Raw genomic sequence first — 108,163 nt, 5'->3', positions numbered from 1 at the left:
TAGTAAATGTGCTGAACTGGCACTTACTTTACTCTTTTCAGAGATTATTTCATTTCAGTGAGCCAAATTTTAAAAAGCAATATATAAGGCACATTGAGTCCTTGGTTCTTTGTATTCTCCTGTGCCTTCATTGGGTCTGAATGCCAACGGAAGACTGACTTTGGTTTGATTTTGCATAAACAAACACAGCTTTCCACTCGTGCATTGCCAAGCCAGATGTTTCTCTGAATATATCAGGCAGGAATCACCCCAATTAGCAGTTCAGTATAAATAGTATACAAAAGCTGACAGCCAGCATTTTTGAAGTCCTTGTTCTGTGACTGACCAAAAGGTTCATGATGACTCCCAAGTAGATGTCAAAAAACTTTTAAGCTCAACAGAACACCTCTGATATTCAGAAGAATTTGTGCACTCATCCGGGTGTGTGTGTGTTATTGGGTTGTTTTTATTCTGATTATATATGTTGTGATCTTTTCTGTGAACTGCCCTGAGACCTCCGGGTATAGGGCAGTATGTAAACTCAATAAATAATAATAATACTCCCAGAATAAACTTCAAGCGCTGAGGGCTATTAAGGAGCTGATGCCAATTGTATGAATAGAATTGAAGATGATGCTATTGACTTCCTTAGTGTGGATGCGGACTTGAAAAGGGCGTTGCTCTTGGGTTGCCCCCAAACGCAGCTCACATAATAAATATTGAGGTTTAATGAGATCACAAAGTACTGCTTGACAGCTCTGCAACAGGCAGCAGATATTAGCGATCAGGTTTCCTCTTTGCAAGTGGCTTGGTTCAGTTAGCTGTAGTTTGCTCCTTAATAGCCTGTTAGTACCTGCATGCTGATCACTTTGATTCAGCAGCTCAAAGTATGCCAAATAACTAGCATGTAACTAACTACTTGTACTTAGTTATGTGTAAAGGTGATGTAGCAATAGTTAGCTACCAAACAGGCTACAACAGCAAAGGCCCCTCTTCCTAACTCCTTAGCCAGTTCTGGTGGTACCTTTGGGCTTGGTGTTACCTGAACAGCAGTTCCATGCTGCCTTCTGAAAATGTGGAGAGTTTTAAAGACAGTTTGTAATATAGTATGAAGCCATTGAAAGCCAGTCAAAATTCCACTAGGTGCAAGGAGGTCTATGTGTGCAATTAAAGTAGTTCATTCACTCTAACCAAATGCGTAGAAATAGTTCTTTATAGGGAGGTTTTGGAAAAGTATTTCCCCCAAAGTAGCCTGTTTCGTATCAGTATTTAATGCTGTGGAAGTGGTTTGGACAGAATTTGTGCGCTTGCTAATAATATTGATCACTGCGCCTTGCGCTGAAGGGCAGAATTAACATCCACTGCGGCTATCTCAGTTCTGTTTTGATTTTAAAAGTGATGCTTCCTTCAGCTGAAAGACTGGTAGTAAAGCAAAGCAAAGGCTGATCAAGGAACCAACTGATATTATTTCCCTACCCCTAGGGGTTGCATAAGGAGGATAATGCAGCCCCTTTCTGTTGAAAAACAAGAATGTTTAACAAAAGGGTTTGCTTGGTTTTTGTAAATACCAATGGGGCTACATATGAAGCAGAGTTAAATTTCAAAGAGATAAACGCAACACAACATTAATTATTTGGAATCCATTTGTTAACATAGTTGCATGCTTGCCAAGGCACAATTAAGAAAAAGACAGAAAAAGTGTTTCTGCCTCTTGAGATTGCACTGGTTCTTCAAAAAAACAAATCAGTGCTGTGAATACTTGTATGTATATCCTTCAAGCAGAACCAAGCTTGTAGATCCTTGGAGTGTTACTTGGATGGGCCAGCCGTTAAAGACCTTGTTACTAAAAGATCATCAGTGTTAGTCTGCTTGTCATCCCTATGCAAAGCTGCTGCCAGCTCTGGAAACTGGGAGAAATAGTTTCTTGCAAGGATATGCTTGTGCCTTATCTTATGGATAAACATCATCTCATAAGCCTGAAAAGAAGAAAAATATCCAAGGTTATTAAATAAGCTAAAATAAAATAAGAAGGTTAATTAAATCTATTTTAATTAACCTTATAATTTTGATCACATGTCTGTAATGCAGGCCCAAAAGCCCAGAATTTAATAAGTCATAAACTTTTTTAAAAAATAGAAAGCACAATAATAATCTTGTTTTGTTTGTTTCTGAACAGAATAGCCCTACAATGGAACGACTGCAAATCAACTTGTGCAGAGTGTTTACAAAATACTGAGAAATGATTAATTTAAGCTGCAATTTCAAAACACCACACGAGAAAGTACATCCGACTCAACACAACGGAACTTGTTTTTGAGTAAGCGTATCAGTGAATACTTGTTAAAAAAATAAATTTTCCTGCAGCAACATGGGAAGCCCATGCTTATTGATAGCTGCATGTGAGTGCTGGACACTGCCATGGGACTCTGAACTAGGGGAACCGGCTTTTAAGTACAGTGGAACCTTGGTTCTCGAACAGCTTAGTTGATGAACAAATTGGCTCCCGAACACCGAAAACCTGGAAGTGTTCTGGTTTTTAAACACTTTTTGGAAGCCGAATATCCAACGAGGCTTCCACTTGAGAGCAGGAAGCTCCTGCAGCCAATCGGAAGCCGCGCCTTGGTTTTTGAACGGTTTCGGGAATCAAACAGATTCCCGGAATGGATTAAGTTCGAGAACCAGGGTTCCACTGTAAGTAAAGTAAAAACCACAAAACCTTTCAAAAACCGACTTCCCTGAACGAGAATATAGTCAAGAACACCTGGTGAAGAATGTATCAGAAATGACTAGGGCAAGAAGTGGCAAGAGTTAAACAGAGATGAGTAAGGCATGGTCAGATGTGAAAATCTTACAAATTAGATTTAGAGGTGAACATTCTCTTTTAAAACTCCCTAATGCGAAATGAAATGACTCAGTGTTTGCAATTAAAAGCAGCCCCAAAGACTTTAGAACTGAGGGGACCTTTTTCAGCTTGGGTGGAAGCAATGAATACAGATTTTACCACAGGGTGTGAGGCTTGGGGCATCTCAAGAGCCAAACAGTGAGGCCTGGATTTGACCCCCAGGCCTGAGGTTCTCAATCTCTACATCAGAAGAATGGGAAAGCTAGCCAAAAACTAAGGAATACTGAACCCTCATGAAGTATATGAAAGAGAGCTTTCCATTTCACTAGTCTGCAGAGGTGCAACGCGTACAGAATTTAGTCACTATAACACAGAGCACATTTTGAATTTTAACATTAACTATACCTTTTCGAGATCCTTCAGTCTGAGGTGAGCCTCTGCCTCACTCTTTTTGATAAGGAGAGTGTTCCAGGGAGACCATTCTTGGTATTTATTCCACCTGACCATGACAAGATCATGCAGATCACCCCAGGCACTGATAGCTGACTGAGAACCCCAGAAATTTTCAACCATATAGCGCAGGTCTTGCAGCTGCAAAGGAAAAGCAAGTAAGGAGGGGGGAAAGAAGAAATAAAGCTTACTACAAAACTGCCACATTCAAATAGCATTTAGACTCTTATTTGAATCAATAAAGGCATAGTTTCTATTATTCTAAGACATGCATGTCTAAAATGCAAGTTTCTAAAAGCTTATTTTTGGATCCCTCTGCAGATGGAAATTCTGTATCCTCTCTTGACAGCTTGCTTAACTATTAACTTGCTATCAGAACTTTTTCTTACAGCTTGCCCCACACCAAGTCCATGCTTTTTAAAAAGAATAAACAACCCACATTGTCAAGCCTTCAACTATATACACATAATTAAATTCAAAGCTATAGCAATATGTTGGTGAATGAAATAAATCAAGGTACTCTGTGCTTCAAACATGTGAAAGCCTGGATGTTCAAGTTGGATTTGCCAAAGGCTGCTGACTTAATAAGTGAAACTGCATATTTGTGCAACAAAATAATAAAGGTCGTTTATATACTGGATGATTCTGGAAAGGAAGACGCTCTGCCATAAATGTTTGGAAATCTACCACGATCAATCAGGAAATGTCCGCCAAAATCATTTGCACACTTGTTTAAAACTACAGAGGGCAATTCATCTAAACATCAGGGGAAACTTTCTGACAGTAAGAGGTGTTCAACAGTGGAATAGTCTGCCTAGCAAGGTTGTGGACTCTCCTTCCTTGGAGGTTTTTAAGCAGAGATTCGATGGCCATCTGTCATGGATGCTTTAGCTGAGATTCCTGCATTGCAGGGGGTTGGAATGGATAACGCTGGGGGGTCCCTTCCAACTCTACAATTCTGTGAATCTATGATGAAGCTGAGGCTCCAATACTTTGGCCACCTCAGGAGAAGAGAAGGCTCCCTGGAAAAGACCCTGATGTTGGGAAAGATTGAGGCCACAAGGAGAAGGGGACGACAGAGGATGAGATGGTTGGACAGTGTTCTTGAAGCTACCAGCATGAGTTTGACCAAACTGTGGGAGGCAGTGGAAGACAGAAGTGCCTGGCGTGCTCTGGTCCATGGGGTCATGAAGAGTTGGACACGACTAAACAACAACAACAACAACAATGATTCTATTATCTAATAAGTTCTGTGGCCTGGGTAATGGGGTTTCCCCCGTCTCCTCAGCCCATGCCCTTCTGAAATGGGCTCAGGGAACGGGGTCAGGAGAACCCTCAGAACACCAACTCAGGGTGAGGAGGGGGGCTCAAAACGCTTGCCCAGATGGAACGATCATGATTAGTGTGACGCTGAATTATTTCCTTATAGCATAAGCTAAAACGATGAGAGCAAAAACCTGACGTAAATGGTTAGAGAGTGATGTGAGAAAGATTGCAAAAAGTCCACTGCAGTAAGTTGCTTATAGAACAAATGCGTCCAAACGACTCAAGAAAGTGGGCTAGGCAGAGAACAAAAACCTCCAGGTTCACTGGGCAATCTGGGGTTTTTTTGGGTGGTGGGGTGTGTGTGTGTTGTATTTTTCCCATGAGAACCTAAATATGAACATGAATAGTTCTGTATCTGTATGACAAGCATCACAGCAGTTCTAGCAGTGAATTTAATAGCTGTCGTGGAAAATGGAAGGAAACATCCATGACTAAATAAAAGAATATCACTAGAAAATCTAATCATAATAATAAATATTTTTTTCCACCAGCATTGTAAGGCAGTATATAACAGTCCATAGAATAAAATCCCATCTGTTATACACACAGCACAGATCAGAGACTGAAGAATTCTTTATAAACTTAGGATAGAGGTCTATTTTTAAATCCGTGCCAATTAAAAGAAATCACGCCCGAGTTCTAAACAACGTAAGAGCAAGATGAAATCTAATCCAAGGGACATATCCTTCTCACTGAAACAAAATCTAGAATGTGAGCTGTTGCTAATATTTTCATCTCTATTATATTCTCCTTGAGTTGCCTGACCTCTGTGCATCATGGCTTAAGAATAACCTCACTGGGACTTTGCTGAACGAAAATGATAGCCTGTTTATTGGCTGTCAGCAACAGGTGGGGTGGTCGGAGTAGTGGAGAAGAGCCAATGAATGAAGCCCAGCCTACCCATGTGGCAGAAAAAGGTGGCAGAAACCTGGGCTGGCAGAGTGGACTGAACCAATTCAATGCTCCAGATGGAAGATCATGTTTTTGAATGTTTCCCTATGTGAAACTTCCTGCAAGGAGAAAACTAGCACAAAGAGAGCAACCTAGGCTGCTGACATACCAGATTTCTTACTGGAAGGTGTCCCCCCCCTCCCCCATACAGTAAGGTAAAGGTAAAGGGACCCCTGACCATTAGGTCCAGTCGTGACCGACTCTGGTGTTGCGATGCTCATCTCGCTTTATTGGCCGAGGAAGCCGGCGTTTGTCTGCAGACAGCTTCCGGGTCATGTGGCCAGCATGACTAAGCTGCTTCTGGCGAACCAGAGCAGTGCACAGAAATGCCATTTACCTTCCCGCCGGAGTGGTACCTATTTATCTACTTGCACATTGACGTGCTTTCGAACTGCTAGGTTGGCAGGAGCTGGGACCGAGCAACGGGAGCTCACCCCGTCGTGGGGATTCGAACCGCCGACCTTCTGATCAGCAAGTCCTAGGCTCTGTGGTTTAACCCACAGCACCACCCGCGTCCCTTACGGTACCCCCGTACAGTAGAAGCATTTTTTAAAAAAGAGAGCCATTGACGCTCAGTCTTATAATGTTCCGTAGATTCTGCTGCATTGTGTAAAGCAGGCCTCAGTGGTTTTGGGATCCAGAATTGCCAAGTAAAACTGAGATAATAGGAGAACAAGAAAGGGGGATGCAGAAAGGAAGGGAAAACTTCATATTGGCCTGGTAATATGGTACTAATGCAAAGAGAGCCTAGAGATGTGAAGGCAAGGGGGGGGGGGTATCAGAATCCCTCCCTTTCCCCCTCATTTTTCTCCTGAGGCCTGAAGTGGAGAAACTGAAAACTTGGGAGTAAATTAAAAATTCATCTTTAGAAACATGCTCTCTTGCAGATTATGCTGAAATGCTTTTTAATTTTTTATTTCATTTATGAATCTGCTTCCTGTAAAACGTACCCAAGCAATTTAACCATAAAAACATATATCAAAACAAAAATCAAGTCCAATACAGATGAGGACTGGGATAAAACTCTTCACTGAAAAGGCTTGTTGTAAAAGGAAACCTAAAAGACGAGCCTGAAATGTACTGCGAGGCTGCTCCAAAATGTAGGTGCCACCACAATAAAGGTTTGGGATGATAGGAAACTTAACTAGTTCTGTCAGTGCCTGTGCAAACAAGTTTCACTCTCAGACAGCAGCTGAGTGTGGCATGGCAAAGGAACTGAGCAGCTTGTCAGAGATGAGAGGCAGGTTTTGGCAGCAGCAGAGTAAGTAGCAGCACAGGCAAAGTGAAGCATGTCTCACCCACTTCTATAAACCCCCTTCCCTTCCTTACTGTTCACTTTTCTTCTGAGTGGGTGATGCAGACAGAATACAGTGGTACCTCGGAAGTCGAGCGGAATCCATTCTGGAAGTCCGTTCGACTTCCCAAACGTTCAGAAACCAAGGCGCAGCTTCTGATTGGCTGCAGGAAGCTCCTGCAGCCAACCGGAAGCTGTGGAAGCCGCATGAGACGTTCAGGTTCCAAAGAACTTCCAGGTATGCAGCGTTCGGGAGCCAAAACGTTTGACTTGCAAGGCGTTCAGGAGCCAAGGTACGACTGTATCATACTGGATTAGGTAGAACATCATACTTAAGTAAGGTAGGATGCAGCTCAAATTCCAACAGTGGCACTAGATTGCATCCGATTGTGTCCCTCTGCTCATGGAAGGCTCTTTGGTCCAGCTGATTCTTCTGTGAAGTGGGGGAGGAATTATCCATCCCCCTGCTGCCCCCACTTATCCAAAATCTGCTCCAGAGGGTCGAGGGACCCTTTGGATCAGAATGGGACATGGCATGGGGAGCTGCAAGAGAAAGGAGGAATTTGTAAAAAATAAAAATTGACCTCTCCCTTCCATGCATGGAAGCCTCCACTGGAAAAAAAGAGCATTCTGTAAGGTAATAATAATAAATAATAATAAATTTTATTTATATCCCGCCCTCCCCAGCCGAAGCCGGGCTCAGGGCGGCTAACAACAATAAAACAGTACAAAAGTACAGCACAAACAACACTCTAAAATCATTCATTATAAAATTAATTAAAATTAATTGTAAGGGATACAACTGAACACAACCCTATATTTGTAGCTAATGTTTTAATAAAACAACAGCAGTTATGCTGTTTTATTTCAGAACTGTTGTTGCTGGCATCCGTCTGTCTCGAGAGGTGAAGTCAAACTGCTGTGCCAGCACCACCAAAGTGACCTCCCTGGGACACAAGCCCGGGAAGCATATATGGAGGTTCTGGGCTGCCCAGACGACAAGACCCCCCCACCCCCACCCCTGCCAAAGGAAAGCAGAGCAATATGCTTGACACAAGCTTGGCTGTAGGAGTCGCCGGAAGGAGGCGTACAAGGTGTCATCTAATCATCTACGGGACTCTTCTCCAGATTTCTCCCAAAGATATCCCACAAGGCAGCGGAGGTTTAGGGTCAACGTTTTCCTTCTCCTAGATAGGCTACCTTCCCAAGTTGACAAGTCCCATCTGCCCCCCACTTCCCTCTAAAGCACGCGCAGAAACCGCCTTCTTGACTGTTGGACCCACTCTTGGTCTTGTCCACTCAATCCACCGGAATCTGTCTTTGCATGTAGAGGAAGTCCCTAACTCACAGTTTGAGACCCATTGGCTACCCTCACCTGGTACAGCTGGCCAGTCAAAGCTGTTTCCTGGGGTGTGGCTGATGTTTCTAGGAGCCGCAGGTGAGAGCTGAGTGCAGGGTGAGGACCAAAGGTGGGCAAACTGCCCCAGAAGGAGCATGACATGCCCTCACCCAAAAAATCCCTGTTCTAGGACTACATAGAACAATACAATTTTATGTGCTGCTAAGTTGTCTTTCACGTTCTTAAAGTAGCAAAGTAAGGTCATATTTGATGAGTATTTTTCTCCAAAATGCCTCTGGAAACAAAACACACACACACCATACAAAATCTCCATGACTCAAGATTTCCACAAATGTTCATCTCTGCCTACTCTGATTGGGTTTAGACTTGGATTTCGTAGCACGCCCACGTGTGGAAGCAAAGGCAAGCCTTTATGTGAAGCAGAAATAGCACGACTGGTGTCACAAAAGGGTTGGGAACTGCAAACGGGCCACTGGCAGGAATTGATTTATCATCAAGGCAAGAAACAAAACGAAAAGGAAAGTTTCGTGTAATGTAAAAGCCTCTGTGCTCTGCCACTACTTACAGCCAGCACAATATAAAACTCTGTTCCATTTTGTGCTGTCTGAAAATATTATCTTTAACATCACTATTCTCGGTCCTCTGCATACCTGTAGTATGAAGGCAATCTTAGCACCATCCTTATAATTCAATTCTGATTCTCGGAGATTTCGGAGCATACGTTTGTATTTCAGGAAGGCTTCCCTCTTGCGAGCCTCGTTATCCAGCTTGCAGCACAGACGACAACGGCCAACAGTGTGTGAACTAGCAGATATGGCAAAATCCGTAGAGGGCAGGTACCTTTTACAACCAAGGCAAAAGTGGATGTTTTGGTAAAGCCTCATTGGATCAGGTGGAACCTGCAATGAAAACAGATTAGCTATAATATATACAATATATACAATAACAGTATTTTCCACATTCAGTCATTAGCCTGGCCCACAGATCTTGTCCCAAAGTACAGTAGCCGCTGACAACTGTATGCATAGAAACCTTTGAAATTGAAGAAATATATATCTACAAAACAATTCTGCTGCAGCACAGCATGCGGCCTGTCAAATGCAATCTGTTTCCCCATTATATACAGTAAACCGAGTGATTATGAACATATTTTTGAAGTTTGATATTTGAGGATGGGTTTAAAGGGCTAAATATTCTGCTAATTTATATAAAAACACTTTGAGAAGAATGAAATTGTCCATATGGACTACTATGGTTGTGTTTTTGAGACGATGCAGAGCAAGAGATGAAGGCGGAAACACTAAAGGCTTCAGAAACCATTGTTTAGTCATTTATTTTATTTTTATCTCTTTATTCCTTTATTGCCAATGCAACCTACTACAAAAATTATATAGAATGATCTCCTTTTAATTGCCATAACGATTTTGAAGAAGCAGTAAGTGCACATTTTAGTTATGGTCCTTCTCTATATTTGCCAATAACAACAAGTGTTTGTTTTGAGGAAATATTTTTCATTTTTCAGTTTTATATGTGTGCCCTTTCACTTTCAGTGCCTTCAACCTTTTACAAAACAGAGAATATCAGCTGCAAAGCTGATAAAACCCACCCTCCAGCTAGCATTCAGTTGCTTTGACAGAAACACTTTAAAATACTTTATTTAAAACAGTTTTAAACACACACAAATTATCAGATGGTTAGAATGCTATTCTCATGTGTGTTTTGTGCAATAAAGTTAAATAAGAAGAGAAGCACCCATTTCTTTTCAATGTGGTTTCATGCACTCAAACCTGTCTGGCATTTTCAGTGCCAAATGAGCAGCTCTTCCAGCATACTAAGTAAGTAATTAGTTTGGTTTGTCTGGTTGCCACTAATGTTCTTAAAACTGCTTTAAATGTTATTTCTGAGACTGGCATTCCTGCCAAGGTGTATTAAATCCAAACATAGCTATCCTATAGCCTTGGTCTCCAGATGCAATGACTCAGAAGCCCAAATTTTTGGGGAGAAATAAAGCTGTAGCCAATAACCCTGTTCAACATTTCTCCATTCTAGTTTCATGATGCTGGCTGAAAAAAAATTGCCTCTGGCCTAAAACCAATCTGCTTGTATCAGCAGAAAGTTACTTGTTCTTCTGACAGATGTCATAATCACCAGAGAATGGTGACATCTCCATGAAAATGACATATAAATATGAGTGCCATCTGAATGATTTCAGCAAGGCACCTTGAATTTTGTAATCATGTTCATCTTACCTTTTCATGGAACGCAATAAGTTCAAGCTCAGTAACAATGGCAACACTAACATTTATAGCTCAACATGCTTGAACCATACAGCCTTGGCAGATTATCCTCATATGATAAATGGAAGACAGAGACTGCAAAAATAATAACTTGACTAAGGCAATTTAATGTGTCTAAAGTGCAACTTGAGCTTGACTTCCCAGCTCATACTCTTAGCCACTGTTATCAGTTTGTTTTACTGCTTTCCATGTTGATCTCTTCCTATTAACTAGGGGCAAGTTTGCACCCTTTGTCCTGCTGTTTAGTAGCGATACCTGGGTTTCATTCATACACACAGCACAGCCTTCTCAAAACGTCTTCAGTTGAATAATTGAATAAGGAAAAAGAAACCATTCCTCTCTCCATTATGCAGAAATTCAACTGCCTCTGGGTAGACTATGGACTCTTTAGCGAGTAGTTTTACTTAGCTGCATGCCAAGGAACAACTGTAACAGAGAAGAAAAGGAACAAAATACCTTGAGATGTCGAGCAACCTCTGGATTAAAAAGTGGTGTTTTGATATACTGAAGAAATAATGTACATATTCTTTGCCTGAGCCCGTCTAAGTTACATTCCTTCACTCCCCTCATCATGAGGTCTGCTTCTCTGTCAATCAATTCCACTATCTCATGTGTGAGTTTAGAGTCATGTTCCTGCAAAGGCAAGCAAGATGTTTAGCAAATCACATGCACCTCATTTCTTAATTCCTTACACCGATTGCCTGTCAATTATGAGAGAGCAAATGCTCCAAGGCTTCTTAAAGCTTAGCTTTTTGGGAAATGGGAATCGTGTATCCACACACCTATCTCACTGTCTTTAAATAACTGTCTGTCCAGATCAATTTTATGCTATGTTTATATATAGAAAGTGTTCACTGACTGGAGCGAATAAGAGCTCTTTCCCACCAATGCAGTATCAAGCACAGTCCTGCCCAGACCAGACTGGTACTACAGTGCATGTGTGTGCTTGCTAGCTCTGGGATGGCTCAGTTGGTAGAGCACGAGACTCTTAATTTCAGGGTTGTGGGTTCGAGCCCCATGTTGGGCGAAAGATTCCTGCATTGCAGAGGGTTGGACTAGATGGCGCTTGTGGTCCCTGCCAACTCTACAATTGCCGTATTTTTTTTGCTCTATAAGACTCACTTTTCCCCTCCTAAAAAGTAAGGGGAAATGTGTGTGCGTCTTATGGAGCGAATGCAGGCTGTGCAGCTGTCCCAGAAGCCAGAACAGCAAGAGGGATTGCTGCTTTCACTGCACAGCGATCCCTCTTGCTGTTCTGGCTTCTGAGATTCAGAATATTTTTTTTCTTGTTTTCCTCCTCCAAAAACTAGGTGCGTCTTGTGGTCTGGTGCGTCTTATAGAGCGAAAAATACAGGTATATAACTTATTTAACACACCTGTGTTCTATGACTCTATGAGAGTGTGCATGAATAAGGAGGTTAAAGGTCCTTACACCACACCAGGCTCTTAATGCAAATTGGACAGACATGCGATATTTACTTGTAAATAGCTGAACAGTGTGTGGTACAGTTTGGCTCCGATGCTTCCTGAAATCAAAGGGATTTTCCTTCCTGGCTGTGTGGGTTCGGGATTGAGCTCAGGCATATTTTGAACCGTAAACTGCCTTGGCAAAAAGGGGATATATTAATGCAGCAAATAAATCCACCTATACAGGTTTATTCAGATGTCCCGCTATGTTCAAGTGTGCTTAGGACTTCGGTATTACACTTCTTAGCTAATGTAAAAGTATCGGTATATAGTGGGCACCCTGGTGTCGAAAGATGAAAGCAGGGGCCCCTTAAGCCCTTGCAAACCGTCCGTAATTGACAGTGTACTGTGTGTGATCTCAGTAGGGCTTCTTTAAAAGCTTGAGAGAGAGAGATACCTTCACCGTGTGCTTCAGCGTTAGCAGCACATCCAGCCGTTCATCCTGCGGAAGGTCTTTCATACTAATGCTGCGGTAGATTTCGAGCAGCTCCCTGGCCCGCAGCGTGAACTGCGTATCCATCTCGGTAACTTTGCCATCAAATGCTTTCCACTTTTTGGGGGCTGCACACTTGAGAAACATTTTGAATCGCCGAGTTAGAATGGAGAAAGGAATCATGGACAATGCTTTACAATGCGACCAAAGGAAGCTTATAGAGTCTACAAATCTGACGCCCTGATGATAAGAACTGCCGCTGTCCCAAGAAATGTGCAACTATCTGAAACAAGACATTTTCCTGTCCGTTTTAGTAGATTTGTTGCCAAATGGCAGTTTCCTAGCGAACACAAAACCAAATAAACAATAATTAGAAGCGGGGGGGGGGGGGGGGGGAGAGAGACTGTTCATTCCATACACTATAGCTTCCTTGGTAATTTACTGGTTGCTGTCAGAGTATAGTGGTACCTCGAGTTAAGTACTTAATTCGTTCCAGAGGTCTGTTCTTAACCTGAAACTGTTCTTAACCTGAAGTACCACTTTAGCTAATGGGGCCTCCTGCTGCTGCTGCGCCGCTGGAGCACGATTTCTGTTCTCATCCTGAAGCAACGTTCTTAAATTGAGGTACTATTTCTGGGTTAGTGGAGTCCGTAACCTCAAGCATATGTAACCTGCAGCGTATGTAACCCGAGGTACCACTGTACAACTAAAAACCAGTATTATGCCATAATAAACTCTGCTAATGCATGGAGATGAACGAACATCAGGACTGCCACCAACATTCTCAAAATATGGAAAAAAATTCGTTCATCTTTGAACAATGTAACAACAATAACAACAGCAGTTTTATTATTTATTACAACAACTTTATTATTTATACCCCGCCCATCTGGCTAGGTTTCTCCAGCCACACTGGGAGTTTGGGATTCTATGAGTGTGACGATAACTTTATACGGTACCTGCTGAATTTCTGCCTGCCTTACTGCTGTTGAAGCCACAGCCCTTCTTTTAGCAGAAGGGGTTGTGATGCTAGATGAAAGATCCTTCATAAGATAACGGAAGTCAATGGAGAGCAAATAACCATAAGAACACCAGAGCATTCCTGCAGGTTCCGGCCAAAGGCACATCTAAGTCCAGCATCCTGTTCTCACAGTGACCAACCAGATGCCTGAAAGCAGAACCTGAGGACAAGAATGCTCCTGAGTGTGATTCCCAGAGACTGGTATACAGAGGGATGCTGCCTTCAACTAATAGCCTTATTGGCCATAATTCCCTTTTAAAGCCATTCAAGTTGGTGGCCATCGCCACCTCTTGTGGGAGCCAACTCCGCAGTTTAGCCATGTGCTGTGTGAAGAAAGAATTTTCTATCTGTCCCAAATATACAGCTTCATTGGATGCCCCCAAGTTTATTGGATGTCCCCAAGTTCTAGTACTATGAGCGAGAGAGATAAACTTTCCCCCCATCACAGGGGAGTGAATTGCTCCACCCCCCTGAATATATTGCCATTTTTCTAAACCTTTCTAAACCTTTTTCAGCTCTGCAATACCCTTTTTGAGGATAGATTTCTTTTCAGCCAGAAGTTGGGTCCTTTTTCTGTCGCTGTGCAAGCTTGATGAGGTCATGCACGGGAAAGGTGTGTTCTCAAGCCCTGCTGGCTTTGGATAAAAAGCCCTTTTCTCGCCCCTTGGACGAGTCAGCTCCCTCCAGATTTCAGAATCTGGCTGTCTAAGAGTTTGACAAAAATGCCACAAATATTAGCCTCAGACCTACGGCCCAATTTTCACACTCCTTTTCCAGTCAATGAGATGCATAGGAGTCCATCCACACTTACCTCTTGCCATGAGCTTTTTAGCTACAGGTCCACGCTTTCAAGCTCTATGCCAGAGTGCGTCCCCCCTGGCTCTGCTTTCCTCAAGAAAACCTGCTCTTTAACACTGAATCGGAACAAACAGCAATTCTGTGGATTGCCGTTTGCTCCAATTCAGTGGCAAAGAGCAGGTTTTCGTGAGGAAAGCACTGCAGCAAAAGAAAAAGAAGTGCTTGGACACAGAGCTTAAAAAGAGATATATTAAAACATATATTCACAAGTCACAATACAGCTTTGTCCACTGCCCTGATATCACAGAACGATCACTCCAATCCTGAATCCCACATCACTGTCATGTTGGCTCATCTAATATCCTCAATAGGAACCCAATTACTGATCTGGTTGGCTAGACATTTTCAATCAATATATCCCCTCCACAGACACCTCTGTGATGATGATGGCATTGAAATATCCTGTTCTTCTTCAATAAAAGAGCTTTAAAGCATGGACCTATGCCTAGAAATGAGCCCCTTGTCTGTGTGACTAAATCCTCAGCCCAGGGCTAGCCTTTACCTCCCAGCAAAGACCAAGGCTGGCATAAATAACTGAACAAGGATGGGTAAGTAGGGGAGATTTCCAATCCTAGCTTGTGGCAATATTCTCTCTCTCTCTTTCCACTCAAAAAGCTTCAACTGATCCAGATTAGCTCAAGAGCTTGTTCCTTGTTCTCACACTTATAGCAACACAAAGAGCTGTTAGACGGTTGGGTCTTTCTAGCTGAGTATTATCCACACTGACTTGCAGTGGGTCTTCAGGGTTTGGGGGAAAGGATCTTACCTGGCTCTACCTGTACATGCCAGGGACTGGACCAAAGACTTTCTGCATGAAAATCAGGTGCTCTACCAACAAACTACATGTACTCCCAAACAATCTCTCACCTGCCTTTAGCAGTCCACCCCTTCTTCCCTGACCATTCAGGTCCTTAAAAAAGGACCTTTAAAAAACACACTCCAAAGCTGATTATGCTATGTGCTATTCCGAACCCAAGAAGTAATATTCTCAGTTAAGCTCTTCTCTGTACAAAACTCAAATGCTCAGCCAGTTTCCTCTTGGAAGCACAAATCTGTAGAGTGTTAGCATTCATCCATTTTTTCAAGTTATGTAAGCACAAAAAGAGGGAAATAAAAGAAAATAAGAGTTCATAAATGAGAATTTGACAGATTCTTAGCAGGCTTAGTTCTATAATTAAATGAGGGGCTGATAATTGGAACTGACGGGTTGCAGCCAAAACTGATTAAAAAATCCGACAGGAAACAGGCTTGTCTAAATTATGAAGTTCTAAATCTTTCAATTAGAGCTAGCAAACTCCAGCAAAATCGGAAACAGAGGATTGTTGCTCTAGCATAACTAAAGGTTTATTAATTTGTTTTCCCAGGCATGCATGATAAAATAAATCCTTCATATAGGACCATAAAGCTTAAGTTCTAAGCCTGTATTTTAGTAAGTCGGGTTTTGGTTTTTTGAAAGCCAGTGCTAACAGATGAGTTTTTTGTTTGAATACACAACTAGTTTTAGCTTATTCAGCTAAGCAAGTGTCCTCTTGCTCTCCTAGCTTAAGATTTATTTATTTTTAAACAAACTATAGGTTTGTATCCAACTACATTCTACTCAAAGTAAAAGGTAAAAAGGTAAAGGACCCCTAGACGGTTAAGTCCAGTCAAAGGCGACTATGGGGTTGCGGAGCTCATCTCGCTTCAGGCCAAGGGAGCTGGCATTTGTCCATAGACAGCTTTCCGGGTCATGTGGCCAGCATGACTAAACCGCCTCTGGTGCAACGGAACACTGTCATGGAAGCTAGAGCACACGGAAACGCCATATACCTTCCTGCCACTGTGGTACCTATTTATCTACTTGCACTGGCATGCTTTCAAACTGCTAGGTTGGCAGAAGCTGGGACAGACCAACAGGAGCTCACCCCATTTCAGGGATTCGAACCGCCACCCGTCCGATCAGCAAACCCAAGAGGCTCGGTGGTTTAGACCACAGTACCACCTGCATCGGGGACGCGGGTGGCGCTGTAGGTAAAAGCCTCAGCGCCTAGGGCTTGCCGATTGAAAGGTCGGCGGTTCGAATCCCCACGGTGGGGTGCGCTCCCGTTGCTCGGTCCCAGCGCCTGTCAACCTAGCAGTTCGAAAGCACCCCGGGGTGCAAGTAGATAAATAGGGACCGCTTACTAGCGGGAAGGTAAACGGCGTTTCCGTGTGCGGCTCTGGCTTGCCAGATGCAGCTTTGTCATGCTGGCCACGTGACCTGGAAGTGTCTCCGGACAGTGCTGGCCCCCGGCCTCTTGAGGGAGATGGGCGCACAACCCTGGAGTCTGTCAAGACTGGCCCGTACGGGCAGGGGTACCTTTACCTTTACCACCTGCATCAGAGTAGATCCACTTAAATTAATGGACTTAAGTTAGTTATGGCTACTAACCTCAATGGGTCTACTCTCAGTAATTCAAGCATTGGATACAACCCACAAATAAGAACATAATGGTTTTGCTCCAAAGAGATCCTAGGGTAAGCAGTAAGTGCTTCTCCTCAACTAAGTAAAGGTAAAGGTAAAGGGACCCCTGACCATTAGGTCCAGTCGTGGCCAACTCTGGGGTTGCGGCGCTCATCGCGCTTTATTGGCCGAGGGAGCCGGCATACAGCTTCCAGGTCATGTGGCCAGCATGACTAAGCCGCTTCTGGTGAACCAGAGCAGCGCACGGAAGCACCACTTACCTTCCCGCCGGAGCGATACCTATTTATCTACTTGCACTTTGACATGCTTTCGAACTGCTAGGTTGGCAGGAGCAGGGACCGAACAACGGGAGCTCACCCCGTCGCGGGGATTCGAACCGCCGACTTTCTGATCGGCATGTCCTAGGCTCTATGGTTTAACCCACAGCGCCACCCGTGTCCCTAAAGCTAAGTAGAGACCTCCAATTTCTACCAGCTCCTATGAGGTGAGGAGCCATATGCACTGAACAGCAGTGTGTGAAAAGGTTTCCTTGACCTTCAGAGACAGATTTTCAACAGAAGAGGATGTAATGGGAATGCATAGATGGAAAACCCCAACATGCAGCTGAACTCTGCCCAGAGTTCTTTGGAGACAAGCTACTATTCATTTTAGCTTCTGTGAAATTTAGATAAAAACCTGGAGGTGTAGCCATTTTAATTTATATAGTAAACGAAATGTATAATGTATAACCAAGGGCCTCACTCCACATTTTCATAAGTTATGATAAGAACATATAATTTTCTAAATAAAATTGTGTTCATTCTTTGCCAAAGAACTCAGTGTCCCCTCAAGGCCTTTTATCCATACCCAAATTCTGTTTTGGGGCTTTTTTAGATATATGCTCAAAACTGGTGCAAGAAATTCTGAATCTCCAGTTTTCTCTTGCCAGCTCTCTTCTGCTTTTTTAGTTGGCTGGCTGCAACATGGAAATTACAATAATCCTGTTATCTAAATTGCTTCAGAGAGCAGGTCTATTGTAAACTGCATTCCAGTTGCCACCACATGAAAGCTGCACAGAGTGTTGCCAGAGGGGTGGGGTGGGGAATACAACTTGCGCTGGGAGAGACAGGAGGAGATGCAATGAAGAATTGCAGAGAATAAAGACAAACAGGGAAGGAAACAGCAAAACATCTATGAACCAATATGTTGAGTAAATATCTGGTGCTATTAGCAAAGTTGGCCATTTGTTCAGGCAAGTGAGGATGCTATTTAGGACAGGATCTCAATTGAATAGCTAGTGTAAGAAGGAAGATCCGTTCTCCTACTACTGCCCCAAAGCATTTCATTCCCAGAGTACATACATTTACTAGAGCAGCTGTCAGGATTCTCTCAACTGTCATGGAGATTGAATAGCTTGTGGAGGTAGGGGATTTCTGTATATTAAATTGGCAGAAAGTGGATAACCTACTACCCCCTTTTTCCTCTAACCAATGACAGCCAAAAGCTCATTTTAAATCTCTTCACATGTAGCTACATTCCTACTATTTGGAGGTAAGGTAAAGGTAAAGGGACCCCTGACCATTAGGTCCAGTCGTGGCCGACTCTGGGGTTGTGGCGCTCATCTCTCTTTGTTGGCCGAGGGAGCCGGCATACAGCTTCCGGGTCATGTGGCCACCATGACCAAGCCACTTCTGGCGAACCAGAGTGGCGCACGGAAACGCTGTTTACCTTCCCGCCGGAGCGGTACGTATTTATCTACTTGCACTTTGATGTGCTTTCGAACTGCTAGGTTGGCAGGAGCAGGGACCAAACAACGGGAGCTTGCCCCGTGGCGGGGATTTGAACCACCGACCTTCTGATCGGCAAGCCCTAGGCTCTGTGGTTTAACCCACAGCGTCACCCGCGTCCCATTTGGAGGTAGGGTGGATATAAAATAAATAAATAAAATTGTAAATTATGATGTTGGCCTTAACGTCTACATCATGCATGCAGCATATCTATTCGACACATTCACATTTGATCCAAATTGGTGACTTCAGTTGGTCTTAACCACAATGGAACAATTTGTCAATGAAGTCTCTTTGGTGCATAAAGCCCAAGTCATGGTCAGAGGGGACATTTGATTCAAGGAGGTGGGGAGGTCAGAATTCTTTTAAGCAAATTTTATTTCTGTATTGAAACTGAAAATGGTTATCTAAAAGCATCATTCCAAATCAAGTGGCTTTTTTCAAGAAGGAGAAGATCCACAAAAATTCGAAACCAGTATCAGGGAAGTAATTCCCGTGCTTAAGCCAAGAATACTATAATACCAAGCAGAAAGCGTAGAGCCACTTACCTCTTCTTTGTCTAGGCCTTGCACAATTAGGGTCATTTTGCTCTTTCCTCCAAACCAAGTAGCTGCCAATCCCTCCCCCTTCTTACTAGTCTTCATTTCCAAAAGCTACTTCCTCTGTCTGCTTCTCTTATCTCTACAAAATATCTCGCTGAATTCACTTCTATATTAAATGTGTACCAACGTCCAGTTGCCAGCCTTGAAGCCTTGTTAAGTAGATGGTTCATTCCTAATCTCCTAGAAGCAGGCTGGGCCATCAGCTAGGAACATGTGGAAATGCCAGAATCATGAATCACCGCTAAAGCGTAGGGACTGTATATATGCCCACCATGATTTGTGTGACTGTACATGCAGCCCTTTCTTGAACAGCAGAAACTGTACAAATTTCAGTACATGAAGGCACTAGTTCGTTCAGAGCCTCCATGATAATCCGTCCAGATTGAAAGTCTGTTTTTCACCATATGCACTTCCAGTGGAGTTTGGAACAACAACACAACAGCTGAATGGTGGCTGAATTGTTATTATTCTTTACTCTCGTGCTCCACTCCTTCACATTGCTCTTCAATATCCATTTTCCTTCAAAAGGCATTTCCTGAGCCATCATACCTTCACCTACACCTGACATTAAAGGCGAGCAATGAAGTGTTATAGTACATACTGAAATTTCAAAACATCCACGTTTATTTCTACTATAGTGGCCGCTAGTGACATCTGGTGGTGGGTAAGTAAACTTAACTTATTTATTCTGGGCAGGGGGTGGGGACGGACGGACTATTCTGACATACGGTAAATTGCCCAACTTTGCTTATCCACGACGCTATTCTCAGGGTTATCTTATTTTATTCAAAAGGAGAGATGAATTAGATATTGCCTACCTTTGAAGTCCTATTCTTATTATGTCTAAAATGTATGGTGAAGTATGGTGAAACCACCCTTCTGGTTTGCAAAACCAGAATTATAAGAACAGAGTAGAACTCAAACTCTCCTGTTTTTAGGCCATATTTTGAGTGATGCAGCTGGATGAGGCTTGCATCAGTAGAGCACTATGGAGGATAACAACTTAAAACTTGAAATCCAGCTATAAAGTCAGTAGTTTGATTGAAAGTGGTTTATGGCCATCTAATTTTTTACAGAAACTGACCAGTCTACTAAGCCACTGCTCTAAGGTTAAGCCACTACAAGGACCACTTGCACAACACCTTGAAAGGGGCAGGGTGGGGGTTGTTCGCTTCTGATGATCAGGGAACCCATAGCGAAGCGGCCCTCCAACTGCTGCTCCATGCACTTATATCACAGCTTATCACATCACTGCTCAAGCCACTTTAGACAGTCTACAGTCATGCGGTGATCTTGGACGCACATGCAAACAATCAGATGGATTCTGGTAAAAGCTTTTGCATACCGAATACAGCAGAACAGATCAAGGGGGAAGACGGGTTGATATTCTTCTCTCTCAGGGTGCAGATAGCAAGATCCACTCAAGGAACTGCAGCATAGCTTTTCTACTCCATGCACTGCTAATATCACTCTGGGCATGCCAATACCACTGCCAAGCTGTTCATGGCAAGCTAAAACCTTCCAGTGCCTCACCCTGAAGTATCCAAAGTATTCTCCCTGAGACTCAGGCTTGCAGGCTTCTCTCCTCACCAAGGCATGCGAGCACGGAGAAAAGAGTGGACTATGGGATGCTTAAAAGGTGAGGCCTAGGAAGGCTATGCCATCAATTGCCTGGCATGTTGCTGTGCCCAGCACAGCCATACACCCTGCACGGGAGCATCATCAGAAGAGGGACTTGGCATGAGGTGCCACTCTACTCTTCCGTCCATATGAGAGAGCAAGACTGTGACCATAATTAATGAGGGAGGACCTGGCATCACTCAACAGATTTCAAGTCTTTCAAAACCCCCAAAACAACCACTCTTAATAGCTACTCTTCACAAAATCTGGAATACCACATATCTCCCTGTGATGGCATCGAACTGCTGGATCCTCTAAGAATGGCCCATCCATGCAAATCTTCTTAGAATGTACATTCAGGGAAGTATGAATGAGACTACCGTAATACATTGAGTTCCTTGTGCCTCTAATGTAGCATTAATTGAGGGTTGCACAGGGCACGGTACTCATCATCTCCAATGAGACGGCACAATTAAGTAAATTAAGATGTAAGTGGTGGTTTTTCTGTGCTTAGGTGAAAAGAAGCACTCATCAAGTTTTATAGGCGTATATAAAAAGGCTTTTAATAACTGTACCTAATGAGCCAATTTTACTGCCAGACATGCATGAAGCCCACAAATCATATCTTCAACTGGTCAAGTTAATTACTGTGCTTTTCTTCAGCCTGCTGCTACTTTGTAAATGTTAATTCGGGTTTTTGAACTCTGGGTGCGTTCAGTGTTCAGACAGAAATTATCTCACTGACCTTTTCCAAGAAGGACAGGATTGCTTGGTGCGCGTTCTCTTCATATGCGTTTATTTTGTGTCTCCCGATGGTAGCAATCAGCTGGGCCTCCTTTTCTAAGAGTCCACAGAGAGCTGCCTTCCGTTCGGCTCCAGTGAGAGTGCTGTTGATATTCTCAAGCTCCTCTTGCCTCCATACTACATCAACAAAAGGACAATATTATTGATTTTTTTTCAACTTTTGTTTTCTTGATTTAGCCTGCACATGCTATGAATAGGAAATGTGCTAGCCAAGTGTTTAAATCAGCGGTGAAAGGGGATTGAGCTTTGTTATTTTGGTACTCTGTTTTTAGGAGCATAGGTAGCATGCCTTAGTGTGCTGTTTTCCTGAAATTCTCCAATACCAGCTGGTGTTTTGTACCTTTGCTCCTGTCTTTAAAATACCGTACAGTGGTACCTTGGAAGCCGAATGCCTTGCCTCCCGAACAAATCAGCTCCCGAACAATTGAAACCCAGAAGTGAGTGTTCCGGTTTTCTAACGATTTTCAGAAGCCGGTTCTCGAACAATTTCCAGTTTTTCGGAAGCTGAACATTCAGCATGGCTTCCGCAGCCGCACTTTGGTTTTTGAATGGTTCCGGGAGTTGAACGGACTCCTGGAACACATTCTGTTCGAAAACCAAGGTACCACTGTACTAGAGATCAGCAAGGATGGAGAAACTATGCGAAAAGGGCATCTGCGCAAAGCTTGCTACAGGGTTTGTGTGTGCTTATGAAGCACACTAATTCCTGCAGTTCTTTCACCTGTGGGTCTCATGCCCCCATATAGGATATGACAGTGGAGATACACCACAAGTGAAGTCCAATGTCTCAGTCACTGCCAGTACAAGTTGTGTGATATACCCATGCTAAGATCTAGAGAGCAGTAGTCCTTTGCCATTTCAGAATTTCTTTTGGGAGAGAGTTCTCCAAATGTCACTTTGGCACTGAAATGCAAGAAGAGAAGGTCTGATGTACGTACGCACATTTATTCAACAAAAACAGACAAGGTTCCTACTCAACATTAGAATTAAGCATATTACATCTTGTATTGTTGCATACTGGCATATTGACTGCCAGTCACTGAATATATTACACAAACAGCTATTTAACATACATCAAGTGAGTAAGCTGAAATTTATAAATACTGTATTGTTAAAATAATACGGGCATTCAGTTACAATGTTGTAACTAAAAACCTGCATCTGTTGAACGCCATCCTATACAGCATTCCAATGCCTGCTATAACTATATAATAGTATTTTCAATGTGCATTAAAATGAGAACACAGCATTCTATTATGGGAGCATTAGCAAAGGAGACAAATACCAGGAGGCAAAACCATAAATTATCCAATTAGGCTTCTGTGCCAAGGTTAATAATCTCTTTAGGAACCGAAGATGTTATTATTCTACATAAGAAACTGCAGCAGTGGGAGACAGAAACACGGGATGTGCATATTTTTAATAGCTCCTAAAGTAGGAACAAGAATGTAATAGTCTCAGTTCTGCAATGCTGTGATCTGTATGATGAACTCTAGCTAAATTCAAGCCACTCAGGTGAAACGGATTTTTTTTTGGATCAGAAGACTAGATTGTATTTTACTCCTGGCAGTACAGTTCTGCTCTAGCAACAAGAACTAATTTTGGTACCTATATAGACAGCTATATGCATAGATATCCAAATTGAAATCAGTGAGCCTCCTGGTGCTACAAGTGCTTGAGAGATTTATTGGAGCCTTTTTCCCTCCCCAATCAGCATAACAAGATAAAAAGAAGAAAATATGGAAATTCACATAGGTGCATAACAAATATATATATATATATATATGTGTGTGTGTGTGTGTGTGTGTGTATACACATACACACACACCTAAAAGAATGTGTAATAAAGTATGGTGATCCCAATGTTTCTTGAGTATTGCTCTTCTTCAGATCAGCTATAGCTATTTATTATAATACAAAATGAAGGAGATGAACTTTCCTCTCTCCCTTCACTTTGTATTTTCACAGGCTAATAGTTAGAGTTGATCCCCGAAGAAGGCATTCTAACAATAAGGCAGGGCAAGTGGGAAGATCATATTTCTTCCATCTTGAAGCAATGAAGAAAGCTCTCCATCAGTCTTATAGGCATGTGGGTTATCCAAAAGTTCAGTATTCATTACCCTCAACTTACTCTTTCAGGATGTGACCAGAAATGTAAAGCTACTGCCATCTGATAGGAATACTAAGCGTGCATCTTTTATTTCTGTCTCTTTGGGGGAAAGTCTTTAAATGGGGTGCTGAAGTGTACTGGGTTTACAGTGTTCCTCTGATTTTCACTTTGAGCAGAAGGCTCTTGATTTACCATGGACCTATTTCAGAACTATTTACAACCAAGTAGCCTTGATGCTAATTATGTCACAACACACATAATCCATATAATGTGGTTATTGGTGTATAAAACTCACAAGCCTTTCTTTTTTAAATTACAGGATCTTTCACTTTGCTCTGTAAATGCTTGAGAAGCCTTATGGATCTAGTTCAGTGACTTCTTTACATCATAGCATCACAGAATTTGAAGGGATCTCAAAGGTCATGCAATCCAGCTTCCTGCTGATTCAGGAAATCTTCTACACTCTGCATAAAAAGCCCTAATGAAGGAGAGTCCACCACCTTCTAAGGCCATCCGTCTGTTCCACTCATATTGTTAGTAACCTCTTCCTTACATTAAGCCCCTGTGCTTTTTCTTGTAATTTGAACCAACAGAGCCCATCCTTATGTAGCAGAAGAAAGCAAATCTGCTCCATTTTCTGTACAACAGCCCTTTTCATATTTGAAGCTGGTTAGATTGCCTAATAGCTGTCTCTTCTCCGGGCTAGACATGCCCAACACATTTAATCTTTCATCATAGGACTTGGTCTTCAGGCCCATCACCATTTCTGGTTTTCTGTTGCCCATCTCTGGACATGTTCTAGTTTGTTGATATCCTCTGCAAACTCTTGTTCCCAGAACTGCACACAGTACTTTGTGTGATATCTGACCAAAGCAGAACAGAGTGGTACAATTATTTTTCTCCATCTGAGCATTATACTTCTGTTCACACAGCCTAGAAATCCAGTGGCCTCTTTAGCTGCTGCACTGAACTACTGACTCTTGTTTAGCTTGTGATCTGCTAAGGCCCTAGGGTCCTTTTCAAATGTACAAATGGATGTCAAGCCAGGTGCTTCTGATCCTTCCCACCTAAATGCAGAACTTTATACTTATCTCTGTTGAAATTTATTTTGTCAGTTTTCACCTAGTGCTGTCAATTTGCAGACAAAGTCATCTGCAAATTGGATAAACATCTCCATCAAGTCATTTATATTTTTATCTAGGGATCCTTACGGCTTACCTATGTGGGTTACTACATCTGCCCAGTTATTCACGACCATTGCCGTGATTAGAATGACTGATGCCTTATTCACTGGCAGGAATGGAAATGATTTAGATGGGGTCATGGAGCACTTATTCTCCCAGGCAAATCCCCTGCCCAGCTGAGGAAAAAAATCAAACAGGCATCTACAAGTGTTTTCTCCTTAGGGGACAGTAACTGCTTCAGGGGGGTGATTTGCATTGGGGGATCATTCCCTTCCCCCGTCTCCATTGGCTAGACAAAAATCACACATCTCACCTGCGCTTGCTTTTTGAAAAAGATTTGAAGAGCTCCAATTATGGAGCTCCCATGCAAGGTCTACTTTGACCTTAAGTCACTGCTATCACCATTAGTTATCTTTCCAATGATATAGGTCATAGGTAGGCAAACTAAGGCCCAGGGGCTGGATCCGGCCTAATCGCCTTCTAAATCCAGCCTGTGGACAGTCCGGGAATCAGAGTGTTTTTACATGAGTAGAATGTGTCCTTTTATTTAACATGCATCTCTGGGTTATTTGTGGGGCCTGCCTGGTGTTTTTACATGACTAGAATGTGTGCTTTTATTTAAAATGCATCTCTGGGTTATTTGTAGGGCATAGGAATTTGTTCTTTTTTCTTTTTTCCCCAAAATATAGTCCAGCCTCCCACAAGGTCTGAGGGTCAGTGGGACGGCCCCCTGCTGAAAAAGTTTGCTGACCCCTGATATAGGTAGATTCTCGCTGTTATATAGTGTATAGTGGCTCTGTTTTAATGGCCACTTGCTCCCAGTGGGCAGCAGAATTGCCATGTTCTTCAGCTTCAATGCACTGAATCCAGCTTTTGACACACTGCAAGGTGGTTCAGGGATACACGAAGGCAGAAGTCAGTGTGTGGTGGCAAAGCCCTATTACAAGAAAACCTATGAAGAAGCCTTTAGTTAGGCAATTTTTTCTTTAGATATTGCTTTACAAGGTACATGGCACGTAACCTGTGCAAAGTTCCCGATAAATCCTTTTCTTATTTGTCTTCACTGAGCCCTGTGAAGTAGGTTATTACTCCCATTTAACAGATAAGGAACCAAGAGGAATAAGCAATTTTTCCAAGACTGCCCAAGCGAATCCATGACAAAGCCAAAATGTGAACAAATGTACCAGTTGAACACAACGTCCTCTGGATCACAGCACCAGATCATCAAGATCGTGCTCGCTACATGTTTCTGAAAAGCTCAGGGAAAATACTAATTCGAAAACTGTTATAGAATATTCCCTCAAACATTTTCATTCTAATGAGTAACAACCATTAGTGTATCTCAATCGAATGAGAGGAAGAAAACATCCAGGATATAAAAAAGCAGCACAGAGGAGAGGACTATCAAGATCATGTTTTTATCACTGAATATTTCAGCTTTACTCTTTTTTATTTGGTTAGCTGCCACCGCTGTTCAAATCAATGCAGCAAAGTCTACACAGCTTTCGAGGACCCACGAGGGGGCAGCCAATGAAAAGAAAAGAAACTGTTCCCTGCTTCCGGAAAATGATTTTTCAAAACAGATTTCTTGGAGCTGCTTTAATTTGCAGCTCTATATGCAAACCAGTTTTCACTTGTTTTGAGAACTGGCGTAGCATAGTGGCTGTGTAAGCCATAAATCATTTGTCTGAATTTTACTTCTGCCATGAAATTAGGTACTTTTAAACCAACATAGGACGCTGCCATTTTCAGAGTCAAGCAATTGGCCCATTCAGCTCAGTATTATTCATGAGAATTTGGTGAGTTTCCTGGTCCTGGAAATGTTGGGGATGGAACTTGCGGCCTCCCTTATACAAATGCGGTCTTCCACTGAGCTAATGCCCTTCTGCAACTTTCTGTCCTCAACCTCTGGTCCGCAACACGGGAATAATAATCAGAGTGACACACATTCTAGGTAGCTCTGGTAGCCACTCAACATTTGTGTCTACCATTGCCTCAGCATTGGTCCAGTATGGCTACAGGACCTCATCTCTCCCTGTGCTCCAGCTCTTAGCTTGGAAAGGTAAAGTGTGAGCCGAGTAAGATTTCCTCCACCCTTCTCTCAAGCATAGAGATGGGAAGGAAATCTTTCAAACACAGCACCAGCTTCAGAAAGGTTGAGGAAGCCGCAGAACATCTTGGGTTGTATCCAACACTAGTCCTACTCAAGAGAAGACCTATTCAAATTAATAAATATTACTAACTTAGGTGCATTAACTTTAACGGGTCTACTCTGAGTAGGACAACCCCTTGTTAACCATTTAGTATTATTTAACGCCTTTCTTGTTTTTAATAGAATGACTCATTTTTGGTATGAAATCAAACCATACATTTCGCAAGCTGCACCGTGTCACCTAAGTAAAAAGCTCCCATCACTGTAATCAGTAGGCATGCCCTTCGCAAACCTCTGAAGGACAGTAAACTCAGTGGATCGCTGTCTCAGCAGTTCAGTGCAACAGTGGAAGAATGTGAAAGCAGTTCTACTAGCAAGTTAAACAACGCTTCCTAGATTCACAAAGCTCCCATATGAAGATGAAAAGCAGCCACTGCAGGGAAGCAACCAGTCAACAGCAAACAGAAATAGAAGCAAACAACAGGGCAGGACTACACTACTGGCAGACAAGGCAGCGATATGAGGCAACACAATCTGAAGCTGTTCCATCTAAAGCCAGAAGCAGCATATGAGTCAATCAAGGCTTACGCTCAACTTCTTCAGGCAAGGTGTTCTCCTAGCACAAAGTGAGCATGCATTCCAAGAGCTTCTGCAACATGACAGCCTAGCTCAGTTCACATGGGAATTAAAGACACACCCCATCTTCAGCAGCAAACAAACTCTGACTCCTGGAAACCAGCCCAAAATTTACATGAAACCTGATGTCTATGCAGCCAATGAGTGTCTTGAGTTCATTTCATTAGTTAACATTGGACTCGGCTACATTGGCAAATAAAAAACGCTTTACAGTCAAACCTCGGTTGTCGAACGTAATCCGTTCCGGAAGCCCATACGGCTTCTGAAATGTTTGAAAACCGAAGCATTTCCTTCTGGGTTTTTGGTATTCGGGAGCCAAAACATTCCAAAACAGAGGCGTTTGGGAGCTGAAGTTTGATTGTACAGTCGTACCTTGGATCCCAAACACAGCAGTGAGTGTTCCGGTTTTCGAACTTTTTTTGGAAGCAGAACATCCGACAGGGCTGCGCTTTGGTTTCCGAACATTTTGGAAGTTGAACGGACTTCTGGAATGGTTTTATTGAAAAACTGCATGAGCTATCCCATTTCAACAGTGATTTCATGACAGCCAGTGTGGTTTGGTGTAAAACCTCCCAGAAAAAATTCCAATGGATATATTCTGTTTTCGACCAAGCAAATTTCAGAATTTCCAAAAATATGCATCTCTTAATTGCAAAAACAAAAAACACACCATCTCTTACATTCTAAAGCATGATAGAGTAATTCAAAATCATCCTTTGTTCTAGGATTCAGCCTTCGATTATACTCCCTTAGCAGTTTTTCTTCCCTCTCTCTCTGCCTCCTTAGTTCTTCTTGTTCTTCCCATTCCAGTCTCAAACGCAATTCTTCTTTTAGTTTATTTACTAAGTTCTTAGCTAGCCATCGCCGGAAATATGTTTGTATCACAATTACCTGTAGACGGGAATAGGAGATAGCAGGAAAGAAAAAAGCAATATTCTGCTGCATCTGTTATATGTTTTGGCAATTACGAGAAAAATACGTTTCAGATTCGCTAGCTTTCTTAGTAAGTAATTTACAAACCAGAATGTCACATCTTTAAATGAAGCAATAGATGAATTGACCCTTATTATAAAGAATTCTTTAAAATGTGTAATGCATACATGGCTGTTTAAATTATGACTATGGGCAGAAATTAAGCTTTGAAATGCAACGGCAGACATACCCTTAGAAACTAATGCTAAACATGTTTAAACACAAGCCCCACTGTGTTCAGCAGAGATCCCTTTCAGAACAGCTGAGCAGTTCTTACAGTTTGTTGCATTATTCTGATTTGTTTGTTCCACAATTTAAGGTGGAAGCAATATAGGAGGCTACTTAGAATGCTTCTAGATTTAAAACAGATGGTTTCTGCAGTCTAATGCAGCTCTAGCAGAGCTGAGGAACCTGTGGCATTCTAGAAGTTGTTGGACTCCAATTCCCATCAGGCCCAGCAAAAGTGGCCCAGTGGTCTGGGATGATGGAAACTGTAGTTCAGCAACATCTGGAGTGTCACAGATTCCTCACCCCTGAGCTATACAGTGAACGCTAACTAAAATAATGAATGTGCGGAGTGAGAGGGAAGGATGGGAGACTTGCTGGGAAGTCCATATATGCACTGTTGATCTGGGTTTGTTCCTTGTTACTGAGGCTAATGACTGCAGTGTAAGAAGAGGCCCTGAGCGATAGCGACTTGACTGACAAATATCTCAGCGACACAGATCATGGACAAATCCCACATATTCAACACAACCATATCAGAGCGCAAAAAATGATAAATATAAAAAGAAAAAAGGTGGGTTTTCATTTCATATGCATCATTATTTGCCCAGGAAAAGTCATAGATTGTTTTATTCTGATTGCTGTGGTCTTCTGGAAGGTCTACTGGTGATTTACAGACCACAATTTAAGAATCACTGAAGTGGGGAGAAATGAGCAAGCTTTCTTCGTTTTTAAACTTTTGACAATTTACAGAATTAACACTTGCCTTAAACAAGCCTTTATCATATATTTGCCTTTATAAGAATTCACTTCTGAGACACACACTATTCTGCTGTTTGACTATCAACTCCAAAGCTAGAATGGATTCATATACTATTTATACTGAATATGCGTTTCAAAAAAAACCACATCAGTTATGTGCCTTCTCCATACCAGGATATTGTGAAGAAAGATTATAAATTTGCATCCAGTGCTGCTTTTCCGTTCACGGAGCAGACTTCCACTTGCATAACCAATTTCCCCTTCCACTCCTGACTGGTGCAAGCTCCTTACGCACCCTGAAAACCTGCTCCACAGGCCAGGGAGACCCTCCAAAGAAGATTTGTGCAAGGAAGGAGATGAAGAGAAAGTCCTGTTGTGTGAGTGGAACTCCACATGAAGCACTGTGTGCGACTCGTAATGTATTAAGATGAATGTGAGTCCCCTTTAAATGTAAATTTCACTTATCACATTTGTCATTTGCAGTTTAATGTTATAGGTGTCTAATCAATAGGACTTCTCTCCAGGTAAGTGGGTATAGGATTGCAGGGTCCTTTAATCTGCTGGGTTAAAGGTGATAATTCAACGGACTAAGTACTTACTGCCTGAAGTCTTCGTGCATGGTATTCATCAGCTGTCACATACCCTTTTGGTTCTATCAATCTGTCAGTGACGTTTGATATATAGACACCAATTTTGGTCATCTGAGTGGAAGTTGAATTTCTCGTATTTTGCAGTTTTTTCCTCTCAACAACTGTCTAGAAATAAAATTATTCATTTTAATGATCACATAATAAAGAGAGGCTGTGCTAGAAACATTGGACAAATTAAAATGACTACAAAGTACATTTACAAATGGATGAAGAAATAACTCATATAATTATAGGATTCTAATTTGTTAGAAGCTACTTAGCTTTCCAATTACTTTATACGATTATTTTCATATTAGTGCTTTATTTTATACTCTGGCAAACATACCTGTGTTGACCTACAGAACTCTTCATAGCCTTTGTCTGGACGTTTTTTGGGGTCTGTCTGTGATCCTGCATTATGATATTCTGTGCCTGTTTCTTTATGTCTATATCCACCCAAAAACGGTTTCTGAAAATTTGGCCTTTTAATTGACACGTTTATTTCCTTAAATGTTTCTGCATCTGTTCAGATTAAACAGTATTATTAAATTATACAGATGATGTTACAGAATAATAACTGACCAGAATGAGCTAGAGTGCATGTTTCAACATTGCTGTCTACCTGTTTGCACTTTAAAAGTTATAACATCAGGCATGTAGTATTCCTCTAGGAGTTTAGATGCTTTAAGGGGAAAGTTTTCTTCATCAAGGGAGAATATATCAACTTGTATGGTCCCATAAGGTTTAGCATCAAGATTCCATAGTGTTTCACTATTGTCAGTTATTCGCCCTAAAAGTAAACAGTGATTATTAATATTTCACATCAAATAAAAAGATCAACATTTTCTTTTTTTAGAAAAGAAAATTAAGGATGGTTTTGGATATGCAACCAAACTTAGGGAAAGCCTGTGGCAATGCTGTCCCAACTGATATCCCAATCAAAGCTCTTTTCTCCACATCCATCTTCTATCTAGTTCGTCTATTATGAAGCAAGAGTTTAACAAAGGAACTACTTATCTTTATGAGAATGACTCAAATTAACATCAAGACAAATTAACATAGACCAAACAAAAATTGAAAACTAAATAAAACAACAGCAAAATACGAAATCTCTCTAGCAAATCACAACTTTTCTGTTGCTGTTGTTCATAAGCAAACCTTGATCAATACTCATTTTAATTCTCACTAGTGATTTATACATACCTAGCAACATAATTTGTAAAATATCCAGCGGTACTTTTAAGCGTCCTGCGAAGTACTTCTTCATTTGCTCCACGGTTTCGTTAATGTTAAAAGACTTAGTGAAAACCTGGATAGCAGGATGTAGCATGAATCGAACTGAAAAAACAAAAACAAAACATCTGTTATTGTATTTCATCAACAGCAAATTCTAAAAACTGTACTGTTTAGTTAGATGAATTAAGGCAAGTTACTGCTGAATTTACCTTTCCTTCTCTTCTGGCCTTGGTAGAATTTTTTTTTTTTTAAATGTAACAGATTATGTAACATGTTATAATCTACTTCTTTTAAATGTAATTATTTCAAGATCTGCTATTATAGAATAATAACTATGACATCATTTAAAATAAAAACATACAGAAAAGAGACAATGATATATAATCCTTTAGCTGTTATAATGATCAGAAGCAGCAACAATTTACTCTATGCACACACCAGCAACATATACGTTGTACCCAAAGTGGTGTCTCTAAATATGAACAAAACTTAATTCCACTTGCACGGGGTGTGGGGGACCCAGCCCACTGAAATCAATTGGGAAGCTTTTGCTCATATGGACAGCTTTTGTACAAATGCTGGAGTACACGTACACAAAAAATAATTATTTCTCCCACATACAAATCTGACAGTGCAATTCTAAGCATGCTTACTGAATATCAAAAGCCACATTTAGGAATGAGCCTAACTGGGTTGAGGTCACCATGTATTTGTTGCCAAACCCATGGAGGCTTGGCAAGCTCCTGAAACTGACCCTTTTCAGTTGAGGGACCCAAATGGTAGCATTCATTCTCCTACTCTATAGCTTCAGCAAACTGCATTGCAGTGATTTTGCAAGACATGACTCTTCTATGCAGCTTTCGGCATTTGATTTTTTTTCTTGTCACTTTTCTGTAAATTGGTGGTTGCTATACAATGTTTAGTTTTTGTTTTTAGATTTATTTGCTGATTTATTTTACTATCCTCCTTGTACACTGCATTGGGCTCAATTTGTGGGAAAGAAGCATATAAACTGAGGTCCAGTGCCAAGGGCCTTCTGGCAGTTCCCTCACTGCGAGAAGTGAGGTTACAGGGAACCAGGCAGTGGCGCCTGCCCTGTGGAATGCTCTCCCACCAGATGTCAAGGAAATAAACGACTATCTGACTTTTAGAAGACATCTGAAAGCATCCCTGTTTAGGTAAGTTTTTAATGTTTGATGTTTTACGGTGTTTTTAATATCCTGTTGGAAGCCGCCCAGAGTGGCTGGGGAGGCCTGGCCAGATGGGCGGGGTATAAGTAATAAATTATTATTAATAAAAATAATTTTATTATTACTAAGGAGCCACTAGCTGGAAGTGATTTTAGTGTACCTAAGAAAGTGACGCATTTCAGTCATCAACATTATTAACATCATCTAATCAGTAACAGTTCTTAGTCGTAAAGGCAGCAGCAATATATGGTATCTGACAACTGCCCACCTGTTACAGTTGCTTCTTCTTCGGTACTTGCTTCAGACTCTTCTCTTTCAGATGCTAACGCTTCTGTTAACAAAGCACTTGCAGCATGCATATGTGCTGCAAAATCAGCCGCCCTTTCAGAAAAACTTTCAGCAGCACCAACTGAAGCAGCATCAGCAGCAACTGTGATATTAGATGCATCTGTGTCAACTATAGGTGGTTCGATTTTGACACCAAGATCTTGGACCTCTAGAATAGCTTCCTGAAACCCTGGGGCGACATCCTGGGATTTTGGATGAGCTTCCTCTTCTTTTTCTATCACGTCCAAACCCTTTGTCAGTCCATCTGGAGTGGCTGGCTCCTGAACCCCTTCTGCAGCAGCGCCAGTTTCCTCAGCTGCAGGAAGATTCTGGTCCTGTTCCCCAGCAATGCTTGGCCCCTCCACTAATTCCTCCGCAGCAGCTAGTTCCTCAGTGGCAGCCGGTACCGTAACAGCGGCTAGTTCCTCAGTAGCAGCCGGTTCCTCAGCAGTGGCTACTTCCACCATGGCAGCCGGTTCCTCTGCAGCGGCTGGTTCCTCAGTAGCTGTCAGCTCCTGTAGTGGTTCCCCAGCATCACCCAATTCACGTGTTGCTAATTCTGGGCCTTGTTCCTGCTCCGTAGGCAGGTTTGTTTCATTCTGTTGTGTTGCACCTGTCTGCTCTTGCGTAGTTCCTACAGCCTCAGCACTTTCTTCTGCTTGTTTTGTTTCAGAAGTGTCCTCCAAAATTTGAGTTTCAGCCTCTGCTTCAGCCAGGCCACCTGCCTTTTCTTCTGGATCAGCCATTTTCCTGAAAGGAGAAGTACACCTTTTTAACATTCACATCAGCTGAAAGCATAATTTACAGGGAAATGTCAACTAAAAAGTACATTTAGTCCTTTGTCTTGAATAACTGGTTGCCCTTTGTACAACACAACTGCTGGGTGGACGGACCTCATCCTACTAAGCACACACAAACTATAAAATTTCACTGTGCTGTGCGGCCAACTACTTTTACATTCCAGAATGCAACTTTAGAGACTAATTAAGAGCACATCCCATGGACACTAAATGAACAGCATGCTTTTCTTCTTTGCCCAGTTTCAATTCCTACTTTTCTATGCTGAAGGACTTAAAAGTAAGAAATCTGTTAAATAGTGGGTAGACATAGCAGACGACGCAGCGATTTCTCCAAAGCAGCTCCTTATTTGTAAGCTGGAACAGAACTGAACTGAACAGCAGGCAGCTCAGCCGGCCTGCTTTTATAGGCAGCCGGCTGTCAACATTGTAGCAACAACAACCTAGGGTTTCCCGCCTAAAGTAACTGACGTGGACCTGAGTGAAAACTACCTTATATACACGATACTCCTGGTGGCCAGGGTGAGAACTTCAGTACATAACAAAATCTACATTTTAAAGCTTGTCATTGAAATTAGGTTTCTTAACTAGTGAATCTACTCATTAAAATTAATCTCCCATCTATCAACATCAGTACACTTTAAGGGGGCACATGCAAACTATTTGGACTACAGAGAAATGATTGCATTTGGGAAGTTAAGCCTGAATAAGGGAGAAAAATGTTGTTTAAGGAGCAGCAGCAAGCAGGAAATCAGCACGCAGCACCTTTATTTTTTAATTATTTTTTATTTTATCATCATTTATTAAATCAAATGGCATCACATGTACCACAGCATCTGTAGTGCTCGACGCGCACATGAACTACAGCTCCCAGAATGCAACACGAGCCATCCATCATTATTTACGTGAGGCGAGGGAGGGGACAGAGAAAACTCAATAAACCCGCTCAAAACCAACAGACTACTTATCCCGAGGTGCTTTGCGCCGCCGCCATGACGCCTTTTAAACGTAGCCCTCGCGCGCAGCATGTCGGGAACTGTAGTAAAGGGCTCAGACAGCCGTTCACGTCATGGCGGCTCCGCCTCAGCTCCTTTCCAGCTTCTCTGCGTTATTCTCACACCGGGTGGTTAATAATGAGAATAATAATGATATTAACGACGGCATTAATAAAGGCGGAGGAGCTTACCGTAGCGCTAGGTCCTCGCGTACGTTCCCCGAAGCGGCCGCTGGATCAGCCCGACCCGCTCCGCCTCCAAGCGGGAACGGAGAGTCGCTGTATCCATAGCAACTGCGGCGCCGCCAACTCTCGCGAGAGGCAGGACAAAGTGGGCCAATCAATGTGTAGCTGAAAGGGACGCATGCGCGACACACTCTTGCGTGCCAGTTTTGTATACAGCGGGGTTGGCGAGATGGAGAATGCAGGCGCTTGACTGCTGTGCGGTGCAAGCGGGGCTATCAGTACCCGTGCCAGGCTGTTATTTTGCGCGCTAGGCAAGGCTTATTCCTGGCACACAACCCCAAAAAGAATCGCTAACTTTGATCTTCAAAAACAGATGACTTGCAGGAAAAAAGCACAGAAACTGTTCCATTTATTCTAACGTGCAAGAATAATACTGATGAATTGGAAAGATAAAAGTGCAGCTCCCTTCAACGATTGAATTGAACAAATTGCATATAATCTTTTGCATATTTGTGTTGCACTGAATTGCATATTTGTGTTGCACTGGTTTTTTGTTTCTTTTTACCATAGTCATCTTCATCCAGTTGTGACCCTTCCTTCTGTATTTAACGTTTACCACTGTTACACTTGATGCCCTCTAGTGGCTTTCCTTCTAAAACACAGTATTTTTTACAAGATAGTAAATAACTGTGTTTACAGGTCCCATCTAACACCAAGCATTCTTCAGTCACAGCGACTTGAAGAATTACAATACTTTAAAATATATTTCCAAGCGAGCAGCAATCAGCTTTAAATGTCAGTAAAGCATAAAACCAGGGGTGGCTCCTCCATATGTTGTTGTGAGTCCAGTTTCTTTCAATCTCAGACAGCATGGCCAATGGTCAGAACTGATGGGACTTAAAGAACATTTAACGGGCACAGGCTCCCTACCTGTGTCATACAGAGTAAAAGTTTTATTGTTGCATGCACAGGCTTTTGCTATTCCAAGTCTCATCTGTAGCAGCCTCTTGCCCTGGTGGCATCACTTTGGCTGGTAAGATAGGTAAAGGTAAAGGTACCCCTGCCTGTACGGGCCAGTCTTGCCAGACTCTAGAGTTGTGCGCTCATCTCACTCTATAGGCCAGGAGCCAGCACTGTCCGCAGACACTTCTGGGTCACGTGGCCAGCGTGACAAGCTGCATCTGGCGAGCCAGCGCAGCACACGGAACGCCGTTTACCTTCCCGCTGGTAAGCGGTCCCTATTTATCTACTTGCACCCGGGGGTGCTTTTGAACTGCTAGGTTGGCAGGCGCTGGGACCGAACGACGGGAGCGCACCCTGCTGCGGGGATTTGAACCGCCGACCATGCGATCGGCAAGTCCTAGGCGCTGAGGTTTTACCCACAGCGCCACCCGCGTGGCTGGTAAGATAGGAAGGAGGAAATCTTTGCTGTTTGGGAAGCTGCCAGTTCCCATGCCACAAAATGAACTCACCAAGTCACTTCTGAAAGCTTCCCTTTCTCATCCTACCCAAGCTAGAAAAGAGAACAAGGTCAACTACAGTGGTACATTGGGTTAAGAACTTAATTCATTCTAGAGGTCCGTTCTTAACCTGAAACTGTTCTTAACCTGAGGTACCACTTTAGCTAATGGGGCCTCCCGCTGCATTGCCACCGCACAATTTCTGTTCTCATCCTGATGCAAAGTTCTTAACCCGAGGTACTATTTCTGGGTTAGCGGAGTCTGTAACCTGAAGCGTCTGTAACCCGATGTACCACTGTATTACTTGGGGGGAAAGGCTAATTAACCAGAGAAAGCAGGCAGCTCTGCTCTGCCAATGGAAACAGCATGGAAACTGAGAACTGTTCCTTCCTCCACAGGTATACAAAACTTAGATAGCCCTGGCACATAGAAAGCTGCCTCATAGAGTCAAGGTATTGGTAATCTAGATCAATGTTGTCTACACCAACAGGCAGCAGATGCTTTACCACTAAGCCCTTTCCCTCTTCCTCTGAGAGTAGAGGTAAACCATGGATGACCTCCTCCTCCAATACAGCCTATGTTATTAGCAGCTTGTTCTAGAACCTAATAGACTCAGTCTTTCTCCTGTGCACATAAGAAGTCCAGTAAGGAATAACAGAGTTCTGGGGTTTTTTGTGCTCCCTCTCATTCCACAAGCATGGAGACTCAAACAGGTACTACACCAAAGCAGTCCAAGGAACAGGAAGCCTGTTCATTTCTTCCAAATGCTCATCTAGCCCATCTGCTTGTTCAAGAATGCACTGGGTTGTAAGCCATGCACTGGGTTGTTGGTGGCAGAGTGGGGGAAGAAGGTTCTTATATGCCCTATACAGATTCCCATACATGCGAGTGTCTATAGAATTTAAGAGTATAACAGTTAAATTGTTGAGAACCATTCGCACCTGGTGGTAAGTTCACAGTGATCTTCCAACTAATGGGCTGTAATCTACGCTACTCATATTCAGAGAAGATGCACTGAACTAACATGCCATTAATTTCAACAGGTCTTCTTTGAGAACAGCTTACTTGAATATATAACCAATAATTATAGCAAACAAATCTTATGAGTAGAATTAAGATATTTTTCATTCATGTCCAGCATACATTTGATTACATATTTTTCACTTCCAAAAGCTACAAATAACATTAACTATATTGGCCATTTCCACTGATCAGACGGAGGTTCTTCAACCAAAGGCTCCCAGGGTCGCCATTGCACCATTTTCCTGGCTAGGCTGAGCTCACTTTCAGCCTGTTAAAATAAAAAAGGAGATTATTATTTTTATATATAAAAAAAAAACTTTCCCAAAGTTGCTGCATCTAAGCTAGACAATGAACATCCATTAGATCCACTAATTACATACTAAAATACAGATTTTTGATGACACTGGTTTTTATTAAACAATTTAATTGGTACAGCACTGAAATACATAAACACCGTATATCTTTTGACCAAGTCAGTGGTCCCAATCCTGAAGACTGTTAATGCATCAGAGAGCAGTGCATCCAGTCTGGTAAAGCCTGCTTAGAGCTCCATAATGGGGTAACATGGAAAACAAAGGAGGGGAAGTCAGCATTGTGCTCTTTCAATAGTCCCATCCTCCCAAATATTTCAGTTTGCCCAATGGAATGATCTCTCCTCCCCCCCCCCACATGCTGTTTTGGGGGTTTTCCAGGCACCCCCTCCCCAAGCCCATTTGGGGGGGTATACAGGGTGGGCAAATCATTCCCTGTTGTGCTAGCGGGAGTCCTTGCACTGACTGCTGATTGCATGCCTGGTTAGTTGTATGCAGCCCTCAACATTTTTGTAATAATGGTTTTCGCTACCAACATTTCAAAGTTTTGAGGGGCTGTATAGACAAGGTTATGTTAGAAAAGGTTCCATCAGTGTAGCAAATGCTGTAACACTCGTCTTTATGTCTGCCTTATTAGGACGTAAGAGGTTAAGTGACTGGCTACATTGCTAGGAAATTCTTTTTTCTAGTCAGCAGCAAAATTTAGTTTGCCATGTATAATAACACCACATTTGGTGAGATTCAGTGAGACATACTATAAAAAAAATCACAATGCAATCCTTTGATTACTTATAAGTGACAGTTAACATTTCATATTTTGTTGCAGTAAAGGCTGGTCTCCATATTGACAACAAACTGACTACATTTTCTCTACAGAGAACCCTTCCCCCCAAAAAAATAATGTCTCACTTTCAGAATTCAGCATTTTAAACAGATAATTGGATTCCTTTCATTTTTCCCCCAGAAGAGCCTATAAGAAACAGTTGCATATTTGGCAAGTACTATATTTGCTAAATAATTAGATATTTGTGAAGAAGATATTACCTGCAAAATCACTTCTTCTATCTGTCCACCATTGATTTTACTTTCCAGTTTTTGCACATCAGGTTCCTGCAAGTTCAAGAACAAGTGAAAGGCTCAGATGTGCTCTGATGTATGTTCAAACAGTATCTTTCTATATCTAACTCAGAGTGAAAAATAACCCAATGAGTCTTTTCCAAAAGTGGTATATAGTCTAGAATAGTAGTTCTTTCTCAGAATGTCAAAAGGAATATGAAGTCATAGGTTGCCAGCTGCGTATGTCCACAACCTTTTAATTCAACAAGCAATAAGTAGTTCAGATTTGTTGTTGTTGTTTAGTCGTTTAGTCGTGTCCGACTCTTCGTGACCCCATGGACCAGAGCACGCCAGGCACTCCTGTCTTCCACTGCCTCCCGCAGTTTGGTCAGGCTCATGTTTGTAGCTTCGAGAACACTATCCAACCATCTCATCCTCTGTCGTCCCCTTCTCCTAGTGCCCTCCATCTTTCCCAACATCAGGGTCTTTTCCAGGGAGTCTTCTCTTCTCATGAGGTGGCCAAAGTATTGGAGCCTCAACTTCACGATCTGTCCTTCCAGTGAGCACTCAGGTCTGATTTCCTTAAGAATGGATGCGTTTGATCTTCTTGCAGTCCATGGGACTCTCAAGAGTTTCCTCCAGCACCATAATTCAAAAGCATCAATTCTTCGGCGATCAGCCTTCTTTATGGTCCAGCTCTCACTTCCATACATCACTACTGGGAAAACCATGGCTTTAACTATACGGACCTTTGTTGGTAAGGTGATGTCTCTACTTTTTAAGATGTTGTCTAGATTTGCCATCGCCTTTCTCCCAAGGAGCAGGCGTCTTTTAATTTCGTGACTGCTGTCACCATCTGCAGTGATCATGGAGCCCAAGAAAATAAAATCTCTCACTGCCTCCATTTCTTCCCCTTCTATTTGCCAGGAGGTGATGGGACCAGTGGCCATGATCTTCGTTTTTTTGATGTTGAGCTTCAGACCATATTTTGCGCTCTCCTCTTTCACCCTCATTAAAAGGTTCTTTAATTCCTCCTCACTTTCTGCCATCAAGGTTGTGTCATCTGCATATCTGAGGTTGTTGATATTTCTTCCGGCAATCTTAATTCCGGCTTGGGATTCATCCAGCCCAGCCTTTCGCATGATGAATTCTGCATATAAGTTAAATAAGCAGGGGGACAATATACAGCCTTGTCGTACTCCTTTCCCAATTTTGAACCAATCAGTTGTTCCATATCCAGTTCTAACTGTAGCTTCTTGTCCCACATAGAGATTTCTCAGGAGACAGATGAGGTGATCAGGCACTCCCATTTCTTTAAGAACTTGCCATAGTTTGCTGTGGTCGACACAGTCAGATAGTTCAGATTACCCTTGTGGAAAAGTTAAGGCTTTTCAAACATCAGATATGATGGGGAAACCCAGCCAGATGGGCGGGGTATAATAAATAAATAAATAAATAAATAAATAAATAAATAAGTATTGTTGTTGGTATTTTAACCATTCAAGAGGGGGCAGAAATTAAGCTATCATGGAGGACTAAAATGTATATCTAGATCTGATATTGACAAACTTACTAAAAGACATTAGGTAAGTAGAATATTCCTATTCTGGTCTCCAGAGAACACACAGACAATAAAAACCCATACAATACAAAACACTGTATAACCTATAATAGTTCTTCTGGGATGAGTGCAAGATGAAACTAAAACCAAGGCTGCAATCCTGTAAGCCCTGCTGAATTCACTGGAAACATTTGAATGAATGATCCTCAAGGCATCTTACAACAGACTGTAAAAACATACACACTAAACCCACACATCCAGCAGCCCTTAGTTCCTGGTCCAGTGTTTGTGGGAGGGGGGAGGGGTTAATGTTTTGTTGCTTCTGTTATAACTATTTATTTGTGCTTTCCTCTTGCATTTTTATTTTGTGAATCACCCTAAGATATTTTGATGAAGGGTGGTATATAAATCTAATAATGATGATGATGATGATGATGCCAAAGTGTGTTTTCCTTCAGCTCTGCAGTCTTGAGAGAAGCAAACTTGCTACTGCTCCTTCTCAGGTCAATGGATGATCACCTTGCCTTAATACCCTACTTGGAAGGGGGGTGTATGTGTGCAGCCTCCCAGCAGCCCTAGATTTTACAGCTGATAGGAGAGGCTAGAGTGGCCTTTCTGTTCAGCTCTCCAGTCCCATGGCAACTAGTGCCAGTTTATGATGCATCTCTATTTGACAGCATTCAAAAAGCAAATCTGGTAAGTGAAGCAAGGGACAATAGGCCACTTGAACAATGTAATTTGAGATGCTTAAAATGTATGACATACTTACTGTTTTTACTATATCAAGCCGCTCATTTACAATGTTCTCCGTATACTTCCTATATGATGCATCTTTGGGCATACTATCCAGAGCAGCAAGGATTTTTGAGTAGAGTACCCGGAGGCGCTGAAAAGATCAGATAGCAAACATTAATTTAAGGTGAACCATAAAAGTCTATACAGTGAACTAAGAATTGTAATAAAATGACTATAAAGTTCACAGCTTTCTTCAGTAGCAAAGGGAACAATTCTGCAAAACTCTATTAGAATCTTAACCACCTCAAATTCAAGATACTGGAGAAATTGCATGTTAAGGTAGTTAGAACATTAAGATTAATTACTTTAATAAATCTAATGCAACATATAAAATGAGCCTACTTAACATTCAGAAGCATAGAAAACTCTAGTTATTGGAAGACTGCTGATTTACTTCTTGGCTCACACAAAAGGGGCTGTGTGCACAGTCAAAACAGTTCTTCATATCTCAACTTATTAAGATGAAATATGCTCCTGGTAAGCCATACTTTCCTCATATTTTCTTTAATTTCAAATAAGCAAATGCTTTATACTTACCTCATGTGGTGCCTCACATACAGCTAGCCCAACTAGTCCAGTGGTCTGCAGAGATTTAAAAATAGAGAAGTTTAATAAGTATCCTTAATTAAGGATCGTTTTAAGATACGAGTTTTACATTTGCGTGTGTATAAAAATACTGTTTCTGAAGCTCAAAAGATGCTTTTGTTGTTTGGATGCTGCACCAAGCAACACATCTACCACATCATAGAATCACAGAACTGTAGAGTTGGAAAGGACCCCAAGGGTCATCTAGCCCAACCCACTACAATGCAGGAATCTCAATCCATGACACCTGCTTAAAACTCTCTAACGAAGAAAAGTCCACAACCTCCCAGAGTCTGTCCCATCGTCAAAGAAGCTCTTACTGTCAGAAAGTTCTCCTCTTTCCCACGCTAAACACACCCACCTCCTTCAACCATTCCTCATGAGGCTGGGATCCCAAACTGGAAGATCACAGAACTGTAGAACTGGAAGGGACCACAAAGGTCATCTAATCCAAAACCCATTGCAACGCACGGGTTTCCAGACCCTTGATCATCTTGATCCTTGACACACCCAGGACATTACCCCAAAGCTACTGGAAACTTGGGGCAAGCAGCTTCACTTGCATGGGCCAGAGTTTAAAAAAGGGTAACTACAGTGCTTTTTTTCTGGGGACACAGGGGTACACATACCCCTAAAAATTTTGTGAATCTAATGGGAGAAGAAATTAATTTTTTAAATAAAAAAAAAGTTTCTTCTCTAGCACGGTGAATCATCAGTTCTGTTGCAGTGGATCGTCAGTTCCATTGCTACCCCCAATGGCAGCCTTTCATCCATTTACTGTATTTATTTTCCCCGATTTGAACTATAATATGGTGGTTTTCTTGAGTCAAAATGAGAGTACCCCTAATTTTTTTTTTTAGAAAAAAAGCACTGGATAACTACATCAACCCAGCCCTTTTGCCAGGGAAGCTGCCACAAGACACCAAGTGATGAGTCTCTGGTGACATTTATGTCCCTCACATTGGGAAACCCAGCCAGATAGGCGGGGTATAAATAATAAATTATTATTAACGCGCTGAAGGCAGCACATATAGGGTTCACCTCATCCTTGGTATCTTCGCAGCCAAGGGGTCAGGCTGCGTCCCCACTGAGGGAGCCACAAGCAGCCTCCCCTCGTCCTATGAAGCGAGCTTTCGCCCTTGGCTAAGCAACCCGTACGAGGGGACCCGCCGGCTGCCGCACGACGCCCGCCCCCGCCACCGACCTCAACCCTCTCACCTTCTTCAGGACTCCGGCCATAGCTACTATATGTCAGCTGCCGCGCGCAAGGGATTCTGGGGCAACAAAAAACAACAACAACAGACCAATCCTGAGAACCTACGGAAGCCGACGAGGCAGCGAAGGCGACGCGCGTGCGCAAGCCGCCGGCTGTAGGGCAAGGCAATACCTCCGAGGGCGGAGGAGCGCGCGCCAGCGCTTCGATCACATGACAAGGGCGGGAGGAGCGTACAGGCAACCTCCGCGTAAGCATGCGCAAAAGGGCTCTGCGTCGGGGACGTCGCGCAAGGTCGCTTCCGTGTCAGAGACTTAAGATGTACATCTCTGAGTGCCCGTAAGACCAGGCCAGTATTCGCATGCGCAAAGCGAGAATTTATTTATTTATTTTTTTAAAACGTGAAGCGCTTAGCCTGTGTCACTCCGAGCGCCTATTGGTTGGTTTCCTCCCGCTGATCTCCATATTTCTCCAAGAGGGCGGGGCGTGTTGCGGGAGAGGTTGTTTTGCACCCGAGTGGCTCGTGCTCGGAAGGAGGGTCAATAGTCGCGCAGTTTAAACGATATATTCAGGGCAATTTTCAAGGCGGAACTCGGCGGAACTCAGTTCCGGCTCCCATCAAGTGGGCGCAATTGGCATTATAAAAGAACGAGGGAGGCGTTCATGTTGAGTTCTGGCACCTCTTTTTCTAGGAAAATAGCACTCTATATATTTATAAATATTTTATATTTATATATATGCATATATATATTTATAAATATTTTATATTTATACATATGCATATACATATTTATAAATATTTCATATTTGTTTGGGATTTCTAGGGTAAATTCTAGGTAGGTTTAAAACAAGAATTCCCACCTAAAATACGGAGCCGCCGCTACCACCCTACCTTTTCATAGCAGTGGTAGACTGCTGAGGTAGTTTTGAGAAGTGCCTTTGAATATGTTGAAGCGCTGCACAAATTCCTAATTTCTGTTGCTCTCCCTCAGGTTGTTCACGCATATTTGGTTCTTCGCTCTCTTTTTTTGCCTCCAGCGTGGTTACCTCAAAGGACCATTGCATTACTTAACTCCTTCCTTTTATAGGCTGCCCTTCTGCCAAGGTGCCCAAGGCGCTTTGCGATTGCAAAATACTGAAGTAATCAAGTAAAATGAAATAAAAGCTGGTTGTGCAAGTGGTCCAGCTGGAGCAGACCTAGAGGTTGCTTTTAACTCCACTCTCTTCTTCCTTCCCACAGGGATCGATAGCTGCTAAGAAAATGTTGCCCTTGACAGAAAGAAGACTGACCACTCCATACACAAACTACCACCACTGCCCCGGTTTAAAGCATACTGCACCTGTTGTATGCTTGCAATAAACTTAATTTTCTGCATGTGAAGGTGCCGTGTGGGTTGGCAATAAGGTGAACACGGTTTATGGTCACCTGATAGCCAGTTGGCCCGCTGCATATTGATCCAACATAATAAAGTGGCTAAGGAAAAGGGTTGAAATTATGAGTTCTATACCTGTTAAAATCCAAGTTTAGTATAAGGAGCTCACACTAAATTACATTTCCTGATTAGCGTTTCCACCTTACCCTATTCATGTTGTTGCCAGCTCAGTAATCAAGTGCTTTTACAGGAATGTAGCCTAAGATTGCATTTGAAGGTATAGTTATTTGGGAATAAGTCCCACTGGACTCAGTAAGATGCTTCCAATAAAAACTTCAGATGATTGTGTTTAATCTCCTGTGTCCTGTGTGCACACATGTACAGGTAACTCACATCTTACACTTACTTACTTAGAATAATAGAATTGTATAGAGTTGGAAGGGACCACGAGAGTCATCTAGTCCAACCCCCTGCAACATGGGGCTCAAACCCACAGCTCTGAGATTGTGTCTCATGTTCTACCAACAGAGTTATCCCAGCTATCCTGTGATCCGAGCTTTACATGAATAACATGCATGCATAAGTAGGAGAGTGAGAAATTCTGCCCTTCTAGGGCTTTCTGAAGTGTTTGAAACTCCCATTGTTCTAGGCGCATATTACGACAGGGAATTTCATTAGCGTGAGCAGTTCCTGAGCTCTGGGTGCAGTAAGTGCACCTGAGATTTCAGATTAGAACTGCAGAATGGAAGGAAAGGAGGACCTTTTTTCTGCCTCCTCACTTCCAGCTATTCTCTGAGGACTGGAGAAGAGACCTTAAGAATATTAGGGGGGGGGGCAGGGGAAGGACTAGACCAAGGGTCTGCAACCCGCGGATCCGGAGCCGCATGTGGCTCTTTTACACCTTTGCCGCGGCTCCAGGGTGGATACTAGCGAGGGGAGGAGGCGCATTGTGCGCCCTGACACTCCCCACTGTGGCGGGCGCTGTACTGGCTGTGACGTCGCATGGGGGCGGTGCGTGCGTTAGTCATGCACCGTCCCGACGTCACCTTCCCGCCCACCCGCTACATTGTACGGGGCATGTACGCTGGTCACTGCATTGAAAGGGGGCATGTACGCTGGTCACTGTTTTGAAGGGGCGTGAAGAACACACACACACACACAAAGGTAACTTGTTAATTTAACGTTTATTTCTATGAGGAGGAGTAATTCTGAGGGGTCAAACAAAGAAATAATAAAAAAGTGACAAAAAAGTTATTTTTATAATGACGAGTTTTGCAGCTCCCAGTATTTTCCTTCGGAAACAGGTCCAAGTGGTTCTTTTTGTCTTAAAGGTTGCAGACCCCTGGACTAGACCATGTGAAAAATGAACACAATATTTCAGCTTGCAGTTCATTTATTTTGAGCTTTGTATTCTTGTTATAAAAAAAAAGCGTGCCTAGACATTACATTGTTGCACCCATAAGGTTCAAGGTGCCATTTAGCTCCTAGCTTTCATATCTCAGTTTCCATCACTGGCTGTCTGAGATCTTGTGGGAGCCCCCTTGCAACCTTCTCAGAGCCTTGGGGATTTAGAAGCTTTCCACATTGCATGGCAAGGACCGTAGGGCACTGGCTTCAAGCAGCTAGAGCTGTTGCAGGGGTTCTTCTGGCTTTGCTGGATTTTGCTTACCGTATTTTTCGCCCCATAGGGCTCACCAGCCCATAGGACGCACCTAGGTTTTTTTGGGGGGGGGATAAAGAAAAAAAATTATTTTCCCCCCCCCCCAGGCGCGGGGCTGGGGCGGGGGAAGCCCGAGTTTCCCCCGACCCCAGCCCCCTGAACAGGCAGCTCTCCGCGAGCCTTGGGAGACCAGCACAACTTCCCGCCGGGTTCCCACGCCTTGCGGGTATCTGCCTGAAGCCCAAACCAGGTCGGGGAACAGCGGGGTGGCGGCGCTGCGCCTCCCCGCTGTCCCCCAGCTTGTGGGGCTGGCGGCAGGGAGAAGCGCACCCCAGGCTTCGAGATGCAGGCTGCTATCCGCAAGCCTAGGGAGCCCGACGAGAACTCCCGCGGGCTCCCAAGGCTTGCAGAGAGCTTCCTGAAGCCTGGAGAGCGAGAGGGGTCGGTGCGCACCGATCCCTCTCGCTCTCCAGGCTTCAGCGAAAGCCTGCATTCGCCCCATAGGACGCACACACATTTCCCCTTCATTTTTGGAGGGGGAAAAGTGCATCCTATAGGGCGAAAAATACGGTAAATGTGATAGCCAGGAGCATAACCTCTGTGTAAGAGGAGAACTACCTGTTTGTAGACACCTGCCTTTCTACCAAATGAATGAATAATTGCCATCCTGTACTGAACTAAACAAGGACATCTTCCAAACTATTTTGTAGCCAGCAACCATAGAAGTATTTTCCTAGCTGTTTTCCGCTCTATTTTTAAAAAATAGCCTAGCAGTTAAAAGGTAAAGTACCCCTGACAGTTAAGTCCAGTTGCAAACGACTCTGGGGTTGCAGCGCTCATCTCGCTTTACTGGCCAAGGGAGCCGACGTTTATCCGCAGACAGTTTTTCCAGGTCATGTGGCCAGCATGACTAAGCCGCTTCTGGTGAAACCAGAGCAGCGCACAGAAACGCCGTTTACCTTCCCGCCGGAGCGGTACCTATTTATCTACTTGCACTTTGACGTGCTTTCGAACTGCCAGGTTGGGAATGAGCAACGGGAGCTCACCCAATTGCAGGGATTCGACCTTCCGATCGGCAAGTCCAAGGCTCAGTGGTTTAGACCACAGCGCCACCCACATCCCTAGCCTAGCAGTTAGTGGATTGTATTTGCATTGCTGCACAATGGGCTTGCCAGCATGTTTGGCATTGCAGTGCACCCTCTGGATACAAATTTAATTCATTCCAGAGGTCTGTGCATACGCCACAAAATCTGTATCCAGAGGATTCTTAGAGTGCTTTTGTGCATGCGGCAGAGTGCTTCAGTGCATAGACGAGTGGCAAAACTCGGAAAAATACTTACGGGTTTGCCACTTTCACAACCCAAAGTTTACTTTACTTGAGAGTACAGTGGTACCTCGGGTTAAGTACTTAATTCATTCCAGAGGTCAGTTTTTAACCTGAAACTGTTCTTAACCTGAAGCATCACTTTAGCTAATGGGGCCTCCAGCCAGTGGCGTAGCGTGGGGGGTGCAGGGGGTGCCGGCCACACCGGGCGCAACATCTGGGGGTTGGGGTTAGGGGGCGCAAATCCACGGGTTACGGGGCGCAAATTACTTGCCTTGCCCCGGGTGCTGACAACCCACGCTACGCCACTGCCTCCTGCTGCCACCACGCTGCCGGAGCATGATTTCTGTTCTCATCCTGAGGCAAAGTTCTTAACCCGAGGTACTATTTCTGGGTTAGTGGAGTCTGTAACGTGAAGCATATGTAACCTGAAGCATATGTAAGCCGAGGGTCTACTGTACTGAAAACAATATCACCCTCCCGCATTTTGAAAATCCCACTAATTAGAACAGGAGGAAGCAATATGAATAGCTATAATATCACAGGAAAAATAGGCATAGAGACCAAAGGAAATTTAGATTCAGGTGCACAGAAAAGATATGTCAACGACTGTAAAGAAGCACTGAGCTATCATTTAAACTTCATTGGCCTTTAATTTTGTAGCATGATGCATCACGTTCTATTAAATGTCACTCCCTAACTTACCAGAATCAACATCACCTTGACCCATGTTTTTGGCAGAAAGTCAAGATAGCTTAGAAACTGCCTTCCTGTTCAGAAGGGAAGCAGTACTTCTAGTAACGAACAGATGCTGAGAGGGGAAAGGAAATAAACAGATAACAGTAGCTGTCACCATTATGAACTGGTGAGCTTCGTTTGGGCATCTTGCCGTGCTGTCAATAGAATTTTCTGTATGCCTCATAGGCATATGTTAAGATGCTTTCAAATCAAAAGTATACCAGCTCATGGTTGAGGCTATCATAGTTCAGTTCTCTCAAATTCACTGGAGCCCTGTCCATAGCAGTGCTTTCAGAATTTGATATCTAGGTGCGATCCTTGACTACACTTAATGGGAATGTTAATGATCAGTTTCATTGGGATTACAATGCTAATGTAAGATGACAGCTCATTTGTTTTCTTAAAGTGGTCTGGCTGAGCCAATCAGGTTGCAGATAATCTTATTATACCAGTCAGCCCTCGGATTACTTTTGATGAGCTTTTGGAGCTATCATGTGTCATACTTTCCTGCAGGCCAGAGACCGCTTGTGTTTCAGCTGGATAAGGTCAGATCTTAATTTAACTACCAACTGTGTACTTAATTTTAGAAACGCCACATGACCTAGCCATTTGCAAGGCCTATACTTGCATGTTTGAAATTCAGGGCCCAATGAAACAATGGCAAGATTTTGAAAAGGTGAGAAGCTCCCTTTGTCTATAGATTGTCAATTACCGGTAACCTTATAGTGGTATCTTAAAACTAGGAATAAATCCAAATATAGATTGTAATTAATTATCTTGCTTTGAATAATCCGAGCCTGCATGCTTATTGTCCTCTTCTTCAGTTTTGGGGAGGAAAGCTAATGGCACTTAGATTGTTTATGTGTTAATCAACTCCAATTTACAGTTTTTATCCACATAATATTAAACACCTGTCCAGTGTGCTTAATATTAATGAAACTATGGTTGCTAGGATGCGTGTGAGCATCAAAAATCATTATGGAAAAACACTACTCTTGGAGAACAAAAATATTTAAATATTGTAGAAACTACTGACTTTGAAGTGCTTAGCTTTTAGCTGAATCATAACCTGAGAATGCACAAGGGAATTATGCTGCTTATTTCTTTATTTAAAAAGCTTGAAACGAAACAGCAGGTTTTATATTAGCTTTCTGTGAGTAGGGCTATCAGTGTGGGTTGCCCTAAGGCACTTTGTACCACTTTGTAAACTGCTTTGCAAACTTTCTGATGAAAAGCAATATATAAATACTTCAAATAAATAAATAAATAAATAAATAAAAATATGGACATGACATAGTGTTGATAGCCAATTATATTCTGGTGACGTGATTCAATGGGAGCCAAAACAGCTAGGGGGTGGTCAGAAGAGATGATTCATCTGAATATCCTCCTTCCCCCATTCTCTGTATGAAAATTCATATCTGTGCATGGGGGAAAAACAGTTTGAGTGTGACAGAGGAGGCACAAAGCAGAGTCTGGGCTCTGCAAGCATCTTAGGGTGCTGGCTGTCTCCCTGAAGATCTGGTGTGTAATCAGTGAGCTTTGTCTGTCTGCTGGAATGTTTCAGCTGCGCTTTCAACCTGTATATTTGTAAATAAATGCAAATATTGTTGTTGCTGTTTAGTCATTTAGTCGTGTCCGACTCTTCGTGACCCCATGGACCAGAGCACACCAGGCACTCCTGTCTTCCACTGCCTCCCACAGTTTGGTCAAACTCATGCTGGTAGCTTTGAGAACACTGTCCAACCATCTCGTCCTCTGTCGTTGTGCCCGCCATCTTTCCCAACATCAGGGTCTTTTCCAGGGAGTCTTCTCTTCTCATGAGGTGGCCAAAGTATTGGAGCCTCAGCTTCAGGATCTGTCCTTCCAGTGAGCACTCAGGGCTGATTTCCTTCAGAATGGTTAGCTTTGATCTTCTTGCAGTCCATGGGACTCTCAAGAGTCTCCTCCAGCACCATAATTCAAAAGCATCAATTATTCGGCGATCAGCCTTCTTTATGGTCCAGCTCTCACTTCCATACATCACTACTGGGAAAACCATAGCTTTAACTATATGGACCTTTGTTGGCAAGGTGATGTCTCTGCTTTTTAAAATGCAAATATTACAAAGCACCAATAAGCTTCCATTGACTTCCTTCCAAAGGAAACTGTCAGTGCTATGCCACTGGAACTTTATTAATTTCTTAGAATGCTTAACTTTAAAAATATGCTTTTATTTATGAATTGTTAACACAATCCATTATGAAACCAGTTCAGATCATTTTACCAGTATATTACCAAAAAGATAAAATTGAATATAGCATTAACATAACACCGTCTTCGACCTTGCTGTGTTTCCTTGAATGTCTAGCACTTTGTCACAGGTGAGCTTAACCTAATGTGTCTAATTCATGGGGTTTTTGAATGTGATCTCTTTTCTCATTGCTCATCTTAACAGGTCGTTCTACAATTGCCTGTGGGTGGAGGGAGGATATCTCAATTGCTTTCTGTCTCTCTTATATATGGAATAAAGCAATACCAGATTTCAGCAAAATCATCAGTCTGTGTGTCTATTCTGTGCTTACATCTGTCTTGCTAGCCTTTTGTAGCCAAAAGTGTGGTGTCAAGTTATTAACAGTTTTCCAGTCTGGGGCCACCACCTAGCAAACAGCCACCAATAAGAAAGCCATCAAGTCCTTTTACAATAAATTGTGATGTTTTTCCACATATGGAGTTAGAAGAGCTAGCTTAGAATCTCATATACATAATCACTTTAGAATAAAGAACCGAGAAAATTATCACTTCATATTTTGTGCAAATCTTGAACATGAATGCTGAACAGGGAAGCTTTGTGGCTTGCTAGAGAGCCACAGTTGATCAGTTTGGTTGCATAAAATCATTCATTTGGGTGGCCATATGAGCATAGCTGTCAAGTGTCCCTTATTTGAAGGGACAGTCCCTTATTCCAGCGCCATGTCCCGCTGCTGTCCCTTATTGATAGATGTCCCTTAAATGTCCCTTAAATGATGTCCCTTAAATTTCAAAGGAAGCAGCTCCTCTCCCTCCCTCCCTGCCGGGCAGGGAGGAGGGAGGCTCCAACTGTGTTGCTTGGCTGTGTTGCTCACCCAATAAGAAGTCTAAGAATGACTGGGGGGTGGAGCTTGCATGCCTTGTGTGTGGCTAGTTAATGCAAGCTGAGGGGGTTTTTGAATGCTGGACGCCATTTTGTTGCACGTGGTGCTGCAAACTTTGCAGTGCAAAGCCAGGCCGGGGAGCCATCTTAAGTTGAGGCTGCATAGGCCTTGTGGTGCATGTGATTCAGATTCTAGTCAGTTGAACCTCTGGTTACAAAGTTGGTTGGACAGTGTTCTCAAAGCTACCAGCATGAGTTTGACCAGACTGCAGGAGGACAGGAAGACTGGAGTGCCTGGAACAGGTGAGGCTGCAGGTCCCTTATTTTGGCTGCTGGTCCCTTATTTTTAAGGCTGCTGGTCCCTTATTTTCAAATCTGTAAGTTGACAGCTATGCATATGAGTGTTAGCTAAATGTGGAAGTACACTCTAGTGATGAGTGGAAAGTGAAGCCTAAGACTAGTCATTCTTTAACTTTGTTTTTCCCCTACTACTGTCTAGAGTTATGACGCTATGTTTTCTTATATACCTCTGCTTAACAATTAACCCCACTGTACTTAAACAATGAGAGTGCTTTTCAGCACAAGCCATCAAGATATGACCTCTTGTTTATTTTGTGGCTTGAGAACAGCTCATAATCCCATGCCAAGAAGATGGAAGGATATGAGGGCACTGATGAAGATCATCTCACTGGCTATGCTGTTCAGTTTAGCATCCAGGAGTCCCTTGAAAGTGCAAGGAGCCAGCAAACTTCTTCCCCTGATCATGAAGCAAGGTATGTCAGCAGTCTTTCAGCCCAGGTTTGAATGTCTGGCGCCTGAATGTCAATATTTCACCTCCATATCTCTCCTAATTGGTTAGAACCTCTGACTGTTGGGTACAATCTCTAGTTATTCTGGAAGAGTAGGCTGTAGGATACTATGGAGTTGTTTATAATTTAAATTTATGGCCTGTTTTCAATGGTTTGACATGGATACTAATAAACCTAAAAGAATATGCAGTCTATTGAAGAGTAATAGCATTCAGTCAGTTCTTACAAAGGCAATCCTTATTTGGCCCAACCAAAACCAACCGCATCTGGCAGGTCTTACAACACTTTTGAAATATGGGAGAACTAGGAAACATGCTGAGCCCAAGTGCTGAGAAATTAGCAACTCCTTTGCATGCTTCTGTCCTTTTGTGTTGCTCAACATAGATGTACCTCTAACCAGAACCACTGGTACAATGATTTAGGCTGGGGAAGTAGCAGATATATGCAATGAGATAGCAGCAAAGACTCCCAAAGCCTGAGATATTATTTCTACCTTGTCTCTCCTATCATTTTTTCCACTAGGTTTCTACCAGTCAGTGATCAAAACAGAAAGCTTGTAGCTGCTATAAGAGAAGGTACAAGTACTAAACGACATCACTGTTAAGATAGTTGTATTACCATCAGTTATTGTTGTGAATGGTGGTGCAGTTGGGTAATTGTAGACTCAGAACTTAGTAGTCTAACGGGAGGGAGCTCCTTCAATGGTTATATGTATTACTTCAAACTGTGGTAAAGCTATTCTGCATCTGGGCACTGTTATGTACTGAAGTTCTCACCCTGGGCCAGCAGGGGGATACTGTAGATAGTTTTTACTCAGGTCCACATATGCAAATAAGGGATTGAAAGTGACGTTCAGTGATTGGATAGTTACAGTTACAGATGGGTAGCCGTGTTGGTCTGCCATAGTCAAAACAAAAGTGTGAAGAAGTGTGCATGCACACGAAAGCCCATACCAAGAACTAACTTAGTTGGTCTTTAAGGTGCTACTGCAAGGAATTTTTTTTGTTTTGGATAGTTACAGAAAGTGGTTACAGTTGCGTTGTAGTGGAGCTCTATATAAGCAGGCTGGCTGAACCCTTCAGTTCAGTTCTGTTCTGGCCTGTGAATAAACAAGAGCTGTTTGAAGAATTGCTGTGTCGTCTGATATGTTCACCCACAACTTAACAGGCATCCTCCTACTCTACTGAGTGGGGCTGTAGACTTCTACCCCAAAAACAGCATCACTGTATTTTTTTGCCAATTAACCCTGACCAAATTATTTTGCTTAAAGATGTTCTGGTTTTGAAAGATGACCGTTGCTCTTCATGGAGTTAGCCTTTGGGTTTATTTCACACTGGATTTTTTTTTTCTATTGAGGTCGAGTATCTGAGCTTCAAGACTATGTGAAATGCAAATATGCTTTGGATGAGGCTGACGAGAGAGGTTGGTTTCCTTTACATGAAGCTGCTGCTCAGCCAATTCAGCAGATACTTGAAGTAATCTTGGATGGTAAGTTGGCACAGGTTAGCAGAGAAGGAAAATATTGTTGTGGAGGTGAAATAGATGTGTGTGTAATTAACAAAAAGAATTGACTGTGTGCCTAGATTCAAAACATGGAGTTTTGCACACTCTCCAACGGGACAGAGCTCCCAGCAGGGTTTAAAACACTCCGAGAGTTAATGGACTATGCAGAATTGGACAAAATGACAGGAAGGATTCGAAACCTGCGGGACCAGAGATTTACAGAAGATTGGAAGAAGTTTATGAATTACTTGAAGAGCAACTATAACCAACAAATTACGCTAGTAGGATTACAATAAGTTTTGTAAGGAGATATATACGAAGTGTTACAAAGTAGAAAAAGATAGAGATATTGGTTATGAGTTTGAAATGTAAAAGGTTAAGATAAGATATGCATACTAAGAGATTAGATTGGAAAATTTTCAAGACAGGATTGATGGAAGTCAAAAAAATTGAATAAGATGTAAAAGTATGTTTAATTACTGTTGAAAATGATATGTTAAAAAATTAATAAAAAATTTATATACAAAAAATAAAATAAAACACTCCGAGAGTTAACCAGCAGCATAGTGTGGAATATAAGTTGTTAAACCCTTTTGCATATCCCATTTCGTCTGCCTTAAAATGTTTGCCTCCTCTTTCTATGCCTCTAGCAATGAACAGACCACACACTTTTAAATAAGTTTAAAATGATTTCCTTACTAAATTCAAAGGTCTGGTTCATGCATTATTCCATGCAGCATCAGGGAGAACACAGGTAGATGCTGTATTTATGATGCTCTATTATGTTCTATCATGTTGTTGTTATTGCATGTAAGCCACTTTGGGATTCATTTGAATGAAAAGCAGCATAGAAATAAGTCAAATCAAATTTTCTATTACTCTGTTTCACAAAGTTGCCTATGGGACACTCACAAGCAGGATGTGAGAGCAAAAGGTGTCTCCCCATGTTTTCCCCCAGCAACTGACATTTGGAAGAATGTGGTCTTTAATTCTAGAGTTAGCATATATAGCCATCATGATTAGCAGCCATTGGTAGCCAATGCGTATTCATTCACAGTTCTGGATTTATACTCCCTAGCTCCCTTCCCTTCATGCAGCATTCTGCTACTCAGGCAAGATCTCATCCAGAAGTTGTACAGAGGAGCCTGCTTGGGTTAAGATGAAAGCATGTATTAAATACATGTATGTTCTCTTAAGACACAAATTAATAAGCAAGCTACACTGGTACCTCGGTTTACATACACTTCAGGTTACATAAGCTTTAGGTTACAGACTCCGCTAACCCAGAAATAGTACATCGGGTTAAGAACTTTGCTTCAGGATGAGAACAGAAATTGTGCGGCGGCAGCGGGAGGCCCCATTAGCTAAAGTGGTGCTTCAGGTTAAGAACAGTTTCAGGTTAAGAACGGACCTCTGGAACGAATTAAGTACTTAACCCGAGATACCACTGTATTGTTTAATTTTAAAAATATATGTGCATTTTTACAAATGTGGCATTGATACGGGTGTTTGCTTGTTTGTTTGTTTTTTTAAAAAATAAATCTAGCGTCTTATAAAGCAATGTGGGAATATAAAACATGCGATGGAGAGACACCGTTGACGTTGGCAGCTAAATCTCGCCATGCAGGGAATGTCAGGACACTGTTGGAAAAGGGGGTCTGGCCCAATACCACTAACCGGAAAGGAGAGACTCCTCTTCTGATTGGTAATTGCTTCATTAATGGCTTGCAGTGTTTGGGCTTGCTGCTAGTTCATGTAGAATCAAAGGCTGATCACCCTGGAAACTGGACATGCAGCTGGAGAATGCCCTCCCCCCCACTCCCAGCTTAATGAACACATTTTATGCCACACAATATGAACACTAAAACCAATTACAATAAACACGACCGATAAAAACCTAAAAAACAAACAAACCATCTATACAGAAAAAAAGACAGGTCTTGCCCCTCTGAAAGAGGCCACAAGTACTTTAAACCCTTCAAATTAACATCAAAAAGCCCAGGTAAGAAGCAACAGAAAGCTGCTGTTTCTAAGGATCTACATTCCTGCCCCGTATCCCATATCGCCAGTGTGGTGTAATGGTTAAGAGCGGTAGACTCGTAATCTGGTGAACCGTGTTTGCGTCTCCACTCCTCCACATGCAGCTGCTGGGTGACCTTGGGCTAGTCACACTTCTCTGAAGTCTCTCAGCCCCACTCACCTCACAGAGTGTTTGTTGTGGGGGAGGAAGGGATAGGAGAATGTTAGCCGCTTTGAGACTCCTTAGTGTATTGATAAAGTGGGGTATCAAATCCAAACTCCTCCTCTTCTTCTTCTATCCTGTCTCAGTAGTGGTATAGAAAGAAAGAGGAAGCCCTACTCTGCCAGTATTAATTTCGAATATATTTTATGAAGGGATTGGGGGAAGGGTTAGAGGATCACGAGGGAACTTTTGCAAATATGGAAGAATGGTGTGCATGCTTTTTGGAACTATTGCATGTGCATATGCATCGTTGGCCAGAAAGTTTATTTTTTTGTTGCTCTTCTGCAGCCACCATTGGAATACTGCTCCCAAGAGGTTGGTTGGGATCAGATTTTGCCCTCTGACCAAAAGTGATTTCCTGCCTCTGCTATACTCACCTACGTTAGAATAAGTCTCATTGAACTTAGTGGGGTTGCAAGGAGTGCAGGATAAGGACAATATCTAAATTGTTTCATCTCTTCTTTTTGTCTGTTTCAATTTGTAAGCGACAAAACAGGGCTCGTATGAAATGGCTTCCATTCTGATTGAATTCAATTGTACCGTCAATCAGCCATGTGTAAAACGTTGGTCGGCAATGCACGAAGCGGCGAAACAGGGTCGCAATGACATCATTGCTCTGCTGCTGAAGAATGGTGGCAACGTGCACCTAAAAGATGGATTTGGAGTAACTCCTTTAGGTGTAGCTGCTGAATACGGCCACTGTGATGTGCTGGAGCATCTCATTCATAAAGGTGGGTTTGTACTTCAACAGGTAGCAGTTTATGCTGCAGCAAGGCTCTTTGTTTCTGAGCGCAACTCAAAGTGTTGGTGCTGACCTTTAAAACTCTAAAGGGCCTTGGCCCTGTATACCTGAAGGAGTGTCTCTACCCCCATTGTTCAGCCCAGACACTGAGATCCAGCTCCGAGGGCCTTCTGGTGGTTCTCTCACTGCGAAGAATTGAAGCTACGGGGAACCAGGCAGAGGGCCTTCTCGGCAGTGGCTCCTGCCCTGTGGAACACCCTCCCATCAGATGTCTTCTAAAGGTTATAAAGTTACTAATCTTGACATCTGAAGGCAGCCCTTTATAGGAAACCCTTTTAATGTGTAATGTTTTATTATGTTTATATATGTTGGAAGCTACCGAGAATGGCTGGGGCAACTGAGTCAGATGGGTGGGGTGCTATTGTTGTCGTCATCATCATCATCATCATCTCCAAGGCCTTTAGGGGCTCCTTTCAGGCCACATCTGTCCAGGGAACAGAAACCTAGGATGGTATCTATGTGATGATTAACTTGCATTCATTGATTTCAATGGGTCTGACTTGGGCTGCCCCTAGTATCACTATACCTCAAATGAACCCTAATAGAAGAAGATTCCTGTTGGATCGGGCCAGCAGTCCATCTAGTTCAGCATCTTGTTCTCACAGTGGCCAACCACATGCCCATGGGAAGTCCACAAACAGAACCTAGCTAGGATCTCTGAGTGCATAGTTCAAGTCCACTTCTGTGCTTACCCATCCGAAACTCCATTTAGGAACATAGGTAGCTGCCTTAGATGAGTCAAACTGTCATTCTAAGTAAAGGTAAAGGGACCCCTGAACATTAAGTCCAGTCATGACCGACTCGGGTTGTGGCGCTCATCTCGCTTTATTGGCCAAAGGAACCGGCGTACAGCTTCTGGGTCATATGGCCAGCATGACTAAGCTGCTTCTGGCGAACCAGAGCAGCGCACGGAAACACCGTTTACCTTCCTGCCGGAGCGGTGCCTATTTATCTACTTGCACTTTGATGTGCTTTCGAACTGCTAGGTTGGCAGGAGCAGGGACCGAGCAATGGGAGCTTACCCCGTCGTGGGGATTCGAACCGCTGACCTTCTGATCGGCAAGTCCTAGGCTCTGTGGTTTAACCCACAGCGCCACCCGTGTCCCTGTCATTCTATTTAGCCAGGAAAAAACTAGTTTGGTGTAATGAGATAGAGTGTTGGACAGACTGGGAGGACCTTGGTTTCATTATTGGCTTAGCCTTGAACATCTTTGTCTTTGGGCATGCCACTGAATTTCCCTCACAGGGTTGTGTCTGAGTTTATAATGGTATCATCTATCTATCTATAATGCATTGACTTTCTTCAAGTAAGAGCAATATACAAAAATAATTGGAAAAACCCAACCGTAGAAATCTCTTCTTTGTACCACGTTAACTGTTCATAAAATGTTGAGGAGAGAGAAAAGTAATAGTGCTTTGACAATTTGTGACACTGAGATTAAGATGTGGCACTGCACAGGTATTTAAATATTGCGCTATATAAGGCAGTACAAGGTCACATGGGCACACAACCTCATTTCTTTGGTTTTGCTCTCTATACCCGAATCCTCATTATACTCAGGAGCAGTGGACTCTTTCAAGTATTTTGTATTGAAGCACTGTCCCCAACCAACTGTTCCTCAATTAATTTCGATTTGTAGCCTTTCTCATCTGAAAAGACTCCTTGGGGTATTTTAAAAGCTAGCAAGATATAAAATATATATCGTCTTCCTCTGCTCTCAACCTTTAGCTCAGCCCCTAAATTACACCTCAAATTAAAGCTGATTACATTGCTTCTGGTAAAGTTTTAGGACTGGTCCCACCAACCCCCAAGCCTATAAAAAGCTCATCGTGCCTGTCATGAACCAGTATGCTGTAGTGGTTAGAATGATGGACTAGGACCTGGGAGACTAGGATTCAAATCTCCTCAGAGCCGTGAAGCTCACTGGGTGACCTTGGCCATATGACTGTCTCAGCTTACTTCCTTCTCAACATTGTTGTAAGGATAAAATGGGGAAGGTGAGAACCTTGCATACCACTATGAACTCTCTGTAGGAAAGGTGGTATGTAAATAAAAATGAAATTTAAAAATGAAATTTTAATGCAGCTCTTAGGCCAAAATGAAAATATAACCCAAACATCGTTGATGAACCATTTCTCCCTTAATTAAATATGACATACTATTCTTTTTGCAACTGTCTGGTTTTAACCTGGGCTGGCTTGCATGTTTTCCTTTTTGATTCCCAGTGTTGCTGAGTTTAAATTCAGTTTCAGTCCTAATAATTGCTGTAATTGTAAATCATCTAGACACATGTAGTGAAATAGTAAACTAGAAGACACAAATGAGCAACTGCCAAGTTTGATGTGACAATTCTATCACAGAGCACCTTGATAATGAACATTTATTTTTGTTTATGGTTGATTTTTGTGCCTGCAACAGAGAATCACAACAATATTTTTATTTCCCTAGCACACCACAAAGGCATTTAAGTTTTTAGCTTATATAAAATTGGAAGAGTTGCAGTCATTCCATTCCACACATACCGATAACAATTACAAAAAAAATCACTCTCTGAGATGTATGGATCAGCATAGAAGTGGTGGTCAAATCCTGCAAAAAATGTGCTCACCCTTAAAACACAAGTGATTGTCACTTATAGAAGAACACATCTCTTTAAGCTCTTCAAATGTTCTGTTCTACTCTGAGGCTGTTTTGGAATTCAGAAAATAATAAACAGGGAAAGAAATTGCTGCCCTTTTTAATGCGAGTATTTACTTAATATTGTTTTGAATTAAATGGTTGGTTTGTCTTCCTCCGCTAGGTGGCGATGTTTATGCTACAGCTGACGATGGCTCATCGATATTGTTTGAAGCAGCTGGAGGTGGCAATCCAGACTGCATAACTTTGCTGTTGGAATATGGGGGAGATGGTAATTTGCCTAATAAGGCAGGGCAGCTCCCTATACACAGAGCAGCGTACGAGGGGCATTATTTGTGAGTATTCTTCCTTTCGCTCTCCTGGCTGACATATATTTGTGTGAAAAAGAATAGAAATGTTTTCGTTTTGGATTTTAGTTGTACAGTACTTCGGTACGTATGTGCCACTACCAATGTACATGACACCATAGCAATATAATATAAGCCAAAGAAGGTGCCAGGGTCCTGCCCAAATTAGCTTAAAGTCTGCGGCTGCATCCCTATGCACATTTACCTGGGAAATAAGCCCCAGTGAACAGGGGGCTTCTATTCTAAGAAAACTGTTCTACGTAAAGGGACGCGGGTGGCGCTGTGGGTTAAACCACAAAGCCTAGGACTTGCTGATCAGAAGGTCAGAGGTTTGAATCCCCGCAATGGGGTTTGCTCCCGTTGTTTGGTCCCTGCTCTTGCCAACCTAGCAGTTCGAAAGCACCTCAAAGTGCAAGTAGATAAATAGGTACCACTCTGGGTGGAAGGTAAACAGCGTTTCCGTGCGCTCCTCTGGTTCGCCAGAAGCGGCTTAGTCATGCTGGCCACATGACCCGGAAGCTGTACGCCGGCTCCCTCAGCCAATAAAGCGAGATGAGCGCCGCAACCCCAGAGTCGTCCATGACTGGACCTAATGGTCAGGGGTCCCTTTACCTTATTCTAAGTAAACATGCATAGAAACAAGACTTTCTTCAGCTGAAGCTCACCGGAGCTCAGTTCTGGCACCTCTCAGGTGGGCACCATTGCCATTTTAAGAGAACAAGGGAGACAGTCATGGTGGTTTCCAGCACCTGCATAGAACTCACTGAAAATCACTTGCTTTTCTTTAATAAGATGTATTTCCTGGACTATCTCAGGTTGGTTACAGTGTACTCCTATTGTACTTTATTCCCACCGCTTTGCAAAATAGGCTTAGACTGAGAGACGCTGTGCTAACTTTCTCAAGGCCACCGGATACAAGTAGATACAGTACATAACAAGATATGAACTTGGTGTGCCTCAACGCTTTTGAGAATTATTGTGCTCTCCTTATAAATTTACCTCCCCACTTAAAAAACCAAATTTGCTAGAGGAGCCATGGTCACAAGCTGCCCAACCTTGCTTACCCTCCAACATTTCTCCAATGAAAATAGGGACATCCTAAGGAAAAGTTGGGATGCAGGTGGTGCTGTGGTTTAAACCACAGAGCCCAGGACTTGCCGATCAGAAGGTCGGCGGTTCCAATCCCCGCGACGGGGTGAGCTCCCGTTGATTGGTCCCTGATCCTGCCAACCTAGCAGTTCGAAAGCACATCAAGTGCAAGTAGATTAATAGGTACCGCTCCGGCGGGAAGGTAAGGTAAACGGCGTTTCCGTGTGCTGCTCTGGTTCGCCAGAAGCAGCTTAGTCATGCTGGCCACATGACCCGGAAGCTGTACGCCAGCTTCCTCGGCCAGTAAAGTGAGATGAGCTCCACAACCCCAGAGTCAGTCACGACTGGACCTAATGGTCAGGGGTCGCTTTACCTTTACCTTTAAGGAAAAGGACATTCTGGGATCAAATCAGAAATCGGGACGGCTTCTGTAAATCGAGGACTGTCCCTGGAAGATAGGGACACTTGGAGGGTCTGACCTTGTACTAATAAAGCATGTAGAAATTCACAGTGCTGTTGGAAAAGTGTGGGCACAACAATCTCCAGTCAAAGATGACTAGCACTACCGCATCAGTCATGCGTTGGTATTGTTATCTACGAAGAGTTTCCAAATGCAGTAAAGGTACCTTTTCAGACCAGAGCACTTTTTCAGTACAACAGTGAACCTCTGCCACAGTGAAGATTATGTAGGCTAGACACCCATTTCATAGATCAGGGGTCAGCAAACTTTTTCAGCAGGGGGCTGGTCCACTGCCCCTCAGACCTTGAGGGGGCAGACTATATTTTTTTTGAGGGGGGGGGGAATGAATGAATTCCTATGCCCCACAAATAACCCAGAGATGCATTTTAAATAACATTCTACTCATGTAAAAACATGCTGATTCCCGGACCGTCCGCGGGCCGGATTTAGAAGGCGATTTGGCTGAATCTGGCCCCTGGGCCTTAGTTTGCCTACCCATGTCATAGATTAAGTGAAAACCAACAATTTGTGTGTGTGTGGTAGACCACTGGGTCCATCCAGTCTTGTTCTGTTTGCTCCAGGTAGCAGCAGAAGTCCAAACCTCAGGTAAATGCGTTTTCCTACCTTGAGACCTTTTCAAGTGGAAATGCTAGAACTGAACTTTATGACCTCAGTGAGCTACAGGTCCTTCCATAAAGAATCAACTGATAAGCTGTACGTATAATTATACCTTTAACACAGATAGTGGACTTTAGTTCTCAGTGGTACCTAGGTTAAGTACCTACAGTGGTACCTAGGTTAAGTACTTAATTCGTTCTGGAGGTCCGTACTTAACCTGAATCTGTTCTTAAGCTGAAGCACCACTTTAGCTAATGGGGCCTCCTCCTGCTGCTGCTGCGCCGCCGGAGCACGATTTCTGTCCTCATCCTGAAGCAAAGTTCTTAACCTGAAGCACTATTTCTGGGTTAGCGGAGTCTGTAACCTGAAGCGTATGTAACCTGAGGTACCACTGTACTATAAAGCCCACAACTGAAAAAGTAGCAAAATAATAGTGTACACAACACCTCGTTCCAGCACTGAAACAACAGTTGCTTTCCTGATGGCAGAAAAAGTGTGGCAGCCTGTTGTGTTTTTCAGATTCCCCGTTAAATTCATTTTCCCCCCTTAGGGCCCTGAAATTCCTAATTCCCGTGACATCCCAAACTGCAATCCGGAAAAGCGGGCAGAGTCCCATGCACTCGGCGGCAGATGGCCAAAATCCACAGTGCCTGGAACTCCTCCTTGAAAATGGTTTTGATGTCAACGCCACCCTGGCAGAGCACATTTCTAAAAGTTACGACGACGAAAGGAAAACGGCCCTTTACTTTGCCGTTTCCAACAACGACATTCTGTCCACCGAAGTATTACTGCAAGCTGGCGCAGACCCAAATAAAGACCCTCTCAACTGCCTCCTCGTGGCCGTGAGAGCTGGCAACCATGAAATCGTCAGGATGCTTCTTTCTTACGGAGCAAACGTCAACTGCTACTTCAACCTTGTGAATGACACCCATTTCCCCAGCGCTATTCAGTACGCCTTGAATGACGAGGTGATGCTAAGGCTGCTGCTGAATCACGGATACCTTGTGGATCTGTGTTTTGACTGCATGCATGGGGACATCTTTGGAAATTCTTTTGTATGGTCAACTCCGGAGGAAGAGGTGTTACCAGGATGGACATCTTGTGTCATTAAAGATAATCCAGTAAGCACCTTCCAGGATTTTCCATTCTGCTCTGTACTACTCTTAATTGAAGGGACACGGGTGGCGCTGTGGGTTAAACCACAGAGCCTAGGACTTGCTGATCAGAAGATAGGCGGTTCGAATCCCTGCGACGGGGTGAGATCCCGTTGCTCGGTCCCTACTCCTGCCAACCTAGCAGTTCGAAAGCACATCAAAGTGCAAGTAGAAAAATAGGTACCGCTCCGGCGGGAAGGTAAACGGTGCTTCCGTCCGCTGCTGTGGTTCGCCAGAAGCAGCTTAGTCATGCTGGCCACATGACCCGGAAGCTATACGCCGGCTCCCTCGGCCAATAAAGTGAGATGAGCGCCGCAACCCCAGAGTCGGTCACGACTGGACCTAATGGTCAGGGGTCCCTTTACCTTTACCTATTGTTATAGTTAAGATCGTAAGCATTTCACTATTACTAGAGTGCCTGCTTCCAACGGAAAATGGAGCATAGGGGATAGATTTTGATGAATAATCACCCCTTCCTCTATTTTTAGCCATGATAACAAAGTCCAAGTATAGAGTGAGGCTGATGCTGCTAGCTAAGGGCTATTGTAAGAAGAAAATGTTGGCACGTGTTTTGTGTTCTTTCCTCAGCTGATAAGGATGCTTAGGGATGCGTACATAACACTGGCCCATTGGTCTAGCTTTCTAAAATCACTTAGGCCACAGTACGTAAATTCAAGTCAGCTGATTTAGTGACGCTGACTTCATAGGAACCTGATATTATCACCCATTGGTAAAAGGAATACTCCATGAACAAATGATATACATTCAATTGGCGAATGGGGCTAGGAAGAACTTTTGCTGGAACATCACCAATATTATGTGAAATGCTATGTGGGCAACAAAGCTATCCCAGACACAAAATAGCTCAAATGTAAAATAATATTAAGGTGGTACCAGTGGAAGCTGGAAGAGACCACTGGTCGTTCCAGTACTTGGTATCCTAGTTGCCTCTTGGGTGCTAGGTGCAAAGAGGTCTGTCCTGTGTTTGGCTGACGTTATATTAGTTCCTAGATTAATAATAATAATAATAATAATAATAATAATAATAATAATATCTTTATTGTCATTAAGGGAAAGATATATGAACAAGTGATAGATCTGTTTACCTCTGCCATCTTTTCTTGTCATAAGAAATCAACATTACTATAACAGTGCTGTGTAGCTAAAGAAAATCTTATTAATCTTGTTAATCAGTATGAAAGGCAATACTAGTTTAACAGCTTTGTGGATTGGGTTGCTCACAGGGCAAACACAAACAGATGTCAAATAATGTATATGTTTTCATTTCAGAATGTAGCATCCCAATATCTCTCAAAGACACACAGAATAGTAGAAGTTAAAGATGGCATTTTTATCTTTTAAGAATTCTCTGTGTATCTGAAGAAGTGTGCCTGCACACGGAAGCTCATACCCAGAACAAACTTAGTTGGCATCTAAGGTGCTACTGGATTATTTTTTTATTTTTTTATTTATTTTGACTGCTTCAGACCAACACGGCTACCTACCTGAATCTAGAATTCTCTTCAGTCTCTTAAAGCAAAGTGCCATTGTTCTTGGATTATTGCATTGTATTTTATCATGATATATTTGTGAATTCTGCACAGTTTTATTGCAAGGACATATACCTTGGGAGATTTAAAAAATAACACTGGGTATATTTCGTTTCAGTTCTGTGACTTTATCACCGTTCCTTGGATGAAACATTTAGTAGGACCCATCGTTCGTATTTTGATAGATTACATGGATTATGTTCCCCTTTGCACAAAACTTAAGTTTGTCCTGGAGACCCAGAAAGAATGGGCAGAGATCCAGCAGATATTAGGTAAATGTGCAGTCCTGGCTTGGAAATATGCATGTTGTTGAATTCTGTAAATAATAGCTGGACCACATTTTTCATAGATCCAAAAGTGTGTATTTTGGATCACTTGAATACGTTCTGTCAGTAGCCCCATTTATTTCTGAGGGATTATATATCCCCTGCTTTTAAGCATTTTTACTTAGAATAAAGAGGATTTACTTCCATATAAATGTGTTAAGAATCAGGAGAATAGCGGAGGGAAGTCTAGTAATACTCTGCCCAGCGAAAAAAGATAAGAACCCAGATGGAGGGATGAATCTTGGGATGTGTGGGATTGTCAGAGTGGATGCAGCAAGGGAGAGAGCTTGCTTTGTAACCCCTGATGCGGGGGGGGGGGGGGAGAAATATTATGGGTTGCATTCAGCATAGTTCTAAGGTATGCATTCCATCAGTGCAGGGTTTCTCCTTCCACAACGGAATGATCTCCACCTGCGATTTCCCTAAAACCTTGAGCAGATTTGGGACAACGCAGGACACATGAGGGGGATAAGTGGGGTGGGAATCCCAGTGCACTAGTGGTAATCCATTTGCGAATGTGGTTTAATTTGAATATTGCCCTTTAGAAACTCTATTGGTAAAGGCAGTGAGCCACAAAAAAAGCTTGCTTTCTTCCTAGTGGTCCAGCGATGAAACTGCTGGCATGTTTGCAAAGCTAAGCAGGGTCCGGTATGGTTTCAGATCGGATGTGAGACTGCTGTGTTGATATATACCTGCATTGCAGAGGGTTGAACTAGGTGACCCACCCCCCCTTTCTGGCTCTATTCTTCACCTGACCTGCATAATCATTAGTTTTTATAGCATCATGCATGAATGGGCAAGGTATTAAGCAGAGTCGCTCAGCCATATGCCTTAAGCCATTATGTCACAGCAGCACATAATGTATTCTAAGAAATGGGTATTAGTGGCAAAAACAGCAGTATTTATTAATTTTATTTATTTAGAGAATTTGTTCAGCCAAAAAGGGCTCCCAGAGTGGCTTACATTACAATCAGTTAAAACAAGACAGTCCCTGCCTGCATTGCTCATAGTCTTAAAGAAAAACAACACAAAGGGGGAAAGGGACAAGGAGGGCAGAGGAAAAATATACTGTACACATTTTTAAATAGACATATTTTTTAGGTTGTGCTGGCATCGTATTTGCTATGTGCTATGCTGGTTGTTTGTAGTGTGAACTGATCACCCTCCCCATGCCTCTTAGATAGTCACTAAGTTAATGGGACATATTTTCCATTGCATTTCCCTCTTTTGTTTCATTTTCGTCTTCCAGAGAATCCTCGCCCGCTAAAGCATTTGTGCCGCCTGAAAATACGTAAATGTATGGGATTGGAGGGGACACAGAAGCCGCGGTCCATGAACAGGCTTCCCGTTCCGCCAGTTCTTAAAGCCTATATCCTCTACAAAGAGTATGATCTTTATGGGAGGGACCTGCATTTGCCGTGATTTGCAGAATCCAGACATTAACACATTTACTTGGAAGTTAAATTTGGAGTAACCATAAGGCTGCCAGAACGGTGAACTATGGCTTTGGATCCAGAAGAGACCTTCTGCTTTCTTGCATGTTGTGTGAGGCAAGTGAAACTAAATTCAAATACGTTCTTCAAAAACATGAGAGCTACTGTCACGTGTTAATCCCTTATAGCACTGTGTGAACTCTTGCACAAACTCCACAAACTTATTTTCACTTGTGGTTCCTTGGCACCAACATTCCTTCCCTCCCCCCCCCACCCCCCCCCCAATATTTCTACGAACCCATATAAATTTGTGCTCTTCCCATGATACAAATAACTGCCTCTCTCAATACATATTGCAGTTAAATTCTGTATATTTTCACATATCCATCCTACAACGCAGTTATATTTTCTTTCCTTTTTAAAAAAATAAAAATAAAAATTGAACCTGATCTTTGGACTCCACTCCAGCTCTAAGCATTAATACATCTAACACTTGGTACCCAAACCAGAAATGAAACACAAAAGAAAGCACCAACATTCAGGCATGATCTGTACCCATGATTCTTGGGTCTAGCAGGATACTGGAAGTCTCCCTTCTTATGATCTTCACGTGGAAGTCCTTTGGACCTAGCTTTGCCAATTCTTTATCCACCTGTGAACACCTCTCTATAAAATGTTCAGTTCTTAAACAAGGCAATTACAGCATCCAAAGGAAAAAGGGAGCAACACGGCATTTAATGTAGAAAACTAAAGAGTGATCCAGCTGTTTGACTAATAACAGTTCACTATTTTTATGCGAATGCACAATGATTCGCTATTGACAGGCGAGATGCAAATAATTTGCTGTTAAATGTCATTTGAGTACTTTATCAACAAAGATCCAAGGCAGCTTATAAGAAAAAAGGGTGTACAAAATGCAAGATACGATGCAAGAAAAACAACAAGTTATCCATATAATACGAAAGCTGATCACCCCATAAAAATTGACAGAACTGGCCCTGGTACAAAAACCAACAACTGGGAATTAATAAAGCAGCCCATTTCAATCTAGATGTTGGATATATCTGGAGTATCCGTGTTGGGGCATACAAAGCATCCCTGATGTGTTTTATTTTAGTCCCCTCCAATTTGTATGTGCTTAAATTATCCCTGTTGACAGCGCCAGTAGCAACCTAGCTGAATGATACGCCTATGAGGCATGTGGCCATAATCTCTCGCTGACTTGTGCCTATTTTGGAGGAAGAGAGACATGGTATGGCTATGGTACAAGACCAAAGTACTAGGCTCCAAGGTTGTTGGAGGCAAACACTGAATTATTTGTGTGCTGCGGGGTGGGGGTAAACTTAAGGGAAACTGAGAGTGTCAATCAAGAAGTTAGAAGAGATGAAGGACAGGCACACATTACCACATAGTTCCCTGGCTGGAATAAGTGAAAGCATACCCTCCAACATTTCTCCAATGAAAATAGGGACATCCTATTCAATAATAATAATAATAATAATAATAATAATAATAATAATAATAATAAAAAATAATAATTAATAATAATGATGATTTTATTATTTCTGCACTGTACATCCGACTAGATTGTCCCAGCCACTCTGGGCGGCTTTCAGCATACATAAAAACATAATAAAGTTATACAGGGCTGCCTTCAGATGTTTTCTAAAGGTTGTATAGTTACTCATATCCTTGGCTCAGGGTGTCGCATAACTCCATACCCTCCCAACATTTCCCCAATGAAAATAAGGACATCCTCAGGAAAATAGGGGTGGGTGGCACTGTGGTCTAAACCATAGAGGCTAGGGCTTGCTGATCAGAAGGTTGGCAGTTTGAATCCCCGTGACGGGGTGAGCTCCCGTTGTTCGGTCCCTGCTCCTGCCAACCTAGCAGTTTGAAAGCATGTCAAAGTACAAGTAGATAAATGGGTAGCACTCCGGCGGGAAGGTAAACGGCGTTTCTGTGCGCTACTCTGGTTCGCCAGAAGCAGCTTAGTCATGCTGGTCACATGACCCGGAAGCTGTCTGCGGACAAACGTCGGCTCCCTTGGCCAATAAAGCAAGATGAGCGCCGCAACCCCAGAGTCAACTGTGACTGAACCTAACGGTCAGGGGTACCTTTACCTTTACCTTTAAGGAAAACAGGGACATTCCAGGATCGGATCAGAAACCAGGGCAGCTTCTGTAAATCCGGGACTGTCCCTGGAAAGTAAGGTAAAGGTAAAGGTAAAGGGACCCCTGACCAATAGGTCCAGTCGTGGCCGATCCTGGGGTTGCGGTGCTCATCTCGCTTTATGGGGACACTTAAAAGGTCTGATTTTTACTTTATGCAAAGCCTCCTTTCTGACTAAGGACCTGCCATGCTGCTTTTGGCCACCTCCTTCAGTTGCCAAAACTGCAAAGGAAGGGAGTCCCCGCAGACTCTCAGGATCAGCCTCTCTTAGTGCACAACTGTGTTTCTGGGGTTGTGAGCGAAAGATTGCACCACTAAGTGCCTTGGCATGAAAAGTCATATAATTACAGCATCCTACTTCCACACCTAAAAGTTACATTATAGAAACGAGTAATTAGTGTTTGCCAGGAAAATAGGTCAGTAGGAGGGGGCTGTGTGAATGTGAACAATACACATTCAAGTCAAGTGAGAATTATTTGGGTATTTCTTCTTTAAATAACACTCTAGCATGTTCCTAGGGTAGGAATTTTGGTAGCACGCAGAGGTATTCAGCAATAATATAGGGTACGACCCACTAGGTTTCTTCTGCTGTGCATTATCAGGCAAGAGCCTTTAATATGAATTGTGATTTCACAGTAACAGAGTCATGATACAGAGATGGAGGATGCAGCCCATCAGATATTGTTTGACTCCTGCCCCTATCACTGCTGTCCATTGGCCACGCTAGTTGGGGCTGATGGGTATGGGAATTCAACAACATAAGACCCCTCTCTGCTTTGATAGATTATTCCCATTATGCGTGTTTTAGAGCATTATACGTAAAACCATGTAAATATCAGAAAGTGTTCTAGGGCAAAAATAAATAGATGGATAAAATCTCAGTGGCCAGAAAGGCAATAGTTTAAAAATGTTAAATCAATCTGCAGATAGTACAGTGGTACCTCAGGTTACATACGCTTCAGGTTACAGACTCTGCTAACCCAGAAATAGTACCTTGGGTTAAGAACTTTGCTTCAGGATGAGAACAGAAATTGTGCAGCGGCGGCACAGTGGCAGCAGGAGGCCCCATTAGCTAAAGTGATGCTTCAGGTTAAGAACAGTTTCAGGTTAAGAACGGACCTCCGGAACGAATTAAGTACTTAACCTGAGGTACCACTGTACTATACACTTCTTTGCATAAAGCTTTTATATCGTGTACCTATTTAAATACTGTCTTTTAAAAATTAGCATTTAAATTTGTTCTAATTACAAGGTGGATTAAAAATTAAGCATGGGGACAAAATAGTGCCTGGCCAAAAAAGCAGTAATCAAGTTATGCTGGTAAAGATAGGTTCACTGGCATAAAATATCACTGCACTCAACAAAGCCACACCTTTTTTTTTAAAAAAAAAAGAATACAGTATTTTAAGGTGATCTACAGCTGTAGAGATAATTGCTATTGTTCTGTTATTTTCAAAACGTTGGATTTTATGCAATCCAAGATAAGTCGAAAGGAACAAAAAATAAAGGAGGGCAATGGTTTGAAAACAACATCATGTAGATGCCCTATAAAAAGTGAGTGAGCAAAGCGAACTGAGTTTAGGGAGAAAGACAATGTAGTGAGAGTGTTTGATTAAGGCATTTTGATACTTGAGGCAGAAAATCCAAATTGTGACCCTCTTCCGCGAGGGTAAATATATACAGTGGTACCTTGGTTCTCAAACCTAATCTGCTCCGAGAGTCCGTTCGACTCCCGAAACTGTTCAAAAACCAAGCCACAGCTTCCAATTGGCTGCAGAAGCTTCCTGCAGCCACGGAAGTTGTGTCACATGTTTGGCTTCTGAAAAACGTTCGCAAACCCAGAACACTAACTTCCGGGTTTGCGGCGTTCGGGAGCCGATTTGTTCGGGAGCCAAGCCGTTCGAGTACCAAGGTACCACTGTACATGAAAATACAGTGGTACCTCGGGTTACAGACGCCTCAGGTAACAGATTCCGCTAACCCAGAAATAGTACCTCAGGTACTATCAAGAACTTTGCTTCAGGATGAGAACAGAAATTGTGTGGCGGCAGCAGGAGGCCCCATTAGCTAAAGTGGTACCTCAGGTTAAGATGTTTCAGGTTAAGAACGGACCTCCAGAACGAATTAAGTTCTCAACTCAAGGTACCACTGTATACATAACATTGAATAAACCAGTTTGCTGCCCTGTCATGGTATTTGGTCATCTGCTGCTTGAATTAGCCCGTGTCAAATGGTGTGCTTGCCCTAGCTTGAACTTTGCATCCAGTGCTAGACACTTTGAAGAGGCCAAGTCTGCACAGGAAATATTTCACTCATGTCTTACTGTAGAATCACAGAATTGTAGAGTTGGGAGGGTCATCTAGGCCAAACCCCCCACACACACACACACACAATGCAGGAATCTCAACTATAGCATCCATGACAGATGGCCATCCAATCTCTGCCTTGAAAACCTCCAAGGAAGGAGAACCCACAACCTACTGAGGGAGACTGTTCCACTGTCAAACAGTTTCTGCCTTGCTCTATCACTCACTGATAGAATGAAAAAGAACGTGATTTCCACCTTGACTTCATGTTTACAATACTATCAGGGCAGATAACCTGAACAACAGGGCCATTTGGCAAAAACACTCAGCTGAAAAGTTATTCCTTCACATGCCTTCAGCAATATGTTTTGCCTGGCGTTGCTGCCCTGATACCACTGTTAAATGTAGGGGATGACTCATCGTTCTCAAGGACAATACAGTATGCCCAGTTTTCAAATCTGTCTGTCCGTCAGCCATGCTTAGATGTCTGAAAGTCTCGACCTCTCTCACCCTTTTCAGCCTCCCCACCCCCCCATTAAAGAAACAGCTTTGTAACACAGGTTTATATGCAGCGACGTTAGAGAAGCTTTGTTTCCCAAAAACGGATCGCTGTAGTACCTGCGTGATAACACACAAGGTGTTTACGTAGCTGCACAAGTCAAGCTGACACAAGTTGAATGTGAGAGGCACGAGGAACCTTTCACACCTTCCCTCGTGGCACTATTTGTCACTACAGTGGCATATCTGGGGGCTCAGGTGGCAGCACACAACTGATAGGGCTTCAGGGATTGCGTGTCGAGACCCCGCAGCCACCCCCTCTTTGGAAATGACTCACACAAGGACACAGATATTAGGTTTATGTTATTAGGCAAATTTTGGCCACAACTTTATTGAATTACAGAATGTGAGCAGTATTGGCTTAGGCGTTGATTGGACCTGACTATATCTGACTCCTGCCCATTGTGCAGGAAGTCCAGTAAGGGTAAGCCACCGGTAGGGGGAGCCCTGTCGATGCGAACCAACTCAAGCTCCCCCTGGTGTTCCCATCAGGGTCGTGTCAAGGCCTTAGCCCCCCAGCTGGGCTTCAGACTAGATCAACACCCCCAGATTCCTTTAACGGAATACCCTTAAGCATGGAGGGGCAGGTGATGCCCACACCTCCCCTCCCCCACACAAGGTCAAACAATGCCTAACCGCAACCCTAACAAAGTTGTGATGATTGCTACGAGGTAGGCGAAAACCAAGTGGCCAGTGCCAATTTGCCAAGTGGAAAAATTCCTACCAGGCCCCTCGGACAACCAAGGCGACCAACCGAAGTCCATAGCAAGGCCATTGCCTAACCTGCAAAATAGGGAGGGAGGGCGGGTGATTGAGGAAGCGAGCCAAAGAGGAAGTCCTTTGGCTCGCTCCTCAGTTTAAACGGCCCCGGCCATGCCCCCCCCAGCCAGCGGATTGGCTGGCCGGGCTCTGACGTGGCTGGGATCCCCCGGGCAACGGGGGACAAAGGGGAGTGGGTGGCCACATGGTCCACCGCAACTCCTCCCCACTGGGAAGTGGAGCTGATTTGTGGGATGTGAGATTCGGTTTTGGGGAGTTGCAGGAAAAAATGAAGGATGAGCAAGGTGTGCTGGGAGAGGCAGAAAGCGGTGTCCCTTTGCATACTTTCCAACATTCCTCAGATGAAAATAGGGACATTTCTCAGTCCCCCATAACTGACCTTTCTTGACCCTCCCCGTTTTTGCCCCTCTCCTCCGCAGATCATTTCCTATCAGAAGAAGTCACTACCCTTCACCAATGAGACAGGACAGTTAAGTCCAGTCGAAGGCAACTATGGGGTTGCGGCGCTCATCTTGCTTTCAGACCGAGGGAGCCGGCGTTTATCCACAGATAGCTTTCTGGGTCATGTGACCAGCATGACTAAACTGCTTCTGGAGCAACGGGACACTGTGACAAAAACCAGAGCGCACGGAAACACCGTTTACCTCCCCGCCATATTTGTCTACTTGCACTGGCGTGCTTTCGAACTGCTAGGTTGGCAGGAGCTGGGACAGAACAACGGGAGCTCACCCCGTCGTGAGGATTCGAACCACCGACCTTCCGATCGGCAAGCCCAAGAGGCTCAGTGGTTTAGACCACAGTGCCACCCGTGTCCCTACCAATGAAACACAGCACACACACACACCCTCCACCGTCCTGAGAAAAACCCCTTAATCCCAATTTAATTTTATTCCTTGGTAGATTTACAAAAAGTACACGCGTTGAATTTTAGAAAGGAGCAAAATTAGATGCAGACACACAAATCATGCTTTTTCAACTAAAAAAAAATCAAGACTCCTTGCGCTTCACTCTGCTGCCCCTTCCTACCCTCCTAGGGCAGCCCTGCCCTCTGCCTGTCCCTCAGACCTGGCAATTCACACAAGGCTGGGACTCAGTGGCAGCAGTCTATGGGCGATCGAAGTCCCGGCTGAGGACGTCGGGACCAGGAGCAAGGTGGCAGGGTGGGAGCAGGAACGAGAGTCCAGAAGCCAGGGGTCCGAGGGTCAGGAAGCAGGGAGTCACGAAGTCAAGGGTCCGAGGGTCAGCAAGCAAGGAGTCACGAAGTCAAGGGTCTGAGGGTCGAGAAGCAAGGAGCCAGAAGCCGAGGTCCGAGGATCAGGAAGCAAGAAACCAAACGCAGCGAGGCAGGAAACGTGTTGCTGTGGCAAAGAGCTGAAGGGAAATGCTGACCTTATATCCCTTCTGGCTCTAGCCACCAGGTGCAGTGAGTTACCAAACGGCCTCACCTATGCGGCCGTGCCTTGCCTCTCCCGAACAAACTTAGGAAGGCCCCAGTCCTGATCAAATCAGATACTGGGGTGGCTTTTTAATTCTGGGACTGTCCTTGGAAAATCGGGACACTTGGAGGTTATGCCTTTGCACCTCTGACTGGAAAGCTAGGCTGTTGTGAACGGAGAGCAGAGTTTTTGAAACGTACTCATCGCTTGGCATCCTTTATCAGCAGCTGCAGTGGCAGCTTCCGACTGAGTTGAATTATCTGCATTTCCCTGACCACGGTGGCGCGGAGAATAAGAACCAGAGCCTATTTACTCCTTAGGGTCCAGGGTCTGAGTTTAATGGTAAAAGAAAAGAACACAGACAAGGATGTGTAGTTGTCGGGAATTGTTCAGGAATTCTACTCCTTCCCTTTGGCAGTAAGAAGCAGAGAAACAAGATAAGTCCTTTTTAATGAGTTTATTCATTCATAACAGAGAGAGACAAAAGAACACTGTCTACCCTAATCATGGCGTTGCTCCAAACTGGGCTCCTCCTTCCTTCCTTCCTTCCTAGCAGCAGCCCTTACGGTGACTACTCGTGGTCAAATGTCTGATTCGGTTGTTCCTGCGCTCTTAACGAACGCTGAGTTCTGGGAGAAGGGGGATCAGAAAGACTCTCCAGTGGCAACGCATCAATTGGCTGGACCACCATAGTTCCCCTCTAACACTTCTCAACTCTTCTGTTCGCCTATCTATGAGCTTTGATTTCCCTCAAACCCCTGCTGTAAATCAACACTGCGCTCCTCTTCTCCTGCAGCGTCGGGGTGTGTGTGTGTGATCTCCACCATCCCTCCTCCTCTTTCTCGTGCTCCAATCCCTGACAGTAGCACTCTGATCAACTAAATCCAGGCATTCTGTAGGTAGAAAACACAAGCAGCTGCTCCAGAAATCTATCTTGCTGCATTGATAGAATCGGTGAAATTAAATGGCAAGTGAGATACCACCTACAAGAGTGGTATTTTGTGTTTGCACGAAGCTAGGGCTGTGTTCTGGGACTTATACAGAGTTCCTGGGGTAAGGAAATGCACAATGTAGCCTCGTAATCTGGGGAACCGGGTTCGTGTCTCTGCTCCTCCACATGCAGCTGCTGGGTGACCTTGGGCTAATCACACTTCTCTGAAGTCTCTCAGCCCCACTCATCTCACAAAGTGTTTGTTGTGGGGGAGGAAGGGAAAGGAGAATGTTAGCCGCTTTGAGACTCCTTAGGGTAGTGATAAAGCGGGGTATCAAATCCAAACTCTTCTTCTTCTTCCTTTCAGCATCCAGAGGCAGACTGTGACTCCTTATGTTTATATTAGGTCTGCCCAATCCAGAAGCTTCAAGGCAGAATGCAATATATTTTAATATATTAAGAATATATGTGTGCTACCCTGGCAACTCACCTCTAGGATTGTAGTACCTCTTGAGATGCTCAGCAGAATTCATTTTAAAAGATACTGCGTACAAAGTAATTTTCTTGATTTCTAGGGCATAGCTTTTCTCAGGTAACATACCAAAGAGAAATGTTTTTACTTGAGGAACTGTATTGGGAATCCATGCTAACTAGCTTTTCCAGCCTAAAACCTGCAATTTCAAAAACACCATCTGTGAAAGACATAGTGTCAATGAGTGTCATTTCCTAAACCTTTGGCTTAGCCAACATGGTTGTCTTCAGATGTTGGATCTCAACTCACAGCTGCCCCTGCTGGCAGGACTGATAGGAACTGTAGTCCAGCAACTTCTGGCTGATCCCTCTCTCTCTCTCTCTCTCTCTCTCTCTCTCTCTCTCACACACACACACACGGTGAATTATTTTGATAACAGAACATGGTGTCAATACTTAATAGTTGCTAACACAAAAGTAGCTGAAATTTGAAAAACGGTAGATGACATGACAAATCTATTTACAGTGGTACCTCAGGTTACATACGCTTCAGGTTACAGACTCCGCTAACCCAGAAATAGTACCTCGGGTTAAGAACTTTGCTTCAGGATGAGAACAGAAATTGTGCTCCGGCGGTGCGGCAGCAGCAGGAGGCCCCATTAGCTAAAGTGGTGCTTCAGGTTAAGAACAGTTTCAGGTTAAGAACAGACCTCCGGAACGAATTAAGTACTTAACCCGAGGTACCACTGTACTTTCACATGCATCTATTCACAGTCCAGTTCCATTTCTGCCTTAGGGAGCAACCAAACCCAAGCTTCCAATCGACAGGGCTTTACAAAGCAGTGGTGCTACTGCCAATTTTTGCTGCCCTGCTATACATGGAGATGACACAGCAATTTGGTCTGGATTGGCCTTGATGCTGCTGTAGGACTGGTTATGGATCAAACCGATCCCGGGTTGACTCAGCCCATGCCCACCATGAAACATGGTCTACTGTTCTGGCAGCACTTCCACCTGACCACATATTTAATAGGTGGAATAGGAAGTTCTGCACCTGCGGATTGAAGCCCCAATTCATTAATGGGGGCCTGCAGGAGAATGGCTTAGCTGGTGGAGACACATTCACCCAACACACAGACACCTACCTCTGCCAATCCGTGATTTATTGATTTGTTGGTCCTCTCAAAATACATATTTAAATACTCATTTAAATGTGTGCTTCCTCTCAAAATATGTATTTAATGATGCTTTGGCATGCGTAAATGGCCGAAAATCACCTCAGAACATCAAGACAATGTTGGACAGGTAGATATTAGTTCAAGAGGAATGGATCGGATTATTTTCAATAGGAATTCACAAAGACCAAGTTCCTCAAACGTCCCCACAAAATGGCCTATGTAATTATGACACTTTTTGCTCTCTGGGGTATTGGGGGGCAATATCAAAATCTGAGACTAATAGGTTTTTGGTTTTGCCCTCAACCCTTGAGAAATCCTTGGGATAATAAAGCTAATATTATAGCTAGGTTCAAGGTTTTGTTTTGTTTTTAATTGAAAGGGTTTCATTTTGGTCCTCCTTATCTAATTATTTAAAACATGAAGAACATAAGCTGAGCGGCACAGTCCACAATCTTGGGAATGTGTATCCTGGCTTTGTTACATTCCTGGAGATAACAAATCTCCAGCCTGACAAAGTTACAGCTCCTTCTCCTGCCAACCTCCCTCCTAAAAACCATGAAAATAAGGGGTGCTTTTCTGAACAGCTGTGAAAATATTTTGTGCCCCTTTGGAAGGACACTAATCCTACAGAAGTCAAATGTTCTTTATTCATCCACTCTCTGTTGTGGAGTCAACACAAAGGTCTTTGCAAGCGTCCCTGTTTTCCCCCCTACCATACTCCTGGCCACAAAGTATGTCGATGAATATACATTTTCCTTGTATCATGCTACGCTAAATATGGTCAGGGTCAGTATGTCAATAATCCCTGTGTTTAAGAGACGACCAGACACTGGTGTTGGGACATTCCTTCTGTTCGACTCTCTTGCTGCCTGACGTCTGATGCTTAAAACAGAGCATGCTTTCATCCTTCCGCACATTGTCGCAATCCCCTAGGAACACTTTTTAAAGGGTGCAGCAGCCACTCGGGGGAAACAGTTGCTGGCCAAATCAGATACAGACGCCTCGATTCAAGCTTTTCGTGAATGCCGCATTGCAGTTTCAGATTTGCACCAGCCTAACGACAGAAGGGACCATGTCTACCTTTGGCTACAGGCGAGAGCTTAGTAAATACGAGGAGCTAGATGAAGATGAGCTCCTGGCTTCTCTGACCGATGAGGAGCTGAAGGAGTTGGAGAGAGAGCTGGAGGACATTGAGCCTGACCGAAACCTTCCAGTGGGACACAGGCAAAAAAGTCTCACGGAGAAAACGCCAACGGGAACTTTCAGCCGGGAGGCACTAATGGCCTATTGGGAAAGGGAGACCAGGAAACTACTGGAAAAAGAGAGAATGGGGGCGTGTGAAAAGGTAGGCTCAAAAATGCTTTGAACTGTGTCCCAGAAATACTTCTTCTCATTTTCTGTTCTTGTTCAAACTGTATTTCTCCCACAATGCTTGCTTAACTCGTTGATGAATGGGGGCAGTATTTATTGGAGAAATGTAGAACTATCTTCTCCAGCCAGCATCAGGGCAGGTAGCAAGAGACAGCAAGGTTGGGCACCTGCCAAGGGCCCCTCATTGATCCAACCTGCCTCACTGCTAGGCCCAGGTGGTGGTGGTGCGGGCAGCGCTTGGGAACCAAGATGAGTGCCCATCCACAGTGGCTGGAAAGCCATCTACCATCACTCTCCACCTCCACATTGTGCCTGAGGAAGGGCTAAGAGTGCCCTTCTTCTCAGAACCAGACATTCTGGGTGTGAATGCACCACCACTAGTTTGCCGCAGTGTTTAGAAGAACTTTATAACTAATAATAATAATAATAATATTTATACCCCGCCCATCTGGCTGATTTTCCCCAGCCACTTTGGGGGGCTTCCAATCGAGTGTTAAAAACAATACAGCATTAAATATTAAAAAGTTCCCTGAACAGGGCTGCCTTCAGATGTCTTTTAAAGAGAAGATAGCTGCTTATTTCCTTCACAACTGAAGGGAGGGCGTTCCACAGGGCAGGTGCTACTACCAAGAAGGCCCTCTGTCTGGTTCCCTGTAACCTCACTTCTCACAATGAGGGAACCACCAGAAGGCCCTCGGCACTGGATCTCAGTGTCTGGGCTGAATGATGGGGGTGGAGATGCTCCTTCAGGTATATAGGACCGAGGCCGTTTAGGGCTTTAAAGGTCAGCACCAACGCTTTGAATTGTGCTTGGAAACGTACTGGGAGCCAATGCAGATCTCTCAGGACTGGTGTTATGTAGTCCTGGTGGCCACTCCCAGTCACCAGTCTAGCTGCCGCATTCTGGACTTAGCATTTTATCTATTCTTAAAAGTAATAGTGGTAGGCATTCTTCTAGCCTGAATTGCAGGCTCAGAGAAGGACCTTTGGGGTGGTATAGGGCAGTATACAAGTGTATTAAATAAGTATAATAATAACCCAGGTGCTGAGGAGGTGGCAGAAAATCTGCCGGTGTCACCACCAGTGTCGCAGGTGAACAAGAGGAAGGGGAGGTGACAGGATAGAGCAGAGGTGGAGGGTGAAGCCACCGCCGCAAAAGGAATTGGGAGGTCCAGTGGCAACATGAGGGGTGGTGGTGGAGGAGGCATTGATAGTGGCCGAACTGTGCTGAGGACCTCCTGAAGTCTGGCCAGCATAGTCAAGGATGATGGGAGTTGTGTTCCAACAATACTTGGAAGGTCAGCGGTTCCTCATCCCTGTGTGTCAGTGAAAATTCACTTTTGTTGAAGGAGAGTCGATTGATGTACATATTAACAATGGTCGAGGGCTTCTGAGATGCTATATCTTAATACCATAAACAGGAACACGTTTTTAAAATGTTTTCCAGCTTTTCAAAATACAGACTTGTAGAAAACGAGCAGAACAAAGTGAGGGCTAAACTAAAAAAACAACCTCCCTGATATGCTACTTTGTTGTTTGCAAGGTGTGTGTTTTTTGTACATCATTGTTCTCAGATGCATTTCCTTCAGTTGGAGGAAAGATAACTTAAAAAAAATAATTCAGTCAATTCAAAAACATTATGTTAAAACCTAGGCTTCCTCAAGCTCGGCCCTCCAGATGTTTTTGGCTTACAACTCCCATGATCCCTAGCTAGCCAGACCAATGGTCAGAGATGATGGGAATTGTAGTCTCAAAACATCTGGAGGGCCGAGACTGAGGAAGCTTGTTAAAACCAGTAACATTTTTTTTTAAAGTATTTGCATTCAACAGGACCTAACTTACAGTGAGCGATCATTTTAAAACGTGACCAGTCTATATATGAGGAAGGGATGGCAGAATCCCAGGAGGAATTGACTCTTTGATTGGGCTTAAATGTATAGCTCAAATTGCAGGTTTCAATAGCACATTTCATGTACAAAATTCTTTATAGTCCTTGGCCATGGTCTTGAACTCCCCAACTACAGTGGTACCTCAGGTTAAGTACTTAATTCGTTCCGGAAGTCTGTTCTTAACCTGAAACTGTTCTTAACCTGAAGTACCACTTTAGCTAATGGGGCCTCCTGCTGCCGCCGCGCCGCCAGAGCATGATTTCTGTTCTTATCCTGAAGCAAAGCTCTTAACCTGAAGCACTATTTCTGGGTTAGCGGAGTCTGTAACCTGAAGCGTATGTAACCTGAAGCGTATGTAACCTGAAGCGTATGTAACCCGAGGTACCACTGTAGTTCCATTCCTACAGTGGGCCTCTTCCCTTCGTTCTATTCAACAGAAAGTCCATCACAAACAGATTTAAAATCTCAAGGGACTTTCAAGGACATTTTGCTGTAGAGAGCAAAAGGTGGAGCCTGTGGTTGGGCGGAAACTAGTGGGAATGATTGAGACAGACTTGAATACTTTTATGTTCCATTGATTGCAGTAGGGGAGGGGAATAAGCAAATGCAAAACACTTCCACTGACACATAATAAAACTTGAAAGTGCCTAACGTTGACAGGATTGTACCCATCCAGATTTCTAAAGGATGCGCAGCAGCCTTTGTTGTATACGCATTACAATTTACTCTGGCTCCAGCGCACTCCCACTCCTGGCATTTGAAGCCGTATATACATGACATTGACTGGGACGCGGGTGGCGCTGTGGGTTAAAGCCTCAGCGCCTAGGACTTGCCGATCGAAAGGTCGGCGGTTCGAATCCCCGCGGCGGGGTGCGCTCCTGTCGCTCGGTCCCAGCGCCTGCCAACCTAGCAGTTCGAAAGCACTCCCAGGTGCAAGTAGATAAATAGGGACCGCTTACTAGCGGGAAGGTAAACGGCGTTCCGTGTGCGGCGCTGGCTCGCCAGATGCAGCTTGTCACGCTGGCCACGTGACCCGGAAGTGTCTGCGGACAGCGCTGGCCCCCAGCCTATAGAGTGAGATGGGCGCACAACCCTAGAGTCTGTCAAGACTGGCCCGTACGGGCAGGGGTACCTTTACCTTTACCTTATACATGACATTAGCCACGATCCTTACATGTCTTGCAATTTCTTGAGAAATGCTGTGGTTTGATGCCTTTTCCTGCAAACCCTCTTCCATCCGATTTGAAAACGCAAGCCACATTGACTTCACAGTTAAACTGAGTCATGTATATCTGAGATGGGCATGACAGGGTGTCATGCAGAGTGTTGGGCTAGGACCTGGGAAACCAGGGTTCAAATCCCTCTTCAACCATGAAACTCGCTGGGTGACCTTGAGCCCCAGCTCTCAACCTAGCCTAGCTCATTTGTGGCAGCCATTGCGCACGTGCAAATTACAGCTTCAGGAATAGGAGTTGCTGATGTAACTTGAAATACAAAGGGGGAGGTAACCTTGCCGTCTTTTAAGCTGCTAATGTGTACATAACCCCAGAGTGGATAATTTGCATTGCTATCAATAAACAGGATCCCAAGATCAGTGCGCCTAGTAAAAATAACAATAACAATAATTTATTATTTATTCCCTGTCCATCTGGCTGGGTTTCCCCAGCCACTCTGGGTGGCTTCCAACCGAACATTAAAAACAATACAGCATCAGACATTAAAAACTTCCCTAAACAGGGCTGCCTTCAGTTGTCTTTTAAAAGTAAAATAGTTGTTTATTGCCTTGACATCTGGTGGGAGGGCGTTCCACAGGGTGGGCACCACTACCGAGAAGGCCGTCTGCCTGGTTCCCTGTAACCTCACAATGAGGGAACCGCCAGAAGGCCCTTGGCGCTGGACCTCAGTGTCCGGGCTGAACGATGGGGGTGGAGACGCTCCTTCAGGTATAGTGAGAGAGAGAGATAATATTTATTACGGCCATAGGCCCATACAGATAAAAACAACACATAAGTGACAGCTTGTGCCGTGGGGAAAAGAAAAAAAAAACAGTCGCTAAAATACCACTATAACAATAAATACTATAAGATGGAAAGGCATGCTACGCCTTAATTAGCTTGTAGCGCTCCTTGGCGTCGCTTTTGGGAGAGGACAGCGACCAGGAACCTAGCCACTTTCAGGGTCGTGTGGGAATCCTTATCCTGCAAGATTTGGGCAAGGTGGAATTTTGGTGGGGTACCCTCTAGTTTCTGTATGATTGATCCCAACAAATTTGCCCGTGGCACATTGAACAGGGGGCAAGTGAACATAATGTGCTGGAGCGACTCCGGCGTCACCTTAGCACATTCGCACGTGGCGGGGACTTGGCCCTTTGAGAATCTATGTCTCAGGACATTGGAGGGGAAAACGTTGAACCTCGCTTTGGTGAAGGCCAGTCTATGGGCAACAGTCGAAAGGGAGGAGAGGTATGATGGAACGCAATAAGTTAAAGTGATACCAATGTTCTGGGGCGAACAAACACCTCCCCCCAGCGTATAATTTTGCTGCAAGTCGATGTCATCCAGTCTTTGACGGATCAGTCTTTGAGCAGTGATTTGATCTAGTTTTAGGGAATCTGAGGGAGAGATTCCATAGCTCAGGAGTTTGGCATGAATTTTACTAGTCCAAAGGCTGGAGAATTCATCTCGCCATAAGCATTGGACAAGGTAATGATTTGGTAATCTATGCCACAATGATAACCAGTAATTGAAGACTTGCTTCCACAGGCAAGTTTCTAAGGATGCGATCTTCAATTCTAGTCGCATGGCTGCGTTGCTTACGCACAGGGGGAGCATTAGGAGCCGGCGTAGGAATTGGCTTTGCAGAGTCTCAAGGGGAGCAAGATCTGTCATCACGGCCCAGAGCGGGGCAGCATAAGCAAGCACTGCAACCACTTTTGCCTTGAACACCTTTAGGGCCGAGGGAACATGCAGAGCTCCGTCCGAAGCAGGTATAGTGAGATTTCTGGGGCTCCCCTCTGAAAGCAGCCACAACACGAATGTGCTTCCCAATCTCCAGAGAATTTCAGGACTGGCCTATGCACACTCAGATCTCTTTGGCCTTTATCATGTTGGTCTTTACAGCAACCAATCATTATTGAAGGGTGTAGATGCCCCATCCCCCGTGTGAAGTCGTCCTGTCCATCTCTCCATGGTCATCTTCACCATGGTTAACGCCAACCAGTTTCTGTCTTATCCAGGCTAGTTCTCTTAACCTGACTCATGTTACATAATGGTTAAGGTTATTCAGGATGAGGTATGGTGGTGAATTCGATTCAGTTCCCATTTCAAGCTGTCTTTTATCAAATATGCCCTTTCTAAAACACCATGAGAACTGAAACAGCCATCCTTCCAAATTGGTACTTCAAACTATGCAATGTAGTTCTCCAATCAACCATGGTTTACAAAAAATGCATATAATAGGTAAAAAATGTGCATAAGGGTTAATATATTTGTGAAAATGACAATCATTATATCAGGAGAAATCACTTGCGATAATGTGTGCGTTTATCAAAACTGCATTCAAAAATGTGTTTATTAGGAGAAGTAATAAATGCTGAATAATTTTCATGAGAATATTTTTAATATAAAATTTGTTAACTTCTGCAAACAGGTGAAGGACTGAATTTAAGATTGGAAAACTGAGAAGCAGAAAGAACCAAAACTGTTCAGGATAAGAGTGTAATTTGTGCATGAAGCATTGGGAAAAGGACTACATAATCCAATGGTTCATTTTTGCAGGGCAATCCTATACATGTATACAAAAATCTAAGTCCTACTGAGTTCAGTGGGGCTTGCTCCCAGGAAATAAATGTAGAATCACAGCCTTAATCCCTTAACTGTAGTTTATGATTTAAAGCATTATGTATTTGCTGGATCCCAGTCCCCATACATTAGCAGGCAATAATGGTCTTTAAAGGATTATCCTAGTCACAAAATGAAAATATATTTTCCAAATTAAAAATATCCCGCATTGCTTGAAAAACACATTCAAGTTTGGGCTATCAGTCTCATTTTACACAATTAAAGCTAAGAATTCGTTTAATTGCCAGTCTGTTCAGGGCTGCGGAGAGTTTTAAATCTACCCTCCTCATATAGTGAAGGCTTATTTATAAAAGAATAAATCATTGTCACAACATTTACAAAAAATTGTGAAACACACATAAATGTATCACAAAACATCACAGAGCAAACAACAAGTAACTGTTTGATCTATATTTGCTTTTAATTTATTGAAAAGGATGTGTATTGGGCCCATATTCTATCTACCAAATCATTCTGGCTGTTATGAATAGTCACGTTGGGGAAAGTCCTTCTTGGGTAGTCAAAGTAACTTATTATTTCTTTATCTGAGTTTTTGTTGAAAGTTTTCAACACAGAATACAATAAAAACCAAACTGATCTAAATAAAAATAGAGAAGAAAAGAAAACCAAGGATGGAAGGACAGAAGGAAGGAAGGAAGGAAGGAAGGAAAATAGGAGGGAGGGAGGGAGGGAGGGAGAGAAATAAAATACAGAGCCTTTTATGAAGGATATATCTTAACCCTTATTTCACACAAAAAAGAGTGGACCTTCCCATCTCTCAGCTGGGAACTTCCATTTCTTCTCCCAGCAACCCACCTGAGAGTTCCTTCCTTCCTGGTAGGCAAAGTAATTTACAAAGAAGTGAAGACCAGACTAAATGAAAGGTATTTCACAAAATTATATATGAGAGTGTTTCGGCAACTGCCAAGCTACACAGTTCCTTTGAGGTAGTCATTTTTCTCATATGTGCCTCTGCTTCCTTTGAAACATAATCACTTGTTTTTGTAGAGCAGCGCGGTGAAAAACAAACCAAGGAGGGGAATAAAATTCCTAGCAGTATACAGATTATAGGGCTATATTTACCCCTGAACTGATACAGCCACATTCTCCACCAGTGCAAAGCAGCATCATTCGGTTGGCTGCCATGGAATTATCTCACTCCTTGATTGGCGCTTATCAGAACCCAGCTAGAGGAATGTATCCAAACTCTGCAGCCAAGGGTGCTGGTATGCAGTCAAAGGGATTACTATAGTTTTGCCATGCAGCTTCTCCAAAGGTAGCAAATAGCGAATGAATAATAATGTAACCTAAAGTAAAGATGGGGATGCAACAAGAATTCAGAGCTCTGTAGCGCAGTATATTATACCCAAATAGCAACGATCATTATGTTTAGATCTGGGAAGGTACAAGCACAGTTAATGCTGTACTTAATTTCAGCCTACACTTGTTGAGGCTGATTGGCACTTCTCTCTGAAACCGCTCTCTGTTTCAAGCACAATTATATTATTGTAATTTTAGCTGCAAACGTTTACGGCGCAATCCACTTGCACAGTAGGCAATGGCCCCACGTGCAGAAGATTCCAGAAGGGCTGAAGAGAGCTCTGGTTTCTCCCCAATTCAGCCAAGCACCAAAAGAAGTACAGTGGTACCTCGGGTTACATACGCTTCAGGTTAAAGACTCCACTAACCCAGAAAGAGTGCTTCAGGTTAAGAACTTTGCTTCAGGATGAGAACAGAAATCGTGTTCCAGTGGCGCGGCGGCAGCTGGAGGCCCCATTAGCTAAAGTGGTGCTTCGGGTTAAGAACAGTTTCAGGTTAAGAACAGACCTCCAGAACGAATTAAGTGCTTAACCCGAGGTACCACTGTAGTGGAATGGATGCTAGGAGGGATGAAGGGGTTCTGTATGAAACTGCCATATCTCATCCAGTCCTTCCCCTCTCCATTTCTGCCTGTTGTCATGTTTGCAACAGGCATAACCCACATCAAGCAAAGAGGGAGGGATGACTTAGGACTCCTGTTCCTCCAAAATGCACCACCACCAAGTCAGAAGAAATAATAATAATAACAAATTTTTATTTATACCCCATCCTCCCTGGCCAGAGCTGGGCTCAGGGCTGCTAACACCAGTAAAATTACAATAAAAAAATAAAATAAACCAATTTAAAATACAGAATAAAATATAAAATGCAGCCTCATTTTAATAGTAGCCCATAGATCAAAATCATAAGGGGAGAGAAACCTAAGGGTCAGACTGAGTCCAAACCAAAGGCCAGGCAGAACAGCTCTTTCTTGCAGGCCCTGCGGAAGGATGTTAAGTCCCGCAGGGCCCTAGTCTCTTGTGACAGAGTGTTCCACTAAGTCGGGGCCAGTACTGAAAAGGCCCTGGCCCTAGTTGAGACCAATCTAACCACCTTGCGACTTGGGACCTCCAAGGTGTTGTCATTTGTGGACCTTAAGGTCCTGTGCGGGGCATACCAGGAGAGGCGGCAATGGAGTCCTCTGTGTGCAGTCCAAATGGGTCAAGGGTCCCACAATTTTTTATAGAGTTTGCTAGGATTTTTACTTGTGATTTCAGTCCTAGTCACTGATTGCAATGCAGCTATTGCTGGCAACTGTAGTATGGGCCACAAAGTTTAGAAAATACGGAATGAGGCTAAGTGGCATAGCACTGGCCACTTCTTTGTGGTGGTTCAGAACAGGAGGGGGAAAAGGGTGTATTTGTAATTTGTCCTCCTTGTGATGTTTCCTAACCAAACAATCATCTCCCTGAGCTGGTGTTTTCCCCAGCGGTGCTGTTTACTGCAAATAGCAGCTTTGTGGGGCAAATAGCATGAAAATAGTGTGATGCTGAAGAGGTTAAAAACCTCTACTTGCATGCTACGGTCTCAAGAAAGATTGCAGACCCATGCAGCGGCCCAGTTTTAAGCCCACTTTCAACAAGTGTTTGCTTAGCCCCGTGTGACCCTGAGATGGTCATACTTTCATTTTGTTTTTTCCAGGGTGAGGTGAACATTTGAGGGGGTTTTTAACAGGCCAAGAAGTATTTGTTCTTAGCATGTGGTCCGTCATACTGTAGGGTGACCAGGATTTAAAACAAACCCCTGCAAGCCAATAGTTGTCTTTTGGTGAATCACCTTTATTTCTTTGTGTTAACACAAGCTCTTCTTGCCAAAGTTTAGGTTTTATTCATCTCATATTAATTCTAACATAAACATAATGTTGCATGGGTACAATACACAGATGCACATGCCTGCTCATGGGAACACAATCATGGCAAAGGGAAGGATCAGTGCCTCCCTTCATGGACTACCTCCCTTTCCTTCTTCACTTCCTTCCTACTTTCCCATTTTTGTGTTAGTCCTCTATACTCTCCTGAGTCTTGCATGCACTGCAATTTACCAGCTGATACACCTAGGACTCGCCGATCAGAAGGTCGGCGGTTCGAATCCCCGTGACGGGGTGAGCTCCCGTTGCTCGGTCCCTACTCCTGCCAAACTTGCAGCTCGAAAGCACGTCAAAGTGCAAGTAGATAAATAGCTCTGGCAGGAAGGTAAACGGCGTTTCCATGCGCTGCTCTGGTTTGCCAGAAGCGGCTTAGTCATGCTGGCCACATGACCCGGAAGCTGTATGCCGGCTCGCTTGGCTAATAAAGTGAGATGAGCGCCGCAACCCCAGCGTCAGCCACAACTGGACCTAATGGTCAGGGGTCCCTTTACCTTTACCTACACCCCACGTTAGGCCAGTGTTGTCCGTGTATCTGTCCCTCCATCCCCAAGACCGGAACTTGTATGTTATTGTTGGGTTTTTGACTACGTGCAATTCTGTGCAGCTTCACACAGAATCAATTAAGAGTTGGCCGACAGCCAAAGATGACTGAGCAGAAAGGAGTAATTTCTGCCTGGAGATACAGAAGCCTAGAAACAGCTCTACCATTGGTCAAGGTCTCACACAGGCATAATGATTTATGACCTACTGACTGGTATGTGTTTGTGGTTTGGTCAGTGTGGAGTCGAAGAGTCGTTTGGTTTTGTGAGAGAGAGTTGGTTAAGATCCGCGTATCTGTTGTGTTCTTGTATATAGTAACTTGTAGTCTGCTGTGAATAATAAACACACCTATAAGTAACAAGTTACTGGTTCCTGCTTCATCCATCCTGCCTGCAACTGATTGCTTTCGAGAACTCTGTGTATGCTCTGCTAAGGTCTGGCTAAGGTCCTGCAACAGGTCAAAGTTGCAAAACGCCAACAGTTATTTCTACTCAGGAAAATGCCCTGAGTTTTCTTTTGACCAGCAAAACCAGTTCGGCCTTCCTGGTGTATGCCAGTTTTTCGTGTATGCCCATTTCCCCCAGCATTACTGTTCCCCTACTTCAGGCATGGCCAAACTTGGCCCTCCAGCTGTTTTGGGACTACAACTCCCATCATCCCTAGCTAAGAGGACCAGTGGTCAGGGATGATGTGAATTGCAGTCCCAAAACAGCTGGAGGGCCATGTTTGGCCATGCCTGCCCTACTTGAACACAGGGGAACAATAATATCAGATCATGCATTTCTTGCCCATTGTGATGCTGTGGACATGGGTGTCCATGGCTATAACATTCCAAATCGAGACAGTCCACAATGTACTGAGATATTACATGAGATGTTTTTTGATGAAAAATCCGCTTTTTTGAGGAATGGTGCCTGAGTCTCATGAAATGAATGAAAAATAATGGTGCATTATGTTTACTTGACAAATTGAGCATCTGGGAAAGCCCCAGGGTTGTCTCCCTAGAAAACTCTGAGAACCCTTATGATAAGGTATGTTTTTATTTTGACAGTCATTGAACCTACGTTCTTTTTTAGGATTCTAAACAAGAAGATGATGAAGACGGATCGGAAGAAATTAATGAAGAATATTTCACGGAAAGTAACAGCGAAGTTTCCGAAGAGGCATTCACTGAAGAAGATGAAGAAGAGGAGGACAAGGAGGAAGAGGAGGAGGAGGAAGAAGATGACGATGACGCTGGAGAAGAAAGTGGTGCAGATGATGAAGAAAAGAAACCTGCTGAAGCGTGTAAAAATGCTGCAGACACCGAAAAAAGAAGAAGTTCGCTCAGCATTAAACTAAAAAAAAGTAGCAAGAATGCAAATGAAATTGTTACCAATGGCCATAGTGAAAAGAATACTGAAGATTTGGGCTGCAGGGCGGGCGCCATGCATCCATGTGGAAATCCGACGGTGATTGAAGATGCCCTGGAAAAAGTCAGGAACAATGATCCCGACACCACGGAAGTCAACTTAAACAACATTGAAAACATCACACCACAGATGCTGACGCATTTTGCGCAGGCCCTCAAGAACAACACTGTGGTCAAGACCTTTAGCTTGGCCAACACTCATGCGGACGACAACGCGGCAATGGCTATTGCCGGCATGTTAAAAGTGAACCAGCACATCTCGAATCTGAATCTGGATTCCAATTTCATCACGGGCAAAGGAATCCTTGCTATCATGAGGGCTTTGCAAAACAACAAGGTTTTGACGGAATTGCGGTTCCACAACCAAAGGCATATCATGGGCAGCCAGGTTGAAATGGACATTGTCAAACTCCTGAAGGACAATACTACTATTGTGAAACTGGGGTATCACTTTGAGCTTGCAGGACCAAGGATAAGCATGACCAGCATCCTGACAAGAAACATGGATAAGCAAAGGCAGAAACGGATACAGGAGCAAAGACAGCTAGAGGCCAGCGGGGATGGAGCCATCAATCCAAAGACCAAAGCTTTGCAAAAAGTAACTCCTGGTTCTTCACCTTATTCATCTCCTCGAAGTTCACCTTGGTCCTCTCCAAAGGTTGCTAGGAAAGTCTCATCTATTCAAATCCACCCTTCTTCTCCAAGAAATTCGCCATGTTCTTCTCCAAAGGTTCCTAAGAAGGTTCCTCCTGTTAAAAACCAGCCTCCATCTCCTCCTCCCCCACCACCCCCTCCCCCTCCCCCACCTCCCCCACCTCAAATAACTCCCGAAAAGAAGGCACCAACCAGGAATATTGCAGAGGTTATCAAACAACAGGAAAGTGCCAAGAAGGCCCCACAAAATAAGCAGAAAAAGAAGAAAGGCAAGAAGAGCAAAAAATACGAGAACGAGATCTTGAAGGAAATCAAAAATTCATTAAAATCAGTCCCAGACAAGAAGGTGGAAGAAGGCTCACGTCCCTCCACCCGACCTTCTACTCCAGTGAGATCCGTTCATAGCGATCTAATGGATGCAATTCGTGCAAGTAGCATGAAACAGCTGAGGCGGGTAAGTGTCTTCATTCCGAAATAGAAACACATCTCACAGGTACAAGATAGGACTAATCTACGCTGGTGAGTTATAACGTTAAAAATGCGTTATAAAAATGTGACCCCAGAGGGAGCTGTAGTGTAGGGCAACGATCTTCACCAATGAGAAATTGTGTTGAGAGCTATATTTTTATAGTGTTTTTCAGATTAGTGTAGATCCAGCCATAGATTTTGTTTAGAGAGTAGCATGAGGTTTCCTTTATTCCCCCGGCCCACCTTTATAGTTAAACTATAAAGTAAGGTGATCACCACATAATATTCAAGAAAAATTTCTAACTGCATTAAAAGAAATACAACACATTAATTTGTCTCAATTTGTATCATACACACACAGTGGTACCTCTGATTGTGAACGGGATCCATTCTGGAGGCCCGTTCGCAACCTGAAAAGAACGCAATCTGCGCGTGCGCAGGTTGCGATTCGCCGCTTCTGTGCATGTGCATGACGTCATTTTGCGCATCTGAGCAAACAGCAAAACCCAGAAGTAACCCTTTCTGGTACTTCCTGGTTGCGGTGGGACGCAACCTGAAGCAAACGCAACATGAGGTATGACTGTACTCAGTGTCTCAGTTAAAACCATTCCCAGTTATCTGTTCAAACAACATGCACATGAGAATTAAGATGTGAGGCATGGGTATTTTTATTGAAGTAATGTCTGGCCAAGCTTTGAAAAAAAAACCCATCCCTTTCAGTAATATCCTTTTGGCCTGAGGGTCCCCAGAAACTTGGAACTGCCCCTGTTGGGCATCACGTAACTGGAGTGCTGCTGCAAATAAATAACATTTTCTTCAGCACTTTTTAAAGTTTGCTTCTTTGCAGTGCTATTTTTCTAGAAAAAGAGGTGCTGGAACTCACCGTGAACACTCCCTTATTCTCTTACAATGGTAATGGCGCCCAGCTGAGAGGTGCCAGAACTGAGCTTTGGCTGCGGGGGGGGGGGGGGATGCCCTGCTTCATTGTTTTAACCAATTTCAATTCCTAAGTGAGTCTGAGGGGTAGAAGGAACTTCATGACAGTTAATCTGGTTGAAAGCATGTAGTGTAGTATAGTGGTAGCTGTATAAACAGACCCCTGAAAAGCAAACACAGGAAACAATTGTGCGAAGACCAGTCTTGTCATAAGAAGAACACAGGAAGTTGCAAGTCAGGCCATCTAAATCTGTATTATTGACTCTGACCGACAGTGGCTACTCCAGCATTTCAGACAAGGTTCTCTACTCACCTACTATCTGGAGATGCCAGGGATTGAACCTTCAAAATACAAAACAGAGTGGAAGCGAATCAGGTGTCTAGGCTCAGCAGTGAAGAAAAGAAAGCAGGCTGGTTTCTGACCAGTAGAGAGAAGATGAAATCTTACAGTTGGGTTTTGGGTGGGGGTCTCCTTCCTTGACAAGGGGAATGGAGAAGGATAGGGCTTTGTGTAAAAATACATTTACTGATGAACACACACACATATTATTTGTATATTTTAAGAGGAATGTAAGCTGAGCAGCTAATGTGCATAACAGCTGGCCATTGTGCAGAATGTGTTCATAATCCTTCCACGAAGAGGGAATTGTGCACATTTCCTGGTCAATAGACATAATGCCTAACATGCTTTGGGGAATCTGCATATCTCTGCTGAATTTTGTACATTCTCCAGTCATTATGCATAATCCCCAAGAGGGGAATTATGAGCCAACAGTGACTCAATTGACATTCCATTTAACACAGAGAGGTAAAATTAGAAATAATTTATGTAAGACTGTGACCAGTTGATCTGCGTGTCCACCCAATCTGCTTTCCATGAGGTGTTTGTGGGCAATTTCAATGCCCCTCTTCTCCTTTCTTAGGGTTTTTTAAAATCTTTGAACTGGGCAGCCCTTCAAATAGAAGTCTCCTTTGAATAGAGAACCGCGTCTCGTAAAGTAGGAAACAAGGCCACCCAACTCAGAGCTTGAGAACTGAGCACTGGTAGCGTGAGCTGCTGTTACAGTTTCAAAAATGCTATTGGCCCTCAGTCCCAGAGGCCTACATAACATCCCAAGCTGTGTGGTAGGAAGAGTTTACTCAGCTCATGCCTCTCTTGTGCTTTGTTTCCACAATAGGCTTTTAGAATAATGAGCAAGTTTGCAGGAGAATCCTGTAAGTGGACATGGGAATATGCCCGTTATGTCATCTGTGGCCACCTGCTATATAAGTGGTACCCAGAGGCTCCACCCACTGGCCTGAGAGCAAGAGAAAACCCTTCCCATAGATGCTCAGGTTCCATAAAGCTGGTCATGACTTATTGGTAGGGCAAGGATGGGAAAACTATTGTCCTCCAGATGTCAGAATCATAGAACCATAGTTGTTGGATTCCAACTCCCATCAGCTCCACCCAGCAAATGACCTAGGACAAAGTTTCCCAGACTTTGATCTCCAGATATTTTTGGACTACACTTCCCATCATCCCTGGCCACTGCTCTTTCTGGCTAGGGATTATGGGAGTTGTAGTCCAAAAACACCTGGAGACCCAAGTTTGGGAAACACTGGTCTAGGATGATGGGGGTTGGACTCCAAGAACACCTGGAAGGCCACAGGCTCCCCACCCATGCCCTAAGCTTCAGAGCATAGTGTACATGCACTCAGATAGGCCATTGACAGCCTGGTTGAAATAATGAATGCGCTTCTGGAAAGATGCCCTCAATAGAAAGATGTGCGGTAGGCTTTTGTCTCATAAGAATGCATGTGGCAAAGAAATCCAACATGCATATGAAATTTACAAAATATTTTTATAATTCCTTACAAATCTGTCTGGAATGATTTTTCAAAACCAAATCCTGGTTAATATCTGATAGGTCTAGTAGGTACCAGATAAAGTAGCTTTGTAGGCCACCTGTTAGCCATTTCCTTATGTGTTCCAATTATTATTATTATTATTATTATTATTATTATTATTATTATTATTATTATTATTATTATTTATAACCCACCCATCTGGCTGGATTGCCCCAGCCACTCTGAGTGGCTTCCAACACATATAAAGACATAATAAAATGTCAAACATTAAAAACAATAACCAGTGCTCCAGTATCATTAATAATATTAAACATTAAAAACAATAACAGTGCTCCAGTATCATAGATAATATTTTTACTACCTCATAACCATTCAATATATTAGATATTGACTCTTTTCCTAGTTAGACCACCTGATTCTTTTCCTTCCAGTTAATATTTCTAAATCAGAAAAACAAAACTTTCCCCCCTCTTTTTTTTAGGTGGAAATCCCAGAAGCACTGCGATGAAAAACAGAGAAACGGGAATGGAAATGACCGAGATGAGAGTTTAATGATGGTTAAGAGAAAGATACCAGTTGTTCTGCAGCTGTTCTATAGACTAATGTAAATGGCTTCCAGAGTGCACTCTTATATTTGAAAATGAACAGAGACCGATTAAACCATCAAGCAACGCTTCGGAGGATGCGCCAGCATTTTCATTTGTAAATATTGGAACGAACATTTTTTTTTTAATCTGATGAGATTTCTAAGAAGAAATAGTTTCTTTAGATGTTCTTGTTGATACCAAGTACCACTTCACAGAACATGTTCTTTATACAGAGAAGGAATTGTTCAGTGACTTGTGCATTTTATTTCTGATGTCTGCCTCGTGAATTTACAATAAAGGTGGTTTGGGTTTTCAAGTGACAAAATAGTCTTTGTCCCAGAGTGCCATGAGTTTGTCACCTAAGTAATGTTGGGATATGGAGCATCTGGGAATAGCAGGAGATGGTTCTTGATATACCTGAGATTTTGGGTGGACTCATTTGACATGATCACCCTGTGAAAAAAGCTAGAAATTCTCTTCTTGTGGTGGCAGATATATGCAGAAGGTATACAACTGAAGAGAGCTGCCTACCCCATGGAGCTAGATGTCTGGGCTGAATGATGGGGGTGGAGACGTTCCTTCAGGTATACTAGGGGCTTTAAAGGTCAGCACCGACACTTTGAATTGTGCTTGGAAACATACTGGGAGCCAGTGAAGATCCTTAGGACCGGTGTTATGTGGACCCAGTGGCCGCTCCTAGTCACCAGTCTAGGTGCCTCATTCTGGATTAGTTGTAGTTTCCAAGTCACCTTCAAAGGTAGCCCCACGTAGAGCGCATTGCAGTAGTCCAAGCAAGAGATAACTAGAGCATGCACCACTCTGGCAAGACAATCCACCGGCAGGTAGGGTCTCAGCCTGCGTACCAGATGGAGCTGGTAGACAGCTGCCCTGGACACAGAATTGACCTGCGCCTTCATGGACAGCTGTGAGTCCAAAATGACTTCCAGGCTGCACACTTGGTCCTTCAGGGGCACTGTTACCCCATTCAGGACCAGGGAGTACCCCACATCCACCCACCCCGTCCCCCCAAAATAGTACTTCAGACTTGTCCCCCCAACAGTGCTATGTAAACAGGAGAAACATAGGGAACTATGTTGTACTGAGACTGTTGGGAGGATGTAGACTATTCTCTACACCAGGGACGGCGTGTCAGGAGCTCAGCCTACACTCGAGTAGGACCCTGGCAGAGACACATGCCCGACTAGCATGTTCTCTCCCTCCTGGTCGATCGTTCAGGAGCTTCGATAGCTTTCTTCTGCCCGAACATCACAGCGACCGATGCCAACAGTCTGTCGGGATCCGCAGAGTCTTTGCAACTTGCATGACAGACCTCAGCAACTCATCATTTTGGCTAATCTACTTTATTTACATATAAACACACACGGATCACTGCAACATGGCTCCCTATCTCTCTAGCATCAGACAGCAAAGAGAAAAAGAACAAAGGACAATAGTCCCACTTCATGGAACACAGTAACACAAACATCCTGTCTCCGTCACTTCCCACTCTGTGAAGTCAAAACATATACCGTCAATTGAAATACAACAATCCCATGACTGCAATCGTGGAGCAGGAATTCTAACATGGAGAACCTCCAGCTTGCAGGGCAAACTTGTCCTACCTTGCCTCCCCCATTTGGCCCACCAATCTACCACCCTGCAGCTGGCACCATACAGATTTCACACAGGGGCCTCTCCCAACCGGGCAGGAGATTCAAGAGATTGGACCAGGGACCCTTTGCTCGCAAAGCATGTACTCTGTCACAAAGCTATAGATCAACATGATGCGAAGTTCCTGCACATTAGGACTACCTAGGAGTTGACCATACATGGGAGTACCTGCATGAGACTCTGCTGTATACAGTCACACTGTTCTGCACAACATACCGGTAAATGTCTGCACAGGCCTATACCAAAAAAAGTACCCTTAAAGCTTTTCACTTACATTTAATTTCTTTATTCATTGTTTATCTGAAGCTTCCGCATGCTGAATTCACTAACATCCCAGTGGTGTTTCTGAGCGGGGAAGGGCTGTAGTTCAGTGGTAGAGTACCCGGTCTCCAAGTTTAATCCCTTGCATTTCTGCGTAACGCTGGGAATGTCCCCTGATAGAAAGCCTGCAGACAGTGTTGAGCTGGATGAACCCATGTTTTGACTCTGCATAAGGCAGCTTCCTAGGGACGCGGGTGGTGCTGTGGGTTAAACCACAGAGCCTAGGGCTTGCCGATCAGAAGGTCGGCGGTTCGAATCCCCACGATGGGGCAAGCTCCCGTTGTTCGGTCCCTGCTCCTGCCAACCTAGCAGTTTGAAAGCACGTCAAAGTGCAAGTAGATAAATAGGTACCGCTGTGGCGGGAAGGTAAACGGCGTTTCCGTGTGCTGCTCTGGTTCACCAGAAGTGGCTTAGTCATGCTGGCCACATGACCCGGAAGCTGTATGCCAGCTCCCTCGGCCAGTAAAGTGAGATGAGTGCCGCAACCCCAGAGTCCTCCGCGACTGGACCTAATGGTCAGGGGTCACTTTCCCTTTGCCTTTAAGGCAGCTTCGTAAGTTGTTTGAAGAAAGAGCTCAATGCGGGCAGAAGATACTAATGCAGTACATTGTTCCTTTTGAAATTAAGTACACTCTTCCCTGGTTTTTTAGCATCTGTCGTGGATGCTTTAGTTGGGATTTCTGCATTGCAAGGGGTTGTGCTAGATGACCCTCAGGGTCCCTTTCAACTCTACAATTCTATGATTTGCTCAAAGTGTACCCCTCATCTCAGATATCCTTGGAGCAAACCTGCCAGATTCATCTATTTATGTGTGTCGCAGAAGCTCAGAGAAGACAGAAATGGTGCTGAGCCCCATCATCATTTTTCATTTGCATGCCGCCTTTCCACAGTTAAAAAAACAATGCTCAAGGCGGCTTACAGCATAACAAGATTTACATAATTTCAAAAGTCATAAACAATAAATAAACCACATCAGAAAAATACACAACCAACAGGGAAACAATTTCCACATAAATCAAAATCTAAAACTAAGACTACAGCATTAATATCACAGTTTAAAATGACATAGATAAAAAATAACAGCAATTTAAACAAAAACAAAACAAAATGGAGCCCTCTCTGCCCAGGAGCAGCAGCAGCAGCAGCAGTCCTTTATAGAGTCCACCAGGCCCCGCCCTGGGCCAGGTGGTGAGTGGCAGGACTGGGGCCCTCAGGCGCTGAGCAGGGGAGTCCTCCTGAGTGGTAGCCACAGCAGAAGTTCTTATAAGCCTGGTGTCTTTGCTGAAACAAAACAATAAATAAATGGTGTGGTGGCAGTAAGAGAAAATAACCAGAGAAAAGAAGAAACCTTCAGAGAAACTGGCATGTTTGAGTTAGTATTGTCCAGACTTCCACTTTTTTTCTGGCTGCCATAATAAGTAAAAGGTAAAGGGACCCCTGACCATTTGGTCCAGTCGTGGCCGACTCTGGGGTTGCGGCGCTCATCTCGCTTTATTGGCTGAGGGAGCCACCATACAGCTTCCGGGTCATGTGGCCAGCATGACTGAGCTGCTTCTGGCAAACCAGAGCAGCGCACGGAAACACCGTTTACCTTCCCGCCAGAGTGTTACCTATTTATCTACTTGTACTTTGACATGCTTTTGAACTGCTAGGTTGGCAGGAGAAGGGACCGAGCAACGGGAGCTCACCCCGTCGCGGGGATTCTGATCGGCAAGTCCTAGGCTCTGTGGTGTAACCCACAGCGCCACCTGCGTCCCTATATAGTCTGCATCAAATAGTCTCATGTTGCCAGGAAGGTGCCAAGGCTTTCTTCTTCAGGCATGAAGGACCCCATAACCTTCTAGGTGTTGCTGGATGACAACTCTCAGCTTTGCTTACCATTGGCCACTGGTTGGGGAGCTGCTGGTGGGAACTGGAGTCCCGATGGATGGCAACAGGTTAATTGGTGATGCTCTTTTGATGTTGACACATTCCGTGCTGCTTGGGATGATCCAGATTCTGAAGGGAAAAGAATCAGATCCTGCCCATTCAGGCTAATCAAAGCTGCTACAGCACATGCCATGGCAATGACAAGCATCACACCATAATATTCATTCTGTACCTGATAAAAAAAACCATCCCAGAGAAAGCAGATTGAGCTCACAGCAGCAATAAGGGACGTTTCAAACTGGTTACGCAAGTGAACAAAGCTCAGGGAAGTGGGTGATCACCCCTACAACATAGAGCTGTCATTCCAGTAAAACCACAAAGCTGGGCTGCCTTCAGGTTTCTTCTGAAAGTTGTACTCTACAGTGGTACCTCGGGTTAAAGACGCTTCAGGTTCCGGGCGCTTCAGGTTCCAGACTCCGCTAACCCAGAAAGAGTATCTCGGGTTAAGAACTTTGCTTCAGGATGAGAACAGAAATCGCACGGCGGCGGCGGGAGGCCCCATTAGCTAAAGCGGTACCTCAGGTTAAGAACAGTTTCAAGTTAAGAACGGACCTCCAGAACGAATTAGTTCTTAACCCGAGGTACCACTGAATGCTCTTTTTCTAGAAAAAGAGATGGTGGAACTCACCATGAACCTCGTTCTCTTAAAAATAGCAATGGCACCCACCTGAGAGGTGCCGGAACTGAGTTTCACCAAGTTCTGACTGAAAAACATGTACACTGTTGGAGGGCTCCCTAAAACATTTTGCCACCTGAGGCAAAGGCTAAGACTGACCAGGCAGGTGGTTCGACCTCACTTCAAAAGTGGCAACCAAACAGCATCCGCCACTACACCCCACAACACACACAACTCTGAGAAGAAAACACAAGAGTGAGACCCAGAAACTGTTCTCCTTCCATGTTTCTCTGCCAACAGAATTGCATGAGTTGGGGAAGGGAAAACACTTCATTTTCTGTCAGGAAAAGCATGGTTAGGGATCGTTTCCCAGCAGTCATTACGATACTTTCCAAAAGGGGGGAGAAGCTATGTCAAGAGGAGAGAAAGGGTGAGGGTTGTGTCAACAAGATCTCTCTCGGAACTGCACAGGAAACTGAGAATGCGAGCTGCGCAAACTTTCCCTGGGGCCTGCATGCCAGCTTGGCTTCATGTTCTATTCTATTCCCTTGAGTCATCATGAGGACAGGGGAAATACTTTCCTAGGACTTGCCGTTTGACTTACAGAGAATGTGATCCAACCATCACCCCAGCTGTACTGTAACTATGGCTCTGCCACTTGCAGTGAGAGCCCTCGAGGAAATGAAGCAACGACGTCCCACAGTAAATATATAGTAAAGGTAAAGGACCCCTGACAGTTAAGTCCAGTTGCTGACGACTCTGGAGTTGTGGCGCTCATCTCGCTTTACTGGCCGAGGGAGCCGGCTTACAGCTTCCGGGTCATGTGGCCAGCATGACTAAGCCGCTTCTGGCAAACCAGAGCAGTGCACGCAAATGCTGTTTACCTTCCCGCCAGAGCGGTACCTATTTATCTACTTGAACTTTGACGTGCTTTCAAACTGCTAGGTGGGCAGGAGCTGGGACAGAGCAATGGGAGCTCACCCTGTCATGGGGATTCAAACCACCAACCTTCCGATCGACAAGCCCTAGGCTCAGAGGTTTAGACTAATGTCAAAAGCACTTCCCACTACAGAGGTAATTCTTGCAAGCCTTTGGGAAGTACACACCCTCCAACATTGCTCCAACGAAAATAGGGGTGTCCTATTCTATCATAATAATTTTATTATTTATACCCTGCCCATCTGACTGGGTTGTCCCAGCCACTCTGGGCAGCTTCCAACATATAAAAAACATAATGAAACATGAAACATTAAAAAACAAAAACATTTTATACTGGGCTGCCTTCAGATGTCTTCTGAAAGTTGTATAGTCTCCTTGGCTTGGGGGTCACATAACTCCATACCCTAAAAGAAAAGGGGAAAAAAAGAATTCCAATGAAAGGAGGGACGGCTTCTGTAAATCCAGGACAGTCCCTGGAAAATAGGGACACTTGGAGGGTCTGGAAGTGAGGACAATACAGTATCATTTATTCACTTAATAATAATAATAATAATAATAATAATAATAATAATAATAATAATAATAATAATAATAATAATAATTTATTATTTATACCCCGCCCATCTGGCTGGGCTTCCCCAGCCACTCTGGGCGGCTTCCAAAAGAATATTAAAATACTATAATACATCAAACATTAAAAGCTTCCCGAAACAGGGCTGCCTTCAGATGTCTTCTAAAAGCCTGGTAGTTGTTGTTCTCTTTGACATCTGGTGCGAGGGTGTTCCACAGGGAAGGCGCCACTACCGAGAAGGCCCTCTGCCTGGTTCCCTGTAACTTGGCTTCTCACAGTGAGGGAACTGCCAGAAGGCCCTCGGTGCTGGACCTCAGTGTCCGGGTAGAATGATGGGGGTGGAGACGCTCCTTCAGATATACTGGACTGAGGCCGTTTAGGGCTTTGTAGCATCTTGTGGATTTGGGGAACAGTGCCACATTTTAGTATTGCTGTGTGAGGAAATCTTGAAAAGGGTCTGCTCTAAAACTAGTACGGTGTGGTGATTAGTGTTGTGCTAGGACCTGAGTCTTGGGTTCAAATCTCCACTTGGCCATGAAGCTCAGTGGAAGACCTTGGGCCAGCCACTGCCTCTCAGCCTTATCTATGTCACAGGGTTGTTCTGGGGATTATCTGAAGAGGGGGAAGAACCACGTATGCCACCTTCTTGGAGAAAAAAGTGAAATATAAATGCAATGAATAGGTAATAAATAATGAGTCAGAAAAGCTTCAGGAGTAGTAATTCTTGGTAAATGACAGATTAACAACTCAGCACAGCAGCTAGCACAGTGGAACCTCAGGTTGCAGACGTAATCCATGACAAGGGCACATCCGCAACCCGCAGCGTTCGCATCCTGAAGCGCCGCGTCTGTGCAAGCGCGTGAAGCGATTTAGCGCTTCTGCGCATGTGCGAGCGGCGAAACCCAGAAGTAATCCGTTCCGGTACTTCCGGGTTTGCAACCCAAAAACACGTAACCAGAAGCAATCGTATCATGAGGTATGACTGTATTTGCTCCACAGGCCAGATTAAGTCTCCAACGAGTTCCCGTTTAAGTATGGAGGGAGCTACACCCCAGAAGAGGAGTTTTGATTTTACACGCCAGGCATGTTTCCGAATGAGACAGACCATAAACATGACATACATATTGGGAATGTTTTGGGCCAAAGCAGACCCTCCAACATGCTGGGGCTGAAAACCAGGACGTGCATCTTCCCTGCTGCACTTCCTCACGAGTCACCTACCCCACACATGCGATTTTGGGTTCCACACTCTCACACATTTTGGGGCACTGCGCTGAGAGCACCACACCCCAAAATGGGACGTCCCAATTTAATCGGGGCAGTCGAAGGGTATGCCAGAGCTGAAAGACAGTAACTCTGGTGAGATTCAAGCCAGCCTTGCCATCTCTCAGCTCATTTTGCTCACTACACTGGTACACGATAACCCCTTAGGAAAGGGTGCCCATAACATTTTGCTGCCTGAGGCAAAGGACCAAACATGGCCCTCCCCTTTCTATGGACAGAAGCTGACCAGACAGGCAGTTGAATCTCACTTACACCCAGTGCTTTTTTTATGGGGGGGACACAGGGGTATGCATACCCCTAAGCATTTTGTGAATCTGATCGGAGAGAAAAAACTAAAAAAAGTAAAAATTTTAGTTTCTTCTCTAGCACGGTGAATCGTCCGTTCCGTTGCTACCCCCGATAGTGACCTCATTTCCTGTCATGGTGTTTCCTGAGTCTCAGACAGAATGAGAGTTCCCCTAAACATTTTTTAAGGAAAAAACCACTGCTTACGCCTGAGGGAAGTAGACATGCTCAGGGAAGGCTAGAAAGGCTGTACTGGCTCAATCTGTGCAATGGTTGGGCTGGCCGCATCTGAGGAGATGCTACCGACTGCAAGAGAGCTCAAGGACCATAATTTAGATAAAATTCCAACAAACCATGAATTTGCTATGAATTTCACAAAGCCTTCTCCCACCCCCACTCCCCGGCCCGAACTTTTCCTTCATCATCTGAGCACTACCAAGGAAAACAAAAATCTCCAGGGTACACTGCAAAGCCTGACCTGTAGGGGAGGAAAAAATATTCTCTAAACTCCAAAGCGTGAAGGAAAACAACATCCACCGAATTTCCTCAAGTCTGACATTTGCGGAATGTCACGCTGGGATGTAGGTGGAGGACATATTGAAAGCCTTCTGCACTTTGAACAATCTGTGCAGTTTCTGGAAGTGGCTGTGTGGGTTGTTGTTTTTCAAGAGAGTGGAGAAATATTCCTCAGTGTGCAGAGGGACTAGAGAGGGCCAAAGTTTACCAACGATACATGACATTTTATTCTAGCTATGTGGTTTTTACGCCGGGGGTGAGGAGGATAAAAGAGTCTACTTTGGCACTATTGAATTTTTTCTTTCTTTCTAGATCCCTGAGGTCCACCAAGCAAGGTAAAGGGACCAGTCGTAACTGACTCTGGGGTTGCAGCGCTCATCTCGCTTTATTGGCCAAGGGAGCCAGCGTACAGCTTCCGGGTCATGTGGCCAGCATGACTAAGTCGCTTCTGGCGAACCAGAGCAGCGAACAGAAATGGCGTTTACCTTCTCGCCAGAGCGGTACCTATTTATCTACTTGCACTTTGACGTGCTTTCAAACTGCTAGGTGGGCAGGAGCAGGGACTGAGCAACGGGAGCTCACCCCGTGGCGGGGATTCGAACCGCCGACCTTCTGATTGGCAAGTCCTAGGCTCTATGGTTTAACCCACAGCGCCACCAAGCAAACATTGGCTTGGCTGGATGGACGTATGCTAAGGATTAAGGAACTGGATGCTTTTGAGCCCAAGAATTTGTGAGCAGTAGCAGAATCAAGTTCATAAATCCTTTCAAACAAAATACAGAACTGCCCCCCCCCCCACCATATTCTTTTTCGGCTACCTAATTTAAATGAGGAGAAAGCTTTTTCGTCTTTGCTGCAGTTAAATAATAGAGATTTTGATTATTTACTGCAGGCATAGGCAAACTCCAGCCCTCCAGATGTTTTGAGACTACAATTCCCATCATCCCTGACCATTGGTCCTGTTAGCTGGGGATGGTGGGAATTGTAGTTCCAAACATCTGGAGGGCCGGAGTTTGCCTATGCCTGATTTACTGCAATATACTCAAAGATCAACTAGAAGACTCAAAGCTACTTTTCGACTGCCTCTCTTTTATGCTACACTTTTAAATGGAGAAGGCCAGGATTAGTCATGCCCACAGAATGGAAGATGACTGGATCCCTAAGGTTGTGTTCTACAGGAAGCTGGCATCAGGCAGTGGGCTCATTGGCAGACCAACTCTGCGTCTTCAAATGTGACCTGAAGGATGGCAATATTAACCCCACCATGTGGGACACCCTTTCAGACAACCACAGTGAGGCACCAGTGGCGAGGGCAATTGAGAGAACCCACATTGTGTGCATGATGTCAGGACTTTGGGAGGTATTGGGGCAGAACCGAACATGGCAGCCACGTGGCTCCAATGGCTGGCAGCTCCTCCTCCTCCTCATAAATAAATACATAAATAAATAAATAATTTATACTCCACCCATCTGGCTGGGTTTCCCCAGCCACTCTGGGTGGCTCCCAACAGAATATGAGAAACACAGTAAAACATCAAACATTAAAAACTTACCAAAACAGGGCTGCCTTCAGATGTCTTCTAAAAGCCATATAGTTGTTTATTTCCTTGACATCTCATGGGAGGGCATTCCACAAGGCAGGCATCACTACCAAGAAGGCCCTCTGCCTGGTTCCCTGTAACTTCACATCTTGCGGTGAGGGAACCGCCAGAAGGCCCTCGGAGCTGAACCTGTGTCTGGGCTGAATGATGGGGGTGGAGACGCTCTATCAGGTGCCGCCACTGGTGGGGGGCTGTTTGGACCCTCCTTCCCCTCCATGGGAGGAGAAAGAGCCGGCCACTGGAGTTGTGCCATGGTGGGCCCCACACTTCACCTCTGCATTTTGCGGACATTGGGGGGGGGCATGGTCTCTACATCAAAAATATAGGACGGGGCAAAAGGGCTTGGAACCCCTGACCTGGAGACTGTTCACTGTTGAACATGTTAAGCCTCAGAGGTGACTGAAAATGCCCAAGTCCCCTACCCTTTCCACTTTTCCATTCAGATGTTAGGCGCAAGAATAAGGATCGAGGTCGACAGAGATCACAATGGTGAGCAAAGTTTGTTTTCCTCTTCCCCTTCTAGCAGCATGAAATCGATACTACAAAATTAGAACTCCCCAACCTCTGTAGAAATAATAAAAGCAGAAGGTCGCATTTGAAGAGCTGTTTGCCCTTGTGTCTCTTGGAAGAACTCCTAGTCTCTTAAAATGACAGCACAGCTGCTCACAGAGAATTATGCAGAAAGATTACTAAATTCTGGATCCAGTTCTTAGACTATGCTGCAAGTATGACAACGAGTGGCGCTGCATCGATCAAATAGCAGCTGCTAAGACAAGCTGGCTGTATTTCAAGAGCACGCCGGCAAAATTTTCAATTTGTTCAATAATTTAATAGAAATTACATTGTGGGGGGAGGCAGAGGGGATCTTATTTCACCCCCCCATGTCATCTCAAGAACCACCAAAGTGCTGACTATTGGGGATATATATATATATATTTCTTAGTTTGCAAAAATACAGTGGTACGTCGGGTTACATACGCTTCAGGTTACAGACTCCGCTAACCCAGAAAGAGTACCTTGGCTTAAGAACTTTGCTTCAGGATAAGAACAGAAATCGGGGTCCAGCGGCACAGCGGCAGCGGGAGGCCCCATTAGCTAAAGTGGTGCTTCAGGTTAAGAACAGTTTCAGGTTAAGAACAGACCTCCAGAACGAATTAAGTTCTTAACCCAAGGTACCACTGTACTTGCATTGTCTCTTTTTTCAAGTTGCATTTTCTACAGATCAGTTTCATCTGTTGTGAGACATGGTTGCCCAATGGTTGCCATCAATTTGATTTGAACTGATTTTATAATTAATTGTTTTTAAAATGCTGTATTATTTTACTGTTGTTAGCCGCTCTGAGCCTGGCTTCGGCTGGGGATATAAATAATTTATTATTATTATTGTTGTTGTTATTATTATTATTATTATTAGTGTTACATACAGTGTTAGGTTAGGAAGAAAACAGGGGGGAAGTGGGGGGGTGGTGGTGAGTGGGGTTTGGGTCGGCTGGCAATGCTCCTATTCTTCTACTTAGTGTATGTGTGGGGTTTTGTGTCAGCGTCCCTTGTGTGGGTTTACTTACTATTCGCTTGCATCTTCCAAGATCATAATGCCCACTCACATCATAAAGTGCTCATAACCCACCTACTCTCTGCAGCCAGAAGCATCATAGACACTGGAGAGACCTGTCAGGAGGAAGCATGGACCAATGGGAAACAGCCTTATTAGAAAAGCTAACTGTTATGTACTGAGTTGAATAGGATCCAAAAGGCAGCAGTCTGATCGGTCCTAGAACTCCTAGAACAATAGGATTCAGAATGCAGTAGTCTGATTGGTCCTAGAACAATAGGATTCAGAATGCAGCAGTCTGATTGGTCCACAGGAGCCACCCAATCCAGCTCCAGATGGAAGTGAATCTGCAACCTGATTGGTCTACAGGTGAATCCCGGAATTAGCCAATCATGTGGGGCCCCTTGTGTAAATAATGTACTATAAAGCAGACATTCTGGGGGAACTTCCATTCCTCCTCACCACTATGAGCTGAATAAAGAGCATGAAATCCACTCTCGACTCCGAGTATATTTCACTAACCAATAAACTGAAACTGACATGGGGACAAATAGAAGATGCCTTCACCCCAGTATGGTCCCCCTTTATCACAGACAGCCCAACAAGAAAACAAGAAGAATCCACCGACAGCATACGAATCAATCTATTGGGTACTTTTTGGCACAAAAAGTCCTTTGAGATCTGGGGTTCTTTGGAAATCTGTAACCATGAAAACACAGATGTTTGTCTGGATCTGAATGCTGCCCCCAGGGGGCAGACAATGGGTGAGAACCAAGAACCCACATTATGTTCCTTTCGGTTTTAAAATTCTTAAAAACTTTAGGGGCGTTTTTTCTTTGCTGTTTTTATACGGATCACTGCTGATGGTTTTGCAGTTTTCTTCTCGGCCGCTTCTCATTTCTCATTTCTATTGCAAATGTTTGGACCTTCGCTTGTTTCTAATTTCTTTTAAAAGGTATTTAAACTATGTTGCTCACCGCCCAGATAAAGTTATTGGGCAGTATACAAATGCTGTTCATAAGTAAAAAAATAAAATAAACATCTTGCTTTTATATGTTCTCTGCATGCAACTAGCTGGCCGCCTTTGAAATGCTGGAAGAGATAAAGCTCTTGGTCGGATCCTGCAGGGTTTCTGTGCCTTTCCCCACATAAAACGGTAATTGCAATTACCATGACCAAGAAACATGACATGGAAGGTCAGAATACACGATATGGATTCCCTTGAGTAGGACCTCCTGGTTTAAAAACGAAGTGTTAAAAAGCAGTCACTACGATATGTGTTTGTGAGGGGGAGCGGGCAGGGATCAGTCCTGGGTTCAGTCCTTTCATATTGGATAAAATAAATAATAACAACTTATTATTTGTATCCCACCCATCTGGCTGGGTTTCTCCAGCTACTCTGGGCGGCTTCCAACAAAGATTAAAAATACTTTAAAATGTCACACATTAAAAACTTCCCTGAACAGGGCTGCCTTCACATGTCATCTAAGTCATATAGTTGTTTATTTCCTTGACATCTGGTGGGAGGGCGTCCCACAGGGCGGGCGCAACTGCCGAGAAGGCCCTCTGCCTGGTTCCTTGTAGCTTTGCTTCTCACAATGAGGGAACCGCCAGAAGGCCCTCGGCGGTGTGTTTGGTTTTGAATAGCTATTAAGCACCAACGTTCAATGTGTTATATTGACTCTTGCAGAACTAGATGAATGTGGGTGGGGTTTTTTGCTATAAAGTTGTATTGAGAATTTCGTCATACCACAAAGTGGGGGAAAACTAATCAAAAGAAGTAATAAAAAAGAAACTAAAAAGGAAGAAAAGAGAACTATATCATCCTCTCCTACTGCTATAACTTTTATCCCACAAAGCAGTGGTTTTCATCCAGTGTTCCGTGGCACCCTGGGGTGCCTTGAATGATGGTCAGGATTGCCAAGGGCAACACTGGCCTCTGTCCCTCTTTCCTTCCTTCCCTCCTCTGGTGCCCTCTTGTATCTCTGCTTCCCAAAGTCTTGACGGCTGTTTGTTGCAGCAGCCAGGACTACAAGCTCCCAGGTGAATGGTGCCTCTGGGGCTGGTCAGGGGGTGCTGGTTGCCAGAAGTTGAGGTGGCTTCGGAGTAAGCGAGCCAGCCAGTCCACCAGCCCTTGCTGTTGGGAATGGACAGACAAGTCCCAGGTCCCTGTGGGTCAGTGTGAGGAGGCACCTCTCTTTGGGGCAGGGGGCGCAGCTCAGAGACCAGGGGCAGCAGCAGCAGCAGCCCAGAGGACTCCCAAGGAGAGGGAAAGGAGGCTGAGGCAACACTCCACAAGGGTGTTCAAAAAAGGGTGAGAGGCTGCCAGCTCTGCAGGCAAGGGATGACATAACTGGGCTCCTGAGCCCCACAGGGGTGCCGCAGAAAGAATGTAGTTGGCCAAGGGAACCATGGACTCAAAAAGGTTGAAAACCTCTGCCATACTGAAAGAGGGGAGCTCTCCCAGCTCTCACCTGGAGTCATTCCTCTCTTCTCACAGCCTCTCATCCTGTGAGGTTTCTTTCCCCTTCCCCACCTCTCACGCAAGGTCCTTCAACCGATCCTTCACCTGCTTGCAATGCTTACCCAAATACAATGAGAGAATAAATAAAAAAAGCTACCAAAAGAAAAAGAGAGACTAGATAAAGGGGACCTCTAGCTGGAGGTCCCTGAACTAGGTGGACTTTCATGCACTGAAAATGGTTCTGTGCAGATTTGTGTAGTTCTGGTCCCAGAAATGAGGGGTGTTGCAGTTTGCTTCTTTAACTCCAGAACAGAGAAATTGTGCCAGTGCACAACAACAGGTCCTCTTTCAAACAAAAGATAAATGTGTAACTGATAAAGAGAAAGCAGGACTCAGCTGACATGCTGCTGTGCTAAACCCACCCCATAAACAACGTGCTCCCTGCCTTTGCAAACCTCAAAAGCCCCAAGGCTAACTATAGGGAGACCACAACAAAGTGTTATTTTTGGCCTTGGAGAAGTTCAGGAGTGTCAAAAGCTTTGAACCGGCTCCACAGAAACAGAGAACTGCAGGACTTTATGCTGATCTTTTGGCAGCGAAGAGCCATAAACAGGCAGAGCAACATCACTCAGGCTTGCAGCGAAGACATTAAGTACACGGAGCTTATTGGGGTATGTGATAAGGGAAGAGAATGCACATTAGAGTGACAGAAGTGGAACTAGGAGAGCCCAGCCTGGTCAGGAACATCATGTCCCTGACAAGCTTGAATCTCAACTACTGACACAAGTTGCTAAAGCACATGGGCTTTTAGGATCTGCAACAGAAGCTTGATAACGGCAATTTCCAGGAAAACTAACAGGAAAATTGAGTAGGCAGTGTGCTTCAATAGAAGTTGGAGGAAAGAAATCTACACACTGCAAAGAAATCAGGCATTTGGGAAACTAGAACGTCTGTCACCCAGGAAGCATTTTTCACATACAGCTCTTTCTTCTCCCAAATTGTTTTAAAGTTGTCGTGGGTATTGTTTTAAAACAGTTTATTCAAAATTTGTTTTAACACAATTTATTCAAATTTGGGATAAAAGGCTGTATCTCACATGGCTTGCACTGTCAGGAAATTGCAGAAGCTATTTGCAAGCAGTGTGTCAGCAGCAAGTTAAGACACTCACATTTTAAAGAAGTGCAGCCTATTTATGTGTCAGGTATACAAAAATACTGTAATCTTGATGTTTTTGCAGTTCAAAAGCACGTCAGTGCAAGTAGATAAATAGGTACCACTGCGGCGGGAAGGTAAACAGCGTTTCCATGCGCTCTGGATTCCATCAGTGTTCTGTTGCACCAGAAGTGGTCTAGTCATGCTGGGCACATGACCCGGAAAGCTGTGTGCGGACAAATGCTGGCTCCCTTGGCCTGAAAGCGAAATGAGTGCTGCACCCCATTGTCACCTTCAACTGGACTTAATTGTCCAGGGGTCCCTTACCTTTGTTGTGAAGGTGCTGTCATAAACATCACTTTGGACTGAGAACAAAAGAGCCAAGAGATCTACTAAATCTCTGATTTTACTAATATGATCAACATACTTATATGTGCAGATATGCAACTTGCAAGATGAACCAGGAATTTCTCCAAGATATAACAACAAACCGGTGACGGCAATAAAAATACTTGATGCTTGTGGATATAAAGTCCCCTTTGTGAAATTCTCTGCAATTTGGT

General features: G+C 43.7%; 4 protein-coding genes and 1 long non-coding RNA gene across 10 annotated transcripts; 3 read left to right on the top strand and 2 right to left on the bottom strand.

Moving 5' to 3' along the window:
- Nucleotides 1-1,608: 1,608 nt before the first annotated feature.
- Nucleotides 1,609-35,044, bottom strand: IQUB (IQ motif and ubiquitin domain containing). The gene is made up of 13 exons (XM_028746311.2): nucleotides 34,920-35,044; nucleotides 32,878-33,686; nucleotides 31,387-31,521; nucleotides 30,806-30,973; nucleotides 30,530-30,705; nucleotides 30,154-30,309; nucleotides 28,276-28,486; nucleotides 21,455-21,630; nucleotides 12,364-12,534; nucleotides 10,956-11,132; nucleotides 8,853-9,101; nucleotides 3,227-3,412; nucleotides 1,609-1,955 (listed from the first exon to the last, which is right to left on the bottom strand). Exons 2-13 carry the CDS (start codon nucleotides 33,680-33,682, stop codon nucleotides 1,788-1,790), a joined length of 2,778 nt encoding a protein of 925 aa, XP_028602144.2. The 5' UTR covers nucleotides 33,683-33,686; nucleotides 34,920-35,044; the 3' UTR covers nucleotides 1,609-1,787.
- Nucleotides 35,045-37,473: 2,429 nt separating this feature from the next.
- Nucleotides 37,474-43,062, bottom strand: NDUFA5 (NADH:ubiquinone oxidoreductase subunit A5). Its single transcript, XM_028747154.2, has 5 exons — nucleotides 42,923-43,062; nucleotides 41,657-41,701; nucleotides 41,094-41,210; nucleotides 38,752-38,817; nucleotides 37,474-37,664 (listed from the first exon to the last, which is right to left on the bottom strand). The coding sequence occupies exons 1-5, from the start codon at nucleotides 42,941-42,943 to the stop codon at nucleotides 37,563-37,565; spliced, it is 351 nt and encodes a 116-aa protein (XP_028602987.1). The 5' UTR covers nucleotides 42,944-43,062; the 3' UTR covers nucleotides 37,474-37,562.
- Nucleotides 43,063-48,532: 5,470 nt separating this feature from the next.
- Nucleotides 48,533-72,352, top strand: ASB15 (ankyrin repeat and SOCS box containing 15). Of its 6 annotated transcripts, XR_013394565.1 has the most exons (11): nucleotides 48,564-48,688; nucleotides 51,754-51,897; nucleotides 52,456-52,508; nucleotides 53,290-53,421; nucleotides 54,983-55,141; nucleotides 56,164-56,409; nucleotides 59,282-59,453; nucleotides 62,183-62,753; nucleotides 64,455-64,608; nucleotides 65,912-66,212; nucleotides 72,331-72,352. XR_013394565.1 is itself a non-coding variant. In XM_077935832.1 (10 exons), the coding sequence occupies exons 2-10, from the start codon at nucleotides 51,776-51,778 to the stop codon at nucleotides 66,082-66,084; spliced, it is 1,782 nt and encodes a 593-aa protein (XP_077791958.1). In that variant the 5' UTR covers nucleotides 48,533-48,557; nucleotides 51,754-51,775; the 3' UTR covers nucleotides 66,085-66,544. The 6 variants fall into 6 exon arrangements, 5 of the variants coding, with proteins under 5 accessions (XP_077791958.1, XP_028603359.2, XP_077791959.1 ...); XM_077935832.1 differs by lacking the exons at nucleotides 48,564-48,688; nucleotides 72,331-72,352 and adding an exon at nucleotides 48,533-48,557 and having other exon boundaries at nucleotides 65,912-66,544; XM_028747526.2 differs by lacking the exon at nucleotides 72,331-72,352 and having other exon boundaries at nucleotides 65,912-66,544.
- Nucleotides 72,353-76,676: 4,324 nt separating this feature from the next.
- On the top strand, nucleotides 76,677-93,015 carry LMOD2 (leiomodin 2). Its single transcript, XM_028747043.2, has 3 exons — nucleotides 76,677-77,272; nucleotides 87,869-89,311; nucleotides 92,594-93,015. Exons 1-3 carry the CDS (start codon nucleotides 77,000-77,002, stop codon nucleotides 92,618-92,620), a joined length of 1,743 nt encoding a protein of 580 aa, XP_028602876.2. The 5' UTR covers nucleotides 76,677-76,999; the 3' UTR covers nucleotides 92,621-93,015.
- On the top strand, nucleotides 80,180-83,697 carry LOC144329139 (uncharacterized). Its single transcript, XR_013394566.1, has 2 exons — nucleotides 80,180-81,130; nucleotides 82,174-83,697. It is a non-coding gene; the product is annotated as an uncharacterized LOC144329139 (long non-coding RNA).
- Nucleotides 93,016-108,163: the final 15,148 nt, after the last annotated feature.

This window comes from Podarcis muralis, chromosome 10 (genome assembly GCF_964188315.1).
Source record: "Podarcis muralis chromosome 10, rPodMur119.hap1.1, whole genome shotgun sequence".
NCBI classification, from domain to species: domain Eukaryota; kingdom Metazoa; phylum Chordata; class Lepidosauria; order Squamata; family Lacertidae; genus Podarcis; species Podarcis muralis.
The sequence above is the reverse complement of the archived record's forward strand: the minus strand, read 5'-3'. Positions and strand labels throughout refer to the sequence as shown.

Bases quoted from the DNA above. Each gene is read 5' to 3' on its own strand.
- IQUB (XM_028746311.2), bottom strand. From the start codon at position 33,682: ATGGCTGATCCAGAAGAAAAGGCAGGTGGCCTGGCTGAAGCAGAGGCT. The intron at 31,522-32,877 runs GTGGGCAGTTGT...TTGTTTTTTCAG, and splicing joins AGAAGAAGCAACTGTAACAG to TTCGATTCATGCTACATCCT. The intron at 3,413-8,852 runs GTATGCAGAGGA...TTTCCTTTGCAG, and splicing joins AGATTGCCTTCATACTACAG to CTGCAAGACCTGCGCTATAT.
- NDUFA5 (XM_028747154.2), bottom strand. From the start codon at position 42,943: ATGGCCGGAGTCCTGAAGAAG. The intron at 38,818-41,093 runs GTAAGTATGTCA...TTGAACTTGCAG, and splicing joins GGCTTGATATAGTAAAAACA to GAACCTGATGTGCAAAAACT. The intron at 37,665-38,751 runs GTAATATCTTCT...TTATTTTAACAG, and splicing joins TAGAAGAAGTGATTTTGCAG to GCTGAAAGTGAGCTCAGCCT.
- ASB15 (XM_077935832.1), top strand. From the start codon at position 51,776: ATGGAAGGATATGAGGGCACTGATGAAGATCATCTCACTGGCTATGCT. The intron at 56,410-59,281 runs GTGGGTTTGTAC...TTCCTCCGCTAG, and splicing joins GGAGCATCTCATTCATAAAG to GTGGCGATGTTTATGCTACA. The intron at 62,754-64,454 runs GTAAGCACCTTC...ATTTCGTTTCAG, and splicing joins GTGTCATTAAAGATAATCCA to TTCTGTGACTTTATCACCGT.
- LMOD2 (XM_028747043.2), top strand. From the start codon at position 77,000: ATGTCTACCTTTGGCTACAGGCGAGAGCTTAGTAAATACGAGGAGCTA. The intron at 77,273-87,868 runs GTAGGCTCAAAA...GTTCTTTTTTAG, and splicing joins GAATGGGGGCGTGTGAAAAG to GATTCTAAACAAGAAGATGA. The intron at 89,312-92,593 runs GTAAGTGTCTTC...TCTTTTTTTTAG, and splicing joins GCATGAAACAGCTGAGGCGG to GTGGAAATCCCAGAAGCACT.